The 138,990-nt window shown below is 43.6% G+C and overlaps 3 protein-coding genes across 11 annotated transcripts; 2 read left to right on the plus strand and 1 right to left on the minus strand.

The window, feature by feature from the left end:
- Positions 1 to 27,696: 27,696 nt before the first annotated feature.
- Positions 27,697 to 37,659, plus strand: FABP1 (fatty acid binding protein 1). Its single transcript, XM_008518652.2, has 5 exons — positions 27,697 to 27,893; positions 32,048 to 32,268; positions 33,840 to 34,012; positions 35,315 to 35,404; positions 37,540 to 37,659. Exons 2-5 carry the CDS (start codon positions 32,202 to 32,204, stop codon positions 37,588 to 37,590), a joined length of 381 nt encoding a protein of 126 aa, XP_008516874.1. The 5' UTR covers positions 27,697 to 27,893; positions 32,048 to 32,201; the 3' UTR covers positions 37,591 to 37,659.
- An 8,404-nt stretch (positions 37,660 to 46,063) lies between these two features.
- SMYD1 (SET and MYND domain containing 1) lies at positions 46,064 to 90,138 on the minus strand. 2 transcript variants are annotated; one of them, XM_070573676.1, is made up of 10 exons: positions 89,892 to 90,138; positions 73,511 to 73,687; positions 70,078 to 70,291; positions 67,471 to 67,601; positions 65,374 to 65,412; positions 62,088 to 62,277; positions 54,868 to 54,960; positions 52,588 to 52,751; positions 51,435 to 51,603; positions 46,064 to 50,104 (listed from the first exon to the last, which is right to left on the minus strand). In XM_070573676.1, the coding sequence occupies exons 1-10, from the start codon at positions 90,026 to 90,028 to the stop codon at positions 49,946 to 49,948; spliced, it is 1,473 nt and encodes a 490-aa protein (XP_070429777.1). In that variant the 5' UTR covers positions 90,029 to 90,138; the 3' UTR covers positions 46,064 to 49,945. The 2 variants fall into 2 exon arrangements, with proteins under 2 accessions (XP_070429777.1, XP_008516879.1); XM_008518657.2 differs by lacking the exon at positions 65,374 to 65,412 and having other exon boundaries at positions 89,892 to 90,134.
- Positions 90,139 to 97,722: 7,584 nt separating this feature from the next.
- On the plus strand, positions 97,723 to 116,221 carry KRCC1 (lysine rich coiled-coil 1). 8 transcript variants are annotated; one of them, XM_070573682.1, is made up of 5 exons: positions 97,842 to 97,988; positions 102,943 to 102,995; positions 111,083 to 111,188; positions 111,558 to 111,732; positions 114,816 to 116,221. In XM_070573682.1, exon 5 carries the CDS (start codon positions 114,838 to 114,840, stop codon positions 115,606 to 115,608), a length of 771 nt encoding a protein of 256 aa, XP_070429783.1. In that variant the 5' UTR covers positions 97,842 to 97,988; positions 102,943 to 102,995; positions 111,083 to 111,188; positions 111,558 to 111,732; positions 114,816 to 114,837; the 3' UTR covers positions 115,609 to 116,221. The 8 variants fall into 8 exon arrangements, with proteins under 8 accessions (XP_070429778.1, XP_070429781.1, XP_070429784.1 ...); XM_070573679.1 differs by having other exon boundaries at positions 111,620 to 111,732; XM_070573681.1 differs by lacking the exon at positions 102,943 to 102,995 and adding an exon at positions 110,544 to 110,630.
- Positions 116,222 to 138,990: the final 22,769 nt, after the last annotated feature.

Consider the following 138,990-nt stretch of genomic DNA (forward strand, 5'->3'; position numbering starts at 1 on the left):
CACAGGGTCTCCAGCCTCTGCATCAAGTACGCTTAATCACTCAAAGGCCAGGGAAACTGAGGCCCGTGGCAAAAATGCCATGCAGCAGTGTTTCTTACAGTGCTCAAAACCAACCAGGATGGAGTCTCAAAAACCATCACAAGGACAAAAGTACCTTCCACAGAGTTCTCCAGCCAGGCACCTTGCCAGACTCACAGAGGCCTGCAGGACTTCTTCAAGATCCTGTGAGCAGGAGGAGAGGCCAGCAGCTCTTCCGTGAATTGTCATTTGACTCCCTCAGAAAGGAGAGGAGCAAAAGGCTCAGAGAACAGAAGTTTCATTCATTAGGAATCCCTGCCCGGGACATTTGGAACAGCGCAGCTACAAAAAATAAAACTTTCTGCACGCCCTCTGACGAAGACAGAATTCTGGGTGCCAAGCAGGAGCGGTGGGAATGTAGAGTTCTTTGAGACTTCTACACTAGATCAACATTTAATTTTTATAAGATTAAAAATTGCTTTTATTTTATTTTTATTTTTGCGTTTTGACCTTATGGATTAGAGTGCTTAGTAGTTTCTGGCTTTGAAGCCGATGAGCTGCAAAGCAGAGCCCCAGGGTCCTTGGAGTGTTGTGGCTTTTGTGTGTCCCTTCAAAGCCTTTTCAGGGAGGTACCTACAAGACTGTGTTACCGTGCTCTTCATGCACTGGGATGTAGGCGTTAGGGACAGAGCCCTCCTAAGGATTAGAAAGCACACAGGGCCTGGACTGCTGGAGGACAAAGTGACCTGCCAGAAGCCCTCCAGCCATGTGGAGGCCCAACACTCTGGGTTTTTCTAGCGTCCAAACTGGGCAAGGATAGCAAGGCAGAGGGGAGAGAAGATGACATTCAGAGTCAGGACACGCCTGTTGTCCCTGAGCAATTTTTACCTCCTACATCCACGATTGATCGTTTCGCTCAATGTATGTGGTGGTTTTTTGAGGAGATGGGGTAATATTTAAGCTCAAGTTCTCGGAATCACCCTCAGGTCACTCTGAGTTTCTGACTCTGTAACTAAGGGTTCCAAATAAAGAGTCTTAAATTATCAAGCAAAACTTGACTGGCATCATTTTAATTGCCTTTTTTACAGAAATGGACAAGTTGATCCTAAAATTTTTCTGGAAATTCAAGGGACCCAGAACAGCCAAAATAACCTTGTAAAAGATGAACAAAGTTGGAAGACTTACACTTCCTGAGTTTATAACTTAGTACAAAGCTATAGTAATCAAGACAGTGTGGTGCTGATAAGGATAGATGTACAGATTAACAGAATCGAACTGAGAGTCCAGAGACAAACTTATACACGTGTGGTCAATGGGTTTTTAACAAGGATGCCAAGACCATTCAATGGAGAAAGAGTCTTTCAAGAAATGATGATGGGGCAGCTGGACAGCCACATGCAAATCAGTGAATTTGGACCCCTATTTCACACCATACACAAAAATTAGCTCAAAATGGATCAAAGACCTAAATGTGAGAACTTAAACTATGAAAATCTTAGAAGAAAACATGGGTGTAAATCTTTGTGACCATGGATTAAGAATGGCTTCTTAGATATGACAACAAAATTATGTGCAACTAAAAAAAAATAGACAAATTGGACTTCATAAAAATTAAAAACTTTAATGCATCAAAGGCACTATTAAGAAAGTGAAAAGACAACCTACAGAATGGAAGAAAATATTTCAAATCATGTATTTGATGAGTCAAGTATCCAGAATACGTAAAAAGCTCTTACAATTTGATAATAAAAAGACAGCCTAATTTAAAATTGGGCAAAATATTTAAATAGACATTTCTCCGAAGAAGATATACAAATGGCCTATAAACACATAAAAAGGTGTTCAGCACCATTAGTCATTAGGTAAATATGTATCAAAACCATAATGAGATACCACTTCACACCCACTAGGATGGCTAGAATCAAAAAGACTATGTTGGTGAGGATGTGGAGTAATTGGAACCCTCCTACACACACCAGGACCCATTGCTGGTGGGAATGTAAACTGGTGCAGCCACTTTGGAAAACCGTTTGGCAGTCCCTTAAAATGTTAAACATAGGGTTATCAGATGACCCAGCAATTCCATTCTGAGGTGCATACCTGAGAAAATTGAAAGCATACCTTCATACAAAATCTTGTACACAAATTATTCATAGTAACTGCAAGATGGAAACAACCACATGTCCATTAACTGATGAATGGATAAACAAAATGTGGTATATCCATACAACAGAATATTATTTAACCATAAAAAGAAAGAAGTACTGATATGTGCTGTGACATGGGTGAACCTTGAAAACATTATGCTAAGTGAAAGAAGCCAGACACAAAAGCCCACATATTTTATGATTCTATCGATATGAAACGTTCAGACTAGGCAGATCCATAAAGACAGAAAGTAGAGTTAGTGGCTGCCAGGGGCTAGATGAGAGAGAAATGAGTGGCTAATGACAGGGTTTTTTTGGGGTGATTAAAATGTTCTGGAATTAGATAGTGGTGATGATTGCACAAATTTGTGAATATACTAAAAACCATTGAATTATAAACTTTAAAGGGTGAGTTTTATGCTCTGTGAATTATGTTGTAACATAAAAATTGCAAAAATGTAATGGATTGGCTAGGAGTCAGGGCCCATTATCCAAAACAGCCGCCCAGAGAGGAAAGCTTTGAAGACCTGAAGGGGTGGACTGAGTCCTGGAAAGGAGGATGCTGCTCCCCCTGGGAGTACAGAACCATCAGAGAATGGTTTAGCTTCAGACATGATCTAATTCATTAGGAAACAACTTAAGAAATCATTTATAAAAACTCAGAAAAGAACAACCAAGCATCTTCCATTGCTAGAAGCTTCTTATATGTATTAGTTATGCACTCCTTCCTAATGTTCCAAATAAATTCTTCCATTGCTGAATTTATTTGGAATGGCAGTGAATGCTGCATAATTAATACAAATCAGATGCCCCTTAACATTCTGAGATCTGGTTTTACTCAATAACTTGAGAAACCTGCAGAATACATTTGAGAGGAGGACAAAGAGTTCTGTCATTATCGTTACTTCAAGAGCTGCTCTTTTCCATCTGGTAGAAGAGGTTTTTGTTGCAAGGACTGGACGCTGGTCTCTCAGTCATGTCTTTTTCCTTCCCCTGGTCCATGCTAAGCATTGCTCTGTGTGCATGAAAGCGTCTGTGGCAAGTTCAAAGGTACTTTTGTTCACGCAAACAGGAAACATACCTACCCCATTATCTTCCCTGAAACAGAATTAAGTAACAGCCTGGACCAGCTTCTGTTACCTGGAGATCATTGTCCAGACTGACCCTGTGTGTTCTGCACGTTTCCATAAAGTGGTAATCACTGTAAATTGCTTTTACAGTTCCGCAGTCATGGGTACATTAACACTGGCTGTAAGGACACGAGGTCTTGTGCCAACCTTACGTGGACTTGGACACATGGTGTCACTGGAGCAGGCTCTTGCTTTATTCTGGGCGGTGACCTGGCTCCACGCTGCCTGACAAGTGCTGGACCTGCCCTCGCTCTTCCATTCTCTCAGCTAGGACTCACGTTTACTAAGAATCTGCGCATATGTTAGCACATTTTTTCCTCTCAGTCACCGTGTCGGGGGGGAGACTTTTTTTTTTAAGATTTTATTTTTTTCCTTTTTTCTCCCCAAAGCCCCCTAGTACATAGTTGTATAGTCTTAGGTGTGGGTCCTTCTAGTTGTGGCATGTGGGGTGCTGCCTCAGCGTGGCCTGATGAGTAGTGCCATGTCCACGCCCAGGACTCGAACCAATGAAACAATGGGCCGCCTGCAGCGGAGCGCGCAAACTTAACCACTCTGCCACGGGGCCAGCCCCTGGGGTGGGGGAGACTTTTTAATCATCTTTTCAACTTTCAGGAGCTGAGACTCGGAAAGACCATGACCTTTCTAAGAGCACAGCATTTGTAAACAGCACAGCTGGGATTCCAACCCAGGTCTCCCAATACCATTTCCAATTTTCTTTCCCACCATAACTGTAAGGTGTTTGGAACTTAGAAAATATCTTTCCATTGACAAGAAACTGTGAAAGCTTGGGGAAGGTGGCAGTGTAAGAGTGAGATTACAAACATCCCGGGACTGACCAGGGACTGACCACTATTAAGTGCTTGACCGGCATCCGTTCTCACCTTACTCCTTGGTATTGAACTCTAATTTAGTCTGAGGTAGCAGGGTGTGAAGCTGGAAAACTCACATGGACCCTCAAACTTCTTTGCCTTTAGGGATGGCCACGGGACCAAGTTCTGGCCAATGAGATCTAATCCACAGATTCTGGGAAAGGTTCCAAAACAGCTTTTATGAGGAGTAGGCTCAGCTGGTGGACTTGGATTAGTTACTAGGTGTTAAGTCAGAAACTGTAAAGGGTCTGAGATATTACCCTACTTGTAAGCTAACAAGTTAAGCCTGCCACAGTTTATATGTATATTTACTGACAGGAGACATGAGGTTTTCTGGATCAGAGAAACAGTTGATTACTTATAGCAAAAGCAGCCAGAGCAGCATCTTAGGACCAGTTTCCCAGTCCCCAAGCCCCAGGGGAGGATGCGATGAGAACCTCCTATATGAGTTACCTGCTCATATAGAGAGATTGCTCATGAATCGAATCTTCTCAAAGGGAGAGAGGGAAGGCATCCACCAGGTTTGTTACCTTGGAACGTAAGAAACGTCTCCAGGATGGAGAAAGAGAGGGCTTTAACTCTCCAAATATATCCAAAGCTTTCTACCTTTAGGGAGACATTATCCCCAGTTTCCAAGGCCTTTGCTATTCAAACATGCCTTTGCTCAGAAAGTGAGGACCATGCAGAGCTATGAAATATTCATGGAGAATTTTCTCCTGACACCTAGAGGAAGAACGCTCCTTGCACCATGAGGAGGAAAACCACAAACTAAGGATGGAGGAGCAGAAAGATGGAAGGTGCCTGGGACCTTGGTGGCTTCCTCGAGCAGGTGAACCAGCCCTGGACTGGCTGGTTAAACCTTGGTTTCTCAGGGGTTCTCTTGCCAGGAGCCAAACGATGTCCTAACTGCTACATGTCTTTCATCAGAAACTGACAGGATGAAAGAGAAGCAAAAAAAGGGAGAGGAGGGGATGAGGGAGACAAACAATCCTTACAAAACCAGAGTATGGACAGACGTGCCCACTCATCTTCAACGCGACACGGCTCTACGCAGAACTCTCCATTCTGCCCCCACTCCTCCCTCGCACAGTAAATGGCACCACCATCGGCTCAGCTGCTCAAGCTCCTAAGCAGGCATTCTCAATTTTTCCTATTCCCTTATCCCCCATATCCAATCCATCAGCAAGCTTCATGGGTTGTACCCATACAACGTATCTCCTTGTCCACTTCCCACCATCTCCACCTCCTACCCACCACCCTCCCTACTGCCTCTACCCTTCCACCCAACTCCATTCTCCCAGTAACACACCAGTCGTTAACTCTTCAGTAGTTCTTGTCACTATTAGAATTCAGTTCTGAGCCCCTGTGGCCCTGAGAGATTTCTCCAGCCTCACCGTGAAACACTCCAACCCTCACCCACTGAGATGATCGAGCAGCACTTGGCTTTCTTCCTTTTTAGAACAAGCCATGCTTTCTCATATCTCTTGGAATTGCTGTTCCCTCTGACAAAATGCTGTTCCCCAGCCTCTTCCATGACTGGCTTTTTCTCACAACAGAGGTATCAGCACTAATGTCACCTTCTCAGAGAACATTCCCTGACTATTCTCCCTTCCCTGTTTCTCTCTCTCAAACTACCCTTATTTTCATTATCGCAGTTAATAATTGTGAAGTTTAGAAGTTCTATTGCTTATTTTTTGTTCTATTTACTGTCTACCCACCCAACGGAATGTCAGCTGCTTGGGAACTGGACCTTGTCCCATTCGCCCCTGCCCACAACCCTTGGGGCCCAGTACCACCCACTTAAGCTCTAGTAAGTGTTGGTCTGGTTAGGTGTGACAGCCACTTCTTTGCTCTAGAATTGAGATGATAGATACCTGTGTGTCACTTCAGAATGGCCTTCAGAGCCCACCTTTCCCCAGTCACTATCGTGTCACCCTGTTTTATTGTCTTTATCATGCTTGTCACTGTCAGATTCCTGTGCCTATTGGCGGTTTTTCTCCACTCCTTATTCTAATGGAAGCTCTTTGAGAGCATGCACTTATGTGTTGTATCCACCGCTCTCTCCCCTGCACCTAGAGCGATTACTGGCCACACTCGATACCTGTTTATTGAATGAATGAATAAAATGCTTGGAAGACAAAATTGACTCACTTAAATTGTCAATCACCTGAATGTCATTGGTAACTTATTTAGCAAAAGCCAGCCTGCAAAAGTCGGTTGTATACTAAAATGAAATTCCGTAACTGGTTGCCATGATAAACATTCCCAGAAAACAGTGGTCAGCAAGGAACTTTCAAGCTTTAGAATAAGAACGTGCTTTTTCCCATGGCCCAAATCTGGGTGTAGCCCCTACTCTAAGAATACTTACTTGGGGCCGGCCCCGTGGCTGAGTGGTTAAGTTCACACGCTCTGCTTCGGCGACCCAGGGTTTCGCCAGTTCGGATCCTGGGTGCGGACATGGCACTGCTCATCAAGCCATGCTGAGGAGGCATCCCACATGCCACAACTGGAAGGACCCACAACTAAAAGTATACAACTATGTACCAGGGAGCTTTGGGGAGAAAAAGGAAAAATAAAATTTAAAAAAAAGAATACTCTCACCTTTTGATGATGTTAGATCAGTGGTTCTCACATTCCAGAATGTATAAAAATCATCCAGCCCTGTGCTTCTCAAACTTCAACACGCAAACCTTCACATGAGGATTTTGTTAAATGTGGATTCTAATTCAGATCTGGGGTTGGGCCTGAGACTCTGCATTTTTAACAAGTTCCCAGGAGAGACCACACTTGAGTAGCAAGTACTTAGGAAGTTTATTTAAACTGCAGATTCCTGGGCTCCATCTCCAAGATTCTGATTCAGAAGGTCAGTGGGAGGGGCCTAGGAATCTTTATTTTTAACAAGTGTCTCAGGTGATTTTGATTCAACTGGTCTGTGGACATTTTTACAGAAACTTTGCATTCGACCATTGTAATAAAAAAACTCAAGAAGAGTGATGAGCTAACAAGCTGCCTTGAATAAAGGTAGCAAATGGCAGCTGAAGAAATAGCAAAGGGTTTGAGGAGTGGTAGAGAGGGAGCTATTTATGGATGCACTCTCAGGAGTGGTAAGGAAGGTTGACAGAATATAATGCTCCCGATATGCTGTTTGCAAATGGCCTTTGTTCAGACACCTAAAAATGTCCCACACAGAAGCTAAGGAATGGGCCAATGAAATCACGAGTTCTTCATACGGAACGTGGCATCGCCCATGACAAATGGCCTGGATTCATATTTTAGGAAAGGACTAGAGCAACAGCTCGTTTTCACAGGCAGTCAGAAACAGAGGAGGAACATTAGATTCTAACTTCATCCCCTACTCTCCCCTCTTCACTGACTCTGCTCCAGCCACAATGGTGCCTGACTGCTCTTCCACCTGACAAGCGTAGCGCCACCTCAGGGGTCTTTGTACTCGCTTGTCCCTCCGCCTGGAATGCTCTTCCCATAAAAGTCCTCCCTCTGGTGCAGTCAGGTATCTGCTGCAACGTCTCCTAATTAGAAAGGGCTTCCCTAACCATTCTGTCTCCAACAACTGTAAGTTATCCCCCTACTCTACTTTATTCTTTTGTGTAAACTTACCGCCACAGACACTGTAGAGGGTCATTGGTTTCTTCTCACCATAATGGAATCTCCCAGGAGAGCAGGAACAGTTCTGTCCATTCTCTGATTTCTGCCAAGTGCTTAGAAAACTGCCTGTCATATAGTACATGCTCAATAAAATCTTTGCTTAAGGAGAAAGACATGACTGCAGTGGTGAAGTCCCTCTCTCTACCCTGAGGCCTTCCCTTCCTGGTGCCCCCAGGCCCGAGGTTCTTACTGCCACCCTGACCAGTAACTCCTTTTAATGACCAATGCTACTCTGAGTGTGGTTACATGTGGTTTTCAACAAATTTGAGGGAGACAAAATAGAATCAGGTCAGCACACAATTTATTCAGGTGAGGAGAACACTATAGGTGAGCTTCAAGTTGACACCATATTGTACAGGCCGTATGGACGGCACAGGTCTGGGTCACAGAGAACAAGCCTGAGGCAACATGGGACCAGAGATCTTGGGAAGGCAAAGAAAACACGAGTCAGGCAGAACAGCCGCAGATCAACCCAGGCTGGGAGCAGATATTGACCGTCTAGAACAGGGGTCTGTGAACTACAGCCCACAGCCTGTTTTTGTAGATAAAGTTTTGCTGGAACCCAGCTGTGCCTGTTCATCTGAGTCCTGCCCATGGCTGCTTTTGCACTACAACAGCAGGGTGGAGTAGTTGCAACGTAGACCACATGGCCTGCAAAGCCTACAATGTTTACTACCTGGCCCTTTACAGAAGAAGTTTGCCCTCCCTGGTCTAGAAGCTTCTTCTGAAGTAGAATTACAGTCAGAGAGGTGAAGGTGGGCCATATTTGAACACTTTTGGGAAGACTTGGAACTTGACTCCCTCTCTCACAGTGGGATTCCACAGGCAGAGTCAGGAACACACCTGCCAAGGAAAGGAAGGAAGGTACCGGGACCAGAAGACAACGCAAGTCACGCAGGGACGGAGGCAAGAGGAACAGTTTAAAACGCAGGCTACATCTCGAAAATCTACACTACTCAGCTGAGCGTGCCTGAAGGAGCAGCAGAAGGGGCAGGGACACTTGAGGTTATCCGAGCTGTGGGAGGGAGGAGAGAGGCGAGTTTCCCCTGGGGTAGAAACGGGGCAAGTTACTCGGGGCTTGGGGAAGGAGACAGTGGAAGACACAATAGGTCTCTGGGGCCCAACCCTAGAAACATCACGGCACCTTCAAGAACTGGACGTGATTCTATAAACGTGGGCCTTCACACTCCCGCATTGGTCGGTCACTGGATATGGCTGCCCAGAAGGAGGTGTGACCTTGGACGAGGCTGATAGAGTCAATGTCTACAGCTGCTACAATCCCCCAAGAAGGCTAAGGGCTGAAGGCCTTCGCCCAGCAGCTCCCAGCAGCTGGGGAAGAAGCTCTTTCTTCCTGAAGGAGGATCTGGGCAGAGCACCACAGCTCCACCGCATTAAGAAAATGGTTTAAGAGGAGTAGATGTCTCACTCCCTTGGAGCTGACATTCTTGACATGATGGGCGTTTACCCTCCGTTCACTCCTTTTTATTCCATAAATTATATATAATTATATGCATATACATGACATATAATTAAATATATTACATATATTTTGTGCACCTAAAAAGTATCAGGCACTGGGCCAGGCTCTAGACGCAAAGCAGGACTTCTGCCCTTCAGGATCCCAAAGTCTGGGAAGCGGAGGGAGAGGGACAGACAGACAGACACAGCCCAACTGAGAAGGGCTCTAAGGGAATCTAGTACAGGCTGGGCTCAGCACAGAGCTGGGTCTCAGGAGAGCTAGCCAACTTTATGGAGGAGGTGGCCCCTGGCCCAACCTCAGTGCCTCAGGTTTGCAGCTATAGGTAAAACAGAAGAGGGCTTCTTTTTACACACTCACACCAGGCAGAAATCTGGCTGATACAGAGTGTTTGGCTCCCTGGTCTCCAACTTGGCATCACCACACTGAGTTCCAACTCTGATCTCACCTTAAGGCATAAACCAAGGTGTTTACGTTCACTGCCGCTAGACGGCAGTATTCGGTTAAAAGTGCTGGCTACAGCTGCTTTATTGCAGTCAGCCCCAGTTCTGGTTTTGGTTTATCCTGGTGGATCTGGGGGAGGCGGCAGGGACGGGGTGGGGCATCGGGGAGGCAGCAAGGAGGGCGAGGGGGAGGGCAGGAGGGGTTTCTGAGAGCACGATGGGATTTTTAATTTTTTTAAATTTTACTTTAATTCTTCAAATCGCATATGGCATGTATATTTATGTGCCCTCAAAGATTAAAATATCAAGCAAATTACTAGTAGAGTATTGCTCTCCATGTTAGACTAGAAATTACGGCCAAATTTTTTCCTAGAAAATTGATAAATCTGGAATTTTGCCAGAGGAATTATGTTTTCTTACTGTGTCCGGTATCTCCTGGCCAGGTACCAGTTGTACATGTTGGTGATGTTGTACTTAATTGTTTTCATGATTTCCAGTTGGCACCATCTTCTATCACTTTTTGCCTGTTCCTGCAGCTTCTCTGTTAAGCAACAAGTATCTAACATGTTTATATGTTAGCATCAGAAGATAGATCAGAATTTCCCCTGTATTTTACAGATGTAAAAAACAGAGATGGGAGTTTCATCTCCAGGGTCACCTGGCTCTTTTCCCAGTAATCTCCTTCTGATAAGTTTAAAATTCTCATTTCTTATTAACCGAGATAGTACTATCTCTGTTCTTCATAACTTTAGAGAAACTATGCTTTAAAGAATATCAGCGGATCGTTCATAAGGCAAAGTTATTCATTCATCAAACATGTATTAAGCATTTGCCAGGTGCAAAGCACTGCGTTAGGGTAGAGTGTCACAGCCGAAGATGGTGGTGTCAGCCTCAGAGACAGTTGCAGTCAAGTGCGGGGAGCAGAGGATGTTGCGCAATCGCGTGCCTGAATAGAGGACTGACTGTTTTAAAAAGTGAATGCAAGTGCAAGAACAACAGAGGAAAATTGTGGACTGTTCCATCAACTTCTCATGAGTCAGGGGGATGATATAGAGTGAAAAGAGCGCAGGCAAAGGAATGCAGCAGACACTGGGGTGGAGGAGAGGGGCAGCCGAGAGGCAGCAGGTCGGCATTGCAGGCCAGGAGAATGCAAAGATGCCCTCTCTTATGCACACGCTCCTATGGAGAAGGTTTACGAGGGATTCTTAGGTTTCTTGTGGGCTCAGAGCAGCTGTGGAAGGCAGCTGGGATCATGGACCATGGACCAGCTCTCCAGTGCCCCCAGGTGAGGAGAGGTTGGACTTGCTGTGGCAGGTGAAATGGGGTACGTCAACTGTGCCTCCGGAGCGTTCCCTGATAACAGAGGTGGCAGAGGTGTTCCCAGCTGGACACCGGAAAATCACCAAATAAGTCTCATGATCCTAATATTCTGAGATAATGAAACGGTTAATGATCTCTGAAGCTTAAAAAGCAAGGAGGGGAGGGAAGGAGGAAGAAAAAGAGGCAAAAAGAGTGAAAATGCGTTATTTAAAAATGTGGAGAAAAGAACCAGAACAAAATAGCTAAAAGAATTGAAAGTGTTTGCAGCTGTTTCATAACTTAGCCTTTTTTGTGTGTTTTTGCAGGGACCCAGATTCTCAATCTAAACACCTGGGTGCCCCCTCACAGACTGACTCAGCAGGTCTGTGAGGGGTCCAGATATCTGAATGGTTAACCTCCTACAGGCCCTTGGTGGACCACTTTGGGGACGTCTGCTCTAGATTCCAAGCATGAGTAGAGAGTGGGACGGAGCTGACCCCCAAGTTCTGTTCCAGCTCCACTCTTTCCTAGCTGTGGAACCTGGAGCCAATCACTTCACTTCTCTGTTTCCTCGTGTTAACAAGGGATCACATTAGGTTGGAGCTTCTTGAACTTTTCAGGAGGTGAAGGTTGAGAATCTCGTGAAAGCCTTATCAGAAAAATGCAATATGAGACTTTGCACACAATTTCAGGGTCTTCCTGGGCCCCTCAGGGTCCCCTAGATTCTTGGTTACAATCTCTTAGAAGGAATGTTCTCAAAGAACATGTCCCTTGCAGTTCTGATGTTCCAGGCTGATCTGGATTCTGGACGATCTGGGCAGGCTGGTTGGGGAGAGAGGGCAGGCCTCAAGCTGGAATCCCAGCCTGCGGGTGGTCTCCTGGCATACGCTGAATGGCCACTTCATACTGCTTTTGATGAGATTGAAAAGCTGATCACTAACTTGGCAGACACAAGCGGGAGACAAATCTCCCCCACCTTGACCAAGACGCTAGTGGCTAAGCCTCCTGGGAGTGCTGAAGGACCAAGAACATCTGGGACTATAAAAAAGTAGAACATCTCAAAAGAGTTGCATTTAATCAGAAACTATTGTGGAAGATAAACATATCAGCCTGGGGCGGTGGTCCCAGCACTACCCTTCTCCTTTAGATCCTAGAAAGAATGGCCTTTCCAGATAGGTAAGGATTTCCATAATGGCTGTGGTGCATGGGCTCAGATTTCCTCAGAAGGGGCGGGACGATCTCTGCAGTTGTGAGGCCCAAAGGTCTTTAGCCATCTTTGTCAAGCCTGGGAAGACCTTTCATCCAGATAGGAGCCAGGATGCAGCTCTGCCCATTGTCTGGGGACTTTGGATTGAGTGCTGAGTTCAGACCATTTGGAGCCTTATCAAAGGAGCCACTGGCTCCTGCTGCTTCCCTAATCCCAGTGAGGTTAACTAACTGAGTCTGCAGCTCATACCAGCTGGCTAATGGTCACAGGGCAAGTCCTTAGATCAGAAGAGCAAACTCAGGGCCACTGAGGCTGTGAGCTACCCTCTGAGACATGTGTACTGGCACAGGGCTTCTGACAACAGTCCATCATTCCTCCCAGCCTGGAGGGAGGGGCTGTAGGTAGAAGGAGGGTGGGACCATGGGGGACGCATCAGAGGACTTGCCTGCCCAAGGTGTTTATTTCCCTTATCAGCCTGCTGTCCTCTTCTCATTCCCAGCCTGAAAATCCCATTGTCACATGCTGACTGCATTAGGTAACGTATCAGAGCAAGGTTATCAACTGTTCTGTCTGAGATTGTGCTTTTCCTGTTTTTGTTTGTTTTTTTGGTTATGTACAGTATGACATGATAGTCTATTTTACTTATTATTGTTGTTATATTTTGACATCTTCGTAACTCAAATTCTTTTGAAAATGTTACTGGTTTATTAAACCCCAAAATTGAGGACCCCAGGCTATAAAGCAAGATTGCAAAAACACCCCTTTTCAGTACCCCCTACCCAAGTCCTCTTATCCCACTAGACTTCTTTTATCACTTTGTCTGGTTGATGCTGAAAACCTTAAAACAATGAGAATAGACAATATACCTCGAGTTTTTAGCCCCAGATCTGGATAAATATGATTCACAGATCCACCTCTACTCAACTCAGAAAGCGGGTACCTTCCAGACGAAAGTCGAAGTGTGTCCAACAGCCATCATGACCCAACCAAGTCTGCTTTCCCAATCTCCCTTCTCACCACTCCCATCCTTCCCAGAAACACTGGTTGCTCCCGTTGCATTGACTACATGCTTTCCCCGCTCTCTGCTTTGTTTATGTTTTTCCTTCTGCCTTTGATCAGACTCTTGAATTCATACTCATACTTCAAGATTAGGCCTAAGCATCACCACCTCTGTGAAGTCCTCCCTGACTTCTCCTACACCCTTTCCTTCAGACAAGTCATATGCCCTTTATCTCTGTGTCTATATCTTTTGTTCAGCATGTAACACACTGCATTTGGGACAGCTGACTTGCCTTTCTGCTTTCCTTACTAAGCTATGAACTCTCCCTCAAAGACTTCACCACCTGCGTCTTTCAACATCCAGCACCTAAAATAAAAGACTTGGAATATATTTGTGCTAAGGAGAGTCATTGAACTCAAATGAAGCAGATTGAAGCAAGTAAAGTTTATTGGCTAAAACCTATGTCAACCATCATACTTAGTTAAAAACTTAAGAAGAGTTTAAAATTAGATATAAGGCAAGGTAACCTATTATTACCATTATTGTTATCACAGTTCTGGAGGTCCTGGCCAAGACTGTAAGGCAAGAAAAAGAAATGATAGGTACATGGATTAGAAGGGAATAGATTAAAATGTCATTGTTCTAAGATTATATGATCATTCACAATTAAACAAAGAGGGAGAGGACTTCTGTTTCTGGCCAAAGTTAACTTTCTTGCTGAAATTACCAAAAAACTAACAAAATACATGAAACAACAGTTTTCAAGATACTGGACAGCATACAATGAAGGAAACTGATCTCCGAGAGACTGGAAATAAATGATATGAGCGTTACAATCGCCCCAGCTTATTGCCTTGAGAGAGTTTCCAGGCTATGGCGCAGGTCAGGGAAACCCAGGTAGTGAATTCCCTGAGTCGATTTGAGGAGAGAGAGCTGAGAGTCCGGGAAGACTCAGTCAGCTGGAGTTTGCAGAAGAAAGTACTGGAGTGGAGAGATTGGCGCGGGCAGAGAACCCCAGAGATCTGCAGAGGGTGCCCTTAAAGTAGTCACCAGAGAACTGATCAGCAAGGGAATTACTCAAAGCCAAGGAAAGAACCAAGCAAATGATTACAGGTATTAGTGCCTGGTGCTCACACAGGCCCAGGAATAGTGCCTGTTCCTGCCACATGATTTATGGGGCATTGAATACATTACACTGAAAGGTCTTGTCTCCATACTGGGGCATAATTATCCCCAGTCAGAGCACTGCTCCAACCTTGTCTATCGAATCTTAAAAGCAAGACCCAACAGGATCAAATTATTTTGAAGTAATGAAACTGCACTCCAGAACAAAGGTCAAGAGTATTAACGGGAATACAAAAATATCCACCACTCCACAGGGTAAAATTTACAATGGATGGCATCCAATCAAAAGTTGCCAAGCATGCAAAGACAGGAGAAAACAACTCATAACAGGAGAAAAGTCAATCAGTTGTACTTCTCTAACTCACATAGATGTCAGAATTAGAAGAAAGGACATTAAAATGATTATTATACTTATGTATTCCATACGTTCACCATGTTAAGTAGAGATATGAAAGACTTTTTTTAAACCCACATAGAACTTTCAGTGATGAAACTACAATGTCTGAGGTGAAAAAGACACTGGATGAAATTAAAAGCAGATTAGATACATTACAAGAAAAGATTAGGGGACTTCGGGACACAGCAATAAAAGCTATCCAGAATGAAAAACACAGAGGAAAGAAACATAATTTGAAAGACACATAGAGCACCAATGAGCTGCCAGACTCCAAGCAGCCTAATAGAGGTGTGGTTATAGTTACCAAAGAAGAGGAGAGAGAAGGAGGTACAGAAAAAAATTTTAGAGAAATAACAACCAAAATGTTCCAACTTTATTAAAACTGTAAACCCAGATCCAAGAAGCTTGGCAAACGCCAAGCACAAGAATACTATGCCACAGCTCATCTTTTGTGACATCTGTAAAAGTAAAATGAGTGACAATGGTAGCACAAGGTCAGGAGGGGAGAAATGAAAGTATAGTATTTTAAAGTTCTTACATTGTACATGAAAAGGTATAATATCACTTCAAGATAGCATGTGATAAGTTAAAAACGTGTACTCTAAACCTTAAAGCAATCACAAAAATAACAAAGATTTTATAACTAATAAATGAACAAATGAGATAAAACTAGAAACATAAAATATGTATTTAACCCAAAGACAAGAAAAGGAAAAGAGAACAAAGAACAAATGGGACAAATACTAAACAAATAGAAGATGACAGATTTAAACCTAACCATATGAATGAACACTTCAAAAGTTGGTGGTCTATAGGTTTAGGTGACGGTTTCTAGATACAGCACCAAAAGCAAAAGCAATAAAAGATATGTTGATGAATTGGACTTAATATTAAAAGCTTTTATACTTCAAAAGACACTAGCAAGAAAGTAAAAGGACAACTCACAAAATGAGGGAAAATGTTTGCAAATCATATATGTGAAAAGGAACTTGTATCCAGAATATATAAAGACTTCTTACGACTCAACAACAAAAGGATAAATAACCCAATTTTAAAACAGGCAAAAGATGTGAAAAGACTACTCCAAAGAAGATAATCAAATGGCTAATAAGCACATAACAAGATGCTCAGTCTCATTAGTCATTAGAGAAATACAAATCAAAACCACAATGACATACCACTTCATACCCACTAAAATGGCTAGAATAAAAAGGATGGACAATAGTAAGTATTTGTGAGGATGTGGAAAAACTGAACCCTCGTATACTACCAATAGGAATGTAAAGTGGTACGACTGCTTTGGAAAATACTTTGGCAATTCCTCAAAAGGTTCAACATAGAGTTACCAAATGACCCAGCAATTCCACTCTTAGGTATATGCTCAGGAGAAATGAAAACATTATGTCTACACAAAATCTTGCACACAAATGTTCATAGTAGCATTATTCATAATAGCAAAAAAGTGGGAAAACTCAAATGTTCATCAACTCACGAATGGATAAATAATGTGGTGTGTCCACATAGGACAATTATTTGGCAATAAAAAGGAATGAAGTCCAGATGCACGCTACAGCGTGATGGAGCTTGTCGATATTACGCTAAGGGAAAGAAGCCAGTCACAAAAGAGCACATCTTGTGCAATATACCATTTATATGAAATGTCCAGACTGGGCAAATCTTTGGAGATAGAAAGTAGATTAGTAGTTGCCTAGGGCTGAGAGTGGGGTGTGGGGGAATAGGGAGTAACTGTTGATGGGTACAAGGTTTCTTTTTGGTGGGATGAAAATGTCCTAATATTAGATTGTGGTGATGGCTGCACAACCCTCTGACTGTACTAAAAAAAATTAATTATATATTTTTAATGGGTGAATTTCGTGGTATGTTAACTATATCTCAATAAAGCTGTTTTTTAAAATGTTAATGGGCTAAATATTACCATTAAAAGGTAAAGATTTTTCAATTACTTGGTGATTACAGTGGTACACTTTAAATATAAAGCCACAAATCATTTAAAAGTACAACGATGGAAAATTATCTATTGTATTAACACTAATAAAAAAAAAAAAGGTAGCTATATCAGACAAAGTAGATTTCAGAGCAAAGACTATTACCAGGGATAAAGAGGCAATTTTATAGTGAAAAAGGAGTCAGTTCATGAAGAGGACATGACAAACCTAATGTTTATGCACCCAGTAATGATGCTTCAGAACACATGACATAAAAGATGACAGAATTACAAGAAGATCTGGACAAATTCCAAATAATACAAAGAGATTTCACTGCTCCTCTCTCAACAACAGGTAGAACAAATAGACAAAAAAAACCCAACAAAAATAGAGCAGATTTGGGGAAAAAAGACTTTCAACCAATTTACCATGATTGAGACACTATACCTAACAAAAGCTGAAAACAAATTGTTGTCAAGTATACAAGGAAAATTTACCAAAATAAACCATATTCTGGACCTTAAAACAAGTCTCATAAGTTTAAAAGCATTCAAGTCATGCAAAGTATATTTTGTGTCCACAACAGAATTAAATTAGAAATCAATAGCAGAAAAATATTTGGAAAATCCCCCAGACATTTAGAAAGTAAATAATCTATAGGTCAAAGAAGAAATCAAGAGGGAAATTAGAAAGTACCTTAAACTGAATGAAAATGAAAACATATCAAAATTTGTGAGATGCCTCTAGAGCATCTTAGGAGAAAGTTTATAACACTAAACAGTGAAGAAAAAAGGTCTCAAATCAAGGACCTCAGCTCCCACCTTAAGAAAGTAGAGAAAGAAGAGCAAAGCAAGCAGAAGTTCGGACATGATAAAGATCAGAGTAGAAATCAATAGAAAACAAAAATAGAGAAAAATACATGATACCAAAAGTTGATTATTTGAAAAGATCAGTAAAATTGATAAGCCTCTAGTCAGAATGATAAAGAAGGAGAAAAGATGAGACACAAATTACCAATACCTAGGAATTAATTTAACCAAGAAGGTGAAAGACCTGTACACTGAAAACTAAAATACGCTGATGCCAGAAATTGAAGACGATGCTAACAAATGGAAAGATATTCCGTGCTCATGGGTTGGAAGAATTAACATTGTTAAATGTCCACACTACCCAAAGCAATGTACAGATTCAATGCAATACCTATCAAATTTCAATGGCATTTTTCACAGAAATATAACAAACAATCCTAAAATTTGTATGGAACAACAAAAGACACCGTATATCCAAAGCAATCTTGAGAAAGAACAACACTGGAGACATTACACTTCCCGATTTCAAGCTATTTTACAAAGGTGTGATAATCAAAACAGTATTTCACTGGCATAAATACAGACACAAAGATCACTGGAACACAATAGACAGCCCAGAAATAAACCCGTACATATATGGTCAATTAATTTACAGTAAAGGAGCCAAGAATATACAATGAGGAAAGGATAGTCTCTTCAATAAATGGTGTTGGGAAAACTGGACAGCCACATACAAAAGAATGAAACTGGACGACTATCTTAAACCATACACAAAACCTAACTCAAAATGTATTAAAGACTTGAACGTAAGATCTGAAATCATAAAATTCTTAGAAGAAAACATAGGTGGTAAGCTCTTTGAGATCAGTCTTAGCGATGATTCTTTGGATTTGACATCAAAAGCAAAGGTAACAAAAGTGAAAACAAACAAGTGGGACTACGTCAAACTAAAAAGCTTCTGCACAGCAAAGGAAATCATCAACAAAATGAAAAGGCAACCTACAGAATAGGAGAAAATATTTACAAATCATATATCTGATGAGAGGTTAATATCCAAAATATATAAAGAATGCATACAACTCAATAGCAAAGAAACAATCAGATTAAAAAATGGGCAGAGGATCTGAATAGACATTTTTCCAAATAAGACATACAGATGGCCAACAGGTATATGAAAAGATGCTCAACATCACTAACCATCAGGGAAATGGAAATCAAAACCACAATGAGATATCACCTCATACCTGTCAAAATGGCTATTATTAAAAAGACAAGAAATAGCAAGCATTGTCAAGGATGCAGTAAAAAGGAACCCCTGTGCACCATTGGTAGGAATATAAATTGGTGCAACCACTGTGAACAACAGTATGGAGGTCCTCAAAAACTTAAAAATAGAACTACCATATGATCCAGCAATTCCACTTTGGGGTATTTATCCAAAGAAAATGAGAACACTAACTTGAAAAGATAACTGCACCCTCAGCCATAAAAAAGAATGAAATGTTGCGATTTGTGACAACGTGGATGCTTAATAAATACTTGCTGAATGAGTGAATAAGTAATTTGCTTCTTATTCTACAAATGAGAAAATTGCTCTCAGGGAAGCTGGGATTGTGCAGCCAGGAATACATGAAATCCGACTACAAATTCTGCACTCTTTTCAGTTGATGGCAATGCCTATTTCTTATGCCCATTGAAGAGATTTAGAATGCAGAGTGGGGGCCGGGACTCTCCCCAAGAGTCACTGAAGATGATTGACAGCAATAAACTGTAAAAGTGGCAGTTTACGTTTGTGAATGGTTCAAGGTACAACGTGAGGCAGTCTTATTACGCTCACTTGAGTGCCAGAGGGGCCTCTGAACGCCGGGATCAAGGCCAGGATGTAGTGATCCCTGATGGAGACTGGAATGGAGAGGATGGTAGTCAACTTGCCGGTCAAGTGGGGGCTTTCCAAAGGAGATGGAGAAGGTGGGAAAGCCAGCACCCTGGAGAGATCCCAGGATGCTCAGGGAGGCCTCCCGCAACCACTTGCGACCTCATCAACAGAGCCTTCCCAGGAGTGTCATGGGTCATGCTTGTGTATTAAGTACACAAGGTTGTTGATAATTTCCTTTTTTTCCCCTTTTATAACATGGATTCAAGCTTCTTCCTCTGATCATGTGACACCCATCACTTGGGTCTGATGTGCACTCCCGAGGGTGAGAGGAAGGGGTGGCTTAGTGACAGGGCAGGGTGGTGTTTGCTGCTTGTGTGTGGAAGCAGAAGACAGTCAGAAACCACTTGCTTCCTTAGAGGTTCGGTGCTGAGGCGGAGGGGTGGGGGGCCTGACATTCAGCACAGCAAGGAGAACACCAGCCGAGTGAGGCTCAGTGGCTGAGAAGCAAGTGATGGAGACTGGGGTGGACCCAGGCCCTGAGATCCACGGAGCCTCCTCCTCACCAGGCAGCTCCTGCCTCGGCTCAGCCTGGGCCCGAGGTGAGCTAATAGGACAGGCCAGGGGGTACTGCTGCAGCATGGGGGCTTTTGAGGCAGTACTAAAACCTCATTCACTCATTCCTTCATTCCTTCGTTCAGTAGATAGTTATTAAGTACCTACAATGTGCCAGGCACTGATTTCTCTGGTTCTCTGGTCTAGTAGCCAAACTTGCTAGTGATGAACTAAAAGAGAAATTTCCAAATTCTGAGTATGTGTGCTTCATTCAAATACAAACTCTGCTTTGCATTTAGGATGAAAATGAGAGAGAAGGGATCTGTAACATTCTGGAGACAGTTCTAAGATTGCTCCAGAAGGCTGCCTTCTCTGCTCTTTCCTAGCTGTGTGGCGTCAGACAAGACGCTTTCCCCCTCTGAGACTCAGTTTTCTCTCTGGTGAAATGGGAGTTGCAGTCTGCACTGCGTCTGCCCAACAGGTGGTTGGGAATGAGTAAGTCTTGGTAAGCTGTGCTGTGCAGGATAAGGTACAGCATTTTATTCCAGCCTTAGGGAATTTGGAGTCTCTTTGAATCAGTCTCCCCAAGTGCAATGAAAGATATCAACCAAAACCAGGGTCAAGAGGTTGTCCACTTAAACCTATTTGGAAGAGGACTCAAGTCTGAATGGTTTGAGACACGACTAGTCCCCTTTGGGCCCACACATCTTTGTAAATGAAGATTTGAATCCCACTTACCACCCCTAAACCTGCCCTTTCTCAAGACCCCAGGGCTTCCCTGGAAAACTTTGCCCTGACCTTGGAAAACAGCTCCCATTAGAGATATTTTCAGCAAAGACAGCCAAAGAAGGCTGACAAACTCCAGTGCCCTGAGTTACAAGGGAATAGTTTAGTCAAGTGATATTTACTTGACTAAACTGTCAAAACCTTGGTCAAAGGAGAAATTTGAGCCAGAGCTGAACATGTGATTAAAAATACCCCCCAACACACACCCATCAGCAGACGGGGTGATCCATCTCACTCCTACTCTCAATGGACAACGTGCGTTTTGTGAGTTCTGCCTTCATCATGCAATTCCATACTTCTCCAGGCAATTTTCCAAGAGTAGGCTTTTGGCTTTCTATGAAATACTTCTAAGGACATTGCTAAACAGACTCCGAGCCCTTTCTCATAGACCTCTAATTATTCTCTTATCCTCATTCTGTGCAAGACATTTTTTCCCCTGCGTAATCAAAGATCCTCCCAGGAGGCAAATGCTAGAAGAACTGTTACCTGTAGGGAAAATTTGTGGCATTTATTTTATTCTTATCTATTGGCTCAGCCATTCAACAAATATGTCCCGAGTGCCTTCTATTGTCAACAATGTTGCTAAGCTCCAAAGATACAAAGATACAGAAAATCACAGTCCCTGCCCTCAAGAAAGGTACAAGTAGTAAAAGAAAATAGAAATAGGAATGTCATTGCAAACTTAAACCTCCATGTCCAATGTTATCACTGTACACGTGACTTACTATGACTATTATTTCCTAAGAGTTGAAATCCCCTGGTCATAGATCTATAGGCTGAAAGTGAGCAGTAGAAATTTTGCTTTTTATGTTTTTTGAAAACTTTACTTCCCAATCAAATTTCCACAATATTTAAAAATTTAATAATTCAGCTAGAATTTGAGGCCCAAGGGGAGAGATAATTCAGGTATCCCCAAGATTTTTCCTTGAGCCTCAGACCAAATGGAGCCTTGAGTATCTCTGTATCTGTTGGCAATACTGCAGAATAGCTCAGGGTTACATTTTGGAACCTACCGCTCTTTGAGACCTTGGCAGCCTCAACAAGTATACAGAGCATTTGGCAAAGTATCGTTTATCATGAGGCAGTCCCAAACGCTTGGAGAGTTTGCGCATTTGTGGGAAACATCCTGACGAAGGATGTACAGTGGTTCCCCCTCAGTGGAGTCACTCCTAGGTCCAGTATTAGTAAGGAGAAGATCAGAACAGTTTTGACATTAATGGATCCATCTGCCCCGTTTCCATACAAGTTTCCTATGAATTTGGTGAATATGGACTCCCATAGATCATGATGCACTTGAGAAATCTGACGGAGTCTGACTTCTCATCTTGGATCAATGTCACTGGTAGGGATGGGTCCAGACACTGGAGCAGGACCCCATGGGTTTGAATCCTGGCTCCTCTGTTATTCACCTGGGAGACCTTGAGTGAGTTCATTTAATTCTCTGTGCCTCAGAGTGCTCATCTCTAAAATGGGTTTTAATGCATTGTGTAAATGGGATAATTCATATAAATGTGCCTAGTAACAGTGAACGTTCATGAAGTACTATTAGCTGTGTGTAGCTGTAACAGCCAAGGATGTGCTGGAGGAATGGGGTGGTTCTGTAGCGGTGCGGTGTGAGTCCTAGCGAGACAGTCACTGTCTTCTAGATCTGGAAGTGACTGGGCAGCATCTGTTCACATCCCCACAGGGCCAGGACCCATCCTTTTCTAGCAGAGGGAGAGGCTGGGCTGAGTATTTCCCACATGGCAATGACTGCCTTGTTTTAATTAACTAAGTATATAAGCTAAGTCAATTAACTAATTAATCATTAATCATACAAGAAATACATTGTGAAAAAAAATCAAATAAAAACAAGTAAAAAGTACCTTTCCACTACACCTTCCCTACCCACTGCTCTCTTGAGAGATAACCAGTGTTAACTGTCTGGGATGTGCCCTTCCAGACTTTCTCCACACACATGTGGGTGTATGTATATTTGTAATCATAGTTATTGGGTTTTTAAAATTCAAATGAGATCATTGTATATATTTTTCTGTAATTGCCTTTTATTACCTTGACAGTACATCTTTGGAAATATTTCCAAGTCAGTATGAACAGAACTCACTCATTCTTGTTAATGACTACACAGTAACTCAAGTGACAGATGGACCATTATCTGTGTAAGCAGTCCTCTACTGGTGGATGTTTTGGTTATCCCCACCTTGTGGGCGACTGTGTAACAGCACGGCACAGAGAATATCAGCGCGGAGACTATTCCTTCATGAACTCAAATGAGTTCAAACTTCTGGGTTAAGGATAGAACAGACCACAGGCCTGTGAAATGAGAAGGTGCTACATTTTAAAGTTTAATAAGTATTTACTAAGATCATACTACATCTATGAAACCACGAAATCCCATCAGGTGGGTGGGTGCTGGCGCAAGAGTTGAAGGACAAGGCAGCCTGAATGAATTCTGATAAACAAGTTTGATCTGGGTATTTCTGTTGAGCTATGGACACAGATGCTGGGTTTTGCCCTCAGGATTTTAAGGGCACCACGGACATGTGGCAATGTACAATCTACCAGGAACTGAAGTCGAGGAGAGGAGACGGCATGGCACGCAAGTACACAAATAGCCATCGTTACATTATTACAGCCATTGCTTTGTTCATCAAACATTTCTTGAGCCTGTCTCTGTGCCAGAAACCATGAATGTCCAGTAGGGGAGACAAGGATGAAGGCTTGTACCCTGCCACCGAGCACCTTACCATCCAGAGGGAAAAGAAGACATGAAGCCAGGTGAGGTTTTAAGAGTGGTGCAGACAGCAAGGGGCTATAGAGACTAGATCAGGAGAGCTCAGGGTGAGGAGGAAACACTTTCAGCTAGGAGAAAGAGAAAGGGAAGAGGCAGAAGGACTATCTTCTCCCTACTTTGCCCTCCCACATGGATGGCATTAACATCCCCATGGAACCCATCCTGGGGCTTCCAGCAGCATCCGCAACTCCTCCCACTCCCTCATGCCCACTCATAATGGATCCCCAAAGGCTCTCAGTTACAATTGCAGAGTAGCTCTCCAATTCATACCCTCCATCTTCCTCCCAAGTTCAAGTCCTCATCCTCTGTTGCTGGAATTTTTGCAGTTTTCTAACCCATCTCTCTACCTTCAGATCTCTCCCCTTCCAGCTCTATCTTTCCAACTGCCTCAAAAGTAATCTTCCAAAATCACAAAACTAATCATATCACTCCTCTGCTTAAGAACTTTTGCTGACTTTCTACCACCTAGCATAGCAATATCCAGAATTGTGTCACCAGCATATCAGCTTCACTGTTATTTTTTGCCTTGTCTTCATATATCCTTGTGCCAGTTATTTGCCTGTGTCTCTCAGCCCCTTACCCTCACCTCACCACTCTGCTCTCTATTTGGGGGACTTGGAGTCTACAAACTACATTTTCCAGACTCCTTTGCCAGCTGCCTTTCTGGTTAGGACCTAGGCTACGCCCATTACCCAACCAGTGGGAAACTGGAAGTCAGAAGTAAGGGACAGTCAGAGGTAATCTTCCTTCTGCAGCAGTTGCTGGAAGTTCTAGTGGTTGCTGTTGTGTCAGCAGGAGTGCAGGGTGCTGGATTCTCCAGGCTGGGTAGCGGTGGCACTTTTTTCAGTAGTTCAAGCCCTGGTCAAGGTGACATCACTTTATTGGATCCAGAACTGGAGGCACCAGCAACCTCCAACACTATAGAAGCAAGTGTAGACCTCTGGGTTCCAGCCCAGAGGAATTAGTACCTCAAATCCCTTTCTTCCTTTTGCTCTTCTGCTCTTCCAACTTGGTAACCAATCCCCTATATTAAATTCCCTCATTTGAAATGCCTGTGGTAATATCTGTTTTCCATACCGGATTCCTGTATTGTTATGTTAGGTACTATTTTTATAGTTATAATAATTTATAATATTTATAGATTATTATAAAGTAAGTTATAATTTATAATATTTTATAGTTAGAGTTATATAGTTTTATAGTTATGTACTATTTTTCTCTAAGTCAGTCCTTAAAAAAAACAACTTGAGCTTATCCTAAGTAATAATATCCATGAGATCATAAGTTGGTATATATTTTTCTAATAGACAGTCAACTAAATACACAGCTATTAATATCAAAAGTGTTCATCCATGTCCCCTGTAAAATCATCTCTCGTGCTGATATATACTCCATTCTGGAAGACTCTAGTTTGGGGAGTACATCCAGCCTCGCCTTCGCTATCCGGCTGTGGCTCCCTCTCTCCATCTCCATCTCTGGTTCCTCTCACAGACTCTTCCATTCTCCTCTCTTTCCTTTCACTTTGAACTCTGTGCCTTTCTTCAGCAACAGCATGTTTTTTCTTGCCTTTGTCTGCTTCGTTCTCTATTCATGAAAGTATCTTGACCCCTTCCCTGACCAGAAAATTCCTTTTTACTCTTAACTCAAACATTCTCTATATTTTGAAAGTTTATTCTTACTTCGTTCTATTCAAAAAGTAGCTTGAACTTCCTCAGTGCTCCCTGGTAGACAGTGAGTTCCTTTGTGGTTTCAAAATGTGACACCAGCATGAATTTCACAAGGTAAGAACTAGAATTCAGTAAAATATGCTCTGCACTCCTCCTCTACTGAGCACCAGCATATCAGATCTTTCATAGCTCTGTGATCTCTCTTTATCCACATGGACTATCGGGTTATTTGGCCTAGAGTAATAGGACATTTCTGAACCAAGAGTAACCCAACCATGAGTACGCAAGAGGTCAATAACTCCTGGACTATTGTCCTGGCCACATTTTCTGGGTATGTACTCCATGGAAAGTGCTTTGCTAAGCTCCGGTTTAGAAGAATTTTCAAGACAGTAACCAAGGTATCCGTTTAAAAATTATAATATGGAAACAATCAAAGTAAAAAAAAATAAGCCTCAGAGTCCAAGAGCCTGGTTTCACGTTCCCATCTGGAAACTTCCTATTTGGGTAGCTGGAGGCAGTGACAAACCTCTTTATACCTTAGCTTTCTGATTTGAAAAATGGGGATAATAATGCTTACCTTATAGTATTATTTGGAGAAGTCAATGAGATAGTACAGAGAAAGCACCTACTTAGTGTCCAATTAATGGAAGCTGTTATTTTATCGCTATTGATACAATAAAAGCAATGGAATAGAATAGAAACCGCCTTTGGGGACGTTGGTCTAGGGGAGCAGAGAGGGCAGAGACCTCAGGAGGGCTGTATGGAGGGGAACCGTGGAGCCGAGCCTTGCGGGGTGTCAGCAGAGTGGCCGTCCTGACTCTGAAGGGCTGATGACTCTAAAGGCAGTAAGAGGCAGGGTGGCAGGGTGGGGAAGGCAAGTAGGCCAAAGATTGCTTGGAAGAATTTCTCTTGAAGGGTCAGGCTGACCTTGCAGACGACTGGACCCGCTTTCAACCCTCATAGGGCAAGGGACACAAGGACACAGGGACACGGGACAAGCAAACACTAGTAGCTTTTACAGCCACAATATGAACCAGCTTTGCAGATAAGTTTTGAGTTCCTTCTTGACTACATCAGGCCTCAAATGATCTCCACTGCCTGTCACATAATCCTCAGGATTTTCCACTCTACCGTGTCCAGTCAAGGAGGACTCAGTGGGGGCCCTACAGTAGATCATAGGAAAGTCTTACTTATACAACAAGGAGATTCCAAAAAGTTATTGTGTAAAGGGAAATTTTGCTAAATACGTTTGTTTGTGGAGTCTGTGTAGTGTGATACCTTCTACGGTGCAAACCACTGCCCATAATTTTCATTTGACATATTTGCACTTTCGCCCCTCGGTGGGTTCTGCTAGCAGGCAGACCTCTGAAAACACTAAGGATGTTGAACGGTTTGAAGGCAGGTCCCGTTCTAGGTACTGGACAGTCGATACAGGGGCATTCTCGAAGGAATTTCTTTAAGGAATTCTGTCTCTGAGAACCGACAGAATAGGCATATGAAAAACATGGCTTAAGAATGTATTCAAAATTTTTTGTTGAAGGATGTACATCCTGAAATCCCACCAAAAGGATTTAAAGCCGCACATAATAAAAACACAAGATTTCCAGGATCTGTGACATGGCCATCTGAACTGATGAAAACTCTTCCTTCCACATGACTAGAATGTGCAGGTTGAACCGTAGCAGGTTTTCAGGTATACAGCTGAGGAAGAAAGAAAGAAAGAAAGAGAAAGAGAGAGAGACAGAAAGAAAGAAAGAAAGAGAGAGAGAGAGAGAGAGAGAGAGAGAGAGAGAGAAAGGAAGGAAGGAAGGAAGAGAAGGAAGGAAGGAAGGAAGGAAGGAAGGAAGGAAGGAAGGAAGGAAGGAAGGAAGGAAGGAAGGAAGGAAGGAAGGAAGAAAGAAAGAAAGAAAGAAAGAAAGAAAGAAAGAAAGAAAGAAAGAAAGAAAGAAGGAAAGAAAGAAAGAAGGAAAGAAAGAAAGAAAGAAAGAAAGAAAGAAAGAAAGAAAGAAAGAAAGAAAGAAAGAAAGAAAGAAAGAAAGAAAAAAGTCCTCAGATGCCAGGAACACAGAGGGAACAGAGTCAGAGCAGTAAGCAATGAGCTGGGGCTGGGGCACCGGGATGGTTGCCGGGAAATTGACCTGGATGGCCAGGAGTGTGGGTTTTCATGCCCCTCAGGAGCAGGAGACGAGGCCACGGGCCCACAACAGATACAAAGTGGGAACTGAGATGCCTGGTAGTACAGTTGCACCATAGCAAACGGGGGACTGGAGACCCTCCCCACCGGCCCAGGGAGATGGGAGGGAAACCTGTCCCCAAAACAGGAGATAAACAGAAAAATTAGTCCTGGGGGGGGTGCCCTGAGCACCTGACAGAAGCAAATGCAAAGTTCTCTGATTCCCTCTGATATGAGCTGCACGTTCCTGAGGGACTTGACTGTTGACACAGCGCTTTCGCAAGGCAGAGAATGTCGCGACCATTTAACAGATAAGAAAGTGGAGCTTCATAAGGCTGAGGGATTTGTCCAGGATCGCACATCAGGTGATCCTGAGAAGAGCTGGGTTCAAACCCAGCCCTTCTTCTCAGCCCGGCCTGTAGCAGAAGTACGGGCTCACAGGGCACCTCCTGAAACATCCAGGAAACGGGCAGACTGGCACTAGAGACATCCTGGGCTCAGATCCAAGTGCAAAGGTACGTGGCCTAAAATCAATGGCACTCATATCCTGGCCACCAAGAGGCATGTCACCTCGCCTCGCATACCTCCATGCTGCTCATCTGAGTAGGGAATATGAGAAGAGAAGTCTAGTGGGGGCTGGAGCGGGGCTGGAGTCTCTGGGTAGATAAAAATCAGAAGCTGTGCCCAGGGAGTGGAATCTTTTTTTTTTCTTGAAAGCCACTTGAACTTTGTCATTGCAGTTAAGCTTATCTCTTCTCGTGTTTACTTAGCTTGTGGGCAGGAGATGTCATTACCCTCTCTTGATTTTCTGGAAAACTACTTACAGGTGTTAAATTTGGAAATGGCCACCAACCTCTGAGGCCTGAAGACTCACACACTCACGCAAAATCTGGCCAAAAGGAGGCCATTGGGGGTTGCCTAAGAATCTCCCTGTCTGGGATCTGGGGGACAGAGGAAGTCCTCGCCTCGTGTTTGTCAGCTCGGTCTACCTGCCTCTCCCATCTATCAGGCTGTCCACTTGACGCTGGAGCTGTCTGGTTTTCAATGTCTGTGCCAGCCCCTTGACCAGCCTGAGTCAGTCATGCCGGGGTGCTGCCTGGACCACGTAGGCAGGAAGTACAGGGCTGGGCAGGAGGGTCGGCTCCCAGGGCTGCTCTTCCTCAGACACCAGAAAAGGCGTAGCCGATCCAGGCTCCCGAGAGGCCTCTGGGATTGGTGCTGCCACGCCCTGTGGAGAAACTTTCACGACCTCCTCCACTCTCCACCTTAGATCCCAGAGATCAGCACTGTGGGGCGTGTCATTTGACATCTGCAGTCAAGGGGAGAGGGTCTGGATGTGGACTTTATGTGCCAGGTATCCCTTTATCTGAGGAGGGATGTTGGGCAGGCCGTGGCTGCATGAGAGAGCATGGTGCATCCAGGGCACTGCAAGTAGGTCCTCCCAGACAGAGCACCTGATGGCTGGGGATGGGGGCTGGTAAATGGCCTTATCATTGCCATTTCCTTGGTGATTAGTTCATTGGTTTCAGACTGCAAAGCTTCTGTGCTCTCCGTTTAAGGAAGTTTTTAATGATTTGCTCCCTGACAAGTGTTTGAAGAATTCTTAGGGTATGTGCTGGGGTAGGTGGGGTCTCAGGTATGACTTGAATTTAGCCTTGGGCTCACCTACTGCACAGTCATGAGACAGACACACCAGCAATTACCCCATGAGGATTAGCCTACGTAACCCAGATGCCATCTGGGATTGCACAGTAAGCTAGGATTTGGATAAAGTTATCTTGAATTCCTTCAAATCTCCCTAAGATCTCTGGGGATCCTGGGGACCCCCACGGACACTCTGTTTTAGGTATGCTGCCTCAGCCCCATCGCATCAATCCAGAAATGAAACTCAGACCTTCATCATCTACCGCTGGCACACATACTGATTCATGTATTACATTTTGCTGTATTATATATTTTTTTCTATTTTACTGAAGCATTTGAGGCAGTTGGGGAGGGAATTAAAGAAGGATGCATGGGGATTCACTTTGCAGCAAATGAGCAGCTTCAAATTCAACATTAGCTCTCCTAGAAGCTCTTCCTGCCTCTCTGCCATTGGGGGTGTCTTGACCCATCACCCTACACCTTCTCCCTGGCCCCTCTCCTCTCTGTTTGTGCATTGCTCTCTTTCTTCTCCTTCGACAGCTAGGAGGGAGAAAGAAGACACAACCAGGCCTCTCCTGGTCTCCCGCACAGCATGGCAGCACTTCCTTTGCCATCTCAGCCCTCGCTGACACTCAGATCTTGGGTCTCACTCACTCTCCCAAGCAGCTTATCCAGTCAATTTCACTCTATCTCTCTCTCTCTTTCTCACACACTCATACACACACACTCATACACACACACACACACACACAGTTTCCTCTCCAAGAGAAATTCTGATGCCAGTTCTTGAGATAATGGATATTTCTCGACCTTACATATATGAAAATAAAAAATTATTGTCCCACCTGAAGGAGATTGGGATATAATATGGACCCCGCAACACAATGAGACATGTTAAAAGGTACATAGTCAAGGTTCAAAACAAGAGGAGAGGAGCCGGTGGATGCGCCTATCGTCCTTTGAGCCAGTTTTCCTCCTCCTGTTCAGATGCTAGGGCATTTGTGGTGACTAAAAATGGCCGTGAGTTCTCAGCATTCAAGCCTGCTCAACGTTCTCCAAGGACAGGCCCAGCCCATGGCCTGGAACGTGCTTTGTGTCTTGGGCACTGTCAGAGGAGGACCGAGCAGGGAGGGCAGAGCAGAGCACCCCGCTCCACTTAGAGGGGAAGGTTTACTGGGGCCGGAATCTGCATGACAGCACATTCAACCAGTGTTCTCTGCCCATGCTGCTCAGAAGGTAGTGATCTCTCTGTGACGGGGTGTATGCTAACACCACCTGTCAGGGATGCTGGAGAAGGGCTCCGGCATTGAGCAGGTGGGTGGAGGAGAGGAATTTTAAGGTGCTTTTCTCGATCACCTTTCTAAATTCTGGAGATTTTGGAGAGTATGTGTGAGGAGATTGTGATGATAGAGTGCCAGCACCGTGGGCTCACATGCCTGTGTCAGTCCTAGCTCCCCATGCTCCCGTGGCTTTGATCCCCCATCCACACACATGTCCCCTGCCTCATGCGCAACCAGAACCTGAGGGCTGCCAGGCTTCGAGAGCAGACACCCCAGCAGCCCAGCTGTTCTAGGGCGCAGAGACGGGGGACTGCCTGTTTGGCAGATGAGTGAGTGAGCATCTTGGTGATTGTGCTCCAGGTAAGAACAGATGGGATCCCCTGGCAGGGGAGGGAACCATCCAGGAAACAGAGAGAGCTCTGTCTGGAATCTCCCATCAACTCGGGCATAGGCTAGAATGGCAGAGCAGGGGTGCAGAGGAAGGAGAAAAAATGGATAGGGATGGGGAGAGAGTAGATGCCTCTCCGGCTTGGGGTCACAGATTGCCAGCCCTGTTCACATCCTCTCACACTGGACTCTCAGCCAAGTCGCAGCTCTGTTTGACAGACAGACAGACAGACACACACACACCCCAATCTCCTTGCTGCCAAGCCCCAGTGATTCAGTGATTTGAAGGGGTTTGCCAACCTGACTACTCGATATCTCTTATTTTCCTTTAATAAGGCAAGCCGTGGCCTCATTATCTTTGGACGGCTTTTATTTGCTGACCCATCATTAATTGGACATCTACTATGCGCCAGGTATTAGGCACACCAAGAAGTACAATGAGAAAGAATACATAGAGAAATAATCCCAGTAGGAATTAGAACGTAGGTACAGTCGTTTCCGCAAGTTTCGCATCTGTGGGTTCAACCAAGGGACGTTCCGCGGTTTGTTCACCCTGTGGATACTGAAGGCCACCTAAGGGACTTGAGCATCCTTGGATTTTGGCGTCCACGGGGGATTCTGGAACGAATAGCCTGCTATATCGAGGGACGAGTATATTTGCAAAGTGCTCTGAGAGCCCAGAGGATCCATAGAGGAGGTGAATATGGGGGGAAGGGAAGGAAGGGGAGACGGAGCAGCGTGAATGCATGCACGGAGTCATGGGCGCCCCTGGCGGGTTCGGTTAGCCCAGCAGGTACTACCTACTTTCTTTACCCTACTTTGTTTCTGCCTAATAAAGTGCACCTCGTTTCCACACAGCTGGTTTAAGTGATTGACCCCTGCCTTTAGTATGTTCCACTGTAACACTTCAGAAAGGAGACTGATCTGACTGTGGAGGAGCCTATAATCATCAAGGAGGAATTTCCAGAATACAAAAAAAACAGCTCTAGGGGCTGATGACAACCTTGTAAGAATTAAGTTTGCGTAATGATAAAGATGGGAAAAGAGCGTAAGATTATGTAAATAAGGTGAGGTTTTGAGTTTAAAGGGATTCTTCAGTATTTTTCTGTGTCTATATGTAGATCTAGATACACACACCTATATGCACACACGAACATATATGTCTATATATGTATATGTATATGTGTGTGTGTGTGGACATGTATGCACACGCACACACATTTCATGGGAGAGTAGCACCTTCAAGGCTACAGGGCCATAGGCTTTGAACTTGATTGACACCCATCAATGTTTGCTGAACTAGAGCAAACGTCTGCTGTGCCCATCCTGTTTTTTTTATCGTTGACCATTGCTCTCAGGAGTTAATGTTTGAACCTGGACATAAAGGAGTCAACAGCTACTGACCTCTGGCCAATATTCGAAAGGGAAGGAGCCCCCCTATAAATCAGTCCGCACCGGGCAGCTGGGCTAGCAGAGCTGCAGATCAGCTGTGGAGGGAGCCCCGTCGCCACCATGAACTTCTCCGGCAAGTACCAACTGCAGAGCCAGGAAAACTTTGAGCCCTTCATGAAGGCAGTCGGTGAGTGCTGGGCTGGGCGCCAAGGCTTGGGGTCATGGCAGCGAGGGTCTGACCTGCAAATGATGGTTATTCAGGGTCTCGATGTTGGGATTGGAGGATAAGTTCGGGGTCTACATGGACCAGGCACGTGTTGTTGACTTTTTTGGTCACTTGCAGCTTGTGCTATACTCGCTGGACAAGGCCGCCCCATAGATAAAGGGAGAGCTCTGAACTAGGGTCTGATCTGGATTGAAGCCACCTCTGCTGGTACCTCGCTATGTGACTCAGTTCATTCATTCCTTCAAGGCCAACCAGCTGCTGGGCACCGTGCTGGACAGACGCTAGGGAGACAGATAGCGATGAGCCAGAGAAAAAGAGAAGAAAGCAATGCAATAAAGGATTCCCTAATGTGTACTGAGGGCCGACTCAGTGCCAAGCACTGTGCAAAGCCCTTGATATGCAATGTCCATTGACTCCTCACCAAAAACCTCTGAGTTGAGTATTATTTTTCCCATTTTACAGTTGTGGCAATTGAGGCCTAGAAAGGTTAAGTAATCCTGACCAAGTTCACGCAGGTGAGAAGGGTTTGTGTTGGGATTTAAAGCAGCCACTGCTTCCCAAAGACCCCATTTTAACCCCCTTCCCCCTCAGAGTCGCTTATAGGAGGATGTGACGCTCATGGAGTCAGGGGGACGTCTTGGTGGTAGTGAAGGTGGGCCTTAGGCTGAGTCCTGGAGGGTGAACAGGTGTCCACTAGGGGACTGGGGGAGGGGATTGTGCTCCAAGTAGAGGGAACCTTGTGAGCAAAGAGGTAGTGTGACAAGGAAGGGTGCCAAGAAGGAGAAGGGTGGGGAAGACAGCAAAGGCAGAGAGGAGGAGCTTTGGGGCCCGCCGAGAGATTGGCTCTTCTCCTGTAGGGCCAGTCCCGCCACATCTCTGCATCTCACGTCCCCCACCTGTGCAACAGGACCCTCCACCTCTGAGGTCATGCACATGGTTTTTATGAACCTCAATTCCTGTAACAGCGTGGACATGCTCTGACATTTTTAAGCCCTGTCCCAGGGTAAGGGACTCCTGGTACATCTTCCTCAAGAGCCTTGACGACAGAGGTTTGCCCGGCACAGTCCCGGTGTGTGCATGTTGTCCTGGCATAATCATTAATAGCTCCCCCTTTCTCTCTCAGGAGTGACCTGTCTTGGAAGATAAACTGTATGGTCCCATGGGTGTGGAGGACGGAATTCTTATACTCAGAGAGCAAAGTCTCTGGGCACTGAAGGAAGAGGAGTGAGCAAGAGAGTGAGAGCTAGGGTGCTCACAGAGGAAAGGTTCTTCGGGCCAGAGGAGTGTCTATTTTATAAACCAACTGGCAAGTTATAAAACAACTTTGTTGGGCAGAGCAGGTCAGGCCAAGCTAGGCCACTGACCTTCCTTTCAGAGGTCAAGGCCCATGTTGCCCACAGGACTCCAGTGCTTACCTGTGGCCTCTGGGGAAACACAGCATCCCCACCCCACCCCCCGTCTCTTTCTCTTTTGACCACCACCTTGCAACTCCCACCTCTGCCTGTCTCTAAACTTCAAATGGTTTCCACCAGGTATGTCCGATGACCTCATCCAGAAGGGGAAGGACCTCAAGGAGACTTCGGAAATCGTGCACAATGGGAATCACTTCAAGATCACCATCACCACAGGGCCCAAAGTGGTCCACCACGAGTTCACTTTGGGGGAGGAGTTTGAGCTGGAGTCCTTTACTGGGGAGAAGGTCAAGGTAGGAGGTGCCCCCTCTAGTCACCCTCTGCTTCCAGAACTTTCCCTGGAGGCTGGCCCCGGGACTTCCTCCCTCAAAGCTCCCACCTCACAATCCCCAACATGGATATCTTATCTCTGAACCCACTTCTAGGGTGACAGGCCCAGGGACAAAGACAGCTCTTAGGGAAGAAGCTCGTAGGGAAGCCACTCCTGTTTTCCTCAGACTGCCCAGGGGTGCTCTGGGCTGAGAATCCAGGAGCCTCTCTTCCTCCCTTGGAAACTCCACACACCCTAGCCCAACCCATGTCACTGAGCAGCCGTCTTCACTCCTCCCCTCCAGACAACTTCGTGCGTTGGGCTCAGCATGTTGGACTCTTTACCTCTTCCGATCGCTCTCTATTTCTGCTCCTCCAGATATAACATTACCAATCGGGAAATCTGTGATCAATTTTTTAGGAGGGAAATTCTCTCCATATGCCCATAGTAAGGGGCAGGCCATCATGGGTTTTCCATGGGCCTTTTCCAATTGTCCACTTTGGAGGCAAATTTTTAATCTTGGCCAGTGTCTTCTGCTCCCTGCTGGGTTTCAGTTACCTCTTCCTAGATGCATAAAGTTTGAAAAGGAGACCATAATATGAAAGATAAATGTACTGGAAGGAATAATATATACCAAAGCAAGGAGATGTGTTCTCCCAACTGGCCAGTATTTTGAATTTTGCTACGACCTCCCTCCGTTAGCTTGGAGAATTGAGATTTTACTCCATTGTATTTTAGTGTTTGTGTTTGAGACCACTTAGGTATCTATGCTGATTTCTAGATGACATACTATAAATTAAAAGGCTGACAAAAGAAGCCCTGACATTTTCTTTAGCTTTTTTTGTGTTTTTTTTGTTTTCTGTTTGTGAGGAAGATTAGTCCTGAGCTAACATCTGCTGCCAATCCTCCTCTTTTTGCTGAGGAAGATTGGTGCTGAGCTAACACCCATGCCCATCTTCCTCTACTTTATATGTGGGACGCCTACCACAGCATGTCCCGACAAGGAGTGCATAGGTCTGCACCCAGGATGTGAACTGGCAAACCCAGGGCCGTCAAAGCAGAATGTGTGAACTTAACCACCGCGCCACTGGGCTGGCCCCTCTTTAGTTCTTAAATGCACCTCACCTCTGTTTAGAGCCAGAGAACTAGGGTGTTGGCATTATACAAAGATGAGCCATTTGGTTGTTGTAGGCAGAGACCCACGCAGGGGAGCCAGCTTCATTAGCAAGGCTCTTGCTCCCTCCCCAGACTCCTCCTCACAGGCTATCTCTTCTGTCCCCTGCAGGCAATAACTCACATGGAAGGTGATAAACTGGTGTCAACCATCAAAGGCATCAAGTCTGTGACAGAACTCAAGGGTGATATAATCACCAATGTAAGTTGGTGCTCTGAGCTTTTGGCTCCCAGTGCTTGGAGCAGGGAGGATGGTGGGGTGGGGGGAGGTGCTGAAGGGTGAGGAACAGCCCTCCTGCTGCCTTTCCTGTTGTCAATCTCTGCTACCACTTACTGAGGGTCTGTGATGTCCCAGGCAGTTTACACACGTTATCTCTGATCTTCCCAACAACCTGAACTTTTTAAATGGGGAAACTGAGGCAACAAACAGCCAGGAAATGGCAGAGCTAGGGTTCCTGTGAACCGGGTCTGTCTCACAGGGCTGCCATACATGGTTGTACAGGGCCCAACCCTAGGGGGAGCTACTCCCACTATAGACAGTATAGATTTGTATACTTATTACAATCTTGCAGTGCATGCCAGTAAGGCATCTTGTTCTGACAAAACCAGTGCAGTATATTTGGGTAGTTTTCCAACAGATAGAAGTGTAGTATCTTGAGGAAGAGGCAACCCTTTCTAATTCACCAAAAGCCCCACGTGTGCTGGCAGCGGCCCCAGCTGGTTCCTCCTGAGTTCTCTTAGGCTGTCCTTCAACCACCACTTTGCAGGTCAGGGTCAACCCCCCAACCTCCCCTACTTCCTTCTCTCCTCATTGCCATCCCCTGTCTCCTCTCCCCTTCCTTCACTAACACCCAGATAAGATGGGGTAAGAGAGGTGCTCGGAAGGAGGCGACCCCCAGGGTCATGCAGAGCCATAGCCCAGCCCACCTTTCGAGGTCTCCGCTGGGATGTAGCCCCAAGGCTCGCTCACAGGCTGGAGGGCAGAAATCCATTCATTCTCTCCTGTGGGCCTCTGATTCATGGAGCAGCCCTTCCCGCTGATGCAGCACCCACACACAAGGAAGGCTTTGTTTGGCCAAAAGTTGGGCTCTTTCATTGCCTTTTCTGTTTTATGAGATTGCGGTATTAGTAGCTATAACTCTCCCCTTCTGCCTCAGCACTAACCAACAAGCCACAGAGTCCTCCACCTGCCCTGCAAACCCAGGGCGCTCAGCAAATGCCTTTGCCCTTTTGGCATTTGTAAGGAGAATCATATTCATGGCAATTTTACAGCAGCTTTCAGTCTGGCACACTCCAGTTGTGTGTGCCACATCAGCCTTGGTGCCTGCCTGTCGGCCAGGGCCTGTCCTTGATTTGGGGGTGAGTAGTGCAGTGTTTCTCCTGCAGTTATGTCCCCTGGGCTCTTCTTTGCCCCCAGGGTGTGCTTTAGGGTGTAACAGAGGCCAGAACACCACCCCAGGGGTCCATCATAACCTTTTCAAGTGGAGAAATCCCTCAACTAGGGAGAGTGTGAGTCAATCAGGAAACACACAGTCCCCAACCCCTACCCTGGCACATTCACAGCCGAGTAGAAAGGGACCAGCAGGGAGTGAGAGATGAGCCTGTCCTGGACTCGGTCCTGACCAACATCCTTTGATATGCTTCATCTCTGCTAATCCTCTCGTCTCCTGCGAGGGAGGCAGGTTGAGGGATTACCCTGTCCAAGGTCACCCACCTAATGAGTTGTAGAACCAGAATTCAAACCTGGATCTTTCCATTCCATTCCATTGCTGCTGGAGCTAAGGGGCTCCTTTTTAATCCTGATGACATTACCCCACGTCATTGCCACCAGCAAGGGGGAGGGATGTGGGGAGAAAGGAACATCCCTCAAAAACACAAAAACTGATGAATCCAATGAATCTGATGTTTTTGTGTGCTTCACAGCTCTTTAGGAGGAAAACTGCACAACCTACCATGTTCCAGGCTGGGTGCCTAAGTGTTACCACGTACATGTGTCCTTGGTGTTCAACACATGTTTGGTACCTAGTGGGCACTCAATGAACCTTCGAGAAATTGGATTGGACTGGACTTGTTTGGATGGTCTTGTTCTCACAGGCATTGATATAGAAAGGGATTCAGTAAAAGGCAGGATAATTCTCCAAGTGAGGAAGTGAAGTAACAGAGACTTAGCATGAGGTTTTAGAAAAAATTGCCAACCCTTCCTCTGGCCCTATAGAAAACAGAGGAATCCATGAATTGTTTTATATGTTAGCATATCTGGGGCTATTTTGTAGGCTTGGTTATCTTTTACAATTCAACAGCAGATGAACATTTCACGATTTCTTTTCTGACTTTCAGACCATGACACTGGGCGACATCGTCTTCAAGAGAGTCAGCAAGAGAATTTAGACAAGTCTGCATTTCATATTCTTTTACTGTGTAAAACTAAGGTAGTAAAGTGAATTCGTTTAAAAAAAATGTCTTTTCTTCTTAATGGCTTTTCATTGATGGTGCTATTGGTGTCAGTGGGCACTGATCACCTATATTTTTGTAAACCTTGATAATCCGCATGTTCCATCCTGCCGGGTCAGGTCTGATGGAAGCTTCTCAGCCTGAAAGCAGATCCCAAAACACCGACTCAGGTGACCCTCTGAAGAACACGAGATGTGGCTGGATCTGTAGAACAGCCCTAGAATGATCTTTCCTAGTCATCCCCACAGGCAAGGAGCTTGGGCAAGAGGGTGTGCAGTGTGCTGGCCCTGAGGGTGGTTCCCTGTGGGGACAGAGAGGAGGAATGCTGGACAGGAATGAAAAGAGTAGGCACTGACCCTCCCAAATGGACAATTCACCCCCTTAGGGGAGGGCTGAGCAAGGAGCCTACAAGAGGTACCAGAAGGACAGAGGAAGCTTGGGTGGAAGCTCCCTCCGTGCAATGGGCAGAGGCAGAATGTGGGAGAAGGAGGACTCCTCTGAACCGCACTTTATCCCAGGCTCTGGGAGCTGTTTTTGGTTGAGCTGCATCTCCCCAAAATTCACATGTCAAAGTCCTAAGCCTCAGAACCTTGGACTGTGAACTTATTTTGAAATAAAGTCATTGCAGATGTAATTACTTAAGTTAAAATGAGGTCATAGTGGAGCAGGCTGGGATCCTAATCCAATATGGCTGGTGTCCTCATAAAAAGGTGAAATTTGGGTACATGGAGACACACACAGGGGCACGCCATGTGAAGACTGAAGTTACGCTGCCACGAGCCAAGGAACCGGCAGAAGCTAGGAGAGAGACCTGGTACAGATCCTCCCCGACCTCTGTTCAGAGGAAGGATGGCCCTGCCATCACCGTGATCTCAGACTTCTGGCCTCCAGAATAGTGAGATAATAAATTTCTGTTGTTTAAGCCACCCAGTTGGTGGCACTTTGTTATGCCAGCCCCAGGAAACTCATACAGTGCTCATTCCTCATGTCTGAAGAGCTGCCAAGCGTGGGCATTTCTTCCTTCATCATATCTTTCAGCTCCCTGGTCTGTGCCCAGCCCACAGAAAGCTCTCAACGGAGATGCCTTACTAAGTGAATGAACCTGTCACATTTCCCACCTCCTCTCTTCTCACTTCTGGAGTTGAAACTCCATTACTTGTCACTTGGATTGTTTCACAGGCCACTTTGGCATCTCCCTGCCTCTCTCTCTCTTACCTGCAAACCTCCACCCCAGTGGCAATCATCCTCCTTAAACACGGCACTGATCATAACGCTTCCTAGTTCATTGCCTGGCACGTAAGAGTCAAACTCCTAAACCTGCATTCAAATCTCTACATCAGGGGCCAGTAAACTTTTTCTATAAAAGGCCAGAGAGTAAATATTTCAGCTTTGTGAGCCACCCAGCCTCTGTCACAACTCCCCAGTTCTTTTTTTTTTCTATTGAGATAACATTGGTTTATAACGTTATATAAATTTCAGGTGTACATCATTATATTTTGATTCCTGTGTAAAATATAAATTTCAGGACACTTCCCCAATTCTGCTGTTGTCGCACGGAAGCAGCCACAGATGGTACACAATCAAATGGGCGTGGCTGTGTCCCAATAAAACTTTATTTGTGGACATTGATATCTGAAATTTATATCATTTTCATATGTCATAAAATATTCTTCTTCTTTTGATTTTTTTTCAATTTTTTTTTTTTTTTTGAGGAAGATTAGCCCTGAGCTAACATCTGCCGCCAATCCTCCTCTTTTTGCGGAGGAAGACTGGTCCTGAGCTAACATCCGTGCCCATCTTCCCCTACTTTATATGTGAGACGTCTGCCACAGCATGACTTGCCAAGCAGTGCCATGTCCACACCCGGGATTCAAACCAGCAAACTCCGGGTCACCGAAGCAGAATGTGTGAACCTAACTGCTGCGCCACCAGGCTGGCCTGCTTTTTTTTCAACCTTTAAACATGGAAAACCATTCTTAGCTTTCACACTGTACAGAAACAAGTGGCAGCCAGATCTGACTTGTGGACCATAGGTTGCCGACCCTTGCTTGAGCACAGTCTGTCCCACCTTACCTAGGTTCACAGCCTTTCCTATAATAAACATTCCAATCAAACTAAACAACCTCTGGTTCCCCTCACTATTTAAGCGCCACCTCCTTCAAGAAGGCTTTCTAGATTGCACAGCTCAGAGCACTCTTTCCTTCTCTCTGGCATTTTATGTGCACCAGTCTCTTGGAATGCAGGCTTCCTGCCTTGCACGATATTTTCTCCATACATTTGTCCTCCTTCTCCCACATGGATTGGAGTCCTGGGGAAAAAAGGGAGACCATAATTTGGGGAAATGAGGCAGACTTAAGGAGAGAGCTTCAGAGCTTCAGTAAGAACTGAGAGTTGGGAGATACAGAAAAAACCACCACCACAACCACCAGTAGCACACTACAATATGCCATTCACAAAACTAAATTCCAGATGAATTAAAAAGCTAAATGAATAAATGTGAAATATTAGAAATAGATATTGTGGGGGACTGGAATTGGCCACCCCAAGATATGTCTCTTTGGCATGAGGATTATTTTGGGCTGGTTACTTTTAAAAAACTGCAGACAGGAAAGACACTCTGAAAGGTAGAATTTACTTCCCCTTTGTTAAGAGACATTTACATTATAAAGGAAATCTCCATCTGTAAAGGTGTCTCCCTCTCTGTACCAGGAAGGAGGGATGACCTTATCTCTAGAAACTCTTAATCAATGCAGAAGGCAGGGAGTTAAATCTGCATAATAACCTGACCCTTGTTTACTGTACTTGTCTGGTAATCTCCCATAACTGACTCCCCCCACCCCCAACATCCTCCTTTGTCTTTGACTGAAGACGATATTTAAGGTGGTGGCTTCAGCCATTTTGACGAGTTGCTCAGGTTTCCTGAGCCTCTCCCACGTATACATGTTATAAAGCTTTGTTTAATTTTCTCCTGTTATTCTGTCTCATGTGAATTTAATTCGTTCTCTGGCCAGAAGAACCCAGAGAGGGTAGAGGAAATGTCTTCCTCCCCTACAATATGATGGTGGATAAATAGCCTAAAGTTTAAAAGACCTTCTTAGACAAGAGCAAAAACCATGAAGGAAAAGATTAATTCATTTTACTACTTCAAAAATTTAAAGTTTTATATGAAAAAAGACTCTGTAAATGCACTTTCAACAAAAAGCAACAATGTGGGAGAAAATATTTGTGTCTCACACAACAAAGGTTAGTAGACAGAATATAAAAACCTCCCTCAAATCAATCAGAAGACCAATAAGTCAATGGAAAGGTGGGTTGAGGACATTTTTAGGGAATTCATTAGAATTCCCATGAAATATACTTAGTCTCATGGAAATCAGGGAGGAGGGATATAAAATGAGATGTTTTAGAAATAAAACTAGTGAAAAGTAAAAAGATGGATAACATTCAGTGTTTGCAAGGATGTGATGAATGGCTCTCCCATTGGTGGTAGAGATATAAACTAGTACAGCCCATTTGGAGCACCATTTAACAGTATCCATTAATATTTTCAAAGTGAATTCCCTAACACCTACCAATGCCACTGCTGTATTTCTCCCTAGAGAATCATTTATACACATACACATATACAGCGTATAAAAGGCACAACAGCCAAAAACTGGAAACAAATGCCCATCAGTAAAAAGGGCTTAGACAAACTGTGGTACAGCCATCCTCTGAAATAACCTATGAAAGATTAAATAAACAAGGTAGATCTTTAAGAACTGTCATAGAACTCTCTCTAAGACAAAGCCTTTTTTTTTTCTAAAAATGCAAGTTTCAGAACAATATCAATAATATCATTCATGTAAATTTTGTTACAACATGGAACAAAATTATCTATTTATAGCGATATGCATACATGTATGTGACCATGCACAGTTGGAACACTAGATAACAGCCATTACCCCTGGGATGGGGACAGGAATTGGGTGGAAAGTCAAGAGAGCTTTTTGCATTATTTATACTGTTTGAATCTTTTCCAAGGAACTAATTTTGTGGAACTTTTTTCTTTTAATGAGCAATGAATATTTTTAAAAGTAGATTATTTAAAATAAAAATATTGGGCTTGAAGACATGGCTGTAGTAAATCAATCCATGATTTTTCAATAGTTTTCTCATCTGTGAAATAGGTGATACAATACCTTCTCTTGTGGCTTTTCTAAGGATCCCATGAAATAATGCAAGTGCCATTCAAATGAAGCATATCATTACTGCCACTCAGATTCCTCAGGGAACTGCAGTTGGGTTTGACATTCAGATGTTTAGCAGAAACCCTGTGATGCCAGAACCTCTGTGAGCAGATGGAGAGGCACAGAGAGGAGAAGAGGTTTGCTCAGGACCACCCAGCTGATAAATGGGGGAACTGAGGCCCTTTGACTCTCAAGCCACAGGTGGAAGAAAGTAGTAGAAACAAGCCTCTAGGGACCTGACAAAATTCCCAAAGCCTCTTCTTAACTGGGAACAACTCTGGGTTTGGGAGGGGATTGTTTGTAGGTTTCTGCCTGAAAAGGAGAATTCATTTTAAATGCTGAATTTGGATTGTGTACAGGTGCCCAGAGAACTTTGGGTCTGAAGCCTGCTTTAAATAAATTGAATAAACAGCTGTTGACAGCATCAGCTATTTTTACCTGGACCCCTCTTCCCTCCTGACCTTTCCTCCTCCTCGCCACCTGTCCTGTGAGCACCCCACTAACAGAGGGTGCTCCTTCCCTGTGAGAGTCGATTGATTTGTAAAGAGTCAGTTTTTGGAGTCTATAGTCACAAAAAAAGGAAACATTGCTGGGTGTTTTTTTCTTTTTTAACTGATTCCCATTAGCGTAAAGAAAGCGATTTTTTTTAAGGGGGTATCTAATTTAGTCTATATTCAATCTTGGGAACACTTTTTCTGTATATACTAGAGACATGTTGACCATCCCATGATTTCCTAGTATTTCTTCCTAGAAAAACATAGAGACATAGGATTAAATGTGTCTTCTCCACACAGCCTGGCCTCATTCAGCCAAATCAAGGCTGGGCAGTGTTAAGCTCGGAGGAGACAATGATCCTCGGGAGACTGGCTGTCTAGGGAGGAGACTAACCCATAATCCATAACGGCAACCTCACTCTTCTGTCTTCCCATCTGCTGCCGGTGCCTCGCATTGGCTGAACAAGCAAGCAGAGGTCAGCCTTTCTGGGCACAGAGCAGGGCAGAGACAGGTGGAGAGGGGATGTAGGGGGTAGATGGAGATAAGCTAGCACAATGGGAACTCCGTTAGTTGCAAGTGAGAGAAACCCACTTAAACTGGTTTGGGCCATAATTAAAGGGGGGAATATGTGGCTCACTGATTCATGTAACTGGAAAGAACAGGTGAATTCAAAGCCTTACAACAATGTCATCAATACTTCTCTCTCCTTATCAACTTCCTTTTCTCCCACAATGCCAGCTATGTTCTCTCAGAATTTCCCAAAGATCAGGGAGCAAGAATACCAGCACCTCCGGGGTCACAAATTGAGAGCTTGTATTTGCAGAGAAGAGCAGGAACTCCTCCTTCTCCAGTTCAGAGGGCCCTGGCACAGGTCTGATTGCCTAGCTGGGGTCACATGCTGTGGTGTGCTGGAGGCAGCTGGCACCAACTCCCAACTCAACATACAGCTTGGTAGCTTGACATTGCCCATGGTGGGAGTATTTATACCCGGGAAATCAGCAAATGTTACAAATCAAGGGTGTTCTCTACATTGTTGTTAAATATTTACCAGCACACCATTGACTCAGGGTGCATTGATGACTCACTCAGGTGTGTCAGGAAATGCTGTGCCGTGGTACGTCAGGCTGGGTCCTGAACTGATCTGTCCTAAGTAGCCCCCTAAGAACTTCGTGGTACACAGGAGGGTCTCTAGAGGAGGAGTTGGTACTCTTATCAGAATCTGGGAGATGCTGGCCTGAAAAGACAACCTACAGAAGCCCATTACAGGGGGTGAAGGAGAGGGAAGCATCTAAGATAATATCCCAGATATTGGACAACTAGGTGGATGGTGAGATGGGGAGCAGAGGTCTGGAGGGAAATGATGAGCTCAGGTGTAAACGGGTTGAGTATGAAGTGCCTACCATCAGGAGTAAGGCAAAATCCTTCCCCTTAGGAAACATATACTCTAATGAGACAGGCAGTGAATAAAGTGCAAAGAACCGTCCTACAAGGCCAAATGTGAGCGCCACCGAAGGACACAAACCACATATCTGGAATTCTATCTGCCGATTCAAACTGTAGTTCCCAGCACTTCCCCAGCTCTTTGTTATACTCAGGAAGGTGCCGGGTCTACAAAGGGGTTCTACACATACCACCTGCCCAGGACACGTGAGCAGAAGGGAAGGAGTGAAGACAGGGCTGTGGTTGACTAAGTGAGAACTTACAAACCCTGTCTCGGTGAAGTGGGAAGAAAAGAAGGCAAACTGGACATGGCTGTTAGTGTGACGTATGGGAAAATTCATTCTCCTGGAGCCTGGAAATCAGGATTCAAGGCCCAAGTCTACTGTTCAGAGCCTTGTAGTTGTGCCTGCATGACTAGACTGAGGGCTTGATAGCAAGTCTGCTGTGGTAGGCTGAAGGATGGCCTCCAAAGATGCCCACGTGCTGACCCCTGGACCTGTGAATACGTTACTGTCCATGGTAAAAGGGATTTTGCAGATGTGATTAAGGTAAGGACCTTGATTTGAGAAGATTGTCCTGGATTATCCTGGTAGGCCCAATGGAATCACAAGGCAGGAGTGATGTGATTGTTAACTGGGGGTCACAAACCAAGAACAGTGGGCATTCTAGAAGAAGTTTTCAGAAGCAGGAAGAAGCAAGAAAGAAACTCTTCTCCTAGAGCCTCCAGAAGGAACCCGGGTCTGCCGACACCTTGATTTTAGCCCTGTGAGACCCATTTTGGATTTCTGACCTCCAGAACTATAAAATAATAAATCTGTGTTGTTTGAAGCCACTAGGTGTATGGTAATTTGTTACAGCAACAATAGGCAACAAACACAACTCTTAAAGACATCTGGGAAACTGCAGCACTGTGCCTGGACCAGAAGGTTCTCAGAGCAAGCCACGCAAGGCTGGGGAGGCCGAGGCTGATAATGAGGACTGTGTTCATGCCAGAGTTAGTGGACCCAAACAGTGGCCTGCGGTCATGCCGCATACTGTGCTTCTCTGAGACTGATGAGGTCCTCCTGGGCAATGTGAGACTGGGCAATGTGTACGTAATGCTCAGCCAGGAGGGGACAAGAGAGCTTCCAGAAGGGCTGTTTGTCTTCACACATTGGATGTTATCATCCACAACTGTGCACACCTTGGTCCAAAAGCTTGGACTCTGACTGCCCTCAGAAACATGCTATTCTCTCTGCTGTTTGCCCCAACTATATGGATTCCCTTCTGCCTCCTTTAGAGAAGCAAACCTTGAGCAAATCGCCCAGGCAGTGGCTATATCTGGCCTTTAATACATGCGGCTGTCAATACATGGGTGGTGCGGTGGGCAAGTGGCTTAGTCTGAAGGGTAGTAATCAGAGGCCTTGGCCTTGTTTGGCATGGCCATGAGGGGTAGAGGTCTTAGAACACAGATTTCACCCCAGTTTACATAAAGATTTCTTTGATCAGCTTTCTAAGTATCTGTTCTGTTACTCCCATGTAGCAAATCCTATTTTTATAGATTGACAACCCTACGGATTAATGTATTCTTCTAAAGTTAAGCCAAGTGTCTTGGCGTAAATATTCCCACCGTGGCTAATGTCAAGCTATTCATGTGATGTTGATAAATGCAGAGTTGGGAAGAGTTGTGCACAGTTGGCTCTCCTGAGCCGGTGAGAGCTGGCATACACACCACTGCTTGTCTCTACCCTTCGCTTCACTTTTTGATTAGGAGAAGGACCACCCCAACAGAAGCATGGTTGGAATGCTCATGGAGCACTTCCGATGGGCCAGGCACTGCTCTAAGTGCTTTACCTTTAAAAAATCTAATTCTCATAGCAACTCTACATGATAGGTAGAAATGAGGAAACTGAGGCAAGGGTGAAATAACCAGTCCAAGGTCATTCGGCTAATTTTAGGAGCACTGAGATATGAACTTAAACAATTTGTCTCAGTGTCCATAATTTTTAAAACTGTACTAAAGTGCTCTCTAACACTGCACTAATAGAGTAGCCAGTAGCCACACTGGCTATTTAAATTGAAATTAAATAAAATTAAAAATTCAGTTCCTTACTCATAGTGGACTGATTTCAAGTGCCCAATGGTCACATGTCACTAGTGCGTACTATACTGGACAACACAGATATAACACATTTCCATTATCATAGAAAGTTCTATTAGACAGCACCATTCTAAAGAGATTGTCAGAAAGAAAGAAGCCACACATATTTTCTTGGAAACACAGAGAATTTAATGGCCTTTGTTGACTGCTGTAACATAAAAACTCAAAATACACAGTTACAGGTCTTTTCTGTTCTGAGATAAGCAAATTCATTCACTTTTTCATTCATTCGTTCAACACACATTATCTGAGCACCTGCTAAGTTCCAGGACCTGTGCCAGGTTCTGGGGATAGAAAGATGGACGAAGGGCCAGAGCTCCTGCCCTCCAGGAGCTCACAATCTGGTGGAGGAGGCAGACAAGTAAAAGGGCAATTCAAAGGCCATGAGGAGAGTGTTATGATGGGGCTTCAAGAGTAAGACGAGGACTCAGACAGGCAGCCAGCTGAATCTAAGGCACTCAGGGAGGGCTTCACGGAAGCAGTGATTTCCAAACGGGATGTTGAAAGATGATTAGGAGTCGGCAATTTGCAGGCATTTTAAGTAGAATGTTTTGAAATTCAAAGAGAGGCACAGGAGAACATGGGTCACTCAGGGACCGGTAAGTGAGTGGGTTTGACTAAAGCGTAGGCTACAATAGAGACTTGAGAAGCAACTAGAGCAGAAGTCAGGAGTTCTCAGCTGGTGTGCTGAGCAGGAACAGATGGAGGGGGAGGGAGAAAGGAAAGAGAAAGCGTTTCACTTTGTACATGCTGAGTTTGGTGTCGCTGCAGATTGTTCGAGAGGGTGTGTGGGGCAAGAACTCAAGAGCAAGGTCGGGGAATACAAATTTAAAAATAACAGCCTCAAGGGGTGATTAAATAAAGGGCCTGGCTGAGCTCATGCAGGGAGTGTGTGCAGAGAGAGATGAGAATGAACCAAGAGTGACTGGAAGAAATAAACCAACTCCAGGAAATGCCAACCTACGAGGGCAGGCAGAGAAACAGGGCCAGAGAAGAAGACTGAGAAACCACATCAGAGGATCATCACAAGGAAGTGGTGTCCCAGAAATCAAGGGCTGGGACTGTCAACTGACGCAGAAAAGCCAAACAACACAAGGACTGAAAAGTATCCAGTAGAGTTGACCTTGGTAAGAGCCATTTTAGCGACGCTCAGAAGGCCAGCGTTCAGTGGGTTCAGGAAGAAATGGAAAGTGAAGAAAGGCAAGTAACAACTTTGAGAGACAAATCATTTAAAAAGAAACACAGCTGTGAAGATTACAATCAAAGAGTCTCCAGCAAGTTTATTGACTGCATTGAAGAAGCCAGTGGACAGAGAAATGTCAAGGATCCAGGGTGGAGAATGAATAATGGGTAAAGCAAGGCCCTGAGGATATAGGAGGGGAAGGGCTCCAGAGCACAGGTGGTGAGTTTAGCTTTGGAGGAGGAGAGGGGCTCCTGTTCCATTGGTGTGAGAAGGAGGGGAGGCAAGGATGAGCACAGACGCAACATGCTCTGAAGGCTGGTGCCATGCGTGGAAGAGGAAATTGAGGGAATCCCATGTTCTGGCTTCTATACTCTCCATAAAGTAGGAGATGAGGTTCTGCTGAAAGCAAAAGACTCAAAGACAGAAGTGAAGGCCTGAAATAGCTCCTGGGAAAAAGGGCAAGACTCAATGAGAGGCACATGAAGCACCTCCGGGCTGTACCCAAAGGCCAGCTGAGTGTCCATAGAGGGAGGGTCCACAGGGGGAGTCCATAGAGGGGCCTGTGTTCAGAGAGGTGCTGTCTTCCCTTTCTGTACTCAGCACCTCCAGATGCAGCAGAGGAAAAACAAGACAGGTGAATTAACCCAGGGTTGGGAGTCTGCCAGGCAGGGAGAGAGAGAGTGGGCAAAAAGGAAGGAAGGCTGACAAACTGAGGAGGAGGGTGAGACTCTAAAGTATACAGGGGCCATATAGTAATTTGGGTTGGAGAAAAGGGACAGAGGTGAAAAGGTGGAAACAATGACCAGAAAGTTAGCCTTCAAAGATGGAGAAATAATGAGTGATGAGTGTCCAGGGTGTGGCCAGGAGAGAGTTAATGGAGAAAATGGAAAGGCACCTGGAATTGAGTAAGTAAAGAGTATGTGAAGCAAGAGAATTAGATGATTCATGTAAGTAGACTTCAAAAACACCAAATTTGAGGGAGAGGGGAGAAAAAACAAGATCGTGAATATGGAGGAATGACCAGTGATTGGCAGACAACAGTGACAAAGAAGGGAAGAGGGTTTGGGGGAAGGCTATATACGAGGGTATAAGAACGATCATTTCAATGTGCCAGTTGGATCCCTGGGAGAAGGCTGGTGCCATGTCTCGGCCTGTAGTTTGGGGGCTTGGAAGACCTGAAGACCTGTCGGTCTACTTGTCGGTCTTCCTGTGAAATCTTCTAGAGAAGCAAATATCCTCAAAGAAGAGCCAAATGCCAGGTGCAAGTATTTTGCAAAGAGGTGGCACGTTTGCAGAGTTTTTGGACAAAGTTTTTGGCACATTTGCAGAGCCACTGGACACGTTCACAGGGATGCAGTGGGTTATTCTGATGATAAAAGGGGGAGAATGCTCTAGGCAGAGATGAAAATATGGGGCCTTGGTGGGATCACTTGACTTCAAGATGTTAGCTAGAGCTCTGGGGTCAAGAGTGGCCCCTGGTGGTAAAGAAAACTTTGTGACACTCCCCCAAATGGAGAGCTTTGCTCCAGGATCCCCCAAAACACTGGTGAGAAGCTTGGGATCCCAGAAGACAACAGGACAACCAGACTGGTTGATTACCAAGACCCTCACTTTTGGATGGAAACCATAGCAGGTTTCAGGCCATGAGAGCAAGTTGGTCACACACCAAATGGATCCTAACGTAGGTGTGCAGAGTCCAGATTAGATGTCCCCTCTGGTGAGAAGAGCAGAGGCCCCAGGGCACAGACAGTGAAAGAAATTAAGCAAGGGAAGTCATAATTATTCATTACTAAGAATAGAGATTTACTGGGGGCCAATGATGAAGTCTAAGCTACTAAGACCCCCAGGCACGTGTAACCAAATAAAACGCCCAAAGGCCAATTCTGCTGGACCTGTGGTAATCAGGTATGCGTGATTCCAAGTTTCTCCCTCAGCTTCACCCTGAAAAGACTTGTTCAATCCTAGTAGGCCAATAGCCAGAAAAATCTCAGATATTGTCCAAGTAGCCCCCACATCACAGGGAACCACAAGGCTTGGCAGTGAGCGTGGGGAAAGGAGACATTCTCTCTCTGTGTTCTAGAAGTCGTTTCAGAATAATACTTGGAACCTAGACTTTAAACTGAGTCCTCACCTCTTTCTGCATATTCACCATTCTGAAGAGGTTTCAGTTCTCTGAGTAGAACCTAAACGGCCCAAACACAGCCCCTTCTTCATAACTCCACGCTAACCTGAGGGAAATGGACATCACCCATCCTTGTCAGCCAAATCCTATTTCAGACCAAGGGTGAGACCAGGAGCTGCAGAGACACCTACACAGATGGGTGAGCAGCCACCCAAGGCTCCAGGCACCTGCCACTCTCAGCTCAGATGTCATCTCCTCCATGAGACGCTCCACTGCACATACACACACACACAAACACACACACACAAGACACACACCCTCCACTGCATCCCCTCTCTCCGTATAGTTTACCATTGCATTTATTATAACACTGTGCTTTAAGTGTTTATGTCTTTCCTCCCCAGCCACATTTGGAGCTTCTTTATCTCTAGGGCCTACAGCCCAAATAAACATTTGTAGGGTGAGTTAGGCTGGGCTGGCCTGGGCTGGGATAGAGTTAAATTGAACTGAACCAAATTGAAATAAACCAAAATGACACTGAGGAACACAGAACAGTATCTTCCCACAGCAACAAGGTTGAGTGTTACTCTGACTTCCTCATCAAGGGTCTCCCCAGAAGCCCACCACTCCAGAATGTTTTCCCATTCCCCAGCCACAGCGCCCCTCCCCCACCAGGCAGGTCCTCACTGCTTCTTATGGAACAGAGCTGGGGCTGGCTCATTGCTGGGCTCGGCCATGACCTGCATGGGCTGGTTGTTCAGGGCGGCCTCACGCATCTTGTGGTACATGAACTCGTTCTGGCGGAACATGCGCAGCTCCATCTCTGTCTGCACCCGCATGGCCTGTGGGATGCATATACACCATAAACAGTGATGACAAGCCCCCAGGACATGTTGGTCCCTGACCTAGCTTGGCCCTTTTGGAAAGGGCAGACAAATGGCCCTTTTGGAAAGGGAATAAATGATGCCCAGTCACCAAGATTCAACTGTACCCCTTTAGAGGATACACACTCACAAACATATATGCGCTCACACACAGACACACACTCTGTCACACACACACACTCATCCCCTGGGGGCCTAATGTCCTGGAAGGGGGCTCAGTTTTTTAGGAGAGGGAGTGAGACCCCTGAGAAAGTAGCTTGAAGGATTGTTCTCAGCAGAGAATGTTCTCAGGAACTGCCAAGTGGGTACCTGGATTTGAACGCTGCCTCCTGCACTGAAGTCTCACCTAAGGTCGTGGGACCTTAGTAGGCAAGTGACTTAATCCCTTCAGCCCTCAGTTTTCCCACAAGTGAAATGGATGAGATTCCTTTGTACTTCACGATGGGCTGTGAAGATTATAGTGTGTGACCCGTAGAAAAGCCCTCATTCTCCCATACGTCCATTCAAGAAATATTTATCATGGGCCAGACATTATTGAGGGGCTGAGGGTACAGAGAGAATAAGATGACAAAGACTCTGCCTTCGACAAGCTTAATATACTAGATATACAGTTAGTCTTCTCATACATTTTATGACACCAAAGTCTGTCCTCTTTCCCTCTCCTACACTGCCTGAGGATAGTCCTTTGACCTCGGTCACTCTTAAATGAGCCAGCCCTTTAAAGCACAAAGGAAACCAGCAGCCATTAAGAGCTGGCCATTTACCAGGCACTGTTCTAAGTGCTATTCGCCCTTTAACTTACTGAACCCTCGTCACAACCCTATCCTTCTTTTCCATTTTGCTGATGAGGAGACTGAGGCCCATACATTCAATGTTTGCAGTCACACAGCTAGAAAGTGGTGAAGCTGGAATTCAGTCCCGACAGCCTGATTCCAGAGCCTGTGCTCCCCAACTCTACTCTATGTAGCACAGTTTCTAATGTACCTGGCTGCACACATGGGGGCACACGCCATTGTTTAGGTTTTCTCAGTCCAAGCTTGGAGTATCTCAGGTCCAAGTCTCAGCTTTGTCATCCGCTCACTAGGTGACTATGGACAGATTACTCCTCTTCCCTGGGCCTCAGTTTCTTCATATGTAAAACAAGGAGAGCGGGCTAAAGCAGTTCTGAGTTCCCTTCTGGTCTAGCTGGCAATCGATGGACCTTCCAAAAGCAGAGCCCAGAACTCAGCTCTCATCCTCAGAGAGCTCCAGACCAGGCAGAGAGGCCCAGACCTGAGATGCCACTTGCCTCTAAGTCCTTGGTGATTGGGTGGGAGGGTCCATGTGTCACCAGGAGAATGGCGTAGGCTTTGCAAATCATCCCATGCCCCACCTCTATGTTACCAGCATGCCAGTTGGTCAGCCCTGCGCGCATCACAGCCATGCCCAGCTGGGCATTGTTGGGATGGTACAGCTTCCTGTAGGGGCATAACAAATGATCTCAATACAATCCCATCCTTCCTTATATCTGCACAGAATTTGATAACTTACAAAGTACCCTCATTGATTAAGTCCATCTGCTCTCCCACCAGTGCCGTGAGGCATCTGCAGCCCATCGAGGGGGGAATGAGGCACAGAGAGGTGGGGTGAGTTGCCAAACGCCCCACACAGTGAGGCTGTGAGAGCTGAGATTCTGACCTAGAACACTGAGCCAAGTCCTTTCGGGGAAAAGGGGGCAGGACTGCACTCTGAACTCGAGTACAGGAAGCTGGGAGCCCCCAGGAGCATCCAGCCCTCTCCCTGGAAATCAATAGGAAATTCAGGGGGAGAAAAGAAACTTGACTGTTCTTGGGACAGAATTGTATTTTCACCTCCTTGGCATCCTCCAAACAGAGCTACCTTTTAGCAGGTTGTACAGGTTTACCACATTTTGCTTATAAGGACCATCCTCTCAAAAACATGAACCTTCTTGTGCCAACTTACTCATTTGGCCAGAAATGCAAATTCACATGCCACTTGGACAGAGAAGGCAAGAGGAAAGGCAAGGGCACTGCATTTTACAATTTACAAGCAAGGATGGCTGACATCTCTCTCTTTTTTTTTTAATAATAAAAGAAAGCTCACAGGATTGCCTGTGTTGATTGTTAGGGGAGGAAACCTTTTCAAGTATTTAAAATCGAGCTTGATTTAGCTTTAAGGAATTAAAAAGCAGAAGATGTCACCCAAGTGATAGATGAGCTAGAGGATTTGAGAAAGATCAGGGAGGACAAACAGGTTTCATCTCGAGTACCAACTCCAATTATTTGGTCATTACTGCTTGAGCACTATGGTGAAAAGGAGCATGATTGATACTGACACCTGCTGTGGGTGCAGAAAGGAGAGGCAGCAACATGTGTGCCGTCTGTTATATATACATAGACACATTTCTGGGAGACTATCTGAGACCCAGAATCGTCACCTACATATAGCCATCCACCATCTTCCTGGCATAGTATGAGGCCTCCTCAAAGGCCTGAAGGTAGGAGAGGACCTCCGAAACAATGCTCAGTATCCGCAGCATGTAGAGGTTGGTGTCAGCAAACACTGGCTCCTGCTTCTGCAGGCACTCCCGGCATAATTTCACAACCTAGAGGAGACACAGGCCCTGTCCATTACCATTGCACCAGAGCACGTGCTTAATTCCCATGTGGGAGCATCACAACGACATTGGACACTCATTCTTTTAAGGTTGAGGAAATCGCTGACAAAGGTGGGAAAGCACCTGTTTATGATTTAATAGCAAAATGGTCCTATTTGACTAAGATGTAGGGATAGACAGGGAGATACGGCTGACAAGGAAGACCGAGGAGTTTTCATACATAAGTCAGTAGGTAACAGGGAGTTATGAAAGATATATAGATATAGATATAGGTGTAGATACTCTCACAACAATGCAATGAGATAGGTACTACTCATATTCCCATTTTATCAGATGAGGAGCCTGAAGCCCAGAGAGGGTAAGTGGTTTGTCGTGTGACACAGGTAGTGAGCAATGGAGCAAGGATTCAAACCAAGCAGTCGAGCTTTATCTTCATCTCCATTCCTGTGATTCTCCACCCTGGCTGTGCCTTGGGATCACCTGGAGGCCTTTTTAAAAACACCCATATCTGGACCATACCCCAGACCAATTGAAACCAACTATCTCGGGGAGGGACCTTGGCATCTGTAATCTGTATATGCCCCTGGGTGGTCCTTATGCACCGTGAGGTTGGACAATCATACCCTAATAGAAGTTTGCAAGATGGATTGACAGAGAGGGAGGCCCCCAGGAGGCTGGGAGACCCCCCAGGAGGGTGCCACATTGGTCCTGGTGAGGAGTAAGATGGGCCTGACCCCGATCAGCTTGGAGTCAGGCTTTTCCGACTGATTCATGTGTAGACATAGGCTTAGGTTGCATCCTACAAAGTCAGAGGGTCTCTAGATTTCAGTTGTTCATTGTTCTCCTCTTCTTCCCTTCTTGCTGCTGTCATGGGAGAAATATCACACAATTCTATCCATTTCAAATGAATGGAAACTAATTTTGCCCTGAGACTCTCCCAAAAGCCCATGAGGCGATTGGGGAGGGGTGTGGCAAAATGTAGCTTGGCAATCAATCCATTCTGAAGACAACTTTCTTAAACCCCTACACCTGGCCCTGTTCCTACACCTGACGAGTTCTAATGGAAAACAGGAGAAATGAAGAGGAGGAGAGAAGCCAAAAGATTAGAAACAGCAGAGCCCTCCTGATTGCTCCAGCTCCTACCTAGTGCCTCTGACATATGTTTTCCCTACTGTACAATAACACTTTGTTCATGTGACTGTCTCCCCCCACCGACAGAACTCCTAGGAGGCAAGGAGCACGTCTTGTCTTGGTCACCCAAGTAAGGGCTCAAAAATGTGCAATGAGTGAATGAATAAAGGAGGAGAATGAAGATAAGGGAAACGCAGACAGAAATGAACAGAAATTAATCTCCCACATTACCATGCCCTAGGGGCATCCAAACCCAGCTACACGTCTGAGCTGTTTAAAGAGCTTGGGGAAAAAATACTGATTCATGGTCCCTGTAGTCTGCTTCAGATTGGATGAATCACATTTCAGGGGGTGAGACACAGAAATCTGTCTTTCTAACAGGCTGCCTAGGTAAATTCGATGAAAGTGCTCTGCAGGTCAGTGTTTGGCAGTAGGTCTCAACTTAGGGTGCATATTGAAACCAGTTGAGAGCTTTAAAAATCCTGATGTCGGTCCCAAGAGATTCTGATGAAATTGTCCTGGGGCAGGGTCTGAGCGTCAGAATTTTTCAATGATTCTAGTGTACAGCCAGTTGAGAACTCCTAGTGCTTCGAGAGCCAGGGTTGAATGCTCAGTTAGCAGAGCTTGGAAACTGTGGCCATGACATGCGTTTGACTCTAGGTAAGCAAGCAACTCACTGCCATGTCCAGTCATCTATCTCTGATGCCAACCTGAGATATCACAGATCCCCCAGGGACATTTGTCAGGCTGCCTGTGCCCTCCACAGACCCAGTTTCAGTGGATTGAACATACCCCCAAGAGGTGCTAAAGGCTTAAGGGCAAGAAGAGTCATGGTTTCAACCAAGGGACATCTTCCAGAAAAACAACCTGCTTGGTAGCCTCCCCATCTTCACCCCAGGCCATTTCTCTCCCTTACTAGAGAAACTTTCTGCCCTCCTCCCCACTTCCATCCCCTAGAAAAATGAATTCTTACCTCATGGTACAAACCCTCAGTTCGAGCCTTGTCAATTTTTTCCAGTGTATCCTTGGAGAATTGTACTACCTCCTTCACCACATCCTGAGAGGGCTGGGAAAGGGAGGGACATTGAGTCAGAGATCCCTGCATGAGACAACCCATTGCATCTTTGAATTGCTGCCATCTTTCACATTCATTGTGGTGCAGGATCAGTGTCTTCCTCATTCTGAATGTTTCATTTCTGTAAATGCTACTGAAGATCCCTATCACTTTTCCAGCTCCCTCGTCATGCTCTGACTCATGTTGTGTTTTCCCTGACCGAGCCCCAGAGCCTTGCTGCCAGCCAGTCATCCCCACCCTGTGCTCATGCCCAGGCTTTTGGACCCCAGTGCAGAATCTGACACTGATCCCTGTTGTATTTTCTCTGGCACTTTGGATTCTCATTCTATCACCCAAAATATTTTCCATTCTTCCTCTTTACTTCAAGTCAACCACATATTCTATAGACATGCCCTTGCATTTTCATCTTCACTCAAGTCATTGATTTAAATACCGGCCAGGACAGAGCTGAGGACAGAGGTTTAGGGCTTGACCAAAAACTCAAGTTTGCCATTGGAGTTCATTAAAGAGTTCCCTTGTGGCTATGGGCATGCAAACCCTCTAAGAGTCTTAGCATCCGGTTCATATTTCCTTGTCTTGAGCAAAAGTATACCATGAGAGAATTTGTCAGCTGTCTCGGTGAAATCTAGACTCAGTAGGCTTACTGCATTTGCCTGAGCAGTCGAGTGATCTTGTAAAACAAAAACAAAGCAGTACCATAATTAAGAAACCCATGAGGGCACCATAATTTTGAAGAAAAAGTGGCAAATTTCTCAAAATCCAAAGGAAAAGTTTACTTACTATGCTTATCCATATCAGAAGCTCTTTTCTGATTTTTTACTTTTTTTTTTTGCTTAGGCAAATCTGATAAAACTTTTTTCCAAAATGAAAATAACTTTATAATTTATTCTGACTGTAAAATTGACATATGGAAGCTGTAAAAAATTAAAATATATGAAAAATTATGGAGAAAAAAGAAGAAATCCCCAGAAGCCACCCAAAGATGGCACATGGCATTTTGAGGAACACTTTCTAATGAATGTATACGGCAATAATACTTAAAATATTTAACAACTGTTCCAGGAAAGGCAGTGACCAATCAGAATAGACACTGACCATCAACGGCGAGTATGTCTACATGGCCTTGTCAGCGCATGCTGGCTGAATTGCAGTCCTATGTGCACACACGCATATGTGTGTAGATGCCAATAGCATCAAATATTTTTTTAAGTGGAATTGCATCATATTTCCATCTATAGTCTGGTTTTTTTACTCAGTAGATTATGGATATTTTCCTATATCAATATAAAAATATATCACCACTTGTAATAACTATAGAGTTTTCCAGTGTATGAAGCTAGCATAATCCACTTAACCAGTTCTCCAGTTGTTCAATTTTTTCACTATAAGGAATTGGAATAAACAGTTCCATTTAGATTTGCTGCTTACATTGCTTTGTGAGGCCACTTTCACTAAACTTTCAAAAAGTAGCAAGAGGATGGGCATTTGTTCCCATCAAAATACACCCCCCGTATAAACGGAGGTCAGGACCTGCCCTCAATCTCCCCGCTGTCCTCAGCCCGTTCTGCAGTGTCCATCTTGCCGTATGAGAGGCTCCTGGCCAGGATAGCTTGCTTCTGGGTCAGGATCTCCTAAGGAGGAGGGCATTATATTTATTCTTCTACTTACCTCACCTACTTTGGCTTCTGAAGAGTTCTTGACTATCCCTACAATATTGACTAGCCTCGTTCCCATAGACTTTTGTAACTGGGCCTCCCTGGAATGCTTTTCTTTGTTTACTTGTACTTGTCCCGTGGCCTGACCCCAACTCGATGCATCCATCAACGCTGTGACTTCTGCTTGCAAGTCTCACTACTGACTTAACCTCTGTCTTGACCTTTGATTTGGCTGAGATTTCTGGCTTCTGGCCGCCTTCCTGCCTGGCTCCCTGACTCCTGCCTTCCAGTCCCAGAGTGTTACTTAGCCTTCTGTTAACTCAGATCAGGTCTTGGTTCCAGACAAATCACTTCTATCTAAGTCTGTTTTCCTAACCCCTTTTGAATCAAGCACAGAAGAAAGAGGGGGTCCAAGTCTCACCCAGTTGTGTAGAGGTCTGTGACTGGCGGTCTAGAGGTATACCACCAATCTGTCAAATCTAGGTTTTTCATTTCATCCATAGCTGTTGCCCAAGGAGTGGCTCATAAAATCACATCTAGTTAATGAACACTAGCCTCTAATCTGCTAAGTTCCATCATCTTTAAAACTCAAAATTCTTAGTGAATCTTCTGAAGTAATCAGTAGCTTGCAGGGTAGATTCAGGGAATAGCAAGTGGTTAGGCATTAAGTAAAGTCTTGGGGGCCAGCCTGGTGGCACAGGGGTTAAGCGTGCACATTCCACTTCGGAGGCCTGGGGTTCACCAGTTCAGATCCCGGATGTGGACATGGCACTGCTTAGCACGCCATGCTGTGGTAGGCGTCCCACATAAAGTAGAGGAAGATGGGCATGGATGTTAGCTCAGGGCTAGTCTTCCTCAGCAAAAAGAGGAGGATTGGCAGCAGTTAGCTCAGGGCTAATCTTCCTAAGAAAAGAAGTCTTGCTCAATTTGATGCTGTAAGGAAGAGCATTACTTTAAGCTCTGGAAGTGAATCAAATTTTTTCAAGAGGGCAACTGCCAAGGTTCCCAAAACAACCTGGCTGGAAGGTTGTTAATTAACACATGCAACATGTGATAAAGCTGTTCTGAGAAGGGAAATGGGGCTGCTCTACTTGGCTCCGCTTTTCAGAGTAAAGGCAGGAAAATCTGATCTGCAGAAAGGATTTAAGGCACCCCGCAGAGAGAGACTCTCCTCTCCAGGAGCTTCAAAATAAATAGAAAACTGGGAGGAAGAGAGAGGGAGAGTGCAGGGGAGGAGCCAGTGGAGCAGGGGAAGGAACTAGAGAAGGTGGGAGGAGCCAGCAGAGGAGGGCAGAGGAAAGAGGGATGCTGGTTCCCCAACCTTGAAAAATCGTCACACTCCTATAACGAAAACCATGGGTGAGGGCTGGAAAGAGAGAAAAAGAAAAACCTAAGCCGCCTAAACAAGGAGGGTCCAAAGCTACCACTGAGGGAAATGTTATACGTTTTGGTGTTATTTTCTCATCTTTTAAACATTTGGTTTTAATTTTTATCCAGGTTTATATATACGTATATTAAGGAGTCAGGAAGGATTTTGATGCCAGTTGAAAGTCTGAGGATGAGTCACAAAGGCTGGTGCACTGAGCGGGGCTTATCAGGCTGGGATAGGGCGTTATCAGGAAAAGAAAGAAAAGCAACTTCATTGGCATCATAGATAGGTAAGTTCGAAGGAACTGTTAATAATTTAGTCCAACTCGCCATCTTACAGATGAGGAAACTTAGGCCCAAAAGGAAGAAATTCGCCCAAGCTCAGACATCCAGGGTCTTAGGGCAGAACTAGAACACTGGCCTCCTACTTCTTCTTCCAGTATCCCTTCTTCTACATTATAATGGCCTTTTAGTATGCCTTAGGAGACACTCGCTTTTAGAAAGTTATACTCAATTTTCTTCCCATCAATGTTTTTGTTATTTTTATTTTATTTGTTTATTTTAATAGAGAAAACCAACTTGATATAAAAATAATAGAAATCTTTTGCTTTGAACCCAGAAATCATCAATCTTTTATATCAAGAGAGATGCCAACTCTGCAATTCAGACAGGAAGACGTGGGCATATTGTCACCAGCTGGAAACAGCATATCTAAAGTGAAGGGACAGGAAGTAAGGGCCATACATCACCTACTTAACTATTGGAACTGCCAAGTAAACATCATAAGATTTAGAGAGATGACTACATGGTTGTTTCACTTAATTTTGGAAAGGAGAAAAGAGAGTCTGGCCTCTTAACAGAAAAATTAAGTAGTGGTGGGAGCAAGATATAAAACAAATGCTCAGGGCCAGGCACCAGGAGGGAAAGCTGGCCGGCTTGCAGATAAGACGCACGTTATCCCGCAGGTTCTGGAAAGTCGGGGTGAGGGTGGACACAGTAGCTTATTCTTTTCTGCAGCCCCTGCAGTACTGTGCTGAGTGCCTCACAGATACACGCCAATACACGTTTCCTGGAATACATAACCTTTGAGTCTGTGAGAAGGAGGTTGTTCCTATAAAGAACATGTTAATCCTTGGGTCCCAGCTGCTTTGTATCCTGCGTGGGAGGGATGACTCTCAACTTTTCCACATCGAGCATCCTTGATCTGGTGCTTACAGCTTCCTCCTCCTACTTCTGTCGTGGTATCAGTACTGACTATGCTTGCACACACGTGGGCACATGGATCTGTGTGTGTGTGAGTGCATGTATCCTTTTTAATTTCTTAAATGGCAGCAGGCAGTGTTATGGGTTGAACGCATCATTCCAAAATTCATATGTCGAAGTCCTAACCCCACTACTCAGAACGTGACCTTATTTGGAAATAAGGTCATTGCAGATGGAATTAGGTAAGATGAAGCGGTAGTGGAGTAGAATGGGCCCTTAATCCAATAGGACTAGTGTTCCTATAAAAAGAACACCAGTGAAGAGAAAGAGACACACACACAGAGGAGAGAACGTGAGGAGACACAGGGAAGACAGCCATCTACAAGCCAAGAAGGGAGGCCTGGAACAGATCGTTCTCTCACAGCCCTCGGAAAGATCCAATCCTGCCAATGCCTTGATTTCAGACTTCTAGCCTCCAGAACTGCGAGACAGTAAACTTCTGTTGTGTAAGCTCCCCACTTTGGGATACTTTGTTATGGCGGCCCCAGCAAACTAATACACATGGCAATGTGTGACCCCTTAGTTCTCTTCCCTTAGAAAATAGAGCTCATTCCATGTCTGTACACAAAGATCTACCTCATTAGTTTTACTGACTACAGGGTATTTTTGTAATTTAAATATTTCCCTATTGGTGGTTATTTAGGTTTTATTCACTATTTTGTTGTTCCCAACAATGCCGTCCTGTAGCTCTTTACATGTATATCATCGTGCACATGTGCAAGTATATCTACAGCATAAATTCTTAGAAGTAGAACTGCTTGGTCAAAGGGTAAAAAATATTAGATATTAAGAGTAAAAATAAGTTAGTGGCAAAAAAAGAAGTCTAGAATAGCCAGGCCAGGGGGTGAAAGAAAGAGATGAGTCAAGTGGGGAAATAGTGTTAGCTGATACGTGGAGTGACACAGTCATTGAGAGCGGCCCCAACATCTGGACCTAGACGTCAGTTTTTCTCATAGCCTTTGCTCTAACCAGAGGCAAATTTCTGCCATACGTAGGATGCAGAAGTTAATTAAGAAGTATTCTGTGTATTTGTACCGTAAATGCACTGATGGTCTGTGAGTCATACAGAAGTGCTCGGTTAGTCTCCCTGAGGAATCCGGCTCCTGGTTATAAACCTACGTGTGATTTTTCAGACCTGACTATAGCAATTACAAAGGCTCTGCCTGGCAGGCCTCATGGGGAAAACTGCCCTCTCGACACCAAACTTGGTGCATAGTCTCCAAAGGGAGCTGCAGTCAAGGACTAGGGTCCCCCTGGCTGGTCCTGCTCTTTGCATAGTTGCATTCCTAGCCCGGGTGCCTTCATTCCTAGGTCTCTTACCTGCGGCCTTGAGCAGAAGTCTTTCTCGGGAGCCTCTACCAGGCCTTCTCACAGAGGAGGAGGAGGGAACCCTGAAGACGCTTTCCCTCGCTCTGACTCAGCACCCTGTACTTTTCAATCCTAGCCCTTCCCCAACACTCTCTTCCTCGTCTCCCCACATTAGGGTCCATAAAACTGCTGGAGCCTTTTGTTCTGGGCACCTCAGCAGTGAGATGACCCCCACATCCATGCTAATCCACCTGTCCCTCCACCTGTGTGCCTTTCCATGGGGGAAAATGGAACAGGGGGAGTTGGCACCTGCTCCAGTCTTAGCCTCTGGCTTATACCATCTCAGGAAGTGGTTAAAGACCTAACTCTTTCATTTTGGGCTTGGTGCTTTAATTGGCTACTCCACCTGGCGGCTCAGCTCTCTGTCCCAGCTTAGCTGAGCTCCTGACGTCCCCCTCAGTATGCCTTCCTCTGCTCAATGGTCGCACCATCAACAAGGCAACTGCCACTCAGGAGTTAAGCATATTAACAATTGCAGTTAAGCAATTAACAATCTCCACACTGCCCATTTCCATGGGACAAGGAACATCTTTGTGATAACCAGACAACAAATCTCTTTTGCCCATCGATATATGAAATTCTCAGCATTATTTAACCCACGAAGGAGCAAGGATATAAGTGAGCATAAGTGAGGCCATCTTGTTACTCTAAATGGCCCCAGCCCCTCCTCTGTGTGACTACTTGCTGCTCTGCACATACTCTAAAAACATTCACATGCTTTCCTGATTTATGGCCTCCACTTATGTATATACTCCTCGATAGCTTGATAAATTAAAACTTTGTTCTATGAGTTTCTCTCCAGGAACAGGCTGACCACAGGTGGGAAACACACCTACAAAGTATCCATCACAGTGGACAGAAGAATGAAACAATGCGATGCCTGGAGCCTGTCACACCTGGAGACCAACATCCCCGGACCCCTCCTTACTGCCCATGTTCCCTATATAACTGCCTCAAGATTCTGTAATCCCTGAAGATGAGTTTTGAGACATTGGTCACCCATCTTCCGATTAGCCGGCTAATCTAATTAAACTTCCTTTCTCCATCTCTAACTCGTTGTGGTTAATTGGCCCAGATAGTGGTGAGCAGAGCGAGCCCATTACTCAGTATCAAGGAGAGGAACTAAAATTTACTGTGTCTACACTACATGCCACTCTCTTTACATTTGTTGTCTTGTTTAATTCTCATAACAACCCTCTGTAGTGAGCGCCATCTTTCCTATTTTACAGATGAGAAAACTGAGTAGCTTCCCCAAACTCAAACACCTGGCAATTGGTGGCACCAGGACACTGGCTGGGACATCTTTGCGGTGCTCCATCCACCATCCCATACAGCTTTTCCACAGGTTACAGGCTGGTCCTCTGGTAACTAACTGGCAGGGCGCATTGATTAGCTGTGACATCAGCCTTGCCCGGCTCCTGGAAAAGGTGGCCTCAAACAGCCCAATAGTAGGGCTGCCAGTACCTTGGGGTCGTCTTTCACCCCCAGGAAGAGGTCGTCCTTCAGCCCTTTCTGGCAGTGCTCGCACGTGCAGTCGAAGTAGTACTGCTTCTTGAGCTGCCTCTTGCGTTCTTCACTGACGTTCAGGAAGTCGATGTAGGACACCGTCAGCTCCTCTCCCTCTGAGATCTTGCCCAGGGCCCGGAGCTCAATTCTGGAGCAGGGTGAAAGGAAAAGAGGAAATCAAATCCAGGGCTGTGGGAGTGGGATTTGTGCTCTTCAAGGGTTCAAGGAGTTGAGTCTCAAAGACAACGACTTACACTAGCACTTAAGAAATTACCCGTTCCCTCCAAAGAGGGGAGCTGTGTCCTAAAGGACAGTTTCCTGGATAGTTCTGGTTTACTCATTATAATAATCTAATCTGCTCCACTCAGTTAATTACTCTGGAATCAGCTCAAATAGACTGCCAGTAGAGGGCTGGGGTTGGTCATAAAACCATACACAGCATTCACGCCTACAATTATCCCTGTACGTTTAGCTACTGATTGTAACAAAGGAAGCGAAAATAATAAGGCAAAAACTCCAAACAAGAGAAGACTCGATAGTCGTTCCCACTTAGTTTGGGGACTGCTCTCTCAGGAGCACACACATTCAGTCACCCACAGTCTTGGCCCCTTCTGTATCCAACTATAAGTCCCCTCTTACCTTAACCTTCGGTCCATAGCTCAGACCTACAATATGTGAGGACACTTGTGCCCGGAGATCACTGAAGGCAAACAAAGGCTGGCTCTGTTAGCCTGTTGCATTGTACACTCTTATGTTTATTGGGGGACATGGGTTTTTGGTTGAGAGTAGATAGCAAGAGCAGATGGCATTTCAGGCCCGTTCTGGCCTAGACCTGATCCTCCAGTTACCCACAGCACTGCACACCTTACCATGTAACAGCTACAGAATGTGCTGTGGACAAAAGCCCGCTGCAGAACTGGCACACAGCTAAACCAAACAAATGGAGACCAGCCCGTGGGCTCCTCAGCCATTCGCCCTCCAGCCACAAGGCCGGAAGCTACAGAAAAGTGGTGAGTCCTGCAAGCTGATCCTAAGCTGTGCTCCTGTACCTCCCCAGGATCCTGGATCCTCGATGCCCAGTGGGAAACCATTGCCCAGAGAATGAGTGAAAGATGCAGAGGAATGGGGAGAGCATCTGCAGACTGGAGCATGGTCATTTCTTTTACCTCCCAGAGAGGCTGAGTCAGACACCGTGTGAAAGGTGGGACAAGAGCCTAGCACCACAGAAGGGTCCCAGTCAAAGGCAACACCTTCCACACGCTCTGAGGTGACAATCGAGTGAGCAACTGCTGAATGGCAGTGACATGCATGTCCAGGCATCTGAAGCGACCACTTAAGGTTAAAAAACCTTCTCCCAAAATGGGGTACGTTGACGTGCCCAATAAATGTGATAACATATATGAAAACAACTCATATGGAGCCTGGCAAAATCTAAGTGTGTGTTCTCCTTTTGTTCCTTCTTTCCTTTCTTCCCCACCCCAATTTTTCGCAGCAGCTGCTACTGAAGCGAAGAAAGGCAAGAGGGAGAAGAAGGCTGGGTGATTCTACTCACGGCTCTGCTTAAAATCCTAATGTCTGAGTGCCACAGGATCAACCTCCTTGTTTCACCAATGTGGATGCTGACACCCAGAGACGTGCAGTAACTTCCCCCAAGGTCCCACAGCACTTGGGCAATGAGAGTCAACATCAGAACTCAAGTGCCACTGGCCTCGCCTGATTGATTTTAGTCTGCCTCCCAGGTCTGCAACACATGGAGAAATGAAATGTACTGAAGTCCTTGATTTTAGGACTCTACTAATATCCTAAATAGTTCCATGCCATCAAATTCTGGGCCATTGTTGAATGTGGATCTTGGGTGTTTTCCTGAGAAAACTAGGATTTCCAGTAGCTTTGCTTCCCATCAGAGTTAGGCTAATTCTTACAAGGTCTCAGAGTATCTCAAATTATTTCTATGCTATTAGAGAAATTTCAAGACCAGATTAATTTGAAGTCACTTAACCATGAGAAAGTGCATAGGCGCATGCTCCGTTTGACCTAACTTGGAATTGGGGATCATGGGATGAATAGAGACCACCACTTCCTTCTGGACCCCAGATGCCTTCCATCTCTAACACACTGCAGTTCTACAGTTCAGCTAATTGAGCCACAAGTAGGCAACTTATTTAAGTATTTCTTGTAGAAATTAGGAACAGAGACCAGAGCCACAGAGACTTAGAACTGGGAAGGTCCCTAGAGATGCTCTCATCTCGACCTTCCCTCTACAGATGTGGAACCAAGTGCCCAGGAGATGATATGAATCTTCTTAAGTCACGTGTAACGCACACCAACACAGACTCAGATGCACCAACCACTCCTACACCAGCATTCCCAGAGTCCAAACTCCCTCGCGCCATTTTGTTCCTAATCCAAAGAGCATTTCAAGTACTTTCAAGTCCAACCTGAGAAAAAGACACATCTGGGGCCATTTGGTTGTCATTAAGAAAGGCAAAAGTGGGGCCACCCCATGGCCTAGTGATTAAGGTTGCACACATTTCGCTTCAGCAGCCTGGGTCCACTGGTTCAGAACCCAGGCATGGACCAACTCCATTCATCAGCCATGCTGTAGAAGCATCCCCACATACAAAATAGAGGAAGATTGGCACAGATGTTAGCTCAGGGTGAATCTTCCTCAAGAAAAAAAAAGGAAAAAAAAGAAAAGCCAAAAGTAAAATCTAACCTAAACCATTAATTCATAGTTGGCCAGAAGCAGAAAATAGAATACTATGAATAAATATTTACCAAAAATATCACAGTTATGCATGCTATTTTCAGACCCTAGTCTGGGTGAGAAGTTGGGGGTTATGAAAACACACACAGTCTTTTAGTAGGTCAGTAATGTCAACAGCCCTCATTTCACGATCAGCAGCGTTTAGAGGGACAATGCAGGTCTTTGCTAAGATGATGTGGACTAGAAGGGACTGCCATGCTTTGAGGTTGAAGGAGCGAGAGAAGTAAGGAGTGAAAGAGGGGGAAGAAAGGAAGAAAAGTACAGCAAAGGCATGGCAGGTGGCGGGGGGGTGAGGAAAAAATGATTAATACAAATGCATTAAAAATACAGCGTTCGGCAAAGACGAGACTTTGGGGTGCAGAAAGACATTATGGATGGACAGCAGCCAAGGAGTCTTGCAAAGGGGCAGCCCCGGCAAACTGGGCAAGTGAGGGAGATGGGTCAGAGGAGCAGGGATGTTTGCAAAGACTGACCCACCTCATCTGGGTGTGAAACATGGATTTCACTGCCTCATGACTGAAAGACAAAACAGACACCCGAATGGAAATCGTTACCATTGGCTGATCCCGTACGGCTAGCAAAGGTGCACAGCATTTCAGATTATGCAATCAAAGCTTTGGCCATCACAACCACCTCCAGCCCAGCCCCTTCTAGCTGGGCTCACTTGACAAGATGCAGCCTGGATAGTGGAAAGTGCACTGGATTTGGAATGAGAGGTTCAAAGGCACTCAGCCCTGGACAAGTCACTTCTCTTCCCTGAGCCTCAGTGTTCTCCATCTGTAACCCGGTAATGCGATGGTCATGAGACAGTGCATTTGAAAGTAGCGTGCTAAAAAATGTGTGGGATGCTATTGTTATCACACTAACCGGCATCTTGAACAAACAAGCATTGCGTCTTTTGATGTCTATCTTGGGGAGAGTTTGAACTGAGTACGGAGACTGGTCAGGTCACACAGGTAGTGTGTAAAATTTGTTGGGGTTAGAACTGGGCTCCTAACACCACGTCCACTGTTCTTTCCACTATGACAGGCAGCTAAGCAGAGACTGCAGTCACCTTGTCTTGCACGACAGCCAAGAAGCCCAGGTAAAACATGGCTGCTCTGAATTAGTAGATGCAAAGAAGCCAGAGCAGACGCCAGAGATGTTCTGAAGAAATGGTTCCCAGGTTCCCGCGGCTGTTACATAGTGACAAGTGGAGCACTGGGTCACCACTGCTTAGGGAAACAGTATTCAGGAAGACTAGCCTCATATGAGGCTGAATTTGATCCTCTCTGCCAACCTGGCTAACCCTGGAAAACACCTCTCTGGGGTGGATTCCATGAGATCCAGGACAGTGATCCCAAGAGGCTCAGGAAGGGAAACACAAATGGTAAGAAAGATTATCATCTGGGTCCCAAATACACTTTCCTGTCATGAGTGACTTTTTCAGTTTCATAAGAGCCAAGTGTCATATGGGCCCTTCCTTCCAGAAATCGGAGGAAAAACGAAAATCAAAATCCTTGCTATATTGGGGCTTAGGCTTAATTCTTGGCTGAGAATCAGAAACCATTGTCTTTGGTTTCCAGGAAGTTTTTTGGGGAAAACTGTTCATTGTTGATGGCTCAGAGTCAACTTGAATCTGTCATAAAAACTCAGCTCTAAGAGCAAAAAAAATAGTATTGCTCAGGACCCATTCCCCCAAACCTCCCCAGCCTGAGCCGTGGACGACCAGGGGCTCATCCTGATGGCTGACTCTTCTCCATTTGTGCCCCACCCTCAAGATCTGCTCTTTGCTCTTCTGTCCCCTGATCTAGGGGCAAGGGGGCTGACCTCTCAGGGCTTCATCACCCAGGTTCCTTTGTCTCCTGGCTTCCGGTTGGGGTTTGGCCAACAGGAGGAGATCAGAAGGTAGAAGGAGAGAGCTTGGGGTATTTAGTCTACTAGATATCTCTCTGCCTCACCATGCTTTCAGCAGTGCCTAGTTTCTCTACAGGCACAGCCAAGCTGTTGGGTGGGGGGAGGAAAGGACCCTCTCTTACGGCCACAGCTGCAGAAACAGTTCTTCCTCTACTTGCCCCTTTGGGTCTAGAGGTGGTAACAGTTTCACGCTGTTGCTAGACCCTGAACACTTCACTATTCCTTGTCAGTTTCTTAAGCTCTACCCACACTTCTGTAAATTGTCCTTTTATTAAATTCTCTTGGGTAAACCCTCAGCGTGCCTTCTGATTTCTGCTGAGAACTTGACTAACATGTGAACCTGTCAGGCACCTTCTCAGGTGATGCTGTTCTGCAATGACCTCTAGACAGATAATCCCAGGCTTCAAGTTTTAAAACTAGTAGTTAGAAGTTTACCTAACATATCTAGGTAACCTCAAGAAACATGCAAAGACTCAAAAATTACCCATGTGGAATTCTTTGCTCTCCTCCTCATTACCTTTCTCCTATCCACAACGGCTCTAGGATGAAATTTCTATTTGCTGCCCATTTGAAATCCATGCTAGTTCAGGTTCAATGGTTTGCCTTTGGTCACGTGGAAAAAATACCATAAAGTCTCCCCATTGCCATCACCTCACCCCCAGTTAAAGACATACTCACTTGCCATTGTTAAATATGACGGTGCAGTTGGGCCAACAGTCATGGTTGACCAGGCCCAGGTTGGGGAAGACGCCCACACCCACTGCCTGCAGGCCTCTCTGGTCACTGAGTGTGAAGCCATTGCAGTTGATCTATCCAGACGAAAGGATAAAAGAGAGTTAACAGCCACAGACTACGGACAGGACACCATCCTAGCTGCTGAAAGTTTAAAAAAAGAATAGAAGACCTGATCTCATCCTGGAGATGCTTAGAAAGTCTAGAAATAAAACAGTTTCCTGTTCTCTACATGTCTCCAAATGACCCTCAAGGTTAGTACCATGGGAAGAGTCTCATATTTGCAAAAATGCAATGCCACCTTGAAAGTTTTGGGCAGCCGTATCCTGAAAAGATTAAAGATGGAAATGTTGATTCTGAGAAGTCTCTCTCTTTTCCCATATCTGCATCTCACAAAAGTCTTCCCCAGTATTTGTCTTGGTTTCTCTCTCTGTGCCCTGCTCGGCTTTGTGTGTATGATGTGTGTGTGTGTGTGTGTGTGTGTGTGTCTCCCCTGCTTCCTTTGTCAACCCACCCTCAACTCCTACAAGCTGCTCATAAAATAAAATTGACATCTTTTTTTGATTATTTTGTGTCTGGTGAGTATTTGATATTCCCTATTCACAATTTTAAAATCTGATGAGTGCAACATTTAACATTTATCTCCGAATGCGAAGCAAATCAAGTTGGTTAGTACGTATGTGGCACTCAATTGATTTCCTTTTCCTTAAAAATAAGTTCTTCTTTATAGAAACAGATCCAAAATATCCGCTCTCAGGGTATGAAAAATGCATAAGAATAATTCTAACCTGGAATACATTAACAATTGCATACAAATTTCTGCTTTATATATAAATACATGCTATATATAATATAATACAATGCAAATTTTGCACTTACACAGCTATTTGTTATAGATATTGGAGAATATTGGATATTTCTCCATTCATTCTCATCGGACATTCAGCAAGTACATGAAGTTCAATCTCTCAGTGCCACTAATACCTTGAGCAAATTTCTTTCTTCTCTGAGCCTCAATTTTCCCATCTGTAGGTTGGGTAAGTTGGACTAGATGATCTCTACGGGTTCTTTCAGCTCTCAACTTTGGTGATTATGCCATCTTGTGGCTGTAGTCCCAAGACTGCCTTAGGGATACCCAGGATTGGGCTATTTCACCCGTTCACCCTGACACTGTGGAGCATAACTGCTAAGAGAAGCAACTCTGGCACCAGACAGACTGCTTCTAGTCCTTCCTTGGACACCAGCTCACTGTGTGGCCTTTCGAATTCATGTAACCTCTCTGGGCCTAGGCTTTCTGTTCTATAAAATAGGAATGTTAGGAGCACAGATTTCACCTTGTGTTATAAAGATTTCATAAAATAATATATGGGAAGCTGTGATGGTTAATTTTACGTGTCAACTTGGCTGGCTACGAGCATCCAGATATTTGGTCAAACCTTATTCTGTATGTTTCTGTAAAGCCGTCTTTTCGATTGAGATTAACATTTAAATTGGTAGACTTTGAGTAAAGCGGATGAGTTTTCATAATGTAGGTGGGCCTCATGCAATCAGTTGAAGGCCTTAATAGAATAAAGACTGACCTCCCCTGAGCAAAAAGAATTCTGCTAGCAGACGGCCTTTGAACTCAAACCACAACACTTCCCTTGGATCTCCAGCCTGCTGGTCTACTGGCAGATTCTGGATTTACCAAGCCTCCACAATCACAAGAGCCAATTCATTAAATCTCTTTCTCTCTCTCTTGCTCTTTCTCTCACTGTAAATATATATATATATATATATATATATATATATATATATATACCCACACACACATAGACATCCTGTTGGTTCTGTTTCTCTGGAGAACTCTGACTATTACAGAAGCACTGGCACATGGTGAGGACTTAGAAAACGTTGAGTGTAATCACACTGTTATCACGCCCCTCCTCAGCCCACTCCCCAGCACCACAGAAGGGGCCGGGCCTGCCAAATGGGAGATATCCACCCCCACAGCCCAAGTTCTGAGCCTCCTGATCCACCGGGTTCCCGCTCCCACCTCCTGGAGTCTCATGGCCCTGTGAGGCCTGACTTTGTTGCTCCAAGGAAGCACCCTCCAAAAAACCCCTAGTCTCATCTCCCTGGCTTCCACACCCACTACTCCAGGTCTCCTGTCATCCTGCCCATCAGATCGGGGAAAAGGAAAGGTCTTATTTCCCAAGTGACTGGTGGGCAAGGGATGGTGATTGGGTCTTTGTTTTCAATATAAAGTGGAGAAAAAGTAGAAAGCGCAGATAAACAAGAAGGTAAATCACCATCCACATCTACCATTCAGAGATAATGAATAGTCTGTGTGTGGGATGCCAATTTCCAGGGCAGGAATGACCTTACAATAAGCAAGTCCAGAAAGACGGAGACCCGGATGAGAGCACTTCGTTTTAGACCTCTGTCCCCCTCCAGTCCTTCTCTTGGCCTCCCCTCCCGACCCTGACCTGGCAGCCTCTGGAAACTTCTTAGTTGGGCAATCCCAGGTATCACCCCACCCTCACCGCCACGCCTCCTTCTGAGAAATCATACCACGCCGAAGATGTGCGAGATGTACTGCATGCTGAACTGCTGGCTCTGGGGCGGCCAGTACTGCAAGAAAGTGTCCACGTCCACCCGCAGCTCCTTCTGCTCCTCCTCCCCGAAGTGCTCCACATGGTTCTGCAGGTCGTCCACGGAGACCAGGCAGCCCTCGGTGAGCCCGGTGCCCTCTCTCTCCACCCGCCACATGATGCGTGCCGCCAGCCTGTGGGGGGGCAGGGTTAGGGAGGCCCCACTGCATTTGTTCACTCCATGGACATTTACAGAGTGCCTAATGCATGCCCAGCATGGTGTCGGGCCCAAGATACAGTTTTGAACTGGACGGATTGACTTTCCTCTATCGTGAAGCCTTTTATAGAAGGGGAGACCTAAGTTACAAAGACAATTGAAACTAGTGCTATGCAGAAAATAAAATAAGGTAAGGTGATAGAGAGTGGCTGGGGGAGGGGAAGCTATGGTGATCAGGGGAGGTGACACAGAGGAGGCACACTCGAGCTGAAAGTGGAACAAACAGAAGGAACTGGCTGTGTGCGGATAGGGAAAGAGCAGCGAGCACAAGGCCCTGAAGAAGGGATGAGCTTGGCAGGATGGAGGAATAGCAAGAAGGCTATGGTGGCTGGAGTGGAGAGCAAATAAAGGTGGAGAGGTGGGTAGGAGCCAGGTCACATGCAGTCTAGGGGACCACTGGACAGCCCTGGGGATGCTGTGAAGTGGGGCAGCCTGAGTCTCTCCTGGTAGCATGGCTAACTGAGAGGAGCACTGGAGAAGGAGTCTAACGAACTGAGTTCAAGGCTGTTTCCACTTCTTTCTGTGTGACCCTAGGCAAATCACTTGACCTGCCTGAAGCTATCCAGTCGCAAGTAAAGAAGGAATGTATATTCCCTGACGGAATATTTGGAAGACAAAGTAAGGTAATGGATGTCTATGTTATGTATGAACTGACTCGTAACCTTAATGATTAGATATAGAGAAGGTGGAGCAGACAGTGTAGGTGGGGAAACAGTATAAGCAAAGGCCCAGAGGCAGCCACAGGCTTGGCATATGTAGGAAGCAGGGAGGGGCCTGGCCTGGCTAGAGCAGAGGGCTCTGGAAGAGGACAGGAGGTAAAATGGGACAGGAGGAAGCCCTAGAGAGCACAGGGCTTTGAGAGTGAGACACGGAGGTGCACTCCACCGTGAGAGCAGAGAGGGCCCCCTTGTTAACCGTTAGGCAGCTCATGCACACAAGACGAACCCTGTCCAGAGGGACACTTTGGTGACTCTCTGCCACTCACTGACTGCATGCTGGCCAGGCACCTGGGAGGGGCTGGTGGCTGAGGGCAGGCCCAGTCCCTGAGGAGGTACCCTCTTGGCAAAGCACAGGCCCTTTCTCCTTTCATTTGGGTCACAGAGTTATTTCTGCAGAGACACCCTGCTAGGGGTGCCAGGTGCCTAAGAACTGAGGCATCCCCACATGGAGCTCAGGACAGCACTGGGGAAAATAAGACTCAGGGAAGGGTGTCTGCTGCCTCCAAAAATTAGGGAAACAGTCACAAAGCTCAGAGAGTAAAGACGAATGGGTGACAGATTTCAACTCAGTATCAAAAGAAACTACCAACTGGGACTATGAAGATAAAGGGAGTGAGCTCCCCATCTCACGAGGTAACATTTGCTTTGGGCCTTAAAGACTAAGTAGGATAGCGAAGAGATATCTGTATTCCCATGTTCATTGCAGCATTATTCACAATAGCCAAGATATGCAAACAACCTAAATGTCCATCAATGGATGATGGGATAAAGATGATGTGGTATATATTTACAATGGAATATTATTCAGCCATGAGAAGAAGGGAAATCCTGTCATTTGCGACAACACGGAGGGAACTTGAGGTCATTATGCTAAGTGAAACAAGCCAAACAGAGAAAGACAAGAACTGCACAGTGTTACTTATACATGGAATCTCAAAAAATGCCAAAAATCAAACTCATAGAAACAGAGGGTGGAAAAGTGGTGCCAGGGGCTGGGGGTGGGAGAAATAGGGAGAGGTTGGTAAAAGGGTACAAACTTTCAGGTATAAGATGAATAAGGTCTGAGGATCTCATGTAAAACATGGCAATTATAGTTGATAACACTATGTTGTATAATTGAAATTTGCTGAGAGTGGAACTTGTGTTCTCACCAAAAAAAATAAAAAGATAAATATGTCAGGTGATGGATGTGTTAATTAACTAGATAGGGGGTATTCTTTCATAATGTATATATAGATCAAATCAACATGATGTATACTTTAAATATCTTATAATGTTATATGTCAATTATTCTTAAAGCTAAATTTTTTTTAAAAACTTTTAAATTGCAAAGAAAAAAAAAGAAGTTGGTTTTCAATAGATGGAACTAAACGGAGTGGGGAGGCTGATTGAGCCATTTCATTTTGCAGTTTCCTAAAAATTACTAGGACGTGATGATTCCTTTCTGTACTTAAATTTCACATGCTACACACACAGTGAAATTGCTCCCAATTTTCCCTTCTCCATCTTCCCTTCACAGGCTCCTACCTGCAGCCTAGCACCAGGCCCTACCTGGAGAAGCCTCAAGCACTTGGGAGCTCTTGGACTGGGGCTCCCCAGGTATTGGCCCAAAGATTTCTGGTGATGACCACCAGGGGAGGCCACTTACTGTGGCAAACACAAATGCCTTTGGGGGGTAATGAGGCAGAGGGCAGTACACAAGGACTGGTGGGGCTGTGGTGACTTAAAAACCCATATTTTTTTCCTTTTTGAGGAAGACTAGCTCTGAGCTAACATCTGCTGCCAATCCTCTTCTTTTTTGCTAAGGAAGACTGGCCCTGAGCTAACATGCGTGCCCATCTTCCTCTACTTTATATGTGGGATGCCTGCCACAGCATGGTTTGACAAGCAGTGCGTAGGTCTGCACCAGGAATCCAAACTGGTGAACCCCTAGCCACCGAAGCAGAACGTGCGAACTTATCTGCTGCACCACCAGGGCCAGCCCTGAAAAGCCTATATTTTTTAAAGGAAGTGGTTGCTGTGGAGCTCCAGCTCATTTTGCCAAATCTTCAGATTTTTTCTGTTAAAGAGAAGCCAGAAACCTTAATTATTTTAATGTGAAATTTCTCAATTTTTTAACGTTGGAAGATCAATTTTTTAAAAAGTAAACCTCAGGGAGACATACAGATGGGTCTGCAGCCAGCTCCAGCCAGTGGCTGCAGCTTGGAACCACTGCTGTAGACACCCTGTCATCCTCTTAGACAGGCTCCCGTGCCTGAAGGGAGTGTGCAGAAGAAGGGACCAAATGCAGTTTCGCTGAGGTTCCTTCCTGATTTGCACTCAGCCTAGCTTCCTTGGGCCTGGGAATGCTGTCACTGCTGTTACCCAAGCCTGACATTTGAGAATCCCAACCACCACCCCCAGGGCCCAGCTCTGACCTGATGTTCTCATTGGGCACCTTCCCGTATCTCTTGATGGCCGAACACTCATTCTTGTGGTTCAGCCAAGCATCCTTCTGACAGGTGCGGTCACAGTAATGAGCAAACTTGCACTGCCCGCAGCGATGGAGCTTCTCCTGCCTCTTGAAGCAGGTGTGGCACACGAAGTTAACGAGGCTGGAAATGGAGAGAGAAAACACGTGATTGTTGGGGGCACAGTGGAAAGGGTACTGCACTGGCCATCAGGACACCAGGGTTTGGGTAGTGGCTCAGTGGGCTATCCTTGTCTTTCCAAGCTTCCAAGTCCCACCTTTCAAAATGAGGGGCTTGGTCTTCCAAATATCCCTTCTAGCTGTAAGTGTTCTTTTAGCAGATGTTTTTAAGTGAACCCAAGGTAAGGGACACTATTATACTCTGCATAGAAGCTCTTCAATTTAATTCAACAAGTGTAGATTTACAACCCATATCTGTCAGGCACTGGAAATACCACAAGTTGCCAGAGGAAAAATTGAACTTGCGATCACCATGCAGCGTGGGAAGCACGATGATAGAAGAGGCATAGAGTATTCCTGAAACACATTGGAGAAGATACTTGAGGAACCCGGAAGTCTTCTAGGCCAAGGAAGTAGGTGGAAATTCCTCATGGTCCCCTTGCCAAAAGTCACAGGTTATTGGTACCGTGGCATGGGAGGGGAGATTTTGCCTGACGTGTTCTTCTTTTTGTTGAAATATGCTGTCCCTTTCCCCAAAGAATAAAAAAAATCATAACTATCTAGAATATGATAGGACATGAAACATGATATATTTTACACAAAATGAGATCTACCTGTTATGATATATATCGTAGTTCTTTGCGTTTTGCAGCAGTAAGAATTACAAGGTGACTCATGTCACTGATGTTATCTGGTATATTCTCCTGGATCAGAGAGAGAGGAGAAGTGGTATGGAAGAATAATGCCCGCCCATTCAATGGGTGAGGGAGAAAGACGCAGGAAGATGAGGTTCCTTATCCTCTGCTTCCGGCCTCCTCGTGTTCCCATTAGAGAGTCTCATGTCTCCCTTTGCTAAACTCACCACTCAAACAGAAAAGGCCATAGGTTAGCAGGAAGGAAACGTATTTCAAGACATAACATAACACCCAGAACGAGTGAAATCTGGTGTGATGCGCAATATCTCTAGACCCTAACTTCATGCTCTTGTAATGTGGGGAAGAGAAATCCTGGCCACTGAAGCAGAGACATGATGAAAACAAGTTTAGCGACATGCAGGGAAGTGCTGAGCTCCCTGGGAGAAAGTGGATTTGTAAACTCAAGTTGGAGTTGACAGACTAAACAGGGATCTCCAAAGTATAAGAAAACAGAGATTTTTAGAATCACAGAACTCTGAGCCTGAAGGAAGACCTTCAACAGAACGTACATGTACAGAAATCCCTTGTGTCCATCCCTGACCATATATTTTTTTAATTCCCATAGTGAAAAAGAGCTTCCTGTTTCCAAGATAAGTTAGTCCGTTGTTGGCCAGTCCTAATTGTTGCAGATTTCTTCCTTGTGTTAAGCTTGCATTTGCCTTCCTGAACTCTATTTTGGCCCTCTTAGATCCTTGTCCAATGGAACAAGCCTGGTCAGGTCAGTTCTTCAAGAATTTGAAGACCACTGCCACGTTGCCTCTTCATTTCCCTTCTCCAAGTTAAACACTCCAAGCTCCTGCAACAGTTGCTTGTACAACACGGTTTCTGGAGATCTCACACCATGCTGGGGGTCTCTTATGTGCCTACGGCAGATCCCTGAAGCCAAAGGAAGGTGAGTGTAACAGGGCAATCAAGCAAGATCCAGGGGCATGCTAGGTCGTCAGGCTCAAGGACCAGCCCAAAGACCCAGGACAACATCAAGAGATGGAGAGAAGGTAGAACACCAAGCCAAAGGCACCTCACAGGCTACTGCTCTAAGCTGTGTCCTGGGCTTCCTAGAGTCCAGGCAGTTTTCAGCCTCTGAGTGGCCAGCTCAACATACCTCTGTGTCCCACCTGCTGTGAGGTGCATTGCTAGTAATCTGTTATTCATCATAAAATACTCAAGGGCATGAAAGGTTAGTGCTTATTTATAAGTTAGAGCAGATTCAAGGTTATTCTTATAATAATGTCTTCCTCATTCCCTTGCATCCCCTTAAGCTTTCTTAATGAGAGACGAAGAGTAGAATTACACTAGCATACTTAGAATTGCACAGAATAAACAGCCCTTCATAACTATGCCGCAGAGGGTACTGAGAAGGTCATTTGTCATGAGTGCCCCAGCAGAATAGAACATGTGGGCTCACACAAGACCCTGACCATTTAGTGGAATCTCCAAACCCCCAGAGATGGGGAGCTAGGAATTTCTCACATCTGTCTCAAGTCAGGACTGCATTCTTTGGTAGGAATGTGAAATTCATTAGCAGGGACTAGATTGCTGAAGAACCCAAGTAATTGGGATCCCAATGAGGCGCCAACTCTTGTCTCCTGGCCATTCAAGGGTGGGACCCTGGGTCACAACACTTTATAATTATGGGGCCCAGGACAGAGAGAATGTCCAAGTGTGGTGCTACTCAACTTCCTGGATCTGGACATCATGTTTCCATTAGCTTCTTTAGCAAAAAATTCACATTTATTTAATGTCAAATTACAAATATAGTCACTAGAACCTCCCGAGTTTTCTCAAAGATCCTGCAGCCAAGTCAGAGTTTCCCTTTGTTTGTCCACGTGGCGTTGCATTCTTAAAGCAGCTTTATTGAGGTATAATTGACACACATAAACTACACATGTTTAAAATGTTTAATTTGATAGGCTCTGATATATGCATATACCCATGAAACCATCACCACAATCAAGATAGTGAATATAGCCATAACTGCCCAAAATTCCTTCACAACACTGAATTTTTTAACCGGAAGTGAGGTCTTCACCCTTATCCCTATCTGATTGCTTTCAGGGTAGCATTCCAAACTGTCCAGATCATTTTGAATGTTTACTGTCGTCATTTATATCGTTGTGCTAAGCTTTGAGTCATCTGCAAATCTGAGCATGTCTTAGGTTGGGAAGGGGAAGGAGGAGCATTGCCCACCTCTGGGATATCAGGACCAGACCAGGGAGACAAACCAAGGCAGGAGGGAGGACAGCCAGGAAATGGTCTGAGAGGGCACAGTTAGAAGCAAGCACCATCGTGCTGGCCATCACTTGGAACTTGTCACTTGGACCTCCACACCTGTCTGCTCCAGGGACACCCAGCAGAAAACAACTTCACACTGGAACTACTCTAATATTTTACACTCAAGTTGATATTTTTAGAACATTCTAGCATAATACCCTCATATTTTTATTCACACACATATATTCACATAAATATACATATTATATGTGAAAATTGGACTTTGTACTTACCAAACAAAAATATTGCACTTCACAGTTCTCACATTGTGTTTTAAATTTTAAATACAAATAAAAACTCCAGGTGGCCACCTAGAATAACAGAGGTTCTGCTTCTTCATCTTTACGAGCACTGTTTATTTCTAATATACTTAAACTCAGGAGGATGTGCTATCACAGGGACTGGAGACGTGCACTGCGGCCAACGTAAGCTGAACAACTCTGAACGTTAAGAACTTACTCTCCAAACGAACACGTGTTGCCGAGTGCACGTGTGTTAGGGGCTGATCATACGCCTGAGAGTCCTCTGAAGTAACTTCCAGGCAGAACACAACGTTTATTAAAGGAAACATAATTTTTAAATATGCTAATGTGAAGTTTACTCAACAGCAACCGAAGTAGATTTTTTTTGAGGAAGAGTATTTTATCCCTGACATTGTTTAGAATTGCTGGTGCATGGTGACAATAAAAAGCAGATCAACTTTTAGTTGGTTTTGTTACTGTTTTTAAATTCTGTTCAGATAATGTCCCCCACTGCCTGCACTGGGGGGGCCGGGGGACGGACTTCCAGAGCTTCCTTCTCCTTGGTCCACACTGCCGGTGAGGTCACTGGGGCAAATTTTCCTACCCTGGCTCAAAGGGAAAGACTACATCTGTCCTGACACTTACCTCCAGGCTCCCGTTAACTGACTAAATACATTTCTAACAGAGCCTGATTATAGAATAATCTATCCACCATGAACTGTAGGTATATTATATCCGTAAGAATTTCCAGTGGAATGCCCCTCGTGTCCTCAGAGTCACTAATAACCACCTTGACCAGGAGAAGGCTGGAGACAGAGCCCCAAGCTGCACTACAGATGTGGCCGGAGGCTAGGTGATAGAGAGATGTTAACATCACTGACATAATCAATTATCAGGCCTTGAATCAATTCAACCACCTGTTCCATAATATCTCACCATCATATTGTCTCATGAGATTCTTTACAATCACTTCGCTATAATAAGCTTTTAATTACTTTTCATAAAAAGAAAATATGGTCAATTTGGAATGATTTTTTTTTTCTCATAGTGGCTTCCAAATGTTGACCACCAAACTATCCTCTGCAGGCTCACACACCTCTTTTATATTCCATTCTACAATTTACTAGGGCCTAGAGGTAAGTTTTAAAAGCCAGTGAAACCTGAGAGGCGTTGTGAGTTATCTCCTAATTTAGATCTGGATGAGGCTGACCTTTCTCTTCACCACCTCACCTGCCATTGAGGCTTAGCCATAAACGAGGCTGGAGCTGGGAACAAGGAGGAGGGCAGGTCTGATGCAGAGCAGCGCTCCTCAAACTCCAGTGTGCATACACATTGCCAGAGGTCTAGTTAAAATTGAGGTTCTAACTCAGTAGGTCTGGGGTGGGGCCTGAGACTCTGCATTTCTAACAAGCTCCCAGGTGATGCTGATGTTGTAACTCTAGTAGCAAGAATATAGAGATAAGGGAAAACCTAAATCCTGCTCCTTTTGCGGGGTATGCAGGGAAATGTCATGAAGGCAGGAATGGGAAGTTTAAAAGAAAAAAAGCCTGTCCTTCTGGTCTCCATCTCCCTTCACTGGTGGCCAGACGGAAGGTCAGAGGTGGAGTTGGCCAGAGCTGGGTTCAGCTCCTGATTTCAGTGTCTACTGGCTCTCTCAGCTCGAGCAAGGACCCTAACCTCTCTGAGAGCTTGGTTTCCTTATGTGAAAATGGGAATAGCAACACTTACACCTTGACATCTTTTAGACTATTACTTCTGTGTGTGTGTGTGTGTGTGTGTGTGTGTGAGGAAGACTGGCTCTGAGCCAACATCTGTTGCCAATCTTCCTCTTTTTGCTTGAGGAAGATGGTCCCTGAACTAACATCCATGCCAATCTTCCTCTACTTTGTATATGGGATGCCACCACAGCACAGATTGATGAGCTGTGTGTATGTCCACACCTGGGATCCGAACCTGCAAATGCCAGGCCACCAAAGTGGAGTGCACAAACTTAACCAATATGCCACCGGGCCAGCCCCTAGACTATTACTTTTTAATGAAACGTATTTACTATTTTAAAAAGTTCAAGCAAGAAAATTACAAAGAAATTTTGTAATCTGTAATTTTGTAACCACTCTAACAGTGATTTTGAGGGTTCAATGGAATAATGTGCAAAAGAGCCAGCTGGGAGCCTGGCACAGCATGGGCTCTCAGTAGACGTCAGCCTGGTCCACCATCCATCTGGCACGTGGAGAGGTGATGTCTGAGCCCCTGCTCTTCTCCGGTATCCACTAACTCTCAAGCAGCCGCCAGAGAAGAAGACCTCCCAGTTAGGAGAGAACCCCTGTGGGGGGGGAGGGTACTTCCTTGACAGAAGTACCCCCTCTTCTTTACTTCCCCCAGTGAAAGAAAGTGTCGAAAAGACATGAAGTCCAAGAACCACTTTTTGGATTCCAGGAGAAAGATTCCAGGCTTAGCAGGGTGACCTTCAGCAAGTCTCATTTCTCCGCCTAGTCTCATTTTTCGAGTCCCCACAAGAGGATATTAACTCCCATTTACATACGCTTTGCAGTTTTCAGAAATGCTTTTGGCGATTCTCTATTGTTAAACCTCCACAACAACCCTTTAGGGTAGTTGTGACCACTTTCCTCACAGGGACGTTATTCTCATAGGGGTCCCCCATGCCTGACACTGCTCCCAGCACAGAAGCGGAGGAAGCCACCAAGCCCACCTGCTTTGCCTGCTGCCCTGAGTGGGCCCTGCTCCAGCCAGTGGGTCCCCTCTCACTCCTTGCTCTGCAGCCCTGTCCTGGCCTATGTCATCTGTCAGAGTCAAGAGGGTTGGAAAGGCAGCTGCTGCTCAGCTCCTTGTATGGAAATAACCAGTAACTGGACAGATAAATGCAAAGAGAAGGCGCCTGCAAGGTGGACAAGCCCTTCAAAAACACAGCCAGAGAGGCCTACACAAACAATCCTGGCTTCCTGGGCTGCTTAAAAACTCTCAGCCTGCCAGGAGGTCTCCACTCAAAATTTGAAGGGGAGGGGATGTCTCTTAAAGAACATCCCATCCCTCAACTCAAGCAACTAGAGAACGTCACAATATTTTAAATTCTTTCTCTCCTTCCTTCCATGTTCCTTCCATTGTCCCTGCCTTCCTTCCACAAGTATTTATTGGGCATCTGTTACGTGCTGTGCATGGAACCAGGTGATAGACGGCCTTACGATAAACAGGACACAATCTCACCTTTGAGCAGTCCCCAGGCTGGGCTAGGACTTACGATAAACAGGACACAATCTCACCTTTGAGCAGTCCCCAGGCTGGGCTAGGACATAAACACATGTCAGTAAGGTGAGGCATGTCATCCAGGAGCGCTGGTGGGTTAAAGGAAGGAAGACCTAATTCCCACTGAGGTTGAGGAGGCAAGGACTTGGGAAAGGCAAACACGTAGGTGCTGGGTAGGCATTGTTCTGAACCTCTAAACATGGGCTGAGGTTGTACTCAGAGAGTGTCAAGTTCTTCCACTGAGAGGCACTGGCACGAGTCAAAAGCTTCAAGGCTTCAAGGCTTCTATGGGAGGGGGTGAGCATGTATAGGAGGCAGGAATAGCTGCTGATGAGATCATAGGATGCATTGTTTTGGGAAATAATGCTGGAAGGATGACCAGACTGTGGGGACCTGGAATCTGACTCTCAGTAGCACATCCTTATTCTGCAGGGAAAGGGGAGCCACTGAAGGCTTTTGCAGAGAGGAGAAACACAGCCAGAGTTGGTACACTCATTTTCTTTTCCCAATGGCATCTACCGAATGTCATTTTTAAATGGCTAATGTCAACCCTTGAGGGGCATCATCAGATTTACGTTGGCACTGTTACATACCTTATCATAAGAAGTTAGGTGGTCCTGGTTCCTTAGATCAGGCCTAGGGATTGCCTGTTTATTTTTAACATCCCTTTTATTAAAATAGCAATACCCAAGATTCTCTCTGCCACAATTCACATGACGAGGTTCATGCACCACACTCAGACCTGTATGCATTTTCATACTCTAGCTGTGACCTCATCCCACTTTCCGTGCTCAAAACACATCTCCAGATGCAAATGAGTGAAGATGACATTGTTATGCAGACAACCTGGCATTTGATCTAATCTATTTAAAAGGCGATTATTCCCAAACTTCTGCATTTAAGGATTATTTAGTAAAATGTAGCAATACAACTCACAACAGGTCATGTGACATATTAATAAATCTTACCTCCACAGCTGAAACTGTCAAATTAAACATATATTTCTAAATCTACTGTGGTTATCCTCAACATCAAACGCAAACGTTTAAGGCTATAACCTGAATACTTTAACAAACAGTTACTCATTCCTATTCTGAACTAACTGTTCAGGAATTTTTCTAATCCCTTTATTAAAGTATTTCCATTTATAGCATCATTTGTCCCCACCACCCACCCACCAGCTGTTAGCAGATTAAAGGCCACACGTGTTTGTGCGTATACCATGGCTAATCTTGGCGTTCCCACAGGAGGCCCACATAGAATTAAATGGGCTAAAAGCCCAGTTGCCTCCACTTGCCCTGAAGAAGGTCATAACCAGCTTGATTTTCAAAGAAAGCCTGGCTGACAGTAATTTCTTTTAAAGTACTCTACTTTTTCTCATGTTCTTGTCTGTTTTTTCCTACACACACAACATATATACAATCGTGCGTTGCTTGACAGGGATACGTTCTGAGAAATGCGTCCTCTGGCAATTGCATTGTTGTGTGAACATCACAGAGTGCAATTACACAGACCTAGATGGTGTAGCCTACTCCACACCTGGGCTACGTGGTACGAATCTTATGAAGACTGCAGTCATATAAGAGGTCTATGGTTGACCAAAACATTGTTATGCACTTTAGATTACTTAAAGAGAATCATTTAGGAGCTGGTCAAGTTTTTATTTTAAAAACCTTAAAAAAAAGTCCACTATCCTGGGATAATGAATTGGATTAACGGGAAATTCATATTATTGGTTGTGGTTTGCTGAGTAATAGCACCCAAAGATGTCAAAGTCCTAAACCCTGGAACCTGTGAATATGTTACCTTACAGGGCAAAAGGGACTTTGCTGATGGAACTAAGATTAAGCACCTTGAGATGAGGAGGTAATCCTGAATTACCTGGGTGGGTCTAATGTAATCACGAGGGTCTATATAAGAAGGAGGCAAGAGGTCAGAGGAGGAGAAGATGCTATGCTGCTGGCTTTGAAGATACAGTCAGGGATGCAGGCAGCATGTAGAAACTAGAAAAGTCGAGGAAACCTAGCCCTGTGGACCCATTTTAAATCTCTCACCTCCAGAAGTGTAACATAATAAATTTGTGTTGTTTAAGCTACTAAAATTTGTGGTAACTTGTCACAGCAGCAGTAGGAAAATAACACATTGGTTTGTTGTTATAAGCCCTTTTTTCCTGTGTAATCACACGTATGTTCCTGTTTCTTAGCTATGACTTTCTGGATCTAAACATTCTCAGTCCCCAGAACCAGATTTTGATTCTTCTGAAATTGATGGATGAGTACGGTTTCTTTTATTAAGACTAAATATTAATAATCAGACTGACAAGAACAAAAGAAAATTAAGTTGACAATGTTGGGCCCACTTGGTGGGGGAGGAAGGCGGTAAGAGATGATGACTAGACAGGATCCCAAGAGACTCAGTTCTGCCCCATGACTTACCCCTGTGTGACCTTGGGAAGACCTTTTACCTCACTAGGCCTCAGTTGCCCTATCTGTAAGCGAGGATTGAATAAATTCAATGGGGTTTAACCTTCTGGGTTGGGGACCATTTTGAAAGTGATGAAAACTATAAACTTTCTCCCCAGAAATAAAAAGTATATATGCACGTCTACATAAGTGACCTTCCAATTATAGATGTTTCCCTAGCTAAGGATCAATGCACCCGGGTTAGGAACCCATAGGCCAGATAAACCCCAAATTCAAGATATCTGGGACTGTTAAAAAAAGAATAATTAAATAGTAGTTTTGGCTCCTAGAACTACCCGCAAGCTCCATTCCTGTGCCATATTTTGTATTTGATGCTAAAATAAAATAATAATCAGAACAAGTTCCATTCCTATATTAGCCTAGCACTCTCTCTTGCTGCGCTGGAATCCTTTGCATGTGGAAGAAATCATGCAAGCTATAGAATCTCAGGCTAGAAGAGATCTTCAGGGACATAGGACTCAATTCTCCTCTATTGCCTGACTCTGTATATACACCATCTCTGCCAAGTTGTCACCAAGAAATACACAACCTTGGAGATAGCCCTTTCCATCTCCAGACAGTACTGACAGGCTTGTTCTACCTATTAGGCAATAGTGGCTCAGTGTCAGGGGCCTAGAAGTTTGTAGGAAGCCCAGGAAAAGGTTTGAGACTAACATCTTTTAATAGTTCCAAAATTTTTTAAAACAAAAACAAGAAATGCAAACTGGAAATTAATAATTTCAAAAGCAAAGTTATAAAAATACATTCCGAAGTGGTAACCAAAAACTACATTTTGAGGGGGTCGGCCCTGTGGTCAAGTGGTTAAGTTCGCTCACTCCACTTCGGCGGCCCAGGGTTTTGCCGGTTCAGATCCTGGGCGCAGACATGGCACCACTCGTCAGGCCATGCTGAGGCAGCGTCCCACATGCCACAACTAGAAGGACCCACAACTAAAAATACACAACTATGTACCGGGGGGCTTTGGGGAGAAAAAGGAAAAATAAAATCTTGAAAAGAAAAAAACTACATTTTGACATATCATGAAGTGGTACCTCTAGAGGTAAGGGTTTCAGTGCCTACCTAATTCTTAAATGGCTTGAGCTCTGACTAGCATTCCCCACGACACCCCATTTTGACCTGAAATGTGACTCCATAACTTCTGCTCAAGGTGCCTAGTTCTCACCCTTCTGTCAATGAACAAAAAAGAATTCAGAAACATCTTTCTTGCAAATGACCATCATTATTTGTTAGATGGCTATCAGGAGAAGAAGTTCTCTGACATTACTATAAAACATGTTTCAAATTCCTTCACCTGGTCCATTCTTCTGAGTCTGCTCCAGTTTGGCCCTGGATCTCTTAACTATGGGTATCTTTTGAAGACAATGATGATGGTGATGGTGATGATGCGGTCTTATTCATATTGTGATCAGTTTTGCCACATGGATCTTAGTCTATGGGTCAACTGGGTTAATCGACTGATTGATTTACAGTTTGGAAAAGATGGAGGTTCTACTTCCGAGGGCTGGAAGAGTCCTTCCAAGACCAAGCAGAGAAAAGATGAGGATCTAATCTCCTTGCTGAAGGCCTGAGTCACTCTTAAGACTGAAACCGTTTATCTTTTCATTCTGTTTGACGTAAAATAAACTAAAGAAGCTAAAAAAGGAAAATGAAAGAATGCAATGACAGTAAGTAACTGGAATAAAAATAAACTAAAATAAAAAGAAACTGAAAGCTTAGACATCATTTTAAAAGACACATGTAAGATAAAAAATGGATAGTTTTTAAAATAAGATAAAAGAGAGAAATGAAAAATTAAAGAAAGACAAAACTAATTGAGGACTACAAAAGAGATGAAATCAAAAAGGTGAAGAAACCAAAATGATACAAAAGAATTCACTTTAGAAGTCCTGAACCTTAAAGACTAAAAAACAAATGAGCTACACATATAATTTAAAATGAGGGAATCAAGAGAAAATAGACAAGTCACAAAAGAAGAAATGTAATAACCCATAAACATATTTTTTAAAAACCTTTCACCTCGCTAATAATAAAAAAATTAAAAACAAAATAATACTAAAGTAAGTTTTTACAGATTAAGTTGGAAAATACAAAAAAGTAAAAGATAGCTTTCTGTGTTGGCCAGGGTTGGGATGAGGAGGCAAATGCTATATTGCTAGTGGAAAAAATTGGTATAATCGCCTTTGATGGGGTGATTTAGAAATCTATATCAAGAGCCTCACAAACGTCTTCTGAATCCAAAATTTATACTTCTAGGAATTTATCTTTAATAAATAATCAGAGATGTACGTAAAGATATACTAGGAAAAGTAGGAAACAACCTTTATATAGAAAATATGGCACTTGTAAAATTGATATACAAGAGTCAACAAAAGGAATACTATACAGTCATTAAAAATGGTTTATAAGGATAATGATGGTTTGGAAAGTTGCTCACAACATATTTGTGAAGTAAAAAAATAAGTTACGCAATGATCCCACTTTTTTCAGAGAAAAAAATGTATACAATACAGTGAACCTAGAATACTGTCAATTAATAAATGCATCATTTTTACTTACCATTAAGAAACAAAAGAAATGCTCCCAATTAAGCCATAATGAGCCACAGATTGTAGGATACATCATGATTTCAGAAATGTTAAAATGAAATATGTACCCTAGAATTGATAAAATACTATATTGTGTCATATTCCTTTCACTGTAAACTAAACTCTTCCCCCATATTTTAATACCTTGAACTTAGGGATGTGTCTTATGATCAAGGTATAAATTTAATGTGATATTTCTCCCACCACTCCCACCCTAACTAGAAATCATCAGGACCAAGAAAATATTTTATATGCATCATATTTGCATAAAATGATTGAAAGGGTATACACAAGAATGCTAATAGCAGTTTTCTCTGAATGCTAAGAATTTTTATTTTCTTACTTTGATTTTTCTGTAATTTCTAAATTGTCTAAAATATATATATATCTGAGCAAGACAGCACTATGAATTCCCAGATTCACCCCACCTCACGTAGAAGCAAGCAGGATCACTCGGGCTAAGGCATAGTGGAGTTTTGGTTCACTGTCCTCCCCAGAACTGGGAAGCCTCATAGGAGAGAGCAAGAGGGGCAGAGAGCAACCTTTAACAGCTCATCCACCACCCTTGGGGTCTCATCCGCGTTAAAAGACCCCATCTGTGAAAGAGAACTCCTCGGTAAATTAGACTTACCCACCTACTTCACCTGCATCCCTTTCCAGCACCCAACCCAAACACCTAGAAGGGGTGGCAAATAGGCTTCCCTTTAAACACCAGTTTTGATTGACTGGTAGTGGTTGCCTGGAGCACCCAGCTAGAAAGGATTCTGAGGCCAAGTTGGAGTTCAGGAAGAAGGAGTTGCCTGATTGATTAGCCATGTCTGCCAGGGATCATGGTAGCCCAAGTGCTACATATTTGCCAGGCCTGAAAGGACTGTCTCCATTTTATTCTTGTTCCTTTACCTTTAAGCAGGCCACCTGTTTTTCCAACCAGCAAAATTAAAAAGATCCTAACCAGACTGAGGACTATAGTATAAGGGCCTGGATAGTCGCTGTTAATGCTAAGCTAAGTCTGTTCTAACAAAGACATAATTCAGACTTGCAAGTCAGCATTACACAGTGCAACATTATATTTTAAACCTGAATACCACATCCTTTATGATCCAATAATTCCACTCTTAGGATACACACTTCATGTATCTGTTCACCAAGAGATAGAAACAAAAATGTCCATAGCAACCACTTGCAAGAGAATGGAAAAATAAATTGTGGTACCCGCAACCACACAGAGAGTTTATTCATTTTATTTGTTACACAAAACCATACAGATGAATAATAAACAAACATTTGAGTGAAAGCAGCAAGTGGCATAAAACCACATATAATATTACACCTTTGTTTAAAAGATCAAAAACAAAACATAAAAACAAATTATATATTGTTTAGAAATATGTACATATGTGATAAAAGTATTATTCAAAAGGCAGGGGAATAAATAACATAAAATTCAGACTAGGGGCCGGCCCGGTGGCACAGCAGTTAAGTTTGCACATTCTGCTCCGGTGGCCCAGGGTTCAACAGTTCAGATCCTGGGTGCAGACATGGCACCGCTTGGCAAGCCATGCTGTGGTAGGCGTCCCACATAAAATAGAGGAAGATGGGCACGGATGTTAGCTCAGGGCCAGTCTTCCTCAGCAAAAAGAAGAGGATTGGTGGCAGATGTTAGCTCAGGGCTAATCTTCCTCAAAAAATATATATATATATATGAAGTAGTAGTTATCTTTGGGGCAGGCAGGGGACAGATAGGGAAGATAGGGAAGATGAAACATATTGGAATAGTCTAGTTGGATGGTGGTTTCATGGATGTTCATTTATTGTTATGCTTCATAACATACATAAAGATTTATATGCACATCATATCGTATATAGTTTGAAAGAATTAATTTTCATTCAGTGCAGTGCTCAACTAAAAATAAAATCTTTCCTCATGTTTGGGTTTGGAGGGTAGCACGGAAAGCCTGGCTTGCAATAACATGGATTAGAACGTGCCTCTTGCACAGAGGGACTTTTGTGGGTGAGTCAGTCCTACCTCCCCTGTCACCTTTCTCATCTACAGCGGCTGTGTCTCACCAGGAACCGAAAATGGGAGTGAGGACAGGATGCCTCTCCGGGCTGCCTCAGGTAAACCCAAAGAAAGAACAGCCCCCTCATCTTTGCAGTGAGAAGTGTGCATAAATCACTTTTTAAAGTATCTCTTTTGATTTTTTCAATCATTTTAAAGATCATTTACCCCAGTCATCCTAATTTTTATTACTATTGTAATAAGAATATAACATTTTATGTAGCCTTTTATCTGCAATGTACACTAAGGTTGTTTTTGTAGTTATTACTTCAAATGAATGAGGAATTATTTATAGTAGCAAAAATATGTTGTATTTATATTTATAGTATATATATATACAAACACTATAGTATAGTACACATATTTATAGTAGCAAAAACCTAAATGTCCAGGTATAAAGGAATGGTAGGAGAGCATGCAGCTGTTAAATACTATGTTTCTGAAAAGAATACAGTAACACAGAAGACATCTAAATTATTAAATGAAAAAAATCATAGTTTATATAATAAGATCCCAGCTGTGTAGTAAAAACAAATGAAACCTGTATTTTAAAACAAGATAGAAGGAACTAGACAACAACATTAGAGTGATTATGTTTATGTGAAGATACATTTTTTCTTCCTAAGTTTTACTTTTTATAAAGGAAGGAAAACCCACTCGACTCTAGACATTCTTGAAAAGGAAACTGGCTATGTTGGCTTTTGGGGAATTGGAGGCACTCACAGAGGTGTTCTATACAAGGCAAGGTGGCAACTTGGTGGCAGCACCAAGATCATTGTTCAGAGTCTCTGTGTTTCTAGCTTTTTATGTCTTAATTCTGAATCCACTGACTCCTTAAGTGCACTTACCTCCACTCCTGACACACACATGGTAAGTTAATAAAGTAAGGCAAGCTCCCGCCAAAGAGCTATTAGTGTCACCTGAGCCCCTTGTATTTCTCAGTTGGTAGTCAGCCACGTAACCCATTCACTGCCTTTTCCTTGTAGGTCTCGGTAGGCAGGAAGAAAAGAGAATTCGAATGCTAATTGAATTATCTCTGAGAAGCAGTGCCCGTTCCCAGGATGGTCAGTACAGTGAGCCAACTGCAAAGCTTAGATTATCCGAGGCCATCTTGCTTCAGACCACATAAATGTCAGGCGGGTCACCCAAACTGCGCCCAGAGAATACAGTCATAATTTAACTGTGGTGTAGGGATTTTTAAAAAAAAAAAGATTTAATTCTACAAGTCAAGTGCAGACAGGGTTGTGGGGAAATGGGAATGTAAATTTAACAGAGCTACTGTGGAGAGCCTATTTAAACAGAAAACAGCACACATTATGGCACAGCAGTTTCTCTGATAGCCAGTATCCTAGAGAAGAGCTTCACATGCTACAAGTATTCATGGTCAAGGATTTTAATTGCAGAAATGTTTATTTTTATGAAAAATTAGAAACCACCCAATGTCTCTCAATGGGGGAATGGATAAATAAAATGTCATACATTCATAGGATGGAATATTTACAGCAGTTAAAATTGGTGATCCATATAGTATACGGATCAACATGGATAGATCTACAGGTGGGCAAAAGAAACAGATCTTTGAGGATGTAAAAGCAGTATCTATATCAGGCCAGTCCTGGTGGCCTAGTGGTTAAGTTCTGCGTGCTCGACTTGGGCGGCCCAAGTTTAGTTCCCAGGTGTGGACCTGTACCACTCGTCTGTCAGTGGCCATGCTGTCGCAGTGGCTCACATACAAAAAGAGGAAGATTGGTAATAGATGCTAGCTCGGGGTGAAACTTTCTCAGCAAAAAATTAAAAAACAAAAGAAGTATCTGTAGACTTATACCTCCCATAAAGAAAGATATCAAAAATACATTGTTTAGTGAAAAGAGCAAGTTCTAGAGTGACGTCTGAAGTAGGATACCATTTCTTAAAAAAAAAAAACTAGGCAAACTACAGCTATACATTTTGGTAAGTGCAAATATATATATATATGTAACAGTATAAGAACATTCTAGAAGGAAACACATTAAAATCATAACAAAATTACCTCTGAGGAAAGATAGAGGGAACCGGGATGCGAGGCGGGAAAGGTAAAAAGACATTCCAGCTTCATTGGTGATATCCTAATTTTTCAAAGGTAAATAGATTCTAGTGTCACTTGCGTATTTACAATTGCTTTTTTAAAGTCTCAGCAATTACTTTATCCTCTAGTATATGTATTATATCCAAGAAGCTAAAATCATGGAGCCTTCTGTAAGCAAACATTACCCACAGCACCACACCCACCTTCCACTGCCTTTCCCTCACCACACGCAGCGCACACACTCAGCCAAGTTCACTGGTGCTGGGAGAAAGTGCCGCAAAGCCCGTGCTCACCTTTACAACCCTCCCAAGGACCAGAACAAATCACGCTGACAATGACTCCTTGCAGAAAAAGTTATGCCGGAAAACAGTTGTCAGAAGTGTCATTTTGTTAAAACTGGTCACATGGATTTTATCCCTTCCCTGATGATTCTGAGTGCAAAGTATTTTAGAGTTTGGCACCTGCCAAACCAACAGGAGAAAAGAAGGCAACTGCCCACATTTCATACCTGTCAAAAACCACTGCAGAATAAGCCCGCTCAGCAAAGATGATATCCGCAGCCCAGAACTCCTTAGTGGCCTTCAGACCCCTGCCTTTGCCCTCAGAATTGAAGACCTCCACATTCTCCATTCTCTCTATTGTCATCTCACAGTCGTTCAGGCAGCAGGGCAGATATTTAACACTGAGCCAAGTCTCTTGTCGGTGCTGCTATTTCAACACCTTCAGCATCCCAAAGAGCAAGCCTATAAATGGACAAGCACCTCCCCTTCCCTACCCCCTCTTGACACTGGGTCCTCACCTCCCCCTCCACCACTTTTCCTGGAGGCAGGGATGGGGCAGGCAAAAGGCCAGTGATCTGGGAAGGGTCTCATTCATCACCCAACACAGGTGACAGAGCAGAAAAATGACCATGGGCTGGTGTGGTGCTGGGATTGGGCCTGAAAACTTTTGAAAACTTTCTTTGCAAGAAGAATCTCAGTCCTGGATGGCAGCCGTGCTCAGCTTTAGTTGGAATAGGGAGCACTTACTTGGTCAGTGGGGTATTTTTAGCAGCCAGATGCCTCTGTCAATCCAAAGCAGACAGCTGAAATGATCCAAGAGAAGAGGCGAGCTGATGTGTGCTGCTCTGGGATCCTTCAGCAGTCAGGCTTGCACTTTCTCATGTGAGATGGGCCCCTTGTCCCCCTAGCCTCTCCCATGGGAGGACTGTTCACAGAAAGCAGCAGACGTGAAACTGACCCCTTTGGCATATTACATAACAGTACAATTTACACTCCATGGGGCATCCTTCTTCTCCAATACTATCTGGGGCTCCCACAGCACCCCCACCTAGGGCATGGAAGTCTGGGAGTTCCCTGCTCTTAGCATCACTGAGGATCCAGGTGTGCTGAAGGCAGGCTGGTAGAGAAAGGAGGCAGGCCTTGAAAATGAAAACTCCCATTTCTATCTTGCTACCAAATCTCCCTTAAACATATATCTGCTGCCAGGAAAAAAACCAATGTGCTCTGTCCTTCTTACCCAGGAGTGAAGACACTGGAGAGACAGTTCTAAAATCCCCGTTGAGCTAAATGCCACCGTTCTTGATGGCCAGGCAGCTCTCACTGCAGTTGAAAAGAAAAACTCTCACAGATCTGGTTCATCTTCCACGTAACATTTTTAGTTTGGGGGATGCATCTATTTACAAGAACCCCGTGCCCTGGATCTCTGTGAGTGTAGTAGTTCACAAGCACTGGCTGCATCTGAATTCTGAGCCCACCACTATGACTTCAAGTCAGAACCTGTAAAACAAGGGTGATCATTTCTCCTTCCCTGGATTGTTGTGAGGGTTAAATGAGATCATATATACAAAGGACACGGCACAGCGTGTGGCACTTCATAAAGAATTCATTCAACAATAGCTATTTTATTTTATTTATTCTGTCACATCATCTTCCCCGAACTATCAAGATGTGCTAGAAATTCTGTGTCTTCAACCAAATTGCATCTCCTAAAACTTCTTTGACTCTCGGAAGCAGCTGGAAAATCCTTTGTCAGACCATATATCCTGATTTTTAGGTAAGAACACATAGCTCCTAGAGCTGGAGAATATCTCAGTGACTTCTGATGTATCCCAAAGAGCAAAACAACTTAAGACATTTAAATTTGGGTGCCTCAAAAAGTAAACATCGCATGCTCCCAAGAAAAGAAAAGGAGTTCTTTAATCCAGGTTAGCTTCAAATGAATGCCTAGACCCACACTGCCTGGCAACTCAGAGCCTTGCAATAAGCAGAGCCTTCCCTCAGGGACCAGTGGCTCAGCCTGGCAGGGATAAGGTTGTTCTTCTCCAGACACTGCACCCCTGGATCAGGTCCAGCCCAAGCCGAGGTCAGGGAAGAAATCTACCTGCCCCAAGAACAGAAAGAGAGAGGGGGCATCAAGCCCGGTGCTTTAGTTATGTTTGTCCATCTCAACCTTATCAGAGCAACAAGTATTACATTACCAAAGTATGGTAGACAGAATAATGGCCCCCAAGGATGTCCAGGTCCTAATCCCCAGACCTGTGAATATGTTACCTTACAAGGCAAAAGGGACTTTGCAAATGCAATTAAGTTAAGGATCTTGAGAAAGGGAGATTATCCTGGATTATCTAAGTGGGTCCAATGGAAACACAAGAATCCTTATAAGAGGAAGGCAGAGGGGTCAGAGTCAGAGAAGGAGATGTGACAATGGAAGCGAGAGGGTCAGAGTCAGAGAGACATCTGAAGAAACTATATTGCTAGCTTTAAAGATGGAGGAAAGGGCCAAAGTGTAAGGTAATAAATTTGTGTTATTTTAAGCCACTGAGTTTGTGGTAATGTGTTATAGCAGCCATAGGAAACTAACACACAAAGTATTATACTTCTCTCTCATTATGGTAAACGTTGCATAACATCCCTTTTGCTACTCTGAAATGAAATTCATGTATAATATAATTTACTAGCTCATACCTTAAAAATGTAAATTACTAACTCCTATGATCTAACTGTTTATATCACCCTAAAATGCATATGTGGAAATTCTCAGCCCCAAAGGTGATGGTATTAGTAGGTGGGGCCTTTGGAAGGTGCCTAAATTATGATGGTGGAACCCTCATGAATGGGATTAGTGCCTTAGAAAAGAGGCTCCAGAGGGATCACTAGGACCTCCTCTTCCACCACGTGAGGAGACAGGAAGTCTGCAACCCAGAAAAGGGCCTTCACCAGACCATGCTGGCACCCTGATCTAGGACTTCCAGCTTCCAGAACTGTGAGAAATAAATTTCCGTTGTTTATAAGCTACCGAGTATGTGGTATTCTGTTATTGCAGTCTGAATGGACTAAGACATTAGCCTAACCTAATAAGGGAGAAATAAAATGAAAGTTAACTTATAATAAAACTACATATATGCATTGTAAATTAAATATGTCAATGTGTTCACTAGGCATACGCTTGGGCACAACTACTCTAAAAAACATGATAAAGTGGTCAGATGTTTGCTCCTCTCAGCAGGATCACTGTGACAGTGAGAGCTATAAATGTAGGTTGATTTGGGGGACACAAATACCACACAGGGCATTGTTGTCTGTGACATGATTTTCTGAAATGGCAAATAACTCTTAGTCAAGTTCTGATGGAAAGAAAGAATAATCTTCCTTCAGTTAACAAGAAGTTGCATTCCTGAAAAATTTAGAGTATATTAAAACTTTACAAAAACTATTTCATGATTACATATAAAACAGAGTTCTAGACTCAGATCATTATAAACAAGGTTTTCATGTACCTGAAATGCACATCTGGATATTTGAGGCTGTGAAGAATGGGCAGAGATTCTTCAATGTATAAGGATGTCCCTTGCTTTCTAAGACATCTAGCATGTCTGGCAAGGATCCATGAGACAGGGAATGGTGGCACTAATTATCAGGCTAGTGATGAGGAATGGGACACAGAGCCCTACTAGGCTGCAAATTAATAAAAATCCTATGTAAAAGTTTTTGCCCATCTGGCCTTGTTGCACACATGCCCCCGTATCCTCAGTTTTTCTTTCCATAGAGATCCAAATCCTTCTTGGTGTCCCTGGCCCTGCCCACAATATGCCAGTAGCACCCCATAATCATTGTGACAACCAAAAGTTCCCCCACATTTCTAAAATGCCCCCTAAGTGATGGAACTGCCTCCATCAGGCACTGCTGTTCTTGGTCATCAGGAAAAGTACATCCAGAGTTTTAAAAGGACTTCTTATTGCCCTGCTGGAGATGTTTAGCCAGAGAAGAAAAGATTCAGGAAGGACTTGAGAGTTTTCTTCAATGTCATACATTGAAGTAGAAAAGAAGGAGTGGATTCGTTCTGTGTTTCCTGAGAGGCGAGGTGCCAGTGGACCTAACCATGTGACAATGTGGGTAGCGGTTAAGATCATAGACTTGAGCTCCACAGACCTTCGCAATCACATTTCTGCAGATGAGCCTTTTTCCACTCCAAGAAGATGGAAACTTTTTCTATTGTTAATAATTTTAATAGCCCTCTAATCTACTTCTTTAATGTGTCTGGATAAAGAAGGGTGGTGAGAAAGGGAGAAAAATGAGACAGTTCAAGCCAAAGGACCCCTAGTCCAGGAGGTCTGAGCTGGGAGATTCCGGACAAGAGGATGAGAAGAAGGACCGCTCTGGCTCTATCTCCCTCTGTTTCACCTCCTCCCACCTCAGGCCGCACACACATGCCAAGAACATTACCATGGCTACCCAGTACTCCCACACCCTAAATAAGGTGTGAGGCAACTGAGGCACGACACGCTCAGCAAGGGGAAAGCTGGGTCCCCAGTCGTACACCTTAAGGGTACAAGAAGGTGACATGAAGAGGCCAGGAATGGGGGCTGTTTTGGACAGAGCTGTCAGTGAATTATCACAAGACTAGACTGGGCTTCAAGTATCCTCTTAATATAAGCTCCACTTGTTAACCTGCATCTCGGGCAGAATCTGTTCCCAAAGTCCACACTGCAGCCCCTAAATCTTTAACCACAGTCTGTATTCACATTATGATCCTAAGCCTTTGTGTAAATAATCTCAGAAGGGGGCCAGCCCCATGGCCGAGTGGTTAAGTTCATGTGCTCCACTTCGGTGGCCCAGGTTTCGCCGGTTCAGGATCCTGGGCACAGACATGGCACCGCTCATCAAGTCAAGCTGAGGTGGCATCCCACATGCCACAACTAGAAGGACCCACAATAAAAATATACAACTATGTACCAGGGGCGCTTTGGGGAGAAAAAGGAAAAATAAAATCTTTAAAAGTAAATAAATAAATAATAATCTCAGAGGCCTGAGAGAGTGATTGCGTTCCCTTCAGTTGGGTATGTTGCCATTCAGGGAATATGTACAAATAAGTGTGAAGGTGGAGACATAAATGAAACCCAGAGTAATGGTTTGTGATAACTTTTGAATCATCGGGAAAGTTCGTGAGCCTGTACTAATCCTGCGCCAGCTGATCTATCAAACCCCGGACAAACTCCAACCATCCCCTCTGTTGAAAGGCCCACCGGCTGAACCACACACCTGCAGGGACCACCATCTAGTGGCAAATCAAGGGAGTTGCAAGATTTTAAATTGTTTTGAAGGCCTGATAAAAGATCAGTCCTTTATCACTGAATTCGATCTCCTTCATACCTGGAACTAAGGTTCATTTAGACCAGGGGTCAACAAGGCTTTGGGCCCATGAACTAAGAGTGGTTTGTAACTTCTTTAATGGTTGGGGGAAAAAAATCAAAAGAAGAATATTTTGTGACATAGGAAAATTACATGAAATTCAAATTTCAATGACCATAAATAAAATTTTATTAGAAAACAGCTGTACTCACTTGTTTACATATTTTCTACGGCTTCTTTCAGACTGCAACAGCAGAGGTGAATATTTGCGACAAAGAACATATGGCCCACAAGCCAAAAATATTTACTCTCTGGCCTTTTACAGAAAATATTTGCCAACTCCTGCTTTAGACTAATAATAGCTTAATGCCTGACAATGTTAAACAGGCCAGGAAGAGCTCTGTGCTGCCAAGAGCATTCACAGGCTGATTCTTTCACTCATTTCATAATCACCATGACAGGATCAAAGAAAAAGTTCTTGTGCACATCTGGCACTCACATTCCAGGATGACAGGAGCAGGTTCTTTCCTTAATAGTCCATTATATCCTGTATAATTACATCATTGACAAAACTTCACACTCTCTCTGGTCTCTGCGTTCTTACTAAAATAGCATTCTTGCTTTCATATTTCTTCCCTTGGGTCCAAAAAGTCCTTAGCTGCAAATTGCTTTCCTCCCAAGAATTCCTAAATTCACTCACTCCACATGCATTTGTCAGCAGAGTATCAAACACTGTGCTCAGTGCCCTGATACAAAGATGAATAAAATGTAGGCCCTGTCTTCAAGACATTGACCATTTAGAGAGGATTACGGAAGAGCATGCAAAGATGGTACATCTTTACAAAGAGAGATATAGGAGGCAAAGGGGAAAGGCTTCCAGAGACCCAAGGGCCTGTCCTTCAGGCCCAAGGACACAGCAGCATGAGCAGAGATGTGGAGATAAAGAAATAGCATGACATGTGCTGTCATGTGTAATCTGTTGGGTATCGAGGGAGCTACAGGAGCACACATATTTTTCTTCAGCTTACCATTGGGGCACCAGACTCTTGTCTTTTATGTCCTAGTGTTTCGTGTACATTCGAAAGCTACTCTAACAGCAACAATAACTGTTTAAATGCTTGAAATTGTGTTTTACTTACATTACTTCATATGTTTTCACAACACCCTTTGAGGTGGGTATTATGGAGGCCTCCTAGTTAAAAAGCAGCAGCATCTCCTAAGTATAATCCCCAGAGAAACTCTCACATGTATACAGAAGGAGACTGCACAGGAATTTTAAAGTAGCACTGTCTGTAAAAGCAAAAATGGGAAACAAACTCAATACCTATCAATAGGAGAATGGATAGCATATGGTGTATTCACGCAATGGAATGTCATAGAGCTGTGAAAGTGAATGAATTAGAACCTCACATCTCAGCATGCATTTTTATAAAAAAAATAGCAGTGAGTGAAAAAACCAATTTGCAAAGGAATAAATAGTATGTATAACATTCACGTAAAGTTTTAAGCCACACAAAGCAATACTTCATGTTACTTAAGGATACATACATACGTAGCAAAAGTATAAAGAAATGCTGCTTTCAGGATAGTATTTACTTCTGAGGAGGAGTTCATTAGGAATTAGAGGGTGCACATTCCAGGGAGAGGGCCCAGCATATACAATAAGTTGAGTTATGCAATAGCTTGGTATTTACAGCAATCAGTAAATGTTTAACGTTGCTGAATCATAAAGTGACAGCAGAGTGGGGCAGTGAGAGCAATAGGAAGATAACTGGATCAAGGAGGTGCCCAGAAGCTGGGTAGAACTCACGGTTCAATTCTCCAACAGACAGTGGGCAGCCAGTGACAACTTCTAGACAGAACCGTTTGACAGCTCTATAGAGAGCAGATTGGAGTGGTGAAGTCAGAAGAAGAGTTTCTGTTAGGCAGCTATTGCCATGGTTCCAACAAAAGATGTTGGGAACCTGGAATTAGGCAAGGGCAGTGTGACAGGAAAGGAGGGATACTTTTGCACAGTACACCAGGACACACGCCCATCAACAGGAAAATGGGTGGAATATCATACAGCAGTGAAACAAGTAAGTAACATCTATATACAACAGCTTGGATGAACCTCAACAGGTGGAGTGAAACAAGTCCCAGAATACTGCATAGAGAGAGAGATAAACCTTATGAAATTCAGAAACAGTCTAAACTTTTTTTAGCCATACAGGTATGTGGTAAAGATACACATGCAAGGAAATGACTACAAACCAGGGTACTGATTTCCTTGGAAGATGGGGAATGAGATGCTAACATATGTGTGTATATATATGTATATACATGCATATATACATACATTGACAGAGAGAGAGAAAGATCATTTACGGACCAATGATGACAACGTATCATGACCAAGGATCCTGTTTAATCTACACTGTGTATTAAAGGCCCTAGCAAAGCAAAGAATGATAAAGCAGGAGACGATGTATTTTTCAGATACTCTGGAGGCAGAATCCGCAGATTTCTAGACCTTTTTTTCTTAGCTGGTTTTAGAGTCACTCTCCGAAGGCGACTGGCCTCGCGTGCTTTTCCTTCCCTCCCCACGGCAGGGTACCTGAACCGCACAGGACTGAGCCAGGGGAGCGACGCTAGAGCGAAGCCCCGGAAAAGGCGGATGAAGGGGGCGGAGCAAACAGGGAGTCGGGGCTAAAGGGGCTTTCTGGGAGCCCGGCGGCCGCGCACGCGCAGGAGCGCGCCTCTCCGCCATGGCGTCGGCGCCGTCCAGTCAGCCGCCGGTGGTGGCGGCGACTTCCCCCCAGGAAGCGCGGTCTCCGCCTCCTCCCCCCACCCCGCCTGCTCGGCGGCGGAGGCGGCGGTGGAGGCAGCGGTTGTCCCTGCCTCTCCGCCACCTCCCCCTCGGCCTATCCCCCGGCCGGCGGCGTTGGCGGGGAGGGGGACAGTAGTTGTAGACGCCCGCCCCTGCCTCAAAGAAGGTGAGTTCCCGCCCGGCGGCGGGGGCGGCCGGTCCTCAGGCTCTCAGCTCTGCGGCCCAGCCCGCCGGGCGCGCCCCGACTCTGCGAAATGGCCGACCTGGACGGGGCCAGCGTCCCTCCGCTCCACTCGGCGCCCCAGCCGCCGCCCCGGAAAGGGGCGCTGGGCCCGCCGGTGGAGTGTGGAGGGGAAGGGCGCCTCAGCGTGCTGAGGTTCGAGTGGGACAGACAGGCGGCCATTAGAAGGCTGTGGCCCTGGAGTGTCAGGGAAAGGGAAGGGGATCGACGAGGAAACGCCAAGATTGAGGGACAGAGAAAAGGCCCGAGACGTTGACGGGAGTGAACGTGCGCTGGGCGAAACTCACATCCTGGAAACTGACTTCCCGCAGGCTCCTCGGGGAGAGGCGGAGGGAGCGTGGGAAGAGGGGGAGGCTTTCGAGGGATCCCTCTGGGGCGTTTTCCTGCTTTTCGAGGATAACGCCCTGTAAAGCAAGCTTCTGAGATTTACAGGCCTCTCTTCATAGTGGCCTGAGTTTTAATATATCCAGGGTCTACCCGTGTCAAAGATGACAAAGGCGGACACTAGAGCGAGGGAAACATTTTATTCCGTCACTACGGACAGTGGGGAAAGAGCTGAGCTCCGTTCCGATGTGCGCAGTGACTGGGATTTTAAAGGGAAAGTGAGGGAATGAGGGAGAGGTGGGGTTCAAGTCGAGGCAGGGAGGTGAAAAATGACCGAGGGTTGTAACTGCAGTGAGGTCGGCTCTGCCTGATTACCGGCAATCACGGTAGTTAGCAGGACCCTGCCCTTCCTGATGGTTACATTTCGAAGGAATGAGTTTCAGGTCCTCGAGAAGTTGTGGGAGACAGACAGACATCTCAAAAGAACAGAGGAAGGATGCACAATTGTCAGCCCTTTTTAGTTAATGCTCGAAAAAAAAGAGGTCAGGGACCTATCATCAGGTGTTGGCTAGAACAAACAATAAATTTATTTTGACAGCCCTGAGCTTTTCCAAACAGGAGCCCAAAACGGGGCTGGGTCATCCCAGGGATTCAGCCTCAGGCTCCTAGAGGCCAGGTTACAATTTGGTCAAGTCCGTTCCTGTGGGAAGTTTTTACAGTTCTCACCAAGACATTGCCCCTAACACAAAAAAGCTGTTTCTTGATCATCTCAATCTAGGAAATGTTTGAGTTCTTACAAGTGCTATAAACCTGCAAACAGCCTGCTTGCTCCGAACTGTGAGAAAAGGCTTTAAGGCCGTTTGGGGAATGATTTTAGACGGTGGAGTGTGATCCCACTGCAGATCTCAATAAAACATTTAGCCATCTTCAATTTCATAATTAACTTTTAGTATTTGCCGTGTTAGCTTATGTTGTTTTTTGTCTGCAGGGTGAAAGATGGTGGAAATCAGAATATTGTAGAATAATTTACATTCCTTTTTCCTGGAAGGACATCAGTAAATATAATAACCTCATAAAAATAATTTTTTCACCCTCTTCCATGATATATTCTATTTTTGTGTGCTATTCCATAATCTCTTACACCTTTCACTTTGGAGGAATGACAAAGTTCTACAATATTATAAAGTTCTTAAAACATTTTTGTAAGCACTTTATATAAATTTAATTCACTAAAAATGGAAATTAGAAATTCATTGCAACTAAATGACATTCCATTTTGTCTCTTAGTGAAGGCAACCTTTGGAAGACTAGAGTTAGTGTCTTCAATCACGGTTCTGAGATAAAAAAAAATAAAATCTGACTTTTTTTGTCTTCATGCCAAACTTCGTGCCTCTCACCAACAAGTGAGCCTGGGTAGTTTATAGATGTCAAGCCTGCACTTCAGTTTGGCACCCACAGCCAGATTGCAGGAAGATTTGGAAACAGTTTCTCATGGAAAAACAGCATTTCGTCAGGCCTGGCATTTTGTTTATTTTTTGCAAGGACTTTGAATATGTGCAGTTACTAAAGACTTTAAACAATGTCAGTTCACACAATGCTAGCAATAACCTTTCTAGACCACTTCAAGGTGCTATGATGACAATACTGCAATAGGAGTCTTGACTAGTAATAGGTTTTAGTGCTAGTTTCTCCACTAGCTGTATGACCCTGAGTAAGTCCCTAACTTATCCTTCAAATTTTCAAAGTCCCAAATTTTCCTTAGAGTGTTTCATCTGTGGGGAGGGGAAATTGGACCAGCCCAATTGCGTGCTCTCAACCAGAGGTAATTTTGCCCACTCCCCTCCTCCACCCCGCCAATTCCCCATCCCAGAGGACATTTGGCAAGATCTGAAGCATTTTTGGTTTTCACCACTGAGCAAGGAAGAGTGTAGTGAGCACAGGTGCTATTGGCATTCATTTGGTATAGGCCAGAGATGCTACAAACATCCTAAAATGCACAGGGCAGCCCCCAACAACGAAAGATTATCCTACCCAGAATGTCAGTAGTGTTGAGGTTGAGGAACTCTTGCACTAACCAAACTCTGAGGTCCTTGACAGTTTTAAAATTCTGAGCTGATTTTGAAATTTCCTGTTATACTCTCTCCATGGCTAACTGTACTAGAGCAGCAACTCATAAAACATGAAATTTCCACCTATAATGGCCATCGGATGACAGTCAAAGAGTAATGAAATCTCTGTTGAGTTAGGGTTGAGACTATTCACTAGGATTCGGAAAACAAAATAGAATTTTTTTACCTAAAAAATTACCTCGTCGCTTTATTTCAGATAAATATCCTTCATTAACTGTTCAGTTAAATGCTACTTAGCAAATGTAAATATTTGATATACTATTTAAAACACTAGTAGGACTTAATAGATGTTTTTAGTTTAGATATTTATAAAAGCCTTAAATAATTGCCAATTAAGATAGTACATAACAAGTAGAAGGACCTGCAACTAAGATATACAACTATGTACGGGGTGGGGGGGAGGTTTGAGGAGATAAAGCAGAAAAAAAGAAAAGATTGGCAACAGTTGTTAGCTCAGGTGTCAATCTTTAAAAAAAAAAAAGATAGTACATAAACAAGAAGAGAAAAAAAAGTGTTGCTTGGTACTTAGCCAGTGCCTTTTTTTTTTCTTAAAAGACTTTATTAGGAAATTACTCCAAAGGTACCAAAGAATTGTCATGCTTCTGGTTCTTAAAATTCCACTCTCACTTTCATCCTGATAGGACCATTAAATCTAATTTGAAGAGCATCTGCTAATCCATTTTCCCCTGTAACACTTTTATGAGGAGCTCCTCTGTATTGGGCTTGATAATGAACAAAAGTCAGTAAGGATTAAAAATTGGCAAGCAGGAAAGATATAGAAGGTGTAAGATTACAAATAGGAAATTGAGAAATTAAACTCAATCACAAAAAAAATAAATACCATGACCAGACTTATATGAAAAGAAATATACATGGAATTTACGGTCAAGGTGTCATAATATTGTCCAGGACACTCTAATTCATTCAATGAGGTTTCTCAAACACTTTTGACAAATAAATTTGTACCAAGTAATGATATTCCTGACAAATCAGTAAAAACAAAACCACAACAAAAAATTCTTGCTTATCTGCTTTTTAAGAAAGAAAAATTAAATAGACTCAGTTTTAGAATGAAGGACATTTCTGACTTATTGAATCATTAACCCATTTACATAGCAATTACCTAAAAATGTTTTTCTTTGTTTTCATGATATTAAGCAGAGATTCAAGTCAAATGACAGAAAATTTAGCTAATAGCCCTTCTTACATTTATTCAGAAAATATTTATTGAGCTCCTGCTAAAGTACCAGGTACTATGCTCAGTACTAAGGATATACAGATGAATTAAACACAGCCATTTTAAAGAGGTGAGTGGTAATGTTTTTAGGGAAATTAGAAAAAAAAAAAAAGCAAGTGGAGAAAATGCAGTTTTAAATATGGATTAGTCAGACTCCTGAAATATCATGGGTAGTTCATTGTTTTGTATAAATCTGTGCTCTGCCCACAACATATTTGCTATAGGCACGTCAGAGCACATTATGTTGTAAACCTAATATTGGCAACTGGGAAGAATGGTTGGGAGGAGGATGTCTGGAGAGACATTTATGGTTATTTGTTGCAGATCACTGGATTTATTAAGTGTCAGTATGGTAATATTAACTAAGTATGTTAAAATGACTAACTTAAGATTGCCACTACTATATTCAGCACATATATTAGGACATGAGCATTGGGGGTTTTTTCCTCCTTTTACAGATCCATTCACATTTACTAACCCTTTAGAAGGAATGGCATGCATTTGATGGCATTCTGATGTAGAATGTCTGGCTTGGATCCAAATAAAAACTAACTTCACAAGCATGATCCTTGAGCTGGCTAGCCATAGAGTCCTTATAATTATTGATGTTCAAAGACTTAATTTAAATAAAGACACCTTTTATATTAAACGTGTAACTAGACTCCCAGTTATTGTTAATCCCTTTGTATTGGTCATTGGAAATATGCCACAGTAAACTCTTAGTTATTTTGGGGATTGTTTTATTATTGTGAAATAGCTAGAGCTTGGCAAACTCATAGGTCAGATGTTAATCTCATTTCCTGAAAGGCAAAGTTAATAACTAATATAGCTAGGAGTATTCAAGATGCTGACAGGTACATGGCTGCATTTCTAGCACAGTTAAGATCTCTAAAAACTTAAATGGGGTTTGACCTTCAGGGTTAAAAAGGAATGAAACAACATGCTTTGGCAAAGATAACAATCAGTTACGTAGTCTCCTAAAACGTAATGCTGTGCTCTGCTTAGTCTTTCCTAAGATTATAAAGGTATTAAAAGATTGCAAAACTCAAGAGCAGGAACAAGGCAAGGATGTCCATTCTTAGGATTTCCATTCTGTATTATGCTGGAGATCCTAGTCAGTACAATCAAGAAAAGGAAAGAAAAGGTGTACAAATTGGAGAGGAAGAAATAACACTGTCTGTATTTGCAGAGGATATGATCATCTGTAGAAAACCCCAAGGAATCTAAGAAAAGCCTACTAAAGTAAGTGAGTTTACCAAGGGCACAAAATACAAGATCAGTATACAAAATCAATAGTATTTCTAAACGTTAGCAACAAGTAATTAGAAGTTGAGATTTTTTTAAATACTATTTGTTATTGCAACAAAAAACAAAATACTGTTGGATAACTTTAACAAAATACAATGAATGCTACATAACATTGCTGAGAGAAAGAAGATGCAAATAATGGAGATATAAAACCTGTCTTAATACTTCTTAGTGAATTAGATTTAAAAATATAGGACCATGTCATTTATTTGGTGTATTTATTAAACGGGAAGAATTGAGCTACTTACACCTAAAACTAACCAAATTAACATCCTAATTTTGCTCAAAAATGTTTTTATTCGAAAATTAAAGACATTTAATAAACATTTTAAAAAACCTTTATGGGGGGCCAGCCTGGTGGCGCAGCAGTTAAGTTCGCATGTTCCGCTTCAGTGGCCCGAGGTTCCCTGGTTTGGATCCCAGGTGCGGACGTGGCACTGCTTGTCAAGCCATGCTGTGCCAGGCATCCCACATATAAAGTAGAGGAAGATGCGCACAGATGTTAGCTCAGGGCCAGACTTCCTCAGCAAAAAGAGGACGGTTGGTGGCAGATGTTAGCTTAGGGGTAGTCTTCCTCAAAAAGAAAACCTTTATGCTGTATTATGTTTAATGCCATGTCATGACACAGATAATGTGCTGTGGGGCATGAAAATTTTTATTAAATTTTTCAGTCAAATTCAGTTTATTCATCAAACGTGACACATTAAAATGTTTGTGTGTTATTTCATACAATGCAAAAGTTCAGGTTTTGCAATTTCTAAATGAGGGGTTGGAATGGAATAAGTTCTCTCTGATAGGTCTAGAATTAGGAAAAGTACAGTGTTTCTTAGATAAGCTCCTTTTAGACAGTTTTGAATTATGAGTAATTCATACTACTCGTGTGTTTGTTTGCTTTTGGGTTTTTTTGAGGAAGATTAGCCCTGAGCTAACTGCTGCCAATCCTCCTCTTTTTGCCAAGGAACACTGGCCCTGAGCTAGCATCCATGCCTATCTTCCTCAGCTATATACATGGGATGCCTACCACAGCATGGCATGCCAAGTGGTGCCATGTCCGCACCCGGGATCCAAACGGCCAACCCCGGGCCACCGAGAAGTGGAACGTGGGAACTTAACTGCTGTGCCACCGGGCCAGCCCCAATGTGTTTCATATTTAACACACTGGTTGATGTGCAGTGTTTTTATTAGTTTAACTTTCACGACAGCTTCACATACTGTTACATAAAATGAAAAGACCAATCCTTGTACAACTGTTGAGTAATAACCTGCATAGTTTCATTTCTCCAAAATAAAAGATTCCATATTCTTCCTCTTCGCACTATGGTATCTTTCCTGGAAGTAAATGAGCAAGTAAATGGCGCTGTGGGTGCTCATCTATAACTAGGCTTGTGGTGTATGTGCAGTACAAATAGGAAACCAAGTTTTCAGAGTTTTGCTAGGTTTTTTACAAGAGTTGTAGAAGATACATCTAAGAAAAATACTCTAGATGAATTTCAGTTAAGACAAACTATTTCTTGCTTGGGACCTAATACTAGCCTGTAAATAGCTAGTAAAATAGCTAAGATCCCTAGGTGTTTCTGCTTGATAATCTATACTCTTTGGGGTATTAAGTATTTATGGCACACATTAACACAGGACATAAGCTGAAATCTTCAGAGTTGGTTTAGAATCAGAGCAATCAGGAGAGACAATAAGGATCAAGTCCAACTTTCAACTTTCATTTAAAAAAAGTCCCTCTAAAACATGAGTTAGCTTGAAATAGAAAGAATTAAGTACTCCTGTCACGTACTCCAGCCTTGTTTACACATAACCTTTCCTTTATTGCGCTTTCTGTAGTTACTAGAATAACTGGTTGAGAGAACATTTCACTGTCAATTAAATAGACGAAATTCTTAATAACAATAAAAATAGCTCACTCCTACAGTGCTTGCTGTATGCCGTACACTCTTCTAAGCACTTTACATATATTAATCTTAAGGCTCACAGCTGTGAGGTGTATGTTATATCCCTATTTTAGTGATGAGGAACCTGAGGCATAGAGAGGCTGAGAAACTTGACCAAGCTGCCACAGCTGATAAGTGCTAGAACTGACTGCAGAGTCCCTGTGTCCGGCTCCTCTGAGCAATGAGGTAAACAACAATGACAGTCGTTCCACATAGGTGACTTTGCCTTTCTTAGGTAGATGATCTTTCTGTAAACAAAGCCAACATTGAAAAATCCAGTTTAATAAATTAAGGTAGAATTATTTCTTTTTCTGAAACATCCATTATATGTTTTTAAGCTCCTCTAGTACTCTTTGTTGAGATATATTTTACTTACAATAAACTGTACATATTTGAAGTGTACAATTCAATGAGTTTTTGACATGAAACCACCGTCATGAACAAAATGCTAAATGTTTCCATCCACCCCAAAAGTTTTCTCATGCCCCTTTATAATCCTTCCCTCCCTCCACTCCTGTTGCCAGCAACCACTAATCTCTCTCTCACTGTAGATTAGTTTGCATTTCTAGAACGTTTTATAAGTAGAGTCATACAGTATACTCTTTTGTGTCCTTCACTTAGCTTGATGACTTTCAAATTCATCCATGTTGTGTGTATTGCTATTTTGTTCCTTTCTATTTCTGAGTAATTCTATTGTATGGATATGCCACATTTTGTTTATCCAGTCACCTGTTGAGAGACATTAGGGTTGTTTCAGTTTTTGGTTATTACAAATAAAGCTGCTATAAACATTTATGTACAGCTGCTATGTACATGGACATATTATTTCATTATTCTTGGGCAAATACATATGAGTGAATGGCTGGGTCATATGGTGGATGATTAACTTTTAAAGAAATTGTCAAACTGCTTTGTAAAGTACCATTTTAAATTCCAACCAGCGATGTATGGGAGTTCCATTTGTTTGACGTCCTTACCAACACTTGATATTTTCAGCCCTCTTCATTTTAACGATTCTAGTGGTGGTGTAGTGGTATCTCTTTGTGGTTTTAATTCACATTTACTTGCCTGTTTATATATATTCTTTTCTAAAGTATCTGTTCAAATCTTTTGCCCATTTTAAATTGAATTTGTCCTATTGAGTCATAAGAGTTCTTTATGTATTCTAAGTATGTCTTTTGTCTAATATGTGAGATGGGAATATTTTCTCTCATTTTATGGCTTGCTTTTAATTTTTTTTATGGAGAGATGTGTAAAGCCTGGTGATCAGAAAATGTTTCCATTTTTAAAAAGAGGAGGAGTGGATTCTAGAATGTGGACTGAGAAGTTTTACATGAGTTAGAAAGGCAGCTGAGCATAACAGTTAACACAGATTCTGGAGCCAGACTGCTTCTGTCATTTACTAACTGCAGTCATGGACATGTTTCTTAACTTTTCTGTGCCTCAGTTTCCTCTTTTATAAAATACAGATGATAACAGGCCAGCCCAGTGGCATAGTGGTTAAGTTCCCGTGCTCGGCTTTGGCAGCCCAGGGTTCGCAGGTTTGGATCCAGGGCACAGACCTAAACACCACTAGTCAAGCCATGCTGTGGCAGCATGCCACGTGCAAAATAGAGGAAGATTGCCACAGATGTTAGCTCAGCAACAATCTTCCTCAGGCAAAAAAAGGGAACTTGGCAACAGATGTTAGCTCAGGGACAGTCTTCCTCAAGAAAAAAAAATATATATGTGGATAATATAGTACTTAGCCCATAGGGGTCTTAAGATGATAAAATTAGTTCTTTTTTTAGCGTTTTTTTTTTTTTTTTTTTGAGGAAGATTAGCCCTGAGCTAACATCTGCAGCCAATCCTCCTCTTTTTGCTGAGGAAGAGTAGTCCCTGAGCTAACATCCATGCCCATCTTCCTCCACTATATATGTGGGACACCTGCCACAGTATGACGTACCAAGCGGTGCCATGTCCACACCCAGGATCCGAACCAGTGAAGCCCGGGCCACCGAAGCGGAACATGCAAACTTAACTGCTGTGCCACCAGGCCGGCCCCTAAAATTAATTACTATTTATGAGTGCCTAGACAGTACCTGATACGTAGTAAGGGCGATGCTGGATAAGTGTTACAGAACAGATCACTTGTGAATGTAATACTTTGAAAGGAACCTAAAAAAAAAGGAACCTTAAAAGGTAACACGGGTTTACTAAAACCACAAGTGATGTCATGTCTCATTTTCTTTTGTGAAAGATCTACTGGTAGGTCAGAGGAATGTTGTGGGACCGTATTTCTTCAATGAGGATACTCAGATTCCCTGAGGTTTTTGAGGTAATCAGCAGTGTGCTAGGAGTACTTGAAGTTTAAATGGCACATTTTATTTAAAGATTAACTAAAGATTTTTTATGTAAAGTAGATGTTTTAAGACTAGAGTGAACTTCTTGAACTCTAGTCTTAAAACATCCATGTTATATAAAAGAAGTTTTTATGTGAGTTTTTATAAGTAAACCATGAAACTTGAAATGCATTGTTTTGTGATTGGTCTCTTTAGGCTATATACCCTCTAGAGCTCCTGGCAATAAAAGTTCACCTGCCTGCCTGTGGAATGCTTTCGTCAAATAATTGAGATTAGAACCATTGCTGTAGAAAGAATGGTTACAATTTGGGAGGGCATGTCATAATATCTTTCAAATAGCAACAAAATGGAAAAATAAGACCTCTATTTAGCACAAATAGATTTGAATAATCAGACCCATAAGAAGGGAGGGTAGTGGGGAGTGGAGTGGAGAAGCATTGAGTGTTCAAAACGATGCCAAATTTAATTTTGGAATAAACTCAGATTCTATCAAATCCTGAATATCTTTCTGATTAGAACCATAGATTGCTAGTGAACAATGGATCAATCTTAGATGCAAAAAGAGGTTGGATTCTTTGAAGCATGTCATAGGTATTATCCTGCTCTTCTCCTTCTTAAAGTTTTTACCAGTGACGTGGGTGAAGACGTAGACTGAATGCATATAAAAACTATGGGAACCGTAGCAAATGTCAAGATTTAAACATCTTCATAGATAGGAATGGTGGCCTAAGCCCATAACAAGATGAAGTATAAAGTCTTGCATTTAGAAAAAGAAATCGGTTATGTTATGTACCAGATGGGAGAAGATAGCCAATATAGGAGGAGAGATGCTACCTCTAGGATTTTAGCAATTACAAAGGTCAGTGGAAATCTGTAATATGACACCTGCTAAAAAAAAAAAAAAAAAGGCTAAGCTAAATAAAATGGTAAGAACGGAAATAGTGGCCAGGTCAGAGGAAGTGATAATTTTACTGTACTTCATAATAATCAAAGTCTATGTTCTTCAAACTGCAGAATGCTACAAGCTTTGTAGTGAGTAAATAGTATTCACTATGCAGATGGAAGAAAGGTTAGCGTCAAAATTTTCTGAGGGAAGAGTTCTACAACACCTAGAATTTACTATCTTGCCTTCTTTTCTCTAATGGTTCCTGTTGCACACCATGTTCATAGAAATTTGGTACATATACAATTAGTTCAAGTGCCCAACTATGTTAATTTGTAATCTTAATTTGTAAGGAACTTCAAGGGACATGGAACATTTGCAAGTTTTTTAAACCCAGTTTCACATGGAGGAATTAAACACACAGAGGAATGGAATAGAGGAAAGGAAAGGACAGATGTGAAAGTTGTTAGGAATTTGATAGAATCTGAATTTATTCCAAAATCAAATTCACCATCTTTTTGAACACTATGCTTCTCTACTCCACTCCCTACTTCCCTCCTCCTGGGAAATAGTAGCAGCAGCAATAACAGTAATAGTAACTCTTCTCTTTCTCTTTGTTATCCTCTCTGACAAAGGTAACTTTTACCCAGGATGAAAGCCTTAGAGTTGTCTGTGCTTCTCCTCTCTTCTACCTGCTCTCTCCCCAGTTAGCACAAATTCCTCTGATTCCACCTGTACGATGTGTCTTAAATTCTTTTCCCTTCCCACTACCACTCTTCTGGTTCAGCCCAATAATCTCTTGCATGCAACACCCTCCTAACCAATATCCCCATTTTGAGTCTCTTCCCCTGTTGACTGCAGAATGAAACCCAAATGCTCTAATAAGGCCTATTATGATCTGGCCCCATTCCACCTTTACAGCGCTGTCCTTGGCTACATTGATGCATACCTTGTTTTATCTAAAGCAGATATGCCTTTTCTAATGTCCTTCCCTCTTCCAGAATACCCTTTCTTCACATTTTTTCCTCTAAATTTTACCCATCTCCTAAGGATCAATCCAAATCCATTCTCCATAAAACCTTCCCCAAACCCCTCAGCAGGAAGACATTGTACCTTCCTGTGTCTTAGGCACTTAACACATTTTTGTCCTGCATTATAGTTCTTTGCCTATCATTTTTACAAAATTGTAAATTCCTTGATATTAGGAATTGTCTTGTTCACTTATTTATAATTCCCAATGTATAGAACAGCTGTGTAAAAATAAGTTTAAGATCAGGCTCTATCAGTTAACACATGCAGCAAGTTATTTTAATTTCTTTGAATCCTGATATATTAATCTTCAAAATGTGGCAAATTCTACTTACCTTACAGAGGTAAAAGACTGAAAGAAAAATCTATTATCTTGTTTGGCATGTAGTAGTCAATAAATATTCATCTCTTTTTTTCCTATCCTGCTCCCACAGTACCCACCACAGTACCCTGAAGACAAAACTCGATTAATAGTGATAGAGTTTAATGAAGCCCAAAGGCATGGAAAACTTGAACTAACTAGTGTTATGGGACTTGAAAAATGATGGGATAGCTTTGAAAAAACATTATAAAGCTAGAATTGACATGAGTCAGGACTTGATCGGGAGAAAAATAGCTGAGATTTTGAGTTTGGGAATTTGATACTATTTAATAGAGATAAAGAAAAATAAAGTAAGAGCTTGATGGGTGAAGGAGTTAAAGGTGACTCCAAGTTTCTTAGCTCAGTGTCAGCTTAAAACATTGGCTTTTAGAAATGGGAAATCTGGTATTAAGGGTTGAACCAGGAGGGAAATCATTGTTCTGTTTTAGGATATCTTGAGCTTCTAAATGACCAGTCTTCAGTAAATTTTCCATCTCTACTAAGTTTTGCTTGTCACCAAAAGACAATATTTACCTATTCTTATTAAAAAGTTTTAATAGAAAAATCATGTCACATCATCGTGGTCAGGTTGTGATTATTAATTCCAAATCAAGGGAGGTTCTGAAGGCCTTTTTAGTTAACTTTTTACCTTGCTGACTTTAGAGTCAAATGTAATGAAATTATACCCTTTACAACTCAAAAATAATTTAGAGAGATACTATATATATTAGAGAAATATTTTAAAATATTCAAGTCCTTTCTAAAATGTTTCTGATTTACAACTCTTGAATACATAGTATTTTTAAGCAAACCTTTTTAATCATAACACTGGTACTGAAAATTAAGCTTAAGTTGAAGATATCCTGTAGAACCTTTAAATTAAATTTTTATGGAGTTTTTAATTATGAAGTAATATATGTTTCATAGCTTTCAGTGGCTTGTCTGAGCCTTGGTTACTGAGCCTTGCTCGTGGTCGTGTTTGTACCAACTATGGGGGATGCTTGCCTACCACAGGTAAAAATGGTTTGTGGTTCCTGCATGTGATTCTCAGATGACATTAGTGGTATTGCTAGAATCAGTGGCTATCTTAAAGTAGACTGCATTTCTTGAAATTCTCTACTATAAAACACAAAATGCCAAGGCTGGATTTCTTAACCCAGCCTTTTAATACTTGTACCCTAGATCATTTCCATAAAGTCCAGACTCCTACTGGTACCCCAGTAACTTCTCCTTCATAATGGCATTTTCTGGACTAAATAAAAACATATTAAATATTAGAGGCTTACTAAATGTTTTCATACTAAAATTTCATTCTAATGAGCAAAAAGCTAGTACTAAAGTGTTGCAAGCACTTAGGAAATTAAGATTTCAGATGGTATGTAAAATGATATCTAGTTGAAGATTGAAAATATACCTTAAATGTTTAACGTGATCTTCTATCTTATCTCCCTTTATTGTGTTCATAGACACCACATTGAATGAACAAAGATTGAACTTTTTACGGATACCTTTTGTGAAAGATGTATGTGGAGTATGATATAGTTTGAATCACAAAGGATCTCACATTATGAGGTAGGTTGAAAATAAAAGGCTTATAAGTCATAGGATTATTTCTACTGAAACTGATACTTTGATTTGAAAGCAAGTGAAACTGTATTCTTAAGCTCTTAATTCACACTAAATATATTCAAAATCATGAATGCTACCTTCAAATTTAAAGTTGTAAATTTGAGATCACTTTGTTCTAAAATAAACAAAATATTTATTTTTCCAGGGTCAAATACATGCTCAAAAAGTTAGCTTTACTTCAGATTTACAGGAAGCAAATGATAAGAAATTAAGATGGATTTTGTAAATTTTCAGATGATTGATCTGTGTTGATGATGTAATTCTAAACTTTGAATTATTTAATCTTTATAACAAGATTGTGCTTGGTTTCAGGTGACTGGGAGTGGAGTATTGGACAAAAACAGATTTTGTAATCTCTGCATCATGTTTTTTAGCTCCCCGGTTATTGCACATTCTCGTTATTTGGGGAAAGTTCACGCTAGAAAACTGAAGCAATTAATGGGTGAATATGATAAGATTTCTCCACCAAGTTCTCAGCGTGATAAGGGTAAGGTTCCATTCATCTCTTTATTGATGTCTGCATCATCTGTGTTCTTTTGGGACTGGCCTCTTTCATCACTTAGCATGTCTTCAAGTTTCATCCACATTGTACTATGTATCAGTACTTAATTCCTTATTATTGCTGAATAATAGTCCATTGTGTGAATATACCACATTTGATTTATCCATTCATCAGCTGATGGACATTAAGTTGTTTCTACTTTTTAGCTTTTCTAAGTAATGCTGCTGTGAACATTCATGTACAAGTTTTTTTGTGGTCATAGGTTTTCGGTTCTCTTGGGTATATACCTAGAAGTGAAACTGCTGGGTCATAGAGTAACTCTATGTTTAACATTTTGAGGAACTGCCCAACTGTTTTCCAAAGTAGCTGCACCATTTTACATTCCCACCAGCAATGAATGAAGTTTCCAATTTTTCTACCTCTTTGCTAATAGTTAATATCATCTGTCTTTTTTATTATAGCCATCCCAGTGGCTATGATATATTTTAATTCTAAAATCTTTTTATTATCAAAATTTTTCAAACATAAGAGAAGAGAAAATAGTATAATGAACCCTCATGTACCCATCATCCAGTTTCAGCAATTATCAACATCTTTATAATCCTTTAGTGACTTTTTATTGAAAGTATACAATTTGATAGGTCTTGATAGATGTATATACCCATAAAATGGTCACCATAATCAAGATATAGTAAATATATCCATACCCCAAAAATGCCCTTTATATTACTCCCTTCCACCTCATCCTGCTTTGTCCCCAAGCAACCACTGTTACTATAGATAAGTTTGCATTTTCTAGAGCATTATGTAAATAGAATCATGTATTATGTTCTCTTTTGTCAGGCTTCTTTCACTCAGCATAATTATTTTGAGATTCATGCATGTTGTTGAGTGTATCACTAGTTCATTTCTTTTTATCACTGATAGTATTCCGTTGTGTGGATATACCACTACAGTCGTGCGCTGCATAATGACATTTCTGTCAACGACAGACCCCATATACAACAGTGGTCCCATAAGATTAGTACCATACAGCCTATGTGTGTAGTAGACTGTACCATCTAGGTTTGTGTAAGTACTCTGTGACATTCACACAACAACGAAATAACCTCATGACTCATTTCTCAGAACGTGTCCCTGTCGTTAAGTGATGCATGACTTATTCATCCATTCACCTGTTGTTTAACATTTGGATTTTTTCGTTTGAGGGGCTATTACAAATAAAACTGCTATGAACATTCATGTATACGTCTTTGCATGGACATAATATTTCCTTTTCTTTGGGTAAATATCTAGGAATGGAATAACTTGATCATATGGTAGGTCTATGTTTAACTTCCTCAGAAACCGCCAAACTGTTTTCCAAGTGGTTGTAAACATCCCCACCAGTAATGTATGAGAATTCCAGTTGTTCCTCATCCTTACCAACACTGGTGTTGTCATTCTTTTAATTTCACTCATTCTATTGAATGCTTGGTGGTATCTCATTGTGATTTTTTTTTTTTTTGAGGAAGATTAGCTCTGAGCTAACTACTGCCAATACTCCTCTTTTTGCTGAGGAAGACTGGCCCTAAGCTAACATCCATGCCCATCTTCCTCTACTTTATACGTGGGATGCCTACCACAGCATGACTTTTGTCAAGCAGTGCCATGTCCGCACCCGGGATCCAAACCGGCGAACCCCGGGCCACCGAGAAGTGGAACATGAGCACTTAACTGCTGCACCACTGGGCAGCCCCTCATTGTGATTTTAATTGGCATTGACATGATGACTAATGATATCTTTTTATGTGTTTATTGACCATTTGTATATATTTTCTGAAGTGTCTATTTAAATGTTTTGCCCATGTTTAATCATATATTTGTTACATTATTTTATTCTACTCAGAATTTATATACTATTTAAGTTAAATAGGAGGTAAATTTTCTGACTCACCAAATTAGGCTTCATTTAGACTTTATTTTTAATCTCAAATTTCAAGAAAAGATAGCTGATGATTGGTGACTTTAGAGTGTTATGTCAGGCTTATTTGTTTCTGTTAAAGGGAAGAAATGTTCAGTTCTATGTGGGTTATGCTACCTCCTAATTTTTGAAGGTAAAATATATCACCAAAAGTGTCTAGGGCATTATCATCTCATAGTAAGTACATTTTCTGCTATACTTATACTAATGCAAGAGATGAGGTGGGGGAAAGAAAGAGACTCGGGAATAGTGCTGGCCCCCCAAAAAGGCATCAAACAAGCAAACAAAAACTAGTATATCTAGTTTAAATTTCTTCTGAAACTTTTCTCTACATGAATCCTACCCCTCTCAGCTTTCACCTCCATTTTCTCTCTTAACCCTCCCACCAGAACTTTAATAGAGAGAGAACAAACCAGAAGGCATTCCAGAATGCTTTTTTCACCAATCAGAAGCAGCGGAATGAAATCCAAGCCCTGTACAGAAGATACGGAACTCTGTTCCCCCACCTTCCCTTGTGCCCTATACCTAAGAGTAGTTTTATCTCGTAGCTGAATTTCTAATTTCCAGCATTCCCAAACCATTTTGTAAACATCCTTTTATTACTAAGTCTTATAGTATTGTAGTCAGGTAAGTATGTATGTTTATTTTATATTGTTTGAGTAAACTGAAGATTTTAAAGGTCAAATTACTTCTCTGTGGTTCTATTACTTCTCTTAGAAATCAGTATACAAGAAACTGATTAATCAGAACTTTAGAAAATATCTGAACATTTAGATCAGGCCATCATCCACCACAGATGTGTACCACACATCCGTACATGCCTTACATTTTTAGCCCTAACAGAATCCAAATGTCAGCTCCTTTCTTCCCTCTTCATTCCACTTCTGAGAAGGATAAAGTTACTTGTGAGTGGCCTGGGAGATGTTTGACTATCTTCCTGCTCTTTTTTGGCATATAGTGTCTTGATATTTAACGTTTATGCTGAATTAGGTTTTAATTTGTTTGGGCTTCTTTGATTTCTTTTTCAAAGCTCTCTTCAAGAGCAAAGGAAATATTCAGAATAAAATAGTCTAGTAAGAAGAGTTTTCTCCCATCTTCTCTACAGAGACTCCCTTGTTGTCAACCTAATGAAGCATTCAAAGAAGACATATGACTCTTTTCAAGATGAACTTGAAGATTATATCAGAGTGCAGAAAGCCAGAGGCTTAGAGCCAAAGACTTGTTTCAGAAAGATGAGAGAGGACTATTTGGAAACCCGTGGGTACAAAGAAGAGGTTGATTCCAGACCCAGGTATAGAATGTTTGATCAAAGACTCCCGTCTGAAACTGTCCAGACCTACCCAAGATCGTGCACTATCTCACAAACAGTGGAAAACCAGTTACCTCAGTGGCTACCAGCTCCTGACAACAGGTTGAGACTAGACTCCCTGAGCTACTGTCAATTCACCAGGGACTGTTTCTCAGAAAAACCAGTACCCTTGAACCTTAGTCAGCAAGAGTATAATTATAGCTCATACAGTGTAGACTCTGGTTACAAACACCTCTGCTCAGAAAACAGTACCAGTGCCCATCAAGCCAGTCATAAACAGACACATCAGAAGAGGAAAAGGCACCCCGGGGAAGGCAGAGAAAAACCAAAGGAGGAGCGGCCCAAGCATAAGAGGAAAAAACCTTGTGAGGAAATAGATTTAGACACACACAAGAGCATCCAAAGAAACGAAAGAGAGGGGGAAACAGTCAGGGTCAGTACAGAAAAGCCTAAGAATCGAAAGGAGAAAAAAAGCCGAGATGTAGCCTCTAAGAAAGAGGAACGTAAGCATAGAAAAGAGAAAAAGGAACAAGGCAAAGAAAGAACAGAGGAGGAGATGCTTTGGGACCAGTCTATCCTTGGATTTTGAAGCTCTTGAGTTGGTTCTCCCGAGGTTAAATTGAAAAAATAGTTGAGGACCTTGGTGTTATAATGTTCATGTTCTTATCACTTTTTGCATGTGAACAGATACTTTAACTTCTAACAAAGGCCAATGAACAGAAAGTATTTAGTGTGCTTACTCTCCAACGTGGAAATTACTTTTCCTTATTTTCTAAAAGCGTCATTACATTTTTCTTATATATAATATAATTTCTCTTAATGGGAGTAGCACTGCTTTTATTCATCAAATTGCTATGATAGTGGAGGTATTTTTTTTCTCAGGAGGTCATTTATTTTAAATTGGAGGATTAAGAGGCTTTGCAGAGTCTATTTCTTGATTGGATTTGTTTTAGTTTTGGGTGGGGTATTTTCATATTCATTAGTTTTTCTCTATGAAGCAATTTAGATTGATTTTTTTTCCTTTGTTAAATCTAACTTGCAGTGTGTTTTCTAGATTGGAAAGTGGAAAATGAAATACATTATATAATAATAATGATTAATAATAATAAAGGTTACATATAGTTTTAAAGCTTCAAAGAGTCTTTATACAAAATCAGCTTATATTCTGGAAATGTTTATAATAAATTGTTCTAATTTCTGCATTTTGTTGTTCTGTGTCAGTGATCTGTTCCCATTCAATGATAACTTTCTTTTGAAAGAGCAATAACTGAGTAGTTTGTACTTAAGGGGAGATCTTTTGGGTAGGTCACACTTACCGTTGTAAAAATTCCTTATCTATTATACCTTGCTTATTCATATTTAAACCCAGTTTTTAGGATATAAATCTATGAATGACCACAATTTTTCCAAATAGTTGACATTGAAGAAAAAGGAATTTATAAAAAATAAAATTCCATTAGATTGTTCTTTCTTAGCCTATCTTTTCATTCTTATAATCCCCTTTTTTGTGATAAGCATATCAAGTATTTGAGCATCACTGTTTTGTTATACAAAGAGTGATGACCTGGGAATCTGAATCCCAGGATTCTAATCTCAGTTATGCCATCAAGTTGTTATGTGGCTTTGGGGAAGTCACTGAACTTCATTTTCCTCATTATCAAATATGACTAGAAGGACTGGCCTCTAAAATGTTTTAGATGACAACAAGATTCTGTAATATGACAACTCTCTTTGTGGGGCTGGCCCCATGGCCGAGTGGTTAAGTTCGCGTGCTCTGCTGCTGGCGGCCCAGTGTTTCGTTGGTTTGAATCCTGGGTGCGGACATGGCACTGCTCATCAAGCCACGCTGAGGCAGCGTCCCACATGCCACAACTAGAAGGACCTACAACAAAGAATATACAACTATGTACCAGGGGGCTTTGGGAAGAAAAAGGAAAAAAAAATAAAATCTTAAAAAGAAAAAAAAAAAGAAAACTCTCTTTGCATTCCTCAATGTGTTTACATGTCTATTATAATATTTTTAAAATTATTTTGCTAAAATCTTTTTAATCATTTTTTAAATCATATATTTTTCCCCCTCCCTCAATCCTCTTGTGTGTAACCAGTCTCCCTACTCTTGCTGGGCTGCTGCCTTCCTCAGTCCTGACACCTCTCTGGTGATCACCTACCTAGCCTCCTACCTCACTGGGCCCCAGATAGCAAAGAAGAAAGGAAGGAAGGGGAGGAGGAAGGAAGCCAGAGTAGGTGGCTCATTTTATTTTAAACTAATGACCATAAACCTCCAATCCACGGAGTTTCCCCAGGAAGTTTCGCACTCTCAGAGATGTCTGTTTACATTCTCCGCTCTCTCCTCAAACCTTTCCCTTCCTGGTGCCTCTTTTTCTCTCAGCTGATGACCTCACCTCACACTCTAGTGAGCAAACAGAAGCCTTCAGACGGATTGTCCTATCACCAGATCTGTTAACTTCCCTCAGGTACTGTGTTCTCTGTCTTCCCTCCTGTTACAATAAAGATGTCCCTGCTCTTATTCAAGACAAATTCCTCCCCTCAGGCACTGGATCCTACACCCATTACCTTCTCAAGGACTCCCTCCTGCACCATGAATCTTTCCTCCTTTCCTGGATTATTCCATGAGTATGCTAACATTGCTTCTGTTTCCCCACTTCAAAAAAAACCAAAAACTCCCTTGACCCCTACATCCTCTTTCAGCTATCTCCTTTCTCTTTCACATCTAAACTGTCTACAGGAGCTGTCTACACTTTCTCCCCTCTGATTTTCTCCTCCATCTATTCTAATCTGGTTTCTGTCCCTACCACTCCTCTGAGGCTGCTCTTGTCAAGGTTTCCAGTGACCACCATGTTGTCAAATCCAATGGATATTTTTTCTCAGCATCTTCCCTCTGGTTGGTCAGTCCCTCGTCCTTGAAACGCTCCTCTCTCAGCTTCCATTATTGTGATTTTGCTACCTCCAGAGCTTCTCCTCATGATCTCCTTCAGCGGTTCTTCCTCCACCCACCCCCAGATGCATTATGTGTGTTGCATCAGGGACCAGCACTAGACATCCTAAATCTAATCACACATCCTAAATGAGCTCATTCGGGCCCATGGCTTTAGATTTACCTACGATGATGTTGTGGACTAAATGTGTGTTCCCCTCTCCCAATTCATATGTTGAAGTATAATACCCAATGTGATGGTACTAGGAGTTGGGACCTTGGGGAGGTAATTAGGTCATGAGAGTAGAACCCTCCTGAATGGAATTAGTGCCCTTATAAGAAGAGGACAGAAAGCTAGCTCAGCCACTCAGTCTATGGTAATTTGTTATTGCAGCCCAAACTAAGACAGCTGATGACCTCTAAATTTCTATCTCAAGACTAGATCTTCCCCCTGAGTTCTAGACTCATACCCAACTGCCTTCACTGATATTTCCACTTAGAACCCCAACAGAGCACTTGCTTCCCTAATCACTAGTCATTCTTCCCCAGTCTTCCCCATCTCTGCGAATAACACCAACTCAGTTGTCCAAGCCAAAGATCGCGGAAATCACACTTGACCCTTCTTCTCCTACATCAGACCCATCGGTAATTTCTCCTGGTTATATCACCAAATTCTCTCTCCTACCGTCCAGTTCTCTCCATCTTCATTGCCACCACCCTGTCCCAAATCATCTTTTATCCCTGTAACTAACAGAAGAAATAGGTCTGAGAAGAACCTTGAAACTGGAAGAAGTAATCATGGGTTCTGAGTTGGTGGGTGCAAAACCAGCAACAGAAGCACCAAGAGATTAAAAGGTCTTATGGTCATCTAAACCCTGAGGGTTTCAGAAATATCCAGCAAATATTTCCTTCCAGAAAGACAAAGCCTCCCCTGAAAAGAAAACTGTTAGGCTGAGAAACCAAATTGAGCAAGGACATAACATGGTGGGTAAGGGAAGAGAAGGTTCAAATAGTAGGGAGCAGAGGAAGGCCTCAGGTAAAGCAGAGCCCAGAAAGCACTGCAACAGCAGCATAGAGCATCTGAGGTGAGAAGAGCACCTTCGCAGGCAAGACTGGTAGGCCTGTAAGAAATAGAGCAGAAAAACTTTTCCGAACCAGGCTTAGCTCCGAGAGGTAGAGAAGTTGCCATGCTTTAAGCCCTTCACGATAACAAACGGAGTGCTCAAGCCCTGAAGCTGGGAGAGGGACCCTAGGCCATTCCCCTCCACAGAAATGTCTTCCCAGAAGTCCAGATTAACTCCTTTCATTTAAACTTTGGAAATGAGGAGAAGAATGTGATCTTGCCACGCATAAACTATTACAAGAGAAAAGTTAACTATAAAGTGTTTTGGCAAGAAGACATCAGGAAAATGCAGACACAAAGCAGATGAAAAATCTAACCTAACACTTCAAACAAGGCCGAGAGAGAATAAGAAAGCTTTGAGAAAAGCACATAAAGCAGAAAAAGAAGAATTCTGAAATAAAATGGCCAATTCTGCAACTGAAAAAGACAATTGTTAATTCCAGGGAAAATAAAATGTAGTGCAGTAAAGAAAAAGTAATGATATTTTTCAGTCAAAAATATTCATTGAGCATCAAATTTGAGCCAGAAATGGTTGCTAAACAATGACCCTGACAGACACAGGAAAAAATTAGTAAAAGAAAAAAATCATTACAGAAATAAAAGGAATACAAGAGAGTATAGGCAGCTTGGAAACAACAGGAAAATAAAGGGTAGAAAGGAGATAATGAAGATAATCCAACAAAAGTAAAGAAAATAAGATTTGTGAGAAAGTGGTAAAGATCTTATCTTTTGATAAGCAAAAGAGATCCAAATATACTTGGAGTCTCTAAAGAAAACAAGCAATGAAACAGAACAAATATTTAAAACCATAATTTGTGTTTATTAACAGTTATTTATTAATATAGTATATACATTTGCAAAACAGTTGCAGGTGTATGCACAAAAGGTTATTGACTTAGTTAGGCAATGCATGGAGTGTTCTGGATTCCCAGATCCTGGGCAATAGCTCCAAGGCAGTTTTGAACTTTCAAATTTGACAAGCTTGTTTTAGAATTCCACATGTACACTTAACAAGGTATGTGCGGTAGATTCCACCCCTTGGATGTCCCCTCTCATACTGCTGCACTTGGCCATGTGACCTGCTTTGGCCAATGGGAGAAGAGCAAATGTGATGCCAGCTAGATTTGGAAAATATCTATCTGTGCTTCCCTAACTCAGGCTCCTTTTGGAACTCAGCCATCTTGCACAAGCCCTGCTGAATAATGAGAAACTCCTGACCTTGTCCCTGTTACTAAGCAATGGGCTCGCTCTGCTCGCTGAGATCTGAGCCAATTAATCACGAATTAGAGACCGAGAAAGGAAGCTTTTCTTTGCTTAGCCAGCATCATCGGAAGATGGCAGACTAATGCCTCAAAAAACCATCTTAAAGAATTGCAGAATCTTGAGGCAGTTACATAGGGAAAATGGGCAGTAAGAAGGGGGGTTAGGAATGTCATCCTTCAGGCAGTGACAGACTCCAGGGTCCCTCATTGTTCTTTTCTTCTGTCCAAGATGATGAATATCCTACAGGTGTTCCTTCCTCCCAGAGGCCTTCTTGTTCTTTGGGAAAATTTGTTAAGATTGTTAAGAACAAAGTTATCAGAGTACCTCAGCAGGGGTTTGTGCACAGGTTTAGGGCCATAAAATCAGGAAGCATGTAGTAGTTTATAACGATTACGTGCTAGAAGCGTTATAACTAGGAAAGGATCATTAGGCGTGACGAGACGGCCTCTCATGTTTACTTACATCCCCATCAGCCAGCTGACATTGAACTCCTCCCCCTCCCCCCACATACAAGGCACTTGGCCATCCAGCCCTCACTGAGCCAGCCCAGCCCACTCACAAAATTGTGAGAAATAAGTGTTTGCTGGTTTAAATAATAAGTTGTTGGGTAGTTTATGATGCAGCCAAAACTAATTTATACACTATGTGATTTTAGGTGAGTTTCTTAATCTGAGTTTCAATTTTCTCATTTGTAAAATGGAGATAAGACAATTACCCTTGGAGGGCTATTTTGAGGATTAAATGAGAGAATATATGTGAAGTACTTGGCACGGCACAAATATTCAACCTAGTAAAACCAACCAACCTCCGCAGGCTGGGATGGGGGCAGCCCTCAGGCTGGAGCACACTGCCTTAGTACTTGGTAAGCAGTCCTCATATCTAGAATGCCAGAACTGGAAGGATGGGGCAGAGGGGCCAAGAAAGGAAGGCGCATGTCCCAGGTCACAGCGCTAATCACTTGGGGGGGGGGGGGGGCCGGGGAGGTGCGCTCTAGGCTCTTCCCTGCCCTCTCCCATCTCTCCCTAAAACCGTGGATCCAGGGGCTCTCAGTCACTGGCTGGTTCCTCCAGGAGCATAAAGTACGGACCTCTGCGGACAAGAAACATACGAAAGAAAAGGACAACCGTCACAGGCAGGATGGATATCCAAATGTGTCACGGATTGTCTGGGAACTAGAGTCCCTAATAACAGTGGACTTTGACTCATGGCAGACGTTGAACATCATTGTACATCTCAGCCTCCCCTTCACCATAAAGGGAAACGCCACTGCTCCCGCCACGGTACATGGAAGAAAGGGAAGACTCACAGAGATTAAGTAATTCGTCCAGGGTTTCGCTGGAGCCCAGCCCTGCCTCCTTCCAGGTCTGAGGTTTGAACCCCGCCCCTTTAGGGAGCTGGGTTAGAAACCAGGAGGAGGTGTGATGGGGGAGCGGCCTCTGGCAAATAGGTCCTGGCTGGACTCCAGGGGGTCTAGGGGATTCCTGGAGGGACCAAGGGTGAGGAAACGGGTTACACAGACTTTGAAGGGAAGGAGGGAGACACTGGCCTCAGGGTGTATGACAGAATATGCAGAGGACGGTGGGCACGGAGCTCTAGGGCCTTGAAAAGTGAGGTTATAGTCTGGGTCTGATAGGAAAGGGGGCAACAGGCGGTTTCCAGACAGAAAAAGAGGCCTCGAAGGTCCCCTTCCAGCTGGGGAGAGGGGAGCCAACCAGCAGGCTCCGCCGCACGGAGACCTCCTCTCGGCATCTGGAGAGGCGCGAACCCAGCCCCGGTGAGTTCCTCCCGGTTGCCCGTCTTCTCTCCCTCCCGGTCTCCCCTCCACATTTCCCTTCCCGCCCGAGGCCGTCGGCGGGTGAGGGCGGAGCGAGGGATGACCGCGGGTCTCGAGGCTACAATCCCGTCCGCGGCTCCCGAGCGGCCCCTCGGCGCTGCCCGCAGCCTGGGTTTCCACGCGCTGCTCATCGTGCCCCCCGCACCGAGGACCGCGAGGCCGCCTTGTTCTCTAGCGCTCATCTGTCCTAGCGACATCCACACTTTCTCCACTTGAGTTCTGACCGCGCTGCCCGAAACAGCCTCCTTCCCGACTCTGACCGCCACCCAACCCCAAATTCCCTTCAGTTCTGGGTAAAACTCGTGTTTGACACCGGTTTCGGCTGGCTCTCGAGCTTCGCCTAAAAACGCGGCGTTCTGGGCTGGGGCCCGTGGCGGCCACGCCCCCGGAGCCGGGAGTGGGCGGGGCGTGCAAATAAGCCGGCGCTGCATCCCGGGGGAGATGGGCGCAAAAAAGGATCCGGAAAGTCACTAATCAAGCAAGAGGTGAACAAAAATGTCTGAGAACGTGGGTAATGTTTTCAATATAATACCCGCATAAGAAAGGGGAGATTTAGACCCAGCGTGAGGTTTCGCGCCGTGAAGCAAAGATGAGTGAAAAAAGGAAGGACCTTGAGAGCCGCCAGGGTTTATCTGTTTTTAGGTGTACTGTTTTATCTGTTTTCGTTTGAAATCACAAGTGGAGTTTTGAGTGAAGAGCACGCCTACTGGACTGTGTGATCTTCTCCCTGGGTGGGGAGAGTGCATGTGAAATGTTGAGGTTATGCTACACTTGGTTTCGGGGACAAGTGGTTAAGTCCTTTTCTGGATTGGAAGGTTTTCTCCATAAAACAACTTGATATTTCTAGGTAAAACAAAATTATATTTGCAGAAAGCTATTTACACATAACGGTTCAAGGGCATAGCCAGTTGCTAAAGGTGTGGTGCCTTTGTATCTTTCTTCTGCTGTTTATGCAACTGGGTTTATATCATCCTTGGGTACCTGATGGTAATGTCACAGGTGTTTGTGGGCCTGTGTTTGTATCATCCCCTTGGGTACATTATGGTAATATTGAAGAAAGACAGGCGAAACCTTGAGTTGTCTGTTGAGGAAAGAACAGTTAAGGAAATCTAACCATGTGGTTGATTTCAAAAGAGAAGCTGTGCAGCAGCCTCACCTCGCCGGTTATAAACCAGGACAAGGAAGTTTTATACCCTGGGACTCTCCAAAGAGATGTGGAAATGGGGAGTATGCAGTACCTGTTCCCCCTTCACTTGGTTATTTGAACTTTCAGGGAAGTGAGCGAATTTGTAGACACAGGGACAGTTGAGGGGACAAGAGAGAGACAAGGAAATAATACATCGAGTAAAGGAAAAAGTGCTATCTTTGGTTTATAAATGCCCCACACCAAGGCTTATTTCAGGGCTGGAAGAGCCTTCAGGAGCTCTTCAGGGGGTCAAGCAGGGCTTACCCCATAAGAGCAACCAGACTATCCCTTTTGACATCTACACCCAGCACCTACACCTAGGCAAACACCATCAAGAAGTGATTCCTGAGCCCACCCCTGCTTTCTCTTCAGCTTGTCCATAGTCAGTAACCAGCACCAGCCTTCTCTTTATTCCATACCTTTCCAGTGCCCAGAGTTTATAAAACAGCAGGGGGAAACCCCGACGCAGTATGGGGTGGTAGAATGGAGAGAGGGCAGGCATTAGCCTCAGAATCAGAAGATGGCGTTGACCATGCTCAGATTACTTACTGTAGGTGACTGAGGTCACTTAAGCTCTTCAAAGCCTTCATTTTCTTCATCTTTAAAATGGGAATTAAAAAAATCTCGCCTCAGGAGGTTATTTGAAGATGAAATGTGCCAGTACCTTGTTATACGTGTTAATTGAACCAGAATATCAAATAATTAGAGCGAAACATTAGGGAGCCCGTGATAAGGTGTGAAATTGCATAGTGCTAGAGCCTAAGAGTCAGAGCTGCTCCAAGGTGAAGTTGGTGCCTGTGGTGCCCATTGCTGAACACAGGCAAGGATCTCGCAAAGGCTGGGCGGCTCCTGGACCAGGCAGCGCAGGGGCCCCCATCCTCTGCCTCAACTTATTTCTCCCACAGTGATATTGTGGTTTATGAGAAATATTCGTTTGGTCTTCCTCCCTATTCCTGGCGCAGAGCTCCTAAAACCCTTGGAATTTCCCATGTATTGAGAGCAAGAAAGGGGTCTTTTGTTATGTTAATGAGATGACTTTTGGAAAGCCCCTAAGGTTAGGGGCCCGTTGCGGGTGGAGCAACCCCCTGATTAGAGGGTTGGAACTTTCAGTCCCACCCCCTGACGTCTGGGGAGGGGAGAGGGGCTGGAGATGGAGTTCAGTCACCAACAGTCGATGATTTGATCAATCATGCCTGTGTAATGAAGCCTCCGTGAAAACCCAAAAGATGGGGTTCAGAGAGTTTCCAGGCTGGTGAACACGAGGAGATCTGGGGAGAGGGATGGGCTCAGAAGGCATGGGAGCTCCGAGCCCCTAGCCACACACCTTGCCCTGTGCATCTCTTCCATGTGACTGTTCCTGAGTTATATCCTTTTCTAGTAAACCGGTGGTCTAGTAAGTGAAATGGCTCTCTGAGTTCTATGAGCCACTCTAGCAAATTAATGGAACCCTAGAAGGGAGTATCGCTGGTCAGTCAGAAGCACAGGTGATAACCTGGGCTTTTGACTGGCACCTGAAGTTGAGGGGGCAGCCTTGTAGGACTGAGCCCTTCACCTGTGGGATCTGATGCTATCTCCAGGTAGATAGTGTCAGAATTGAGTTAACTGCTTGGTGCTGTGGAAAAAAGCACACATTAGAATTGGTGTCAGAATCGGACCCACCTTATCTTTCTTTTTCCCAAGTTTCTTCATATTATAAACATTCTTTTAATAAAGTCCTTATCTTTGAAAACTTCCTGAAAGCTACTTGAAATGAAGCCTGACACAAATAAGTAAGCAAACCCACAAATTTCACTAGCATCACATGGGGCATCAGGCCTTGGGCTTAAAAGTTCTGGCCTTTCATGTTTCTGTGACTAGGAGAAGTTAGTGGACAAAGTCTGTCCTCAGGGAACACAAAATAATAAAGAATCCCCAAATAAATGGAGACAAAAACCATTGTCCATATATTGAAAGATGTAATATTGGAAAGATGTCAGTTCTCCTCAAACTGATCTATATATTCAGTTAATCCCAAGCAAAATTGCAAATGTTTTTGGAAATTGACGAGTCAAATTTAAAATTTATATGGAAAACAAAAATTTAAAATTTATATGGAAAACAAAATGCCAAGATTAATCAAGAAATACTTGAATACGGAAAAGAGATGGGGAGGACTTGTTGTAGCAGCTACCAAGACTTATTATGAAACCATCGTAATTAAGACAGCGCGGTGCTGGTGCAAAGATAGAACAGAATGCAAAACCCGGAAACAGAAGCAAGAGCAGACGGACATTTGATTAACAGGAAAGGCAGCACTTCAGAGCAGTGAGGAAGACAGACTTTTCAATAAATGTGTTGAGAAAATGTGGAATCTATATGAGAAAACAAATGAAGTAGGATGCCTACCTCAGACTTTGCACAAAAGTCAATTCCAATTGAATCGTGCATCCATGAAGCTTTCACAAGACATCATATGAGAATATGTCTTCATGATCTATGGCAATGCTTCTGGATCCAGACAATATTCTCCCCCAGGGGGCATTCGGCAATGTCTAGAGGCATTTTTGGTTGTCACAACTGAGGGAAGAGTGTTGCTGTGGGCATCTAGTGGGTAGAGGCCGCTGCTAAACATCCTGCGGTGCACAGGACGACCTCTGCAACAGAGTTATCCAACCCAAAATGTCAGTAGTGCTGAGATGGAGAAACCTTGCTCAAGGGTTAGGAAAATATGTCTTAAAAAGGACACAAAAAAGCACTAACCCTGTAAGTTTAATTGCTAAGTTTGACAACATTAAAGTTAAGAATATCTGTCCATCAAAAGATACCACCAAAAGAAGAAAAATGCAATGCAGAGAGTGAGCGATCTCATACACATTGAACCAGCAAAGTGCTCATCAGCAGAATATAGATAAGTAAAAACGCAAACAACGCAACAGAAAGATGTTCAAGGGATCCCCACCAGGACTTTACCAAAGTGAAAATCCAAACGGCCAGTAGCTCTTAGGAAAGGTGCTCAGTATCGTTGTAAACAGTGAAATGCCTATGGATTTTAATTATTACAATTAGATAGAGAATTTAAGGTCTGATTCCAAGTATGGGAAAAAAATGCGCAGCACTCCAACACCTCTAGGGGAGGACTTCAATCGGTAGAACCTCTTTTGAAAAACATTTGGTGCAGCTGTGGCTGATAAAGCTGAATACGCAATGTTGTGTAACACGGAAATTCCAGTCCTGGGCAAACAGTCTGTAGTAATGCAGGCTTATGTATACCAGGAGATGTACACAAGAATATCCACGACAGTGTTGTTTAAAATGGCCCTGGGCTGGAAACATTCACAATGCCCATGAATGGATAAATGATCAGTGATTGTGTATCTACCTACATATGTTTTTTCATAGAATGGAATACCATACAGCCATGAAAATGAACACACTGTGGTGGAATTCAGAAGTGTGTTAAACAGAAGAAGTGCTTGCTGTATGATTCCATTTATATAAAGGTCGAACCAAAAAAACAGGCAAAACAAACTATCATATTTTGAGATTTATACTTAAGTGACAAACTATAAAAAGCAAGGATGAGATTACCATAAAAATCAAGCTGATAGGGACCAGCAGGGAAGTTAAGATTCAGAGGGAAAAGAGCCAGGCTTATGGGGTGCCGGCAGTGTTTCTATTTCCTGATCCAAATGGTGGTTCGGTAGACTTCATCTTTGTGATACATCATGGTGCTGTAGATTTTTGTACTGTGCACATTTCTACACGTGTCCTCTATTTTACAATTTAAGAATGGTGTGTTTTATTCGATTTCTTTTCAAAATAAACTCTTCAAACAGGATCTAATAATATTGATTAGGCTATCGTTGGATTGTGTTCCAGGGTGATAAGTTTAAGTATTCCTAAATCTCCTTAAACACTGATTGGATTTGTTTCTCCTAAGAGCCTGGAGCTGTGGGCTGATGAGATCCACAATGCAAAAGCCTGAGACAAAGGAAGAGGCGTGGGCCTCCTGCTCCCCTAGTTTCCTGCTCCCAGGGGCCTGGCCCAGGGGTCTGAGCAGCAGGGAGCTGGGATTCTTCTGCTGGAGCTGCAGTGACACTTCCACCCAACGCTAGTGCGCCTCACTTCCTTCTGAGGTCCTAGCCAGGTGAACTCTGCTCTCTGTGGGCCCACAGGACTTCTACTTCCACGACCCCACAGGCTTGTAGGCTTGAGGGGTGAGGGCTCCATCTGTTTGTGGAAATTGCTCTCATGAACTAGTGCATGGTGGTGATTCCAGGTAAGAAGTGAACCAAACAGGTTTCTCTTTGGCTCGAATGTTTGGGGCCTTTGCGATGCTAGTGGGGAGGGCAGATGGCTGAGGTGCAAACAGAAGGTGACTTGGGGGGAGCAAGGTGGAAGCAGGTGGGACTCCTTGGATCCGGGGCTCCTAGTGGACCTGAACGTGCAGAGGTGAGGTATCAGGAAGGGCCAGGGCCTTTCCTCACTCATTTATTCATTCAGTAAGTGTTTACTAAGCATCTGCTTTATGTCAAGCACAATTTGATACAATGACGAGACAGCCGCAAACAAGGAATCTCTTCTTGGTGAGGAAATTATATTCAAGTGTGGCAAGATAGAAGATGTACCAAATTTATAAGTGAAGTTGTGTGTTAGATTCTTGCTGCTTGAAGTGTGGTCTGGGTACAGCAGCGGGAGCATCACCTGGGCGGTTGGTAGAAATGCAAAATCTCAGAGCCCACCCCAGGCCCACTGAATCAGAATCAGAATTTTGACAATATCTCAAAGCACTGCGTTAGGTGACGGTAAATGCCATGGAGAAAAATAAAGCAGAGACGGGGCCTAGGGTGTCTCAAGGGTTGGGGGAGCCGTCAAAACTCTGAAAAGGTGACATTCCAACTAAGGTGTAGGAAGGAGGAGTCTTCCAGTGGAGATACACAGGTAAAGAGCTTTGCAGGCTTAGGGACAGAGCAGTACAAAGGCTCTGAGGCCAGGCGTGCACCTGCACGTTCCCTTCCAGCCAGAGCGAGTGTGACTAGAAGGGAGGAACAGGGGGAGAAACCCAAGACATCAGGACAGTGGGACGGCCGATAGTGGCTGCACCTTGTAGGCACGGTGGGGATTGGGCTTCCTGCTGAGTGAGGGGAACCTGATGGATGCTGAGTGGAGAGTGACTGTAGCCAGGATTACGTAACATTAAAAGGATTATTCTGGCTGCTGGTTTGGAAAAAGACTCAGTGAGCAGGAGCTGGGAGACCAGGTCAGAGGTGAGAGCCCTGATTCAGCACAGATGCGGCGTGGCCCGCGCAGGAGCAGTTTGGGTGGAGAGAAGTGGCCCAGTTCTGGATGCGTTTTGAAAGTGGAGTAGGCAGGACGTTGCTGGCGCTGCCTGTGTGTGTGAGAAAGGGGCAGCGGGTGTCTCTGGGGTTCTGGTCTGAGCAACAGAAGGAAGGACAGGCCTCAATGGAGAGAGGGCCTGCAGGAAGAGGAAGCTCCCCACACTTCCCACAAGTTCCCTTGGAGAAGACAGGCCTGGAACCTCCTGGGTCTGGGGGAAGTGCCTTAGAGAACTTGATTTCAATTGGACATTTTTTTCGCCAGTTTTGCTTTCTACTCTTTAGTGTAGCCGTGTTCGTCTTAATATAGGGCGTCCAGCTAAGAAAACAGTTAAGAGGGGCATGAGACGAGGCTGAGGAAGTGGGCAGGGAGGTGATGACCTAGCAGACTATGAAAAAAGGGTAGAAGTTGATGAGGTCAGAGGTCGGGGGTGGAGACTCTGGGAACGTCCTGAGCCCAGGTCCCAGGGCCTGAGGAAGCTAGATTTTATAGGGAGGCTGGAAAAATGGGGGGCAGCAGTTGCGGAGGGCACTTGGGCTGAGGAATAGGTAGGGGCTGGAAGTGGATGGCCTGGGGGCCTTACTGAGGACTATCTTAGAACTGTAAGAAACACGGGCGCTGGAGGAGACATAATCAGATTGACTTTAAAAGGATGCCTCTGGCTGCTCCCTAGGGCATGGCGCAAAGGGTGGGTCACAGCAGACAAAGGCTGATGGGTAGTGCAGGCCAGGGAAGACGGGGCTTGGACGAGGGAGGTGGCAGCGAGGAGGGAGGGCAGTGGGTCAACACCAGGGGTGTTTGGTAAGTTACAAGTCTTGTCATGGCTGTTCTCATGTTTGGGGTTGGGGGTTGTTTATTGTCTGGCTATCACTCAAGACTGTAAGCTTTCCCAGAGCAGAGAACATGTCTGTTTGGTTCACATATACGCCCGATGCCAAGCACAGCCCTGGCTCAGGGTACATGCTCAGTGAACATGTGTCACAGGTGGGCCGACACCAGTTTGCACCTCATACCACAGGCTGCACTACACACAAGGAAACTGAGACCCTGAGAGAGTGAGACAGTCATGCAGGCCAACACACTAGTGAGTGACCGCCTGGCTCCAATGCCACAGCTGCCCAGTTGTGACCTGCCCAAAGGCACTCAGACCAGGAGTGGGGGCGCTGAAACCCGGCCCCACCTGTACCTGTGGGCGAGTCCTTCCAGGCTGGGTGCCCTGGCTCTGCCCTCTGACCCCTTCCCTTCTCAGGCTGGGCACCCTGGGCTCTGAACCACCCTTCTGTTCTATCAAATTTTCCTCATCCTTCCATATGGAGGAAGTGACCTGAGGCCTCTGAAATTCCGTTCACCTCACCACAATCCTGAATTGATTTAAAACCCTCCACAAAAAGCTGAACCCCTCTCCTGGCAGACTCGGTCTCTCTTAGATGTCCACTTACGGGAGGAGGCTTTCCTCCTGACCAATAACGTTTTAGGATCAGACAGGCCAGACCTTCCCAAAGATGAGGACCTTGACCCTGCAGCCGTGCCTCCTGGCCAGCACCCTATAGCCACGCCCCGCAGCCACAGGGCACTTGGTTTTTGTACAACAATATTGCTTCACTGGCCAGAGCTAAAAACTAGGAGCCACCTAAATTTTCAGGGATGGATTTTTTTTAAAAATTATGGTCCACATGTGTTCTGCCACACTAAGCAGCCCTCTTAAAAAGGAGGGAGAGCCTTTGTGCATTAAAATAGAAAATGAGTGTAAATACATTGTTTGGGAAGAAAAGCTGAGTTGCAAACCAGAATGTACAATCTGACATCGCACCTGTGGGATCAGAGTTTAGATAAAAGCCTGCAGCAATACGGTGATGTACACCCTCTCTGGAGGGTGAAACCGAGGAATTTGATTTTCTTTTTTAATTTTTAGCGAAACTACATATTTGTTTTGATTAAGTGGAAAGACAAAAACAATGAAGTAAAATGTAGACAAGTTCTCAGAATAGACCACCAGTAACACAGGAAATGCCGCTGGCCGTCATTCCAGCATCCTGATGAGAATATTAATAGCTAGCAGTCACTGGCTGGCTGCCCTGTCCCCAGCGCCGTGCCAAGCCCTCCACTTGCAATCGCTCTTTCAGTCCTCACAGCGCCTGTAAGGTGGGCGCCAATACCGGAGGGGTTCAGCAGCAGGCTCTGGACTCACTCTGCCTGGGTTCATGTCTTGGCTCTTCCACTTTCTGGCTGTGTGACCTTATGGAAGTTATTTAAACTCTCCGTAACTCAGTTTCCTCACTTGTACAACAGGAATAATGATAGGTCCAGATCTGAACACAGTAAATGACATCTTCCTCTGTTCTTTCACCCCAGCTATGAGATTAAATATATATACACATAGTGTGTAAGTGAAAGGATGTTTGGGGCTGGCCTTATGGCCGAGTGGTTAAGTTCACGCACTCCGCTTCAGCAGCTCAGGATTTCGCTGGTTCAGATCCTGGGTGCGGACATGGCACCACTCATCAAGCCATGCTGAGGTGGCGTCCCACATGCCACAACCAGAGGCACTCACAACTAGAATATACAACTATGTACTGGGGGGCTATGGGGAGGAGAAGAAGAAGAAAAAAAAGAAGATTGGCAACAGATGTTCACTCAGGTGCCAATCTTAAAAAAAAGAATGTTTGATGATCCCTGTTTCTTGGCACATAAGCACAGGAACTACCCAGTTCTGTTTTTGTAGAAGTTATGAATGATTTTAGTTTAATTTAGTTGCTTGATGTTCTATTTTTGTTCTCTTAAAATGACTTGATTTTCTTATTTTTATTACACAAGAAATAGTATTTATAGCAAAAAATCACAAAGTACAATTAAGAAATCCCCAAACCCAACCACTGATAAATTTTATACATTTATTATATATTTCTAGATCTTTAAATTTACACAGTGCTTTAAGACTCATTTTCTTAGTCCGTTATATTTATGATTCTCAGTCTATGCCCAAAATATACATTTTCAATATCGATGGCTACATGATATTTATAGTGTATGACTATAATATAATTTCTACTAGAAACTTGAGAGCCTGATCTTTTAAGGACAAAAAATCCATTCATAGCAAAATAGTATGTTTACAGAAAGTTTTTCCTCCATCTTCCCTAGCAGAGATTCATCCATAGTCAATATAATGGAGAACTCTATGGCTTATGACTCTTTTCAACATGAACTTGAGCATTATATTAGAAAGCAGAAAGCCAGAGGATTACAACCAGAGCATTACTTTAGAAAGGTGACAGAAGACTCTGGGTACAGAGAACGGGGCCACCCTGCACCCAAACCTTTAAGGCTCGAGCAGAGTCTTTTCAGGAGCTCCCACAGATTCCCGGGTTCTTACCAAAGGCTGAGAACAGTGGAAAGCCAGTTACGCCCGTGGTCCAAAATTCATCACTCCAGACAAATACTGGAATCTCTAAACCACTGTCAGAAAAATCATGACAATTTCTTCAGAAACCCGTGGCTTCCAAGTCCACCTGCGCAAGGAAAGACCACTGGCCCCCATGCAGCACAATGCACAGAAGACGCCAGCTGCCTCTCAGAGGACCGTACCCGTGTCCATCAGGCAGGAGGTCAAGACGGAAGGCCGAGGAGAAGGTCCAGGCAGGAGGGAGGAGGAGGACCGGGCGAGGAGGCACAGGTTGAGCGGAAGAGGAAGCACCGCGCTGATGGAGATTCCCACAAAGAGAACAGGGGAAGGGCCCAGGCAGAGCCAGGCAGCGCAGAGAAGCCCAAATACAGCAAGAAGAGCAACCAAGATCCGGTCACCACAAAGGAGGAAAGAAGGTCAGGTAGAGAGAAGAAGCGATCTGCCAAAGAAAGCCTGCGGGAGACTGACTTGTGGGATGAAGCCATCCTCGGCAGTTCTTACTGACATTGGGAATTTGGGGCCAGGAAGTTAAGTGATTTGCATCCGTTGGAAAGGCGGGATTAAGTGATGTTGAAGCAATTCCCTGGCCACTACTTTGAAGAAAATAAAATTAGATCCCCACCTCAGACTCTGTTCAAATATAAAACCCAGATGGTTTAAGATATAAATGCAAAAACTAAAATATAAAAGTATTGAAGGAAAATATAGAAAAATTGTTTTTAACCTTGGAGTATGAATGGCCTTCCTAAAAAAGATACATTAGCCAGGGGTCATAAAAGAAGAAAAAATAATAGCTGTAATTGCAGAAACTTTTAAAATCTGTATGTGATAGAGTATTTTGTTGTAATTTTTTTAAAAAAAACAAAAGTTAAGCATTGTACATATACATAGAACAGCTCCAGAAAGATACTCAATACACTGATAACTGTGGGCTCTGGGGGCGAGCACTGGCTGGGTGTTGAACAGAGGTGGCAGGTAGACTAACTTCTCAAAGGGTACATTTCTTTCTATTTTCAATTTTGTACTATGAGACTATTAACTTTTCAGTAAATTTTTTTAAAGGCAAGCAACAGATTTGGAAAACAATATTTTCTTTTTTTTTTTTAAAGATCTTTTTTTCCTTTTTCTCCCCAAAGCCCCCCAGTACATAGCTGTACATTCCTCGTTGTGGGTCCCTCCAGTTGTGGCATGTGGGATGCCACCTCAGCGTGGTTTGATGAGGAGTGCCGTGTCCACGCCCAGGACTCGAACCAACGAAACACTGGGCCGCCTGCAGCGGAGCGTGCAAACCCAACCACTCGGCCACGGGGCCAGCCCCCTGGAAAAAAATATTTTCAACGCTTTATATTAAAATCTCTTGTGCCAGTTGTCAAATTATTGCCTCTTAGTTCCAAGCTGCTGCTTTGCTCTGTTGTGCGAGACTGGACCCTGGAGACTTGCCTCCTTTGCCAGCGGGCTTGATGTTAGTCCCGCCAGTAGAGGGCGCTGGAGGGACATCGTAAACCGGGAACGGGAGGGACACTCCTTCCTTTTCCCAGGTTTGCCGGTTTTCCGTGGCCTCAAGTCCCGGTCTTGGTATGTGTGACCCAGCTGCAGTCCATGCCCCCTGACATCTTACTTTGTCACAGGTGGACTGTGTGACCTGTGGCAGCCACGTTCTCTCTGCAGGCGTCTGAATGTCAGTCACGAGGGAGCCCCTCTTCCCAGCGTCTCAGTTCCTTCCACGTTCACCCTCCCTCAAAGGTCAAGGGTGGGCAAACCTGGGCTTGCAGGCGGGTCCCAGCCCTCGCTCTGCCTGTTTTCGTACTGCCCTCTGTCCACAATGGTTTTTCCATTGGAACCCCACCGAAGCAAAATGTTATCCCAACAAAATGGATCTTATTCTTCTTATTAAAGAACTTTATTCCAAGGCTTGTCCTCAATATTATTATATTTTTAATTTTATCAATACAAAGGTTATGGAAATTTGTTTTCTGTGTTGTTAAATAAGAACCTGCATAATATCCTTGAGTGTGCCTCTTATTCCATAAAACCTAAAATGTTTACTACCTGGCCCTTTACCGGAAAACCCAACCCGCCCCCCCCCCCCCCCCCAGTGTCTTCTTGTACCTGCTTTGGCAGTTAACCACCTTTTACTAATTAAAAATTCTTTCTGTTTAATTTTATCTGTTTAAATTATTGGTATGGTTTGTCTCCTGATTTGGCCCTGATGATGTAGCTCTAATAGATAAATATAACTTCTACCAATTAATAAGAAAATATAAACAACCTAACAGGAAAATAGGCATTTACTTATTCATGTAGTTAACAAATATTGAATTCCAGTCATTGTTCTAGGCTCTAAGACAGAGCAGAGAATGGGATCCAAGGAAGGAAGGAAGGAAGGCTTTGCTGACGTATAAAATGAAGCTCGTTTCTGGGCTTGGGTCATGACGAGCAGGTAACTGACCTGCACCACGTCTGGAAGGACTATGAGAGCCTTGCAGGCTGTGAGAATATTTGTTGTCTGCTGTTTGATACCATCCCACACTTGCAGAACATCTGGCATCCTTAGTCCCCATCTACCAAATGCCAGTAGCTCCCCCTCCTAGGCAAACACTGAGACAGTCAACGTGGGCCCCTAAATTTATAGAGTGTGCCCCCTCCTATAGGTTCCTGCTCTATCTAGAATGCCTGGCTTAGGCTCTGAGAGTTCACTTGAGCAAACATTTTTAAATCAAGTCCCTGAAGACAACCCAGTGGGACAGACAAAGCTGCTGTCTTATCCCCATTTATCAAAGGAGGAAATCAAGACCTCAGAGACTGGAAGAGCCAAGCAATGATTCCAGCCAAGATCCTCTGAGACTTGACCCACTGCTCCTCCACCCACCTTTGTTTCCAAACATTACTTCAGGCAACGCACAAACAACCTCAGAAGACACAGGGAGAAGGATGCTCGCTTTTCAGTTCTTCCCACCTTGAGCTCTGCGAGGAGAGTCTCCACTCAGTGCTAACGTCTTTACACCCTGTCTAGGACTGTCAGTCTCCCCTGCTGTCTTCAGTTTTTGCTTGCATTGTGTTTAACAATTACCTTCTATTTATGGCATGTGTTATTAGGTTTCTTTTTATTTTTTTATTTGCTTTTTTTGAGGAAGATTAGCCCTGAGCTAACTACTGCCAATTTTCCTCTTTTTACTGAGGAAGAGTGGCCCGGAGCTAACATCCATGCCCATCTTCCTCTATTTTATACGTGGGACGCCTACCACAGCATGGCTTTTGCCATGCCGTGCAATGTCCGCACCCAGGATCCAAACCGGCAAACCTTGGGCCACCAAGAAGCGGAACATGCGAACTTAACCGCTGCGCCACCCGGCCGGCCCCTAGGTTTCTTTTTAAAATAAATTTACTTAAGCTATTTTTTTAAGTCAACTTAAAGAAAATGCAGTCTTGGAATGCAGTTCTGGAAAAATACACGTGAGGCACGAATGGCTAGAGGGTGGGAAACACCAGTCTAAACCATGGCTTATTATTTCAAACACAGGTTAACGTGTCGGGGGTTGACGTAAGGTAAAGATTCAAATAAGGAGTAATTTGGGGGGAAATCTGGGAAGAATTTATGAATTGTTATATCTAAAGCAGTGTATGAAAGTTGGGAAAGTTTTCAGGCTGAATGGTGTGAGCTTTCTAGGAGGGTCCATCGGGAGGCAATAGCCACTTGGTTAATGTGTGTGTGGCTGTTTCAGATGCATCTCACATCATCTGAGCTCCCCAACTTGACTGAAAGTTCTTTACTGAAACGTTCATGTGTCTACATCACTGTGTTCCCCTGATGTTAGGATCACTATCTCCAGTTTACAATTAAGAAAACTGGGGCTCAGAGAGTTGAGTAAATGTCCCAAAGTAAATATCCCAGGTGATGAGTGGCAGAGCTAGAAAGATCCCCTGCTCTTTCCCAAAACCACACTTGCCTTCCTCACCTGCACTGTCCGCCAAATATGAGGGGTAGAGAACGATCAGGGACAGAGGACTCAGGGTGTGTAAGCATCAGGACCGTCACCTTTCAGCATGAGTGTCAATGGGTGACGTGGTGCTGGAACTACTGTAATTCTAATTGTCTGGCGACTTGTCTGTGTTAGTGATGAGATTCAGCTCCTCATGGGCAGGGACCAGCTCTCACACACCTGGTGCCCCAGGGCTAAGCACAGGGCTTAGAAGACTCTTGCTACATGTTTGTTGGATGAATGGCATGAGGGGCAAGAAAGCTTTTCTAGATGCAGCACAGCTTGCAGAGGGTGGAGAGTAAAACTCAAAAGGTGGTTCCATTTAGATGATTTATAGTCATTAATGCCTCTGCCTCACTGACCACAACACAAACATGGCCACAGAGCTAAAAGTCTTCACAGGCCAAAACAGCTCAGGAGTTAATTCTGTACAAAGGTCATATTAGAGACCAATATCCCTTAGGAATATCGATGCAGAAATCCTCAACAAAATATTAGCAAACCAAATCCAACCACATATGATAAAGATTACACCTCATGACCAAATGGGAATTATACCAGGAATGCAAGGGTGGTTCAACATAAGAAAATCAATCAATGTAATGCACTCCAAAGGAAAAAAAACACACGATCATCTCAATTGAAGCAGAAAAAGCCTTTGACAAGATCCAACACTCTTTCATGGTAAAAACATTCAGAAAACTAGCAATAGATGGGAACGTCTTCCAAATGATAAAATACACTTATGAAAAATCATAGGCAACATTATACTCACTGGTGAAGGACTGAAAGCTCCCAAGCTCAGGAATAAAACGAGGATGCCTGCTTTCACCACTGCTATTCAGCATTACACTGGTAGTTTTGCCAGAGCAATTAGATAAGAAAAAGAAAGAAAAGGCATCCAAATTGAAAAGGAAAAAGTGAAATTATCTCTACTCTCAGATGGTGTAATCCTACAAGCAGAAAATCTCAAATAATTCAAACAAAAAATGAGCTAATAAACAGATTCAACAAAGTTGCAGGGTACAAGATCAATGCACAAAAATCATTGGTGTTTCTGCACACCAGCAATGGACGATCTAAAAAAGAAATTAAGAAAACAATTCTATTTACAATAACATCTAAAAGAATAAAATACCAAAGAATAAATTAACCAAGGTGAAAGACTTATACACTGAAAACTAAAAACCACGGCTGAAGGAAATTACAGAAGACCTAAATAAATGGAAAGACATCCTGGGTTCACAGATTGAAAAATTTAATATTGTTAAGATGGCAACACTACCCAAAGTGATCTGCAAATTCAGTGCAATCCCTATCAAAATTCAACAGCCTTTTCTGGAGAAATGGAAAAACTGATTCTCAAATTCATAAAGAAAAGTAAGGAGCCCCAGGTAGTTAAAACAATATTAAAAAAAGAAGAAGAAACTCACACTTCCTGATTTTAAAACTTACCTCAAAGCTACGTGTAGTATTCAGGGTTCTCCAGAGAAACAGAACCAATAGGAGATTTATTATAAGGTATTGGCGCAGACAATTATGGAAGCTGAGAAGTCCAATGAACTGCTGTCTGCAAGCTGGAGACCCAGGAAAGCCAGTGGTGTTGTTCAAAGACCTCAGAGCTGAGGGACAGCAGTGTAGACCCCTGTCTGATTCCAAAGGTCTGAGAGTCAGGAGTACTGAGGGCAAGAGGAGATTGCCCAGCTCAAGCAGACAGGCAGAGGTGGGGAAATCCAACTTTCCTCTGCCTTCTTGTTCTAGTCAGGCCTTTAATGGCTTGGATGATACTCAAGTGACATTGGGGAGGGCCGTCTGCTTTACTCAGTCCACCAATTCAAATGCTAATCTCTTCCAGAAACAATCTCACAGCCATACCCAGAAATAATGTTTAATCAAATATCTGGGCATCCATGACCTTGTCAAGTTGACATGAAATTGATCGTCATACTACAGTAATCAAGAGTGTGCTGCTGGCATAAGGATAGACATATATATCAACAGAATAGAACTGAGAATCAATTGCTCAATTGATCTATGGTCAATTGATTTTCAATAAGGGTGAAGAGAATAGTCAAAGGGAAAAGAAGAGTCTCTTCAACAAATGATGCCGGGACAATGTGATATCCACATGCAAAAGAATGAAATTGGACCCCTACCTCACAGCATATATAAAAATGAACTCACGGGGGTGGCCCAGTGGCATAGCAGTTAAGTCCATGCACTCCACTTCGGTGGCCTGGGGTTCACTGGATCCTGGGCACGGACCTACACACTGCCTATCATGCCACGCTGTGGCAAGCATCTCACATATAAAATAGAGCAAGATGGGCACAGATGTTAGCTCAGGGCCAATCTTCCTCAGCAAAAAGAGGAGGATTGGTGGCAGATGTTAGCTCAGGGTTAATCTTCCTCAGAAAACAAAAAAAACGAAGAACTCAAAATGGAGCAACAACTGAAATATAAAAGCTAAAACTATAAAACTCTTAGAAGAAAGCATCAAGGTAAATCTTCATGACCTTGGATTTAGCAATGGATTCTGAGATATGGCACCAAAAACACGAGCAACGAAAGAAAAATAGATAAATTGGGCTTCATCAAAATTAAAAAGTGTTGTGCATTAAAGGATATTATAAACAAAGTGAAAAGACAACCAACAGTAATATTGAGAAAATAATTGCAAATCATACATCTGAGAAGAGTCTAGTGTCCAGAATATATAAAGAACTCATAACTCACAAGAAAAAGACAACTCAGTTTTTAAAATGGGTAAAGGATTTGAATAGACATACAAAGAAGAAATACAAATGGTCAAGAAGTATATGAAAAGATATTTAAAATCATTAGCCATTAGGGAAATGCAAATCAAAACCACAATGAAATATTACTTCACAGCCACTAGGATGGATAAAAAAGAAAAACCAGAAGGTAACT

The sequence above is a fragment of the Equus przewalskii genome, chromosome 14, assembly GCF_037783145.1.
Source record: "Equus przewalskii isolate Varuska chromosome 14, EquPr2, whole genome shotgun sequence".
Taxonomy (NCBI): domain Eukaryota; kingdom Metazoa; phylum Chordata; class Mammalia; order Perissodactyla; family Equidae; genus Equus; species Equus przewalskii.

What these genes read in the sequence shown, in the direction of transcription:
- FABP1 (XM_008518652.2), top strand. Translation starts at nt 32,202, where the DNA reads ATGAACTTCTCCGGCAAGTACCAACTGCAGAGCCAGGAAAACTTTGAG. An exon ending in GCCCTTCATGAAGGCAGTCG is followed by an intron (nt 32,269 to 33,839) that starts GTGAGTGCTGGG and finishes GGTTTCCACCAG; the next exon opens with GTATGTCCGATGACCTCATC. An exon ending in AGGGTGATATAATCACCAAT is followed by an intron (nt 35,405 to 37,539) that starts GTAAGTTGGTGC and finishes TCTGACTTTCAG; the next exon opens with ACCATGACACTGGGCGACAT.
- SMYD1 (XM_070573676.1), bottom strand. Translation starts at nt 90,028, where the DNA reads ATGACAATAGAGAGAATGGAGAATGTGGAGGTCTTCAATTCTGAGGGC. An exon ending in TCTGCAGTGGTTTTTGACAG is followed by an intron (nt 73,688 to 89,891) that starts GTATGAAATGTG and finishes CTCCATTTCCAG; the next exon opens with CCTCGTTAACTTCGTGTGCC. An exon ending in CAATCACCAAGGACTTAGAG is followed by an intron (nt 50,105 to 51,434) that starts GCAAGTGGCATC and finishes TGCATCCCACAG; the next exon opens with GCCATGCGGGTGCAGACAGA.
- KRCC1 (XM_070573677.1), top strand. Translation starts at nt 114,838, where the DNA reads ATGAAGCATTCAAAGAAGACATATGACTCTTTTCAAGATGAACTTGAA.